General features: G+C 35.8%; 1 protein-coding gene across 4 annotated transcripts; it reads left to right on the top strand.

Moving 5' to 3' along the window:
- Nucleotides 1-32,120: 32,120 nt before the first annotated feature.
- On the top strand, nucleotides 32,121-118,204 carry PCDH17 (protocadherin 17). Of its 4 annotated transcripts, none has more exons than XM_048932710.1 (6): nucleotides 32,121-32,637; nucleotides 34,375-37,424; nucleotides 60,534-60,592; nucleotides 60,758-60,930; nucleotides 107,667-107,741; nucleotides 115,777-118,204. In XM_048932710.1, the coding sequence occupies exons 2-6, from the start codon at nucleotides 34,815-34,817 to the stop codon at nucleotides 116,457-116,459; spliced, it is 3,600 nt and encodes a 1,199-aa protein (XP_048788667.1). In that variant the 5' UTR covers nucleotides 32,121-32,637; nucleotides 34,375-34,814; the 3' UTR covers nucleotides 116,460-118,204. The 4 variants fall into 4 exon arrangements, with proteins under 4 accessions (XP_048788667.1, XP_048788666.1, XP_048788664.1 ...); XM_048932709.1 differs by having other exon boundaries at nucleotides 33,924-37,424; XM_048932707.1 differs by having other exon boundaries at nucleotides 33,920-37,424.
- The last annotated feature ends 25,975 nt before the right edge of the window (nucleotides 118,205-144,179 follow it).

Here is a 144,179-nt window from a genome sequence, read left to right as displayed (position 1 = left end):
TACATACTTAAAGAACCTGAAAAGCAGCTTTGCAATAGTGTAAGTAATTGTGAATATGGACTGAGGCAATTAAGTGAAAACATTTAAATCTTGCCTCTCTTTTTCTGTATCAGGCTTTTTCCTGCTCTCTCCATGTTGAACACTATTTCCGACTGGCAGTCTCTGAAAGAAGGATTTTGCATGGCAAAATCAGAAGACCATCAGCCTGCTTTAATCAGTTATCTTCTTATTGCAATTTAGTCTGTTGTGCCAAAAGTAACTGAAAAAGCATTATTTCTTAATATACCTAAATACTAGCATAAAATGCCATTAAAAAATCTTTTAGTGACTTCCTATTATGTCTCGTAATTGAAGTAATGGTTACTCTACAATGCATGTACTGTGCTAGTACACATTAAGCAAACATTAGCAAAGGCAGAGAAGTTTCAATGGAATGAAACAGTGTTATATGCTGATTATCATTATTTTCTACAGTGTGTCTTTCATCCCAATAAAAGCACCAAAGTACATTTTGAATTCCCATCAGCCCTGAAAGATGTTATGAGGATTTGCCAGCCTGGCAATAAATCTCACACCACTTCACCTTCAAAACTGTACCTCAGCAGCCCTACAGGTTGTTTTGGTGACCCACTGACACACCATTAAAAGAAAAAAATACACTCTCAAAAAAATCCCACTGCAGACCTTAACATTTCTTCAGTTGCCAGTTTCTGCTCATGTATTTCTCATTCCACAGGTAATTTTTCCCTAATGGAAGTGCTTTCCTAGCACACAGTCTGCAATATATTCTTATAGGAACTTCTACTGTAATCTCTCCACGGCCTGAGAATACATCAGATTTGCCAAGATGTTTTGGGCACACTGGATGCTTCTCTATGTGGCATTAGCTCCATTTCACCCCTGCTGTTATCCTTCTGTCTTCTGTGTTGGTTATCCCGTAATGATCATTTGTTCCCTTCCGCCTTCCCATCTTTCCTCCAGTTGATTAACAATAAGTGTCCATTAGTGGTGCTGAAATTACCTTTAGAAAAAGGAAAGATGCCTTTTTTATTTAATAAACTTCAGTTGGAGCAGAAACTTAAGCATGTGTCTAAATTCATCCACTGAAAGCAGTAATTAGCTTCTTGGGATTATTTACTTGTGTAATTCATTTTGTATTTAATCCTAAGAGTTGTAAAGGATGGTGGATCATTTTGTAATGGAAGCCTATATATGTGAATGTAAATCATTTTATATTCATTATTTTGGGATGGTGGTCAGGTTGTCCCTTAAAAGCATCAGCAGTATCAGTGTGGATTCCACAAGTAAAATAATACACCCAGTTCGGGGAGTGTGTGGTTTCTCTCTTGCACATTCCTTTTCGAGCTAACAAATACTGATATAATATTTGGTAATATTACGGAAATATCTCAGAATCACAGCATTAGAAGCTTCTTTGTAATTCTCCTATCTCCCTTGAGAAAAATTTTATCGAGGAGCATTTGGTAAAGAAGTCATTTCCTATACCTTTCCAGTGTGCTTTATATTAAAGAGAGTGAGACTGGTGAAATTATAGTTACTCTTTTATCTCTAAAAACAGAGAGCAAAGGGAAAATATATATTTTTTAATTTTCTGCCTTTGAAATGGCATACAGAAAGTCCATTGAAATTAGAAGTCTGGAGATGTGATTTTCCGTTCTCTAATGTGAAGGAGCCAGCAGAGGACTGAAACTAGTCAGAGTTAAGCCCCTTGAGCGCACTGGCATGCATAATAGTATAACAGGCTATTTACAGAACATTGGAGAAACAATATTCAGAAAGAAAGCCTATTTAGCTTTTAAATTCTATGACAGTATTTAAAGAAAAGATTTTCTTTAAGTAAAAAAGAAAATTAACGTTTGATTAGCACTGATGAAAATTTCTCCAGAAAATTTCACAACACAAATCCCCATATGAGTACCTGAGACAGAAATGTTAAGCTGCATTGTGGTGTATTAATTTCGGCGAGCTGCTGAGCACTCACCAAGCTGTTCTCCCTTACATCTCTTCAGCAGGAGAAAGAGCAAAAATAACACAAAAAAAACCCCTCATAGATAGAGAAAAGTATTAATTATCATCACAGGCAAAAGAAAGTCAACTTGTGGAAAATTAGTTTCACTTATTGCCAATTAAAAATAGGCTAGTGAGAAACAAGGACAAAACTAAAAACACTTTCTCCATACTCTTCTTCCCAGGCTCACGTTCACTCCTGACTTCTCTATCTCGTCCTCCCACACAGTGCAGGGGGATGGGATATGAGGCAACTGGTCAGTTCGTAGCACTTCACTTCTGCCACTTGTAAGAGATTATTCCTTTACATTGTTGTCTCAAAGCTTGATGAGGACACAGATAAACAAGTCCAAGAAAGTCCTGATCAAGGGTTGAGAAATCTGCTGTCTGGAGAACACTGAAGGACAAGTCCTGGCCAAGGGTTGTGAAGGCCTTTATCTGAGGGACACAGAAGGACAAGGCCAAGGGCAATCAGAAAGAGATAAGCCACAGATTAATGGCCGGGAAGCAGTCTTTTGTGTGGGCTTATCCCAAGGAAGATGGCCATCTCAGAGGATACTGTACATGACTTACCCAAATGCCCAGGAATGCCACACTGGCAGAAGAAGGATAACAAGGGGACCTACAGCCATGAGATTAGGTTTTCTGAGAACAGATTCCTCACAAAGAAGAAGCCTCTTCTTTGAAACCTCTTCTGTTGTCAGAAGTCTCACAGCATGCTGTCTGCATGCTGAAGAAGAGGTGTCGATATCAGAAGCCTCATGAGCTGATGCTTGCACGCTGAAGGACTCTCTCCTGGGCCTGCTACCTGAGACCTGCAGCTTCCTCCTAGGAACTTACTTGCCATTCTTCCTGGTACCTGCCTGCTGCCAAAGGCCAGCCACACTGTTGCTGCTCTCCCCCTGCACCTTGGCCTCAGACCATCGGAATGGCATGCAACAGGACACTGATGGATCCTGGCAGTGACTCTCCCCACTTTACGCAATTCTTGCTTCTTTCCTATCTTTTCTATCTCCCACCTTCCTTTCTCCATCACCCTAATGCATAATAGTCACCATCCTCCCCTTCTCCATCTCCCTGATTAAGATTTGTAATAAACTGGTTGGACCAACATTTGAACCATTGTTTCTTAATCTCACATCGGGTATACAGATATCAAAGAACCTCCTCTCCCTCAGATAAATTGGAGTGAGACACCACTCCATCCTCTCACACTCTTTCCACACTCCAAAGCGGAATCCTTCTCATGTGCCACAACTCCAGCCTGAGTCTGCTCCTGTGGGGCTCTCCATGGGCTGTGCCTCCTTCAGGCCTCATCCACTGCTGCCCCATGTGCTCTCCATCGCACATAGCAAGCACCTATGTTTTAATTGGATTAGTTGTAAAACAAAGCAAATAAAACTTGAGATTTCCTTCCGCTGGATGCTGTGATCATGGAGTCTAATCAATTTAATTAAAACTTACATTTTCTTACAATTTCTATTGATTTGGATGAACTCCCTTATCTCCATGAAATACTGTCCTCATTAAAAAATATCAGCTAGCCAATTATTATTAATGTTTTAAGCCAACCTTAGCATGCTTTTAACCAAGCTTTTTTAATAAAAGAAAAGGTTTAAAAAACAACCTGCCAGGAAAATTTTAAGATTCAAATCTAACTAGAAAAGTCCGTGTAAATTTTAATATTTAAATGCGATTGAAAAAGACCTGTTTAGTCTCTCCTATAGCATATTCAGTGATTACATCCTATCTATTGTGAAATTGTATGTAAAAGAGGATAAGAACATCTCCACAATTTAGAGAGAGCTGAGTGTTAGGATATCCATCTTGGTGCTGTTGCTGGAGGAAGGCAGAAATGAGAAATGTCAGGGATCTTGGGTTCTGAAGTAACAATAACTGGGCTTTTTGTGCAGCAACATTTCACACTGTGTCCCCTGTCTCAGCAAATGACATCCTTAAGAGGCATCCTTGGAAGAGGCAGATGAATATCTGTGCCTCTTTGTACATGTAAGAATGAAGGTAGCTGTTTCTTCATATTTTGAAAAACGAACATGAATTAACAATAGTGCATGTTAATGATAACTTTTAGACTACCTTACGGCTTCAAAACATAATGAGACTATCCAATAATTAATTTTCACATGATGAAATTAACGTAATTCAATATGTAATGGTACTGAAACAGCAGAAGAATTTTAAAAAGCAGAAGCCAAATCCCTGAGCACACCTGGGAAGCTACAAAACTGTGTAGCCAGATTCTACATAAATACTTGATGTGCCATGTACACACAGTGTCCAACGGCAGCAGAACACAGCAGCAGAACAAATCATTTGGAAAACAATGAAATATCAAAGGAAATCCAGGCTTTTATATGGCTCTCCAGAGGGTCAAAATCAGATACCTTGACACTCATGCTACCCATAATGCCAATAGGCAGGAAAGAATTGACCAGATAAAGGGTTATTCTTTTCTTGTAAATACTATAAGATTTTATTTTTAAATTATTGTTACAGCTTACAGTACAATTCTGTTTTTATATACTTAGAAGTTCCATTGACTTAAATAGGAGTACTGAGTGCGCAAGCAATGGAGAATAAGGCCTTTGAAGTTCAGTATCATTATTTAGATTTCAGGCATGCCTGGAGACAGCACTCCAGATTAATAAAATGCTTTGCTTCAATTAGCTCTGTGTCTCCTGCAACCCTCCCCAATTCCCTCTGCCCTTGTTTAACATACTCCCTTATCCCTTCACATTATCCAGACAGGTGCTCTCTGCAACCGCAGACGGCTGGAAGTTTCACAGAGGAGATTCAGCGTTGGGAGGAGGAGGATGTATATTGGTTTCTTGGCTCCAATGCAAGAAAGGAGAATGTGTGAATCTATACAACAGTCTAATGTGTTCTCCATGACTACTGTCTCAGAGATCACTTTGATTTTTGAATGAAACAAAATCTTAGAAAATCTCTTAAACAGATGAGTTCACTTCTGTGTATGGTAAGCATGTTTTTACAATTTAGCACAGAAAATGTGAATCAAATGAATATTATTTCTAGCCAATTAGTTCTGGGAAGGGAGAAGTCAATGTGAAAGAAAGAAATATATGTTTTGTATATATGAAGGAAATTTTCATTGTTGTGGAACTCTAATTTCTGCAATGATTTTGTCTAGTTTTCCACTTTAAAGAGCCCCCTAATTTCATATTTCTTTGAAAGAGGCTTAGGAGCGTAATGCAACAGCCACTGGAAACTGATGCATCCTGCAAAGTGGGAGCAGGAAATTATAAGTTTCACATTGAGTTCAATGGGAAAGTCATAAGTCCCTACTCCTTCTCCCTTGGGGTATTTTCCTATTTTATTGTCAGTATATAATGGGCAATCAGTTCCTGAAATGGTGCCCTGCTGTCTAGATGAAGCTTTTATAGTTTTTTTAAGCAGTCCATTTGAACACTGCAGAATAAAAAAGTCAGCCCTTCAAAGTTCAGATTTTAGGGCCCTGATACTGCACTGAACCATGTGTTGGCAAACGTCTTACCCACTTGGAATTCAGCACAAGATCAGGGTCTCGATTTCTACATTTCCCACTGCAATTCAGACCTTTATTTATCACAGCTGGAAACAACATCACAAGTAAAAATGCTTCTGAAAACCAAAGTGTCTGTCCCTTTTAAAAGTTAACTTCCCTAGATTTATGCACATACATTTACATAGTAATCCTCTGAATGGAGATACTGCTTGTAGTGAATTAGGGGATTACAACAAAAATACATAAATCATCACAGATGTTTTTTCATGCAGAAACACTTCCTTTGGGGGAAAAAAAAAAAAAAAATCTGTTCAAAACTCAAAGGAACATCAAGTCTTTCTTGAAGGCCTAACATTAGGAACTAGAAACATTGCAAACATCACAAACTAGAAACCAATCAAAGAAAGAACTCATGGGTCAGTCCAACCTAAGATTTAGGCCTATAATGAAACTAAGATAATTTAAAGATCACATAAGTCAGTACAACTTCATATTTAGAAGCCCAAACTTGCCTACAGGACAGACCATTATCTTGGTCACCAGTTTTCAGCACTTCCTAATCCTCACAAAACCTAAATTTATAAAATTTAGGCTACCCTATAAATCCCTCCTCTATGACTTCAAGTTTGCTACTGCTAAAAGTAGCTATGCTTCCTCAGAGCTGGTTACTAAAGATACACGCCCATTACTTATATATATTCTGATGCAGTACAGATTTAGTCAGAGGATATTAAGTCAATGAGCTATCTACTTTGCGAGAAAAGTCTGAAAATATTGCTGTAGTAAAAATGCCCTTTTCACATTTGCTTACTACATAGAATTATTCTTCACAAAAGTTGGAGGCCTATTCCCAATCCTAGGCTAGCACTTGCTACAGCCTTAATTACAATCATGGAAAATGCTTGTTCTACCAGTCTGCTCAGGTGGGACTGATGTGAAGCAGACAATTTTTGTAAGTGACTATCTTCCAGCTTTTGTAGTTTTTAGTAGGAAATACGAAAGCCGAGATTTTTTTCTTCATACATTTACTCCCAATATTATTTCTATTCCATCATCCTTGTAACAAAGTGGCACAGAAGGTATATCTATACTGAGATAAAGACAGAATATTTTTTATCTCCCAATCGCATGACATTCAAAGAACTCTTTTTGTAGTCACTCGACTCTTCTGGATCACCGAAATGCTGGTCTTCATTCAGGAGGTTGCAGAGCCAGTGCTGTATGGGGGAGAAAAAAGTACCAATTGCCTCAAGAGGTGAGTATCTGCTTACTGGATGAGTGGTTTAACTGCTAGCCTAGACAGGGAGTAGAATTTATCACTGCTTTTCAAACTCGTTCCCTGTAGTGCCTATTCCCCTGAGGTGTGTAGGCTCTCAGAATCAGTATCTCTTTTAATCTGAATTCTTTAACATCAGAGGAAGAATTTTTGCATGGAAAGTAGCTACTTGCTCTCAGCTGAGTGACATATGTATGGGTTCATCATACCATATTCATTCCTGAGCTCAATTAACCTTGTCTCGTGTAAAATGAAAAAGAAGGATGATAACATGAGCAGGATTGAAATTTCCAGGAAGATTTCCAGATTTCTGGGAATATATATATACATATATATATATATTTCATACATTAAAAGACCGAGAACATGGTTTTATAGACAGATGCAAACATTCACGTCAGCCTATCCCCCATTCTAGCTGACCATCTGAAAAACCAACTTCAATTCCAATTCTGGATGGTAGTTCTAATGTGGCACTGAGCCCGCGTTAAGCAAGTGTCAGGAGACTCCTGATAAAGTGAGAGTATTGTCACCTTTGCCGTTTATAAAGTTTTGAGACTGTATTTAAGTCACTCTCTTGGCCTCAGTGAATAGTTCTATTCAGCAGCAGTTGATTATCCTTGAGAGCAGGACCTATAGGCAGACTGATAGAGAGCTAGCAGAGATACCCTACTGTGACTGTTTTTTTGGCAAGTCTCATGAGAGACTTTGGCAGCCTCTCTTCCTCTATAGTGCTACTGTGCTTTTGCATGGCTGTATTCTTCATGCAAACTAATATCACTGCCAACCCTAAGAACATGAAGAACTGATAACAATTATTGTTTTCACTGCTGGATAGCAGAGAACAACTGCAACATAGAAAAATATCATGCTTTTTGAGTCTTTTTTTTTTTTTTTTTTTTTTTTTTTAAGAAAATATATCTATTAAGCTTAGCTTAGGTAATAAAACCTAGTTATCTAACAACTTACTTGAATTTTGAATTTTGAATTTTCATTATGTGGATGTACATTTTGCAATGGGTTACAGTTTTTAATTAAGGTCACATGTGGTGATCAGAATAGAGTAATTAGTAACTTTCAATAGCATTTTTATATTAATGGTTAGGAAATAATGTATTATAAAACAGAAAAGGTTTATCTGTTTGGATTGAAAATATCTCTCTGCAATATTTCTAATTCTCGTTTAATCTGACCTTCTCTGGACTATCTCATGAAGTTTTAATTCTGGGGAAAAAAAAAAAAAAAAAAAAAGACATAATGAAAAAAGATGAAAGGAAAAGAGACACAAAGAGATGTAAAAAAGGCAATTGATTTTAGGAAAGGAATAGGAGCAGTACATCATGTGTTTGCAATATTTCTAGTGAAAATTATTTCCGACTTTTACAGCAATGGTCTATCATTTGCCTGAAACATGGTACTCAATCTAAAAATCATTTTGGTCATGCATCTGCCTAACTTCTACCAGGGTTAACAGATGTTGGGGTAGGAATACACTGAATTTAATTACTTGTCCCCACAGAGCTCTTTGCAGCACTCCCTTTGTGAACCTTGTTGGCCATACTCATGGAACAGGAAGACCTATTTACAAGAGGGAAAACCCCCAACTCTAAAAAAGAAAATGTTCCTGGCATGATGACTTCAGTGGTTTATCTGAGACACTGAAACTTTTTGCTGGCCTAAAGGCTTTGTTCTGCCAAACAAGTACAATTTATTCCATTGCGTAAGCAATGCAGCAGTGAGAATGCAGAGAGCTGTGAAGTTTCTGTAAGGAAAGGTGAGAGTTCCTGTCTCCTGTAACTCTGGGTTGTGATATGGGAACAGTTTAGACTGTCAACAGTATGTGTTAATGACTAGTCTTGCTTCCAAGATCTCAGCAGCAAATGACTCATCTCATGCAGTTTCTAACCTCTTGATACTGGCTAGATGTTAGACAGATTGGAGACCTGTTAGAAAAAAATGTTATTACAGAATTTGGAATTATGCTGTATACTAAATGTAGTAAGGCTGACAAGGCCTGGTAGGTGGCAGATGTCATTCTTAACATATGAATTCCCACACTAGTTCTTTTTTACTCCAAGTCTTTTGTTTACAAATGCAAAGCTGGAACTCTAATTTGATACTTAATTCGCACATAAAGTATTTCTGACTCTGTGTCTTTTGTTTACTCATAATTTCATACAAGGTTTTTTTGTTTTTGTTTTTGTTTTTGTTTTCCCAGTCTAAAGCCCAGATACAGAAGATGCAATCAATTATATAGGACCTAACCATTATTTCTGTTCATTTTTGGTAGCTGTCTGCTACATGTAACCCACATACACCTGTTTCTTTGTTTATTATTACAGTTTAAAATGATTTGGGCTAGAAGTTGGAAGCAAAGGAGGATGTTTCTTCCATTGATTCTCTTGTGTGACTCCAGCACGAGGTCTGTGTTATTTGTTTTCAGCAATCTACTCAACATATACTTATCCTCCTAGTTCTCCTAGATCTGATGGAGGAGTGCCACCATGTTCTACTATATACTTCATCAAAAGAAAAATAATTCAAAGATTTTCACAATCTCACCTACCTCTTCTAAAATTTTCCAATGTTAACATCTTTTTCTCCACAATCCCTCCAAATACCTTCTGTCTCAGGTGATATTTAAAATTGTTTCTCAGGTGATATTTAAAAGTGTTTTAGACAAGCTGCTGTCTTCTCTGGTAGACTGAATGCCCATTAGTAGCTGAAGAGCAGGGGAGCGTGCTTCTGTGGCATGTTTCTCAAAGTAACGTCGTCTGCAAGAAATCCCAGTTATGTTTTCCTAGAGTACTCCACAGTGTGAACCATAACACAATTTTTGGGAGATAGTTGAAGGATTTGTTTCAAATGCATGCTCTTAATACAAATTTCAGTGCTAATTTTGATGTACACAGAGATGCAAAAGAATTAATGCTGTTCATTGCAACCTAATATACGCCTGTAATTAACCTTAATCCCAAATTTAAAGTCTCGAAGTGTTGCTCCAATATTGGCTAATCCCAGTAGCTTTTGAAGCTCCTGTTGAGCAAAATCTATTTTACAGAGTTTTCCAGTGCTTTCAATTCCATTGAAGGCATTTAGGTCTAAGCCCCTTCTGAAAGCACCTAGTATATGCCTAAACCCCTCAGGATCAGCTTTCTTCACCCATCTTCCATGTAGACAGTGTAAGGGATTAAAATGTGTTCCCCAGCCATCCCTGTGCTAATTGCAAAGACTGGGAAAATTATAGGGTGAAAAATCTCCTTAGAGATAAAATCACTTACTGTGTACTGTCTTTTACAGGTAACAAGACACAGAAGTAAATCTGTATCTAAGAACTCTCTATTTTGACCAAAGATATACCTGTTACATGCACAAATCCTTTGGCTTCATGAAAAGGACTTGTCTTTGGATTTGTATTAGCTACTTACATAAGTTAGGAGAACTAATGTATCTTTCTTTTCAGAGTCATACATAAATTTACATTTTGAATGTTTTTTTATTTGACACTTTTCATATAATTACTATCTTGTTCAAATATCATTCTCTGATTGCCTGAGGTAAATGCAGTAGAAAATCACTACATTTAATGTTACTGTCTTACAGTTCCATCCCCTTTGTCAAATCAGAACTTATTTTATTTCTGCAGGGAAATTTTTATTTTGTTTGTTCATTCTTAATGTGGATGAATAAGCTGCTGGCTATCTCCTTATAGATAGAAGATTTTTCCTATGTCAGATTTGAAATGGATCTGTGCGTTTTTGTCATTGTCACAGATTTTAATTCATCTGAACAGTAGTGAAATACAGAAAAATGTTAACCCTTTTCTTGTATTTAAGTGATTGATCCTCAAATCAACTGCTGTTTATTCTACATTAGATTCTCAAACTTAATATAGACCTATTTGATGAAAAGAAACTGATCCTGCATTTAAATCAGACTTTTGCTTCAGAAGAGCTTGGAGTGAATTCAAAAGGTGGGTGTCAAGCAGGAGCTCTGCATTCAGAAACAACAGCTGCAGAACAATACAGCACAGTGCTTGAAGTACTCAAATAGCAACAGAACTGAACACCAGCTTCTTTACCTAGTTTATATTAAACAGCAATTAGATAATTAAAAAAAAAAGAGGAAAAAAAAAAAAAAGAAAAAAAAAAAGAAAAAAGAAAAAGCAACTATGGTGATGGCAAGAATATGGACCAGAATACAAATATGGTTCTTTCCCACTCAGCGTAGCATCTTATGAAATAGGAGCCGTCGATGTAATTCCCAAACTATAGCTTCTGTGGCAATTATCCTAACCACTAACCAGGCTATTGTGTGAAAAGTGTGACTCCTAACTAAACTCCAGCCTCATTCAGCTAATCGCATCTCTGAATTTGAAGGGAAAGGATTTTAAAACAACTTTTTTTTTTTTTTTTGGTCATCTGTAGCTGACTGACACAGGAATCAGTCTGCTCCGGTATTTATATATTCTGTTAGGCTTCTAATACAGCACAATGAAGTTAGTTCTTGGGATCAGCAAATAACCTATGCTGACACATATGCATTCATGTGGAGCTGGTCCTTAGGCTACAGCTACTTTAGGTATCTACATCCAAGGGTTTTATATCAGTGACATTTGCAAATCTCTGATATCACTTAGGAGGTGACTAACATTTCCACTGGTAATGTTCCTACTATAACTAAGCTATTGCCAGAGGCCATGGAAATTAACATCGAACTTCTGACAGCATTAAATTGGTAGGTGTCTAGATAATTAGATACAAATTTCATAAAATAGACATTATTCAGTGTACTCAACAGCAAAGCCTGAAAGACATTCAGAGTATTTCAGTTCTACTGAAATATCCACAAGAGCAGTGATGGGACCCCAGTTCAGCCAGAGCTTTGAGGTAGACCTGTCTAGATCTTTTCCCTAGAGCAAGCTCCCTAAAGGAGAATGAAAATACAAAAAAAAAAAAAAAAAAAAAAACCCAGGCTTTACCAGTCTTTCAAAAAATATACCTTTATTACTATTATTATTATATATATAATAAATAAAAATAAAAGTGACTAGGAGAGAAAAAGTAAATAAATAATTTATAAACATGATTTTCTACTTTTCATTTCAGTCAACCTGTTAGTAAATGGCACAGTCCTCTGCACTCAATAGGGATATTGTTTCTGTAATCCCCAAAGACTTTAACAAGGCTTTCAGGCTGCTCAAAAACTGTGGGATCATTGTTGTACTATTTACTGCTTCATATTTCTCTTCTCCCAACCTTAGAAATTCCCAGATCATCCAATCTCTGTACCTGCACAAATCAAATGATCTTCTGAAAAGGTCCCTGCTTCCCCAGCTCTGCTGTGGAGGGTGTCCAGATGACCCACTCATTTTCAATGAATATAGACATAATTGTAAACAATTAATTACAATGAAAGATTGAATGAACAAATAAATAAGATTATCTGAAATATTTCCTCTAAAAAATATATATATATATATCTTACAGCAGGCAAATAGACATTCTAGATTGTACCATTTTTCACAGCACATGAATGTTCAACTCCATGTTCAGTATGCTGCTAGTTTTGTATCCCAGGTCCAACACACCCTTATCTTGCAGAGCAAGAATAGCATCTAACTCTGCAACACTGCAAAGCAACAGTCACTGCAATATTCATTTGCATGACAACTGCTGTTCTCTGAAGAATTGTGCCCAGCAGCCTGGAGTGCTCAAAGAAATATTGACATGTTCACTACATAAATTGTTCAAGACACAAATTAAGTAAATTCAAAATTTGAACCTATATTAAAACTTTTTTTAAAAAATTTGTTTGTTTGTTTAAATTTATCAATGCAAAGAACTTTTGCCAGATTGTTTTCATAAAGGGAATTTGAAACTATTGATTTTAAATGAGCATTATTGGATCTCATAGGACTAATAAAAAGAAAAAAAAGATTCTTGGCAGAATTGTTTGTCCATTGGTATTCATCTCTTAAAGCTTTCTGTACTCTGTGATAATGTGACCTTTGTATTTTTTATTGACCACCAGACTTGCATTCAACATAACAATGTATTTAAATTTTAATGCATTAAATAACTGTACCATATGTTACCTTTTTGTTCCATTTTTGTCTTAACTTATACTAAAGGACTTAGATTTGAAAGAAATATGGAAAATGTCCTTGAAAACTTGTAACTAGATCTTTATAAATATAACAAAAACGATAATTTTGCATCAGTATTTTGAACAAGTAGTAAAGTGCCTGAAGAATATAAATTGAATGTTCTCTGGAAGAATCGGTAAAGGTTAGAATTCATCATTTTAACTGATAGGCTTTCTTTGGGAAATAACTAATGCAACGAATACAAAATACTATGATAATTTTGTGCTTCTTTTCAGTGCTTTTTTTTTTTTTTTTTTTTTTTTTTTTTCCCCCTTGAAAAATAATCTCACTTCAATAATAAAGCATATCTTTTTACATTCATTCTGGAATTAAAGTTTCCTATAATGCTTGCCTTCATATACTGTTGATAGTTTTCCACTTCAAATGGAAAATTTTTATCTGAATGGAGTGAATACTTCTGTCCATTTCAGAGAGGTTGCAATCCATTAGGAAATACAATATGACTTAGATCTTTTTAGGAAAACACTTAACTTAGACATGGTATGAAAACTGGTTTCTAAATACCATGTTTACTACCACAGTTTCCATAGTGATTGTCAGACTCTAGCAGGACCGAGACTAAACTAGAAAAATAGGAATAAATGCAACTTATATAACTTATATAAATAACTGCAGTATTTAGAAGCATCTGTTTGTCCTAGGCACTGCACTAATGCCAACAGCCAATATCTTTTATTTTCAAGGTCTTACTATCTACTAAGTAGAAAGGTATTACCATTGCTCTAAGTTAGTAAATTGTACTACAGATAAATGACATTTTTTCACAGTCACATAGGAAAACTGTAGCAGAATTCTTATGTCTACAATGTGCACTTTGTTAATTTGGAGCTCAAAACTTAATTTTTAATTGCTTTGCCAAAAGTAGAATTATTTGTATGATCACTTTGTAGTCAAACAGGAGGATACAGGGTCCAGATTTGTACTTAGCATTGCTATCATTCTGGCTATCTCTAAATCAAACATTTGCAAACTTTGTTTTGTGTCTTGACTGTCAGGTATTCTGCAGTACCCAAGGACAAGCTCTTTGGTGGACAGATCCAGCAGCTTGGCATAGAGCACCATTTTGGTAGGCTAAGAAAGAGCTGCAGACACTTCAATCCCAGCCCCATGTGCAGTGACTGCAGTGTCTGCAGTGTCTGCACTGTAGCACTGCAGGTTATGGGTTGATTTTGCTTTCTTAATTCACTTTCAGACAGACATATCTCCCCAGCTCCAATCTCTTTAAAAGTTCACCATAAAAGGCACAATGACTCTGAATGTGTGTGTGTTTGCATGAAGTTCACCCCTAATCTTTATATGAGCTAAGAACTGTTCCTGCTCCCCTGCTCCCTTTATATCTTTTTCTCTCTTTCTTTTTTTTTCTCTCTTTTTTTTTTTTTTTTTTTTGTTCCTTTCTGTAGGCTATTCAGATAAGGATTTTCATTGTCACTGTTCTCATATTACACTGAGTAAGTGAATAAGTGGAGTCTATGAAAAACTCACAAAAGAACAACTTGCAAACACTGGTGGCACCATTGGATTTGAATTTAAAGCTATCATGCAAGGACACTGTTAACACTGTTAACATTTATCCTCCTCTCCGTTGGCCGACAAATTAAAATATTACTTGAAGTCTTGGATCAGTTTCTGCTACAGCGTTTCATTTTGATTGATGTCCTCTATTAATGTCAGTGATGCTAGTTAGCTTTAAGGCACCCCAAAGGGTAGTCAACTAGTTAAAACTCCAAATGAACCTCACACCAGCTGTTTAGCCTCTTGGAAGTTTTGCTGAGCATTGTGAGAAGACCTTATCAATCATTACAATTAAGTACTTTCAGATTGTCCCTTCTAAGAGGAACCAGTTGAAGTACCATCTGCTATTTTGCTTTTAGAACTCACCAATCTCCTTCTCTAAGGCAACAATTTCACTTCTGAAATTATATTTCTTGTTCAGAAGAGCGGTGGGCTGATGAAGAAAACTTTTAATAATCAGCAGTTTTTATGATGTGACATAATTTTTGCAGTGCTCAGGGCCTTTTTACAAATCAAAAAGAATCCAACTAAAGCAGTAATTAATGTCAAATGACTAGTCACATACGGCCCCATTTAATTAAAAAGTTCTAATCTTTGATTAAACCTCCACACGTATTCTTGTGATTGCAAACTGTTGTCTGAAAAGTGAAAGTAATTGGGTACAAAATCTATTGTGTCTTCTAACTGACGCCTGCTAATTGTCTCAGGAGCAAATGGCGACAATTTAATTTAGAAAGCTAAAAAGTATATATTAAAATGTATTTTTATATTTGCTTTTTTTTTTTTTTTTTTTTTTCTGAATTATCTCTTCCTGCACTACACTGGCATGATCTCTTTGTAAACTTATCCTTCTAAGAATTTTGTGTTGAGAAATTTATTTCAATGATTTCCAAAAATATGCTTTCCTGTATTATACAAAGAACACGATTTCTTGTTCTTTTAATGTGCATTCAGTGTGTAAAATACATCTCAAAATTAACTTTTTTATTATTTATTTATTTATTTTCCCCTCCTAAATATTGACTGCACACAAGCCATTGTTTCTATACCCATAGTTTGCAGGAAGAAATACAGGTGGAATAAGCCATAGCCATGGCTCCCATAAGAATTCTGGCTAATTCAGAATGTCAGCTGGTGAATAACTGGCAACTGCAACCTTCTCTAGTACTATGGAGCTTATCTCTCTTTATCCTCTGGAGATCTTCAGGACCAGCAGAAATAAGAAGACTTAGCCAAAGCGAAAAAGATTTGTTCTTACTGGTTAACCAATTCTACAATTTTTTTTAAGATCTTCTCAGTCATAATCATTTAATGTTGGCAGGTTTTTTTGTTTGTTTTGGTTTAGTTTTTATTTTTGTAACATTTCAAATATATTGGTATCCCCAGCTAAAATTCCCAGAAGTATTATGTCGTCTTTATGTCTTACTTTACTAATGTTTTTAAAAGCCCCATCTTGTGTTGAACAATGCACTTTATCACCACTGCCTTCTGATATCTTGTTTCAAAGCCATGCATAAGCCCACAAGCCAATTGGAAGGTGAAGTATGTTGGCAAATATTTTTTTGTTATTGTTATATTTCAGACACGGTTGAAGTCTTACACCTCCAAACAAAACTATCTTCTTGGGCACAGTTATTTCCAACTTCCTAGCAATCCCAAATGCATACAGGCTCATGTCAGTATCTGGAAATAGTATGTCCTCAGAATAAAGGGATCAACATATTGGTTGTTGTGAAGGTGTTTGTGTTGCCTGGCTTGGGGTGCATCTTCTAACTGAGCTCTACCGGCAATTCAAAGCCTACTTAAATAATATGAACCTTTTTCGTCTGCATACATACAAAGAAAGAAAATAAATGCTTTCTCTTTCTTTGTTCAGACAGGAAAACCGTAAAACAGCAAACAAGATCACAGGGCCAATCAGAGGTAGAGGCAGCAAAATAAACCTGTGTCACCTGTTTCTCTTATTGCTGCTCCACTGTCAAAATATATAAATAAATATATATCAATATATGTGAATATAGACAGATAAAGACATAGATGATCAAGAAAATTTTGTGACTTTTACTACAGCAATTTGGCTGCAGAATGCCAAGAAAATAGTAAATAAAAACAGCAGTATTGTATATTGTATGTATATATGTATAATTGTATATTTTTTCACGTAATCAGTGACTGTTAAATGTCCAGTTTTGGACTCCACAGACATCTTTTCCCATCTACAGTATTTTCAGTTATTCATCTTTTTTTTTTTCCTCCTTGCTTCATGCCTTCATTATTACTCTCCTGCCATGACCTCTTAGCAATTGTAACCTTCTTGCCTCTAATCTCCCTCTTAGAGTCAACTCGGAACACTGTGGACAAGGTTATCTTTCTTGTTCACCGCTCTGATCATCTTACCTCACGTCTCAGTCTCTCAGGTGGTTTTCTGTCTCATTACACTACAAGGTCAAATTTCTCCTCTTCAATTTCAAGGCTTCACAAGTCTACAAATGGACCAATTCCTTACTCTTTCCTGGATCACATACAACTCTGTCTACTGTGTGCACACTTAGCTCATGTGTGACTTTCTATTCCTATTCACCAATTTTTTTTTCAGTGCCTAAAATATCCTCTCTGCTCTACCTTGCCAAACAATCTCACTTTCCTCTTTCAGGTTCCTTCTAAGGATTTATCACTAAACACCCTGCTCTGTTCACACATCAGACTGCATAGTCTTTTTATTTAAATAGCATTGTGAGTTACATAAGCAACACAGAAACAAAACTTCCAAAGATCCTAGAAGCATGGCAATCATTTTGCTTTGTTGCAATTCCTTTCCCCTTTGCTCAATTTGTTTTGCATACTGTGCACATTTGGTTATGAGAGCACTAGGGCCAGAGTGCTCTGAAAATACCAAACATCTGTGAAGTAGCTGATGTAACACTGAAGAAATCACCTTTCTGGAACTTACTTTATCTTGCACTGTACTATGAATAATTGTACAAAGTAGTACCTACTAAAATATACCTTCATTTCTCATTAAGACAAGGCCCCTGACAGTCAACTATGAGCCCTGTGTTTTTCTCATAAATGTCTTGTTCCATCATTTTATTTTGAAATAAATCATGTCTTTCAATCAAACAGGTCATATTGCAAAGGAAGGCAGGTATACCTGAGCCTATAAGACAAAGAAGAAAAAATGAGATTATTGAAACAGACAAGGTTTATATCAATTACAAATCTTGGGAACAAGTTTCTGGCATCATTTCAATCTTTCTTCTCTCAAAAATAGAATCTCAGAATCACAATAAGATAATAATAACAACAACTGAATCCTTTATTCATGGAATCCCTCAGGCAAGGGGCAGTTAGATTCTTTAATATACAAATCTTTTTTCATAATTCAGCTATTAAGCAACTAGGTTCTATATCCACTGTCAGATAAATTAATGCCCATGAGTATTTACCACTGATGATATTATAATATCAGAAATATCTAAGGGCAACTGCTTTCAGTTTTATTGACAGAAGCAGTAGGAAACAGAAGCTGAAGTTTGCAGCAGCAAATCAGTATCTCCTTTTCCTTAACAACATGTGCTGCATATGATTCATCTCTTTTAGCCAAAATATGAAAAGTACTAACAGAAAAAATATATATATATCTAAATTATTTGTCGTACAAAGTTTGCCTCTCAATATGTAATTAACTTAATTAGCAGTATGTTTCTTAAATTGTAACATGTAGATGAGTTAAGTGAGAAAAAAGATCCCCTAAAAATTTCTGTATCTGATGCGACTGTGGGAAAACAACAATCCCCCTCCCCAATTTATCAAGGTAATTGAAACAGCAAGAGATAAAAATGTGTCATCATAAAGTGATATAGAAATTAATCTCTTTGAGAGCTTTACACATTATGTTGATCACTGGCTGCCTAAATTCAAGCATGCATTCACATTATTTGTGACAATCACTTCACACATCTGGAGACATATACTATAACTTATACGAACTCATCTATCTGTTCTAAAAATGTTGATACAAATTTATTATTTCTGAAGTACAGTAACAATGCTGGAAACATTGACATCTACAATTAAAAAGTACTTTCCTCTCTAACAAACTGAATACATTCAATGTAAATTACTCAAAGTTATTTACTTGACTCCTTTTATTTTTTTATTTTTTGTTTTTGTTTTTGTTTTGTTTTGTTTTGTTTTGTGTTTTTTTTTTAGATATTTATGTCTTAATGTTTAGTATCTGCCTATTGTTATCTCTGGTTTTATCTCATGGATGTCTACTTTGTTGCACATTTTCACTTCATATTCTAGTTTTGCCAGTGCGAATTTTAAAACCAAGGCATTAAGATGGCAAAACACTGGTAATTCAAATAATTGTCTTGATATATTACAAATAATAGCTGCATTATTGGTAGGTCTGGTACTTGGTATTTACCCCACAAATGTGAACATGCACGTTTGCATCATTTTTGTCTTCTGAAGTGAATAGATCTGTTTAATGCCAGAAAAGACTTGTTAAATGCAATGAGACTTTGTTTTTCTATTCAGTGACATAATTGTTAGGCTTTAGTTATACTATAGATGACAGTGAGGTGATTTAAGTCATTTTAAACTCATGTCAGTCATACAAAACAGCAACTCCCCTGGTAAGTATTTGACTTACTGTTTATAATCATCAATTTTTCTGTTACATGACCAGGTGTGAACACTAAGTGTTGTTGTTTTACTTTTTGGTCCCATTACTGGAAAGAGAACTTGCATATTAGAGAGCATCCAAAGTTTCTGCTCTAAATGAGAATACTTAAAAAGAATACTTCCATCAAACATGGATAAACATGAATAAAGAGATTAAGAATTAATGAACTTTGTTTTTACAATGGCTGCTCTGAAGTCATGTTTCCTGTTTTATTATGTTGGCACACGATATTAGAAGCAGATGTTGGTGGCATGGGGGTAGAGGTTGAACCTTCCCACCAATATTCCATTATATTTTATTTCAATGTGACTGATTGCAGCAGAGGGTCACTCTGACAAAACAGCACCTGACACTGAAGTGCATATGAGGAAAGGTGTGTCGCTGAATTCCTTCACGTGGAAAAATTACATCCATTGACTTTCATCATTGCTTGCAGAACACTGACAGAACAAGCAGGGGATGTGAGCACAGTGAGTGGTGCATTTGAGCAGTGGCAACAGCAAGAATGGATCGCCTCTGCTGGTGTGGATATTTGAAAACATGGCATTCAGGCTCTTGTTGATTTCTGGCAGAATTGCATAGCTAATGGTAGCGACTATGCTGAAAAATAGTGCTCTGTAGTTGAGAATTTGCTCTATCAAATAGTGTTATTGTGCTCTTTATATCTAGTATAGTTTCCATGGAAATAAATAGGAGGCATTTATTTTGGAGTGACCTATGTAGTAGAAACTATACACTTTGTGCAAGTATTGCTGACTGCTGGCTGTATATCTGTGTTGTTTCTTACATTAAACTCTTCGAGTTAGACAGTGTAGTAAAACATTTGGTCTCTTTGAGGTCTTTAAAATCATCCTGCAAATCTAATATATATATATTTTAGAATGTTTCTTTTATGCCTTTATTGTAGAATAAGTGGATTTTCAGAAGTTTGGGTGCAATTCCCAGAGTACTGTAGCCAATTGGTGTTTCAGAGAGTTATGGTTTACTACAAGACAATAAATAATGTCCTGTTTGTGATTTCTTTCCCCTAAAGTCTGGAAGTAAAAGAATTTTTCTACATGAAACACTTATGAATAGTCACAAGATAAAATTAAAAATTATCATCACCCACTGGGAGAAAGATAAAGTAAGTAAAGAAGAAAAGGAAGAGAGAGAAATAGAGAGAGAGAGAGAGAGAGAGAGAGAGAGAGAGAGAGGAAGGAAGGAAGGAAGGAAGGAAGGAAGGAAGGAAGGAAGGAAGGAAGGAAGGAAGGAAGGAAGGAAGGAAGGAAAAAAACCATGCAACTATAAGTACTAGCTACTTTTTCTCCTGCTTTGTTTTATCTGTGAGGTACAGAAATTGTTTTTAGTTTTATACAGGAACATGTATTCATGGCTGCTGCCCTGAGGAATTTATAGTGACAATAAATTAACATAAACAAATTGCTACAATTTTCTGTTTTATTATAATATCTTTAATTGTTAGCGGGTTTAACAGCTTTACATACATTTAGAGATAACATCTGAATTGCAAATAAAATACTACAAAATATATGTTGCAGACAGTTTTAATTTAATGTGCACAATCATTTAAGTATTTAAATGGCTAACTTCTGGCACTTGCCTGTTCCACTAGCTGTGTCCACTGTAGTGTAAAGGGGAGGGTAGTGTATTAAGATGAGTAATATTTTACATTAACATTTGGTTTATGCTACAGATGTTGAATTTGTATCTAATGAGTCAGAATAACAGAATAGTTATTTTAAATATATTTATTCAGATCGAGAGACTGCATAATTGATTTTTATCTTTTTTTCAAAATAATTTCCTTATCTCTTAATAACCAGTTCCTTTTTAACATGCAGTAACTCCTATTAAAGCTAAATTAATTGCTTTTAGGAGGATTGTTGCTTGGTATTTTATTGAAGTGAAATTTAATTCTCAAACACTTAATTTACATACCAAATTAAAGACACACAAAAACCAGTCAGGTAATAGGATGTGCCATTTTGTTATGGTGAAGGATGACCTGCCATCAGCTATATCCTTGTGTTTGCAGTGATGAGTCCATGCAACATCATGAAAGCTCTGGCTGACATGGTGCTGAAGTACATCTCCTCCCTAATGATGGCTTCTGGTCGATGAGTCCATATCTTACCCGTACCTGAAGGCATTTGATGATTCAGGGTACCAAAGTGCCTGAGTCCCTTATGAGGTCGGTACTTGATATATACATATATATTTTTCTCCAGAACAAATATAGAAAAGATTAATTTGTATTTCTTGGTACACTAACATTACTATCATGTTGCATTGGTGAATCAAAAACCTGCATAACAGAGAAGAGACGACTACATATGGCCAAAAAAAAAAAAAAGATAAAATCTCTTCTAATATATGGTGTCAGGAACTTAAGCTATTAGGTCACTAAAGTGTCTGAATTCAGAAGTTACTGAGCTCTTATTACAAGACATAATCTTATAGAAAACTGCTGAAGAAGTGCATTTAAAATTGCTTTGCTATTTTCTTCCGTAAGAGAAAGTGGCTTTCCTGATCATTGTCTTTATTCTTTAAAAGATGCAGTCATATTAACATAGCATTCAATAGCATTCACTTCTTCCATGGATGTAAATCATCACTCCATCATTATGTGTGTAATCCTGACTCGGCTCTCTTGCAGAACTTTAGCAAGTAATACCTTATTGCATTTTCCTACTAAAGGCTCATCACATTATGTATGGATGTACATCTTAATGTACACAATCATTTTGTGATCATTTGTCCCACATGATGAAAAAATCAAACTCCTCAAGGAACTGAAATGATATGGAAACAAATTGAGTTTATTAATAATCTTTGCATTATAAGATCTTTTTGCATGGGATTTTCCTCCATCCTTCCCTGCCCCTCCCTTTCCCTCTCTTGCCCCCCCTCCCCCTTCCCCTGTCCCTTCCCCTTCCCCTGCCCCTCCCCTACTCTCTCCCTCCGCTTTCCCCTCCTCTCCCTCTCCCTCTCCCTCTCCCTCTCCCTCTCCCTCTCCCTCTCCCTCTCCCTCTCCCTCTCTGTCTTCCCCTCCCATCTTTCTCCCCCTCCAGTTTCCCTTCCACTTCCCGTTCCCTCCTCCTCTCCTCTCCTCTCCTCTCCTCTCCTCTCCTCTCCTCTCCTCTCCTCTCCTCTCCTCTCCTCTCCTCTCCTCTCCTCTCCTCTCCTCTCCTCTCCTCTCCTCTCCTCTCCTCTCCTCTCCTCTCCTCTCCTCTCCTCTCCTCTCCTCTCCTCTCCTCTCCTCTCCTCTCCTCTCCTCTTCTCTCCTCGTACCTGCCCTCCCTTCCCTCCTTCCTTGTCTTGCTTTACCTTGCCTTGCTTTGCCTTGCCTTGCCAGCTTCCTTCCTACTATGTTTCTTCCTTCCTCCTACCTGCCTGTCTTATCCTATTTGGTAAATAAGCTGTGTTATTACTTTAAAATTTCCAGAGTGACAACTGATTTTGGCTACTCAATGATATGATACCCAAAAGTCATGACTTCCAGGACAGGAGCACTTGCCTATTTTAAAAACTAAAACCTCTTTAAAGTCTTATCTAAAAGCAGAAAAATTCACTAAGCTTTTTTGTAGTTTCAAGGATACAGTATGTTTTAATTTTAGGATCTGTTTTTGTTTTGCAGTATGTTATAGGATTTTTTAAAGGTTAATTTTGCACCTTGGTTAGTACATTTGGTTCTGATGTTTTTTTTTTTTTTTTTTTAAATACTGGATTCTGACTAATCACTTATGACAAGACTGCAAGACAACAGTTTGCCTGCAGAAAGAGGGATGCACAGCAGCACCATCCCAGGAGCAAGCAGAAAAAGGAATTATGACTTTTATAAACATAATTTCCTCTCTTCCTTGCCCCTGGCTCTAGGAGGGGCACAAACTCCCGCTGCTCTGTGCCACCAGCCAACTGTCAGGTCAGCTCATCTCAGTTGGCCAATGCATTGAGGGAATGAAGCCAGAGCCCTGTGTGGCTTTGGCACTGGCTGCCAATGCCCCATCAGGATGGAGACCTGACTAGGCTGCTATCAATGCTTAGCAGCTTTCGCCATGACCTGCAGTTCCACTAGCCCATGCCAGGAAGCAAATCTTCCACTCTCCCTTATTTTCCTGCACATTGGGGATAAGAGTGTTTGACAATCTTATTTGGTAGTTATGTCACTGAAACCAGTATTGAGGTTGCAATTTGGTAGACAAAAAATACAAAGCAATCATCTGCAACCCTATTATCCAGTTTTAGCTGTGCTGGATACATCAGGCAAAGAATCTGATCTAGTAATGTCTTTGAGTACTTGTACTTATATTGTAGGTTTGACCCTCACTGGATCCTTCTCTTCATCAGAAAATGAAAGAGAGCTTCATACAAATAAATGGATTGTGCTGCATTTACAGACATGTCAAGCTTTGAAATCTTCATGCTCCAGACAACCTTACATTGCTGCTAATTGGTATGTTTTTCTTTAAAAAGAAAGTTCTAACCTTTTACTTGACATATATGTGGGCAAAATGCCACACAACATTTTGAAAGCTTATCTATAGTCTGCTATTTACAAGTCTTGTTTGTGTTGGAGCTGACATAAGAACACTCAAAAGAAAAGAGCAGGAATTCAACTGAACAGTTAACTTCAAATAGATGTGTAAACTAGTAAAGAAAGGGTTTCAGCAGCCTAAAGATGCTACTCTGTTTTAAAACACTACCAAAGAAATGTGACACTTGACTCAGTAGATTTTATTATTATTATTATTATTATTATTATTATTATTATTATTATTATTATTTATCCCTAGATGTGTCCCTGGACTTTTGGGGTACAGAATAAAAGCAGTTTCATTACCTCATTTTTTTTCCTCTAATCTTATGAAATTGCTGCAAGCAGAGAGTAAATGGGATTCAGTTTCTCCATGAGATTTAACAACAGAATTGTTTACAGTGTTGCAATCAGTTATGCTTAAAGTAGAGCTGCTAACTGTATAACTGAATAATGGAATACTTTGGAAACAAAAAGGTTGCATAACAGGCAAATTTAGCTTGCAAAATCTTCAGTGTGCAATGTGTAAGAAATTTCATAAGCTCTTGGGAATGTTTGCAATTTTGTTGGTTGGTGCAAAATGCTAACTTAGAAAAAAATAAAACGACAAAAAACATGGAAATAACACAGTCAAAAAGCTTCCTTCCTTCCTTTATTTATTTATTTATGTATTTATTTGGTTGGTTGGTAGGAACTTAATATCCTTCAAATTTATATATAGAGAGATTATTTTGTGCTTGTACTTCATGCTTATTCTCTTCAGGAAACTAAATACTGTACTAAGAAACCAGAAGTTTCAATAACTATGGTATCTTCATTCTTCATATCTTCATTCACATGGTAGTGAAAGTAAGAATACCAGCAGAGGTGAATTTCTATGGCTCAGGACTATGTAGCATTTTACATCAGAATTATTTCAGTCTTCCCCAATTCTCTGCTTCCTGCCATATCTTGCAGGTGGCAACACCGTCTTTGAATTTCCATAAAGACATTGGTTCTTGCCTTCACAAGCAAACTGTTGATCTGCCTGACTGATGCAACAGCCTTCAAACTTTTAGCAGTGCTCTGAGTGGAAAAAAATTCTACAAATCCTTGGCTACTGCCAGCAAACACTACTGAAAAAGAGTGAACAATAAAAACTTAACCAGCGCATAAGAAGCAACATTCTAAGGTTTAAAATATGGGAAACTGTTTTGAATATGTGACCCAAATCTCCCGTAGCTTGAAGGTGTGAAATGTGGGAAGCCTGTGATGTTCCAGTTAAGAAAGTTACTGGTTCTGCAGTGCCAGCCAGATTCCTCTTGACTCAGCAACAGTACCAGTCTGCTTTCAGTAATATCCAAACATATTTCTCCTTCTTAAAAGGAGGCGCAGTGACACACTATACTGAGATTTCAGTGAATTTCAAATTATTACCTATGTTATCAGTGGCTTTTGGTGGCATACCTGCATAAGAAACATGAGAAATACCCAGCAGCTCCCTCACACTCCATTTGGAAAGTAATCTTGTTTGCTTAGGGACTTGAGGGTTTTGTTTGTTTTAAAATGAAAAGAGGGGAAAAAGATTATTTCCACAATTAAGTTTACATAACATAACTTTGAAGTCTACTGGGTAGAGTGTGTGCTTCACACCTAAGTTTCAGTGGGGTCCCAGAGTACCAAAATCATACTGTATTAATGCCTAATCTAATTCACAAATACAAGTTTCAGTATCATGTCTGCTCATCCTGAGGTTATTCTCTCTGAGGTTGCTCTTTCTGTTTAAGGCAAATTTCTGTGTCTTTGAATGTTGGTATACACAGAACCTGCATTCTAATTGACTACTGCACTACTGCCATGTGTTTCCCCACCTTCAAATTGTGTGTTAGCATGGTTAGATAACTCCACTTAGCTGCAAGCTACTTGCTTTGGCTGTGAGAAGTGATTTGTTTCATCTGCACAATGCATGCCAGTTACCCAGATCTTTGAGGTGCTTTCGCTTCCACCCTTTCCTCAAAGTGAGTGCTACCAGCACTCCTAGAGGGGATTTAAACCTCAGAGACCAGATTTCAAAATAAAGTTTTGTAAAATATCCCAAAGTGAGGTAGAATAAAAGTGTGTAAATAAATATCTCCTACCTCATATTTTTGTGACAGGGTATATGGATGCCATACAGCAGCTCTGCAGTTCCCTCCTGCAGTCCAGGAGAACATTTTCTTTCCTGCCTCTCTGAAACGTCAGTACTCGTTCTGTTCCATGTGTTTCTCAGCACTTTCTGGAGTTTCTGCTTGCTTTTGTCTTTTCTTTGTAAGTCCTTCTCCTTCTTATCCTGCACTTCCTTACATTTCTTCTGTTGTGTGCTCTCAGAAGACACAAACTGTCCACTTCCCGGAGTGCAGCCTAGCCCAGAGGAGAGGAGAACAAGCAGACAAATATCCTCACTGTCCTGCACATAGTGTTTAAAGGACATAGGAAATATTAGCCTGCAATAACTGCAGACAAACCAAACACCATCTACTACACTGAGTATCAATTAAATTCTAATGACATTTTAAAATTTCTTAATAGTTAAACCTTTACAATATTGAAGAGTGTATGTGGTCTGATCTCAAACAGACTTGTCACAAATAATTTACAAAACAGGCTTTCATCTGTAAAGGACTTAGTTTTTCAGTGAAAATGAAATATGCTGCTGATTTCTACAGGTCTTAATGCAAACTACCATGAACACAAAAAATGTCAGTTTTAAAGGAGTACATAAAAAGGTTTGCTTCAGAAAAGCTGGTAAATGCTTCAGAGCACACCCTTTAATTCAAAATGCACATATTTTCTAATACATACTGCAAACTCTGCTGTTTATTTTTACACAGTGCATTCCTAACTTACTAGCATTATCTGTGCATGTATATTGCAACATGCCAAGTCATATCATACAATCATTTTTACCCTGTCATATTGTACCTCTGGAACTAGGATCATGTTATAGTACAATGGTTAATATGTTCTACTACTTTTACTTATATTTAATATTCTAGTTGTTGGTGGTTTGTTATTTTTAAGAAGGTTATGTAAGTAAACAAACAGCCCACTTGACCACTACTTGAGTGTCTATCTTTCTCTATCATTATTCTCAGTAACTTCATAACATACAGGCCAATTTCAATGCTATTTGCAAGAGGGACAGAAATTTCAAAGGTGATTATAGTTTAAAATTCAATTGAAGTCGATGGGTATGAATGGGAAAGGAAAGGATGCCCTATGTGAGAAAAGGAAAAGCACCCACTGCACCTTTCCAGGCACTCTTAGCCTCTCACATCTGCAGGGTAATGGAAGACACAGGAGGAAGCTGATACTAGTGGCAGTGGGAAAATTAAAACACATACTTGTAGGAAACAGGTTTCTATTAGTTCGATTGCTCTTGAAGAGATTGTTTTATTCTTCTGAATTATTAAGAAAACATCTACTTAGTCTGGTTGAAACACAATTTTCTGCGTCCTGTTTTCACTGTAATAAAAATAAATAAATAAATTGGTGTTTCTGTATTCTGTACTAAACAGTCATTAGACAACATGCCTGAAAGGAGGCATGAGAATCCAAGCCTTAAGTCACTTATCTTTGGCCTAACAAGTCATCCTTTCTCTAAGCCTAATAGATCTTTTTTTTCTTCTTTTTTTTTTCTTTTTTTCCTCCTCACAATGACACAGGTAGAACTGTAAATGAATTACATCCCAGCTAGATGGAAGAAGTGAGTCTTAATCACTTCTGCAACAATCTCACATTTATTTCCTACTTGCACTTTCTCTTTCCTTCAAGTATTTTTAATAGCCCAGTGCTCCACTTCAGTATCCTTTTTTAATTCCCCCCACTTCTTGGCTCCTGCTCTTTATTAGTCCACTAACACCATCTACTCAAACACTTACCTTCTCCTGCCATTACCTACTGTACTGTCACTTCTTGTTGCTTTTCCCAGTAACTATTCTCCCTTCCAAATCCTGCTGTTTAAATTGACATAAAACTACTTCCATGCAGAGCCACAAAAGTAATTTAATCTATTGTTCCGTTGGTACTTTGAAACAACACTAATAGATGGAAGAAATGTCCTTTTAATCTATGTAAGTTATACTACTTCATCATTATGGGATGAATCAAATCAGATGAAAGGTTTCTATTGATTTCATTCAGTTTCTGGATAGTAGCTCTCTTACATTTCTCTAGATGCCATATAATTTCTACTTTTTATTGTCATTTCAACTAATTTTCCCTCATACTAAAAGTAAAGCTTGCTCAAGTAATTCCTTGATCACCCTTTTAGTCTTTCTTGACAATAAACAGATTTTACACCTCTTAATCCTCACACATAGTAACTGATCTTAATGACAGCATATTTTTAACAGTTCATTTACTTCATTTTTAGATTCTGTAAGAACTCTTGATGACTACCATTTAGTTAGATACTTTCTGCTCTTTGAGAATCTCTGTGGTGACACCTCTATACACACCCACATCTCATCTTTGTTACTAAAAAGAAAGCAGACTTGAGAAAATGTCTTCATTCATTATGAGTAGTGTAGTGCAGACATCTAATTTCTCTGCAGTACCTCCTCTTCTATATAGCTCGTAAACTAGTAGATCCACAAGTTTTTTCTCATGGCTTCCCTGTTTTGATAAAGCATATATTTCTATTTGAACAGGTATTTTTATTCTCCAGTAGATGTACTTCTTGTTCCTTGAATTCCTTTCGTGGCCTTTCTAATTTTCCTTCTTTTTATTGCTTTCAAGGTGATTGGATGTGGGCTTTCCCAATGATACATTTTAGGCTCAAACAAATACTGAACCTCGACATTTAGCTATATTGATCTGCTCTTCGTCTTCTTACTTTATTTGTTTAGGGATGTTTGTTCTGAAACTTTTTTTTTTTTTTTTGTCTGTGCTTAAGTATCATCTGTACTAAAATAAAATATTTTCACTTGAAAACTTTTGATTGAGCATAGATGTTACAATGAATACTCCCCTCAAAATTCTGAATATAGTTGTATTATGCTCATGACTAATAAGTGGGTTTTTTTGTTGTTGTTTTTTTGTTTTTTTTTATTTAGTTTTGAGTTAAGCTCTATCACTACCCATTACTTAGGCTAAAGTCAGACTACAGCTTCCAATGAACAGACATTCCAAGTATTCAAAATTAGATTTCCAAAGCATTATTTGATTCCTCCACATACAGATCATTGTTATATTGGACTCTGCTCCTTTGATTATTGTTATATTGGACTCTGCTCCTTTGCTGAGCTTCTCAGTCATACAGCATTTAATGGTGTTTTTTGTTTGTTTTGGATTCTTGTATATGTTTATTGCTATAGTATTTAGGATTTACACTTTGTCTCTGCCCCTCCACATTTACAGCTTTCTCACAAATCTGTTAATAAACAACTTTAAATGTAGTTATTATTTTGCTTTGTTTTTTCAGTACAAATTCAGTACACAGTGACATGGCACACAGCATACAGGCACTCATTGGCATTACCTTCACATATCTTATTTCTATCTTTTCTACGTGAAAAGTACAGCAATTTCCTGATGAGTGTGTAGAAAATTATGATGCAAGTCTTAGCTATCAAACACCTAGTGTGCTCTACAAATTTGACACAAAAAAAAAGCATTTTAGATATACTGTAAAATCATTGAACAAATAAAATATTCATTATTTGCACAGGTGGATTAAAATCAATAAATGTCATTTTGTTGTTATAAACTGTCTGATGTAACAAACATCAGCCTAGGAAAGGCATGCATTCATATGCATGAACAATTTTTTTATCTAGCGTTTCTTATTTAGGCACCCAAGCCACTGTTGGGATTAGGAGCCACAGTTTTTAAAGATGCCAAGCTGAGATCGTTTCCAAGGAATCACTTGTAATTGCTAATAAAAAGACCTGAAAATGAGTATTAAAAAATAGGTCTACTGAAGTTAGTACTGAAAACCGGAGTAAATTGCAGAGTGAAGGGATAAGAACTTTGCTTATCATCATCACCTGACAGGCAGCCGTAGTTTTGAGGATCCACTGCTAGTGATTCACATTTTATTTTTCCTCTAAATATTCTATGCATGTTTGTATCAATTGGATGTTACAAGCTGCAAGACGTTTGATGAAAAAAAAGGCAGGATTTACAAGCAAAGAACATAGGTACTCTGATAACAGATTATATAGTTTTCCCTTTAACTGATAGTCCTGAGTACTTGTTTTACAAACTGCAAAGTGCCTTCAGATGTATTGACTTCACTGTGGAGATGGAGTATTTACGGTGCAATGCTGAGTCATGTAAAAGGAAAGGCAGTCTGTGGGCTGGTGAGAAAAGTGATGGAGACACGAGCGTGCTCCTGAAGAAAAGACTTAGTTTTCTTTTTTTTTTTTCTTTCTTTAATTTAACATCAGTAAACCAAATGATACACTGCCCTACACCTGTTACACAGTATATACCAGTGTAATAGTGAAATGACTGTTTTACCCTGCTGATGCTCCACCGGCCCCCTCTGAGCTCCCGCATAGGTACACACGCAGGCCACACACACATACCCCAGATGCAGCAGTGTCCCTAGCACGCTAGAGGGAGCCAATACATAATTACAATGACCTTTTTTTCTTTTTTTTTTTTTTTTTTTTTTCCCTCCAGTTAGCAGAACTTGAACAGGAGATAACTGGACATCCTAAGACAGCTTGCGGGCTGGATGTAAGGGATAAAGAAGGGAGAGCACAGGGCTCAAGCTGCGGTGATACGAGGTCTCCTGGCAGCCCAGGGTCTGGCTCTGGTGTTAGCTACGTTTTCAAAGCCCTCCTGCTTTTACGAGTGACTTTTCCAAATAAGTGACTTGGCCGAGTACGCCGATTTCCATCAGCCAATCTGAAGCCTTCCTTCGGAAAGCAAAGCATGTTGTAAACATTTCCTTTATTTCGTCTGTCTGTCGCTCTCACACTGAAAGTTGGCACATCTGAGAGCAGTGATTTTACGCTGCTGCTAACGTATGGATGGTTTATTTATACACTGCATTTTAACACAGCGTTGGTTTTATGATGACTGTTCTGCAGGGCATCCTGTCTGTACCCGAGCTACAGAGACGTCTCCAGGATGGGAGATGGGTCCAGAAAGAGCACTTATTGCATTGATGCATTAGCAAGACTTTCTCCAAGTCAGATGATGTTTACGGGCACCGAATGGGCTGGAGGCTATCCTACTGAGGAAGGCAACAGAGCAGCTTCTTTAAACCGAATCTTATAAAAGCCGCTCTGAAAATAATTGCCGGGAGCGCCTTCTAATTGCTCCGGAGTTGATTTTCCCCCTCGTTATTTTTTTAACCTTAAATGATTCATGCTACTTACACGCTCGTCACTCACAGCTCACAAATGGCAGCTTCCTCCCGGCACTCCGGCAATCCGAGCTCTCACCTTGCCAGCCTCAGTTCTCCCCCCGCGCCAAATAACCTCCCTTCGTGCCGTGCCGGACCGTGCCGTGTGGCGGGAGCGCAGTACGCTGTGCCGCGTCTGGTGGGGAGGGCGCTGCGGCCGCTCGCCCTGCACCGCACCGCACCTCACCGCACCCAGCGCTCCGCAGCGCTGCTCCCACGCTCATTCCCTTCGGGGTGGGCGACACCCCCCCGGGGCGGCTCCTTGCAGAGCTGTTGGAGGGGGTAAGGGGGGGAGGAGGGGGGCGGGCTCCCCCCATCCACCCCTTCCTCCCTGCAACCCGGGGTAGTCCCCGGGGGGGCGGGGGGGGCGGCGGGGGAGCGGAGGGGTTCGGGTGCTCCCTCGCAGTGCTTTGAAGAAGGAGTGCGCCCTTCGCGTCTCCTCCTTATTTTCTCCGCCCGTCATCGCAGAAGACTTGTTAATACGTATTAAAATAAATAAAATAATAGTAAAGGGAAAAAAAAAAAAAAGAAAAAAGAAAGCATTAAGGAAGGAAAGGCGCGCGAGGGGAAAGGGAGGTGGGTTGGGGAAGGGTTGGGGAAGCTGTGCTGCTCGGTTTCGAGGCCCCACATCCCGAGCACCGCGCACGTTGCGCGACTCCCAGCGAAGCAACCTAATCAATGACACCCAGCTCCAGCCGCTGCCCCGCCCCCCGTCCGCCCGCCGCTTCCCATTGGTCGGGAGGCGTCGGGGCCGGTCGCCACCGCCGCCTCCGATTGGCTGACGGGGAATCCGTATCAATGTTTAAGCCGCGGCGTGAGGTGAATAGAGGCAGTCGGCGAGCGGCGCTGGGAGAGCGCGGCGAGGCGGCCCCGCGAGTGCTGCAGTGAGGGAAGCGAGGCGGAGGGGAGCAGGGAGGGGGAGGAAAAAAAAAAAAAAAGGAAAAAAAAAAAGAGAGAGAGAGAGGGGGGAAAAAAAAAAAAAAAAAAAAAAAAAGGGGGGGGGAGTGAGAGGCAGAGAGCGGCTCCAACTGTTGAATTTTCGCTGCATCTCCACTTCCCTGCTGGCGGCTGGTGCCATGGATCTGGTTTATCGGGAGTCGGCGTTCCTTTTGCGTGCTGTCTGGCTAAGGCTGGCGACCGTCTGTTTGCGAGGGGCCACCCACCAATGAGGCAGAGAAGAAATTGTGCTTTTGCTTTGGCTTTCGCCAGCCTCTCCACCACAGGTTGCAGCATTAACTCTGTACTTTGGGTCCGGACTCAAATAAAGGAGAAAAAGCAGTGCAGGACTGAGACTCGGAACTAGAGCTGTGTGTTGGGAACCTATGTTGTTTTGGGGTGTTTTCTTCTGTTTTTTTCTTTTTTCTTTTTTCTTTTAATCTGAAAGAGCTCTGATTATTGCACACATAACACTGAGGAAAGGTGGTTTAAAAACACTCAGCAAAACAGGAGACAGACGCGCCTCTGTGCCAGTTCGTGGATAACAGCCTTGTTTTCCTGATCCTCAGTCTCCCGGAGAAAGAGGTATAGTAAAAGTGTAGCTGGATCCGACACCCCCTCTCTCATTCTTTTCTTTTTTTCTTTCCCCCCCTCCCCTCCAAAACATACATCTGATTATTATTATTATTATTATTATTATTTCTGTCTATAGAGTGAGTCAGAGAAGCGTTAGGGAGAAGCTGCAACTAATGTCTGTGAAGGGAGGAACATGAGGAGATAGTGAATGTGATTTGTTCCGCTGGATCTGACTCATCCAGCAGCCTGGAACACCTGCATTTGGGGTCTGCCATTCATTTATTTCTGGTTGCTAGAAGAACCTGAAACAAAATTGAGCAGCCTTTCCCCAGTATTTACTGGGAAAGGTGAATCAGACAGAGCGAACGCATCTGGCATTGCCGCTGCTCTCTGCACTATTACTGAGATGCCCAGAGAGACTACAAGAGCCTGACGGGGCTGCAAAAATGCATCACACTCCGCCACGGAGCTGCATAGGTTTAATATAGGTGAATCAGGCGATTAAAAGACCTGCCACTTTATTCACCACCGGGATTGCTTTTCTCTTCTCTCTCCTCCCCTGGATGAAGCGGACTAGGCGGCAGTATCACTGGGAGGAGATGCTGTATAGGAAGAAAAGAGAGGCACTTGACAGCGCAGCCCTGTGAATACAGAGACTGTTTTCCTTTTAGAGAGAGAGAGAGAGAGAGTGTGTGTGTGTGCGCTTTTCTTTTTTTTCCCTCTCCTCTTTCCTCCTCCCCCCTCCACCCCCCCCCCCCCGCTTCTTTCCTTTCTCTCGCGCTCTTGTTTAATCTATGCGTCCAGCCATGGGTTGCCTGTTGATTTCCTCTCGACTGGAGAGAAAAGCAAACTGGGATTAAACTGCAGCGAGAAAAGTGCAGCTCCTCAGACACGCATCCGCACACACGCATAGACGCACAGAGAAAGGATGTGGTGGCGGCGGCTGTTGGCCTGTCTTAAAGAAACCCGAGCGTGCATCTGATTAGCGCAGCCTGCGATTGCTCTTAAAAGATACATGTTTGCTGCTAATGGTGATGATGAGCTGGTGGGTTTCTTGATTTTCACTATTTTTTTTCCCTAACCTATTAGGCGAGTGGGAGGCTGGTAGTAGAGGGAGAGAAAGGGAACTGTAGATCCGGACACTAGTTTTTTGTGGTTTTGTGTGTGTGTGTGTGTGTGTGGTGGTTTTTTTTTTTTTTTTTTTTTTTTTTTTTGTGTGTGTGTTTTTTAATTTATTTGTTTTATCCTTTGATCTGCCATTCTCATCCCCTTGCCTTTTGATTCGGGAAAGAAAGAGTGAGGGTGTTGGAAACAGAGGAGGAAATACCGATGGCAGCGAGATGCAGCTCTCCGCCGCAAGCAATGCAAGATTAGATCTCTAAATGCAGCAAAACACTCCCTGAAAGCCAACAGCCCCGCGGTGCAATCAGACATTTCACTGCCTCTCACTGCACACGAAGAGGGCTCCTCCAACAAGCTGAGACTTTTTTTCCCTTCTGTCTCTCTCCCATCCCTCCACTCCATCAATTGCATCGCAAGTGATGAGTAGCAAATAAGATTTTTCTCCCCCTGCTTACAGACCTGTGGCCACCACCCCCTTTTCCCGTGTATGTATGAATACACGTATTTAAAAAAAAAAAAAAAAAAAAAATCTTTTTTTGATCATTTTTTAGAAACACAACCACCGCTGCTGATTTTTTATTATTATTATTTTTATTATCCTTTGTACATCTGTGAACATTCAAGGATCGGGAACGCTTCGTCTGCCCGGAGGAGAAGATCTTTTGTAAATTTTCTGATTTTTTTTTTGCAATCTTCCCACTGCCGAAGTTGGACTGCCGAAGTAACTGTGAGGGGACCGCAATCACGGCGAGCGCTTCCTGAGACGCTGCCGGAGCTGCTCCCCCCTCCCCCGCCATCCCCCTCCGTCTGCTCCCTCCCTCCCTCTGAGCTACATGGTCCATTTGCTGCCTCTCATCCTGAGTCTCTGCAGATGTTTTAGAGCAACAGGTTCAGGAACTTAAAATATAGGGGTGGGGAGAGAGAAGGAGAAAAAAAAAAAAAAAAAAAAAAAAAAAGAGAGAGACGACGGAGGAGGAAGAGCAAACCTAGTGCAGGAGGCAGAGAAGACAGGGACGACCCTGGTCACGACTGCAGCTGCTGCCATTCCCCACCCCTGCTCGGGGATGTACCTTTCCATTTGTTGCTTCTTCCTCTGCTGGGCTCCTGCCCTGACACTGAAGAACCTGAATTATTCAGTGCCGGAGGAGCAGGGAGCAGGCACGGTCATTGGGAACATTGGCCGCGATGCGCGGTTGGCAACGGGGACAGCAGGTGGTGGGCTGCTGCCTGCTGAGCGCAGTAGCCCCGGACGTGGATCCAAGTCCACCTTCCGGGTGCTGGAGAACTCGGCCCCTCACCTCCTAGATGTGGACGGGGAGAGTGGGCTGCTCTACACCAAGCAACGTATTGACCGTGAGGCACTGTGCCGGCGCAGCACCAAGTGCCAACTGTCCCTTGAGGTGTTCGCCAACGATCAGGAGATCTGCATGATCAAGGTGGAGATCCAGGACCTGAACGACAATGCACCGACATTCCCTTCTGACCAGGTGGACATGGACATCTCAGAAAATGCTGCGCCAGGCACCCGCTTCCCACTCACCAGTGCTCACGACCCAGATTCTGGGGACAATGGGCTGCGAACCTACCTTCTAACCCGTGATGACTACGGCCTCTTCTCTCTTGATGTGAAGTCCCGCGGTGATGGCACAAAGTTTCCGGAGCTGGTCATCCAGAAGCCATTAGACCGTGAGGAGCAGAGCCACCACACTCTGGTGCTGACAGCACTGGATGGTGGCGACCCACCACGCTCAGGCACGGTGCAGATCAATGTACGCCTCATTGACTCCAATGACAACAGCCCTGTCTTTGAGGCAGCCTCCTATGTGGTTGAACTGCCAGAGAATGCACCATTAGGGACAGCTGTTATTGACCTCAATGCTACTGATGCTGATGAGGGCACCAATGGTGAAGTGCTCTACTCCTTCAGTGGCTATGCACCTGATCGTGTCCGTGACCTCTTTAGCATCGACCCACAGAGTGGCCTCATCCGTGTCAAGGGCAACCTGGACTATGAGGAGAGTGGTCTCATAGAGATTGATGTCCAGGCTCGAGACCTGGGGCCCAACCCCATCCCTGCTCACTGCAAGGTCACCGTCCGCCTCATTGACCGCAATGACAATGCTCCCACCATTGGCTTTGTCTCCGTTCGCCAGGGAGCACTGAGTGAGGCTGCCCCACCAGGCACTGTCATTGCCCTTGTGCGAGTCACTGACCGTGACTCGGGTAAGAATGGGCAGCTCCAGTGCCGGGTGCTAGGAGGTGGTGGTGGGCCTGGAGCTGTCCCTTTCACACTGGAGGAGAACTATGACAACTTCTACACTGTGGTCACTGACCGGCCCCTGGACCGTGAGGCACAGGATGAGTACAATGTGACCATCGTGGCACGTGACGGGGGGAACCCCCCACTCAACTCCACCAAGTCGTTCTCTGTCCGAATCCTCGATGAGAATGACAACCCACCCCGCTTCAGCAAGAATCTTTATGTATTGCAGGTGCCCGAGAACAATATCCCTGGAGAGTATTTGGGCTCTGTCTTGGCTCAAGACCCTGACCTGGGCCAAAATGGGACAGTCTCTTACTCCATTCTGCCTGGGCATGTGGGTGACGTATCCATCTACACCTATGTCTCCGTCAACCCAACCAATGGTGCTATCTATGCCCTGAGGAGCTTCAATTATGAGCAGACAAAGCACTTTGAGTTTCGCGTGCTGGCCAAGGACTCGGGTTCACCCCATCGTGAGAGCAACGCCACAGTACGTGTCACTGTGCTCGATGTCAATGACAACGCACCCCTCATCGTCCTACCTGCCCTCATCAATGACACTGCTGAGCTGCAGGTGCCACGCAACGCTGGGGTGGGCTATCCTGTGGGCACCGTTCGTGCCCTGGACAGTGACTTTGGGGAGAGTGGGCGCCTTACCTATGAGATTGTGGAAGGCAATGAGGAGCACCTCTTTGAGATGGACCCCACTAGCGGTGAGATACGCACCTTGCACCCCTACTGGGAGGAGCTCAGCCCTGTGGCTGAACTAGTGGTAAAAGTCAGTGACCATGGCAAGCCCAGCCTCTCTGCGGTGGCTAAGCTCATTGTCAGGGCCTTGGCAGGGCCCCTACCCGAGGCTGGCGAGCCACAAGTGAATGGCGAGCAGCATCGGCGACCGCACTGGGACTTGTCGCTGCCCCTGATCGTGACCCTGAGCACTGTCTCCATCATCTTGCTGGCTGCCATGATCACTATTGCTGTGAAGTGCAAGCGAGAGAACAAGGAGATCCGCACCTATAATTGTCGCATTGCCGAGTATAGCCACCCTCAGCTGGGAGGAGGGGGAGGCAGTGGCGGGGGAGGAGGAGGCAGTGGCAGTGGAGGGAGCAAGGGCAAGAAGAAGAAGATCAGCAAGAATGACATTATGCTGGTGCCCAGTGAGGGCGAGGACAGCCGGGGCCCCCTCAATGTCATGAACGTGGTGAGCAGCCCATCCCTGGCCACCTCACCCATGTACTTTGACTACCAGACCCGCCTGCCCCTCAGCTCTCCCAGGTCTGAGGTGATGTACCTGAAGCCCGCCTCCAACAACCTGACTGTACCCCAGGGACATGTGGGCTGCCACACCAGCTTCACAGGGCAAGGGACTAACGCCAGCGAGGCTCCCCCGAGCCGGATGTCCATAATTCAGGTAGGAGACTTTTAGAATTCCCTGGACCTCACTTTAGACGCTGGTTTAACTTTACGTTTTGTCTGCAGTGAAATCTGCTGTAAGACACCGCTGAAGGGACCAACCCAAGTCACTAAATAGAGGTGGACTTAATAAAAGTGGAAGCAGATCACATTTGATGTGTCTGGTTCTGCTGTCACACAATTGTTTCTTGTGTGACTCAAAAGTAAGTGCCCAGTGAAACAGATGGAGTTACGGCAGTGTAAATGAGGTGCGTGTGAGGGTGCAGGTAGGCATTTAATACATCTGGGGCACTTCAGATAGAAGTGGACGCTTCTACGGGTTTCACTTGGCTTTGGTTTGGAGGTGGAGATGGAGGAGGGTGTTTCCAGAGCAATCCTATCATCTGTAGTGACAGGACATGAGAGAAACTCTACCCACTGAGGACATCTATTGCAACAGTGTATTATAGCCCTCCAATCCTGTATGTAAATACGAGCTTTCTTTTCAAGATGCATGTTTTTATTTTTTTTAACTTCCTTCTTTAGAATATATATGCATAAATATTTATTTTTGACACAGAACAGTATCATCGGGGCCCCATTGCCTCCTCCTCTCCCCATAAACAACCAAAAATTTTTGTTTAGTCAAGTAGAAAAAAATGTATGTGGTGACTCCCTCCTACCCCTAAATGTCAACAAAGCTCACGTCCTGTCATAAAACAGCAAAACGACTAGTCAGATTTCCAGTAGCCTGAGTCAATATTGATTATTGCTTTATAGTGAAAGACTTACATGCTGTGTCTTCTACCAAAGAAATTACGTTTAGAAATTACAGCTGGGCTGCATTCTGCTGTCAGTTATATCCATACTGTCCTCTACCGACTTTTGTGAATGTGAAAAGTGGCAGAATTTGGACCATTGGATATAGGGTGCTAATCAATTGACTTAATTTCTAGCAGGTATTGCAAACTCAGAAGACATATTCTAGAGCAGTGCACTCACAGAGAGAAGGTGAGGGCAGAATTTGGCTCCAGTTGATTTAATTTAAAATATTGCTTTATGATTAATGCAGCTTAATGTTCAAATATTTCAGGTATGTTCCAAAGTGATTTTTAACGTTTGGATTGAAAGCAGGCTCTGGATAATGACTATTAAATATATTTGAAATGTCATATTTGTTTTGTCCTGTAGTCTCCTAATACGCTGTTCTGAGTCATAGGGGAATGAGCTGAGTGTATCAGAAGTGACACAGACTCACTTTGTATATGCAGCTACTGGGAAAGAAGTTGCACTTTAGACACCTGATGTACCAAAAGAAAATTCATAGTACCTTTGAGTTATGCTACCCTGCAGTCTGTGATCACCGGATCACCGGATCATCCGGATCACACCGGATGTTCTAGTTGCCAGCTGCATCTAACATTTTAAACTAAATAGAAGTATCCATCAGTTAAGTAACGAAAATTCCAGTAACTGATAGCCTGTAAATGGAATATTTTTGACAGGAAAAGAAAAAAGAAAAAAAAAAAAAGTAAAAAAAAAAAAAGTAAAGGCTGTTTGTACAAGGTCACTGTGAACTAATCCTCAACCCACTATTGAGTTGAGTTATGTCACAGAAACAATTTCATTTTATGCCTATCATGAATTTGTGTTGCTGTCAATTAGGTGAGCAGAGCAATACGTAAAATCTGGAATTGATTTTAACAAAAAGTGACACTTCAGGAAAGAGTTTAGTTTAGGGCGCAACCAGAGATAATTTGATTTATAATTCATGCTTTATGAGACAAATAACTTTCAATGACACGTGTTTAAGTAATGTCAACTTTTTTTTTACTGTAAAATGGAGTGGTCAGAATGCTAAGAAAAAAAAAGAAGGGTTTTTTTTGTTTTGTTTTGTTTTTTGTTTTGTTTTGTTTTTTAACCTACTGGCAAGTGTAATAGTTACTAAGAGCCAAATAATTTTACTTTCCTACAACCATGTAATGCCTATATAAAGCAATTAATTCATGTACTGATGCTACTGAGTAGTAAAAATTCAATTGTAGTGTAAAATCCCTATGGAAAATATGGTACCTTTTTTAAAGTGTTCAGTGTATAATATCAGTCATGATTTTTTATTTATTTATTTTTCTTCCCGAGGTCTATATAAAGCTAAAAGAGGAATTTCCTCCCTTACAAAGGTGTGTTGTGGTTTCTGTAAGAGTTTTCGATATGGCGACTGTGGGAAATGCTTACCATAACTCCACACAGCACATACAGGCTTATCAAATATTTTACTCTTGCTTTCCCTGAATATCCAACACAGCATGGGATACCTAGATGGTCCAGCAAGCAGATTAGGAAACATTCATTTTCCCCAGTGAACACCTGTTGAAATGTACTTACTAATGTTATACTTTGTAATTGTATTAACCAAACAAAACCATCATGTGAAACAGAGCAGTTGTTTTCAGTTCAGGAGGGGCCCAGACTTAAAGTAGTCAGAGGGGAAAATCCAATCCTGCTTCAGTCTAATTTTGTATTACTGAAATACGTTTTGTATTCTCCATCTCTCCATCTCTAGAGTAAATTTTATATAAAATTTGAATTCAGTATGTATACACTGCTTTCTGTCTGGTCTTCCATTTCTGCATCATATAAAATTCAAACTGCAAGCTCACAGAGAAGCTGTAAAGGATCAGTCCTCTCTGTGGATCTAACGTATCACAGGAAACACAAGAAGAGCAAATTGCACAGTTAGGAATCAAAAGTATAGCCAGTGGATAAAAAAAGACACAGAATCCAAGCAGCTGCTTTATCATCTGCTTTCATTAGTCAATTCAAAACGGCAGTTTTCTTCGTTACTTCAGTAAGAGAAAGCCAAATGGTTGTGTAAGTGTTCCCTAGTGAATATTCACTTGAGTTTTTCCAGGTATATTGCCGAATCGTGGTAATCTCACACTATATTATTTATACAATGAAACTGCTTTCCTTCACTCTCATTTTCTCAGCAAGTGAGAATAGCAAAGTTCTGTAAGAGGAATCAGATACTGTAACTTTGTTTATCTATGTATATCTATATGCTTATATGCAGTGCATATACATATGTATATACATAGTAAGTGTTACATTATTGCTTAGACCGATTGAGTCTGCAAATATTTAAAATCAAGTAATTTATTTATCTGAAAGATCCAAGTTTTCTCACTCCCGATAAGAGTACTTACCTTTTTTTTTTCCTCCTTTTCAGTAGGGGCTGTTAACATCAATAGGCTTTGTGATTTCTAATGAAATTATGCTACAAACAGCACAATTTGTATCTTTGTATACCTGTGGGATAAACTGTTCCTTAGTGGCTATGGGTTTCAGACTCACCCCAGAGAACTAGAAGCAAAATACTGCTGCATATATATTACAGAGTAGTGTAATCTTCTCTCTCTTTGAGTGACTCCTGTTATTCACTAGTCACAAGGTCTAACAACTTGTGTCTTTTTTCACTGCTTTGTAGCATTTAGCTACTTGTAATGATTGCGTATGCTATTTATGTGAGTCAGAGAAGTCATTTGTTACTATAATAATTTAATAATTTAAACATGCACACTTACAGGTACGTGTAAATTTTGGATAAATAGACAAGGATGCTGAATACCTCTAGCATTTATTGGCTTATAAGAGAATTGCAACTGCCTACGGTTTCTGAAAATAGACCATTTGTGATTTGACATGCACGTGAGGTTGATATGTATAAAGAACAGCATTAATAATGCACCGTGCAGTTAGAACAACTACACATTATCACGTTCTGTTGTTTTTTACTTCAGCAATCACATTCTAAACATATTTTAGAAACACTGCTTTCAAAGAGTAACTCAGTGAAAAACATTCAAATGCAGACAAGAGCTGTACAATTCTCCCTATCACATTAAATATTCCATGCAGTCTTTCAATCACTTGGAGTCCAAACTATTCATTTTTACTGGGGAAAAATGGGGAAGACTGGAGAAAATTGAGTGTCTACATGGCTGACAGGCAGTATCAATTCAGTTGAGATCTTAAAGTCTACTGGGCAAATTCTCTTCATCTCATTTTGGTGAGTACATCAAGTTCATGTACTCTCCTGTCGAAGAGAAACAGTATTTTGCTTTATTTTGAAGAAGATATATTAAATATGTATATATAAAGCACACACATATATATAGGTGTGTGAAAAATGTATAAACATACACGTGTATGTTGATGTCTCTCATAACAAAAGGTTATATGATGACCAGTTTGTGTTAGTTATGGGGAAGCCTTTCCCTGTATGAACAAGTGACAGTCTCTTTTCCTGCAGGATTTCAGCGTATAAGAATGAATGGATACAGGGGAACAAATAGGTTCCTTAAATATATAAGTTCTGGAAGAAGATTTCTCAAAGTGACATGACAGTAGTGCAGAAAACTATCTACTGCAAAGACTAGAGATTTTTACTATTCTTGTGGTGCAACTTGGAAAGATTTGGGTATATGTGAGGAATGAGACAGGAGTTAATAAAGGAAGTAGTGTCCACAGGTTTTGATATACAACTCAGAGAAAAAAGAATGGCAGTTCTGCAAGAAGCTCTCAAGCTGGGAACTACTTTAGTTGCTGTGCCAGGCAGTCCTGTAGCATTTTAAGATAAAGTACAGATCATTCTTAATACTTTAGGCACCTGATGTTTACGATGTGTCAACAGATTACTGTTAACTCCCAGTGCAGCTTCATTGCCAGGTGTCTAGTAGTACCTAAGAAGATGCAATCTTCAGGGGAAATAAAAACATGAGCTACATTGGTACTGCTCTCTCTTTAGATATTATATCATTTCATGCTTTACTTCAAGAAACTTCAGCTCAAAAATGTCAGGATTGCAAAAAAGAAGCATGCAACTTTCCTTACAGAAGTTGCATTGTTCTTGGTGTTTTAAAATTCCCGTCTAAAATCAGAGGTAGTAAGCTTGATTTCTGTATCTACTCTGCAAATGTTATTCTCTCTCACTACAGCTAGTAGAAATTAATATTTTACACTAAGAGGATGCAGGGGCAGTTCTACACATTTACAGATTGGCAAATTTGTACCCATTACATGTTTGAATGTATTCTAGGGCCATATCTAAGGATTGTCATAAATTTCAGAACAGCCTGACTGAGATGAATTATGGTAGTTTTTACAATCTGGCAAGGGCAGATGTCTTGCAAAATAACTCCTGTGAATGCCTTGCATTGTGTAAATACAGTCTGCAATTAGTAGGATTTTGTATTCTGTAGTTCTGTAGCTTTAGGTTTACTTATTCATTAAAGTCAGTACTGTGATTAGCTGTACAAGAATTGCAGGACAGGACATTTTCTGTGTTTGGGTGAAGCATAATTCTGTTCTTCCACTACGTAATACTGTGACAAAGTACATTCATTTTGGGAGCAAGTGTAGCAACCTAGAGCAAAGTGTGGTGTCCAGCTCAGTTGCTGAAATAGGCAGAGGAAGCAGAATTTGTTCCCTGTTTTGCATTATTGCTGCCCTGGTCTTGATCTCCTTGACAATATTGTTTATAGCAACATTATTTCAAAAGGGTAATTCCTGATATATAGGTCCATGTGAAATCTAAAGAACTTTTCCAAGATGAAATGCTTTAATATGAAGCAATAAAAATACATGGAGAAAGACAACTTAAGAGAACACTGATCTAAGAAAGAAACTGATACTGCCACGATAGGAATTCTTGGTCACCAATAAATTAAGAATAATAATGTCTCCCTAGAAGTTGCTGTTTTATAAATTATGAGAGTAGTAGAAAGTACAGTTAAAATAAGTGATGAGACAAGTCATGCAGCATCTACTAAGTCTCACCTCCAATGGCTCTTAAAGTTGTCTGGGCTTTCCTTATCTTGGTGCTCACTCTTATTTCCTAACTTTAACTGGTAAATTTCACACATGATTGTAATTACCAGTGCAATTTTCATGACTGATCCATTGATGAATAATCTTTTAACACCAGATTTGGCCAGGTTTCTGTTATTCTTACCCACACTGAAAAGAAAGCCTGGTTTTACTCAGATATCAATCAATAGCATAATTTCGTCCATCAATTATTTCAGTGGATTGAAGTAAATTGTGACTAAGATTCTTACATAGTGCAACTAAGAATAGTATGATCAGGCCTGTTATTTTTTGACTTCATCCTTTTGTGATGTTTTCTTACAACATCTTTACAGACATTAATTGATGAGACTAGAATTTAGAAGATCTCAGCTCTATAATGTGAACTGTAACACAATCAGGTGTGCAGCTGCAAGAGGAAATCAAGTGCTCTGTTGAACATATTGCTGAAAATCCTGTTTCATATGTTTTCATTAATTTTACAAAAATGTGCAGAATGTGACATTCGTAACAATCAGTAAATATTGATATATGGAATATTGTAATTAGGTTAGCCTATTTGAAAATATCACTTGCTGATAAAAAGGCATAGGTATAAACTTGCTTCTTTAAGAAGGTAAAAATATGAATGAGAGAATATGTTCTGGTCACTGTATATGGCTGTAATGGGATTTTGTTTTCATTTTATTATCTTCCTCCTCAAGAAGCTTTAACGTACAGAGAAATATTTATGTTTTCAAAGAACTTGCTTCATCTTTCTTTCCTCAGTGTTCCTCTAAAAGTTAAAATGCCTTGCCAAATTATCTGCAAATGTATGTATCCAGGCTGCTGTTTTCTTTCTGATGAAAACATATTGCATGCATAGCAGAGGTCTTGAGAGGTTGCTTCAAGATTGAGGAGTGCATGTAAATATAAAGGAATTACATTTTGCTACTAGTGTTTTCCAACAGGTAGAAATTTTCTTGTGAAAAGAACTTAAAAAATGTTTTGTTGACCAGAGCAGGTCCATTTTTATCTTTAAAAGTATCAAAGTCAAAAGGTCAGAGTAGAGCAGTTGGGACAAATTTTTACAGCAGATGGTTTGAGAGCTTTATGCTTTCAATTGTATCTCCACTTCAGCTGAAGAGAAATGGTGAAATTAAAGCTAAAGGGTTTGAGAATATAGGAAAAAAATAAAGCTCTCAGGGGAATGCAATCTCTTACCTACATAGGAAAATAATAAATAAATAAAAAATAGCAGATACTAGGAAGAGAGTGTCAGTATCATTTTGGAAAAAGTTCTTTGAGTGTGTTTCATTTATTAGGTTTTCTAAGGGGGCAGCAAGGAGATTAACTATTTGTTGCAGCTTTTCCGGATGTGATTGGATGTAACGGAGTATGCTGACTGCAATAAATCATAGCTAGGGTGCATTCTAAACTCTTGTGATGTATTTTTCATGGTCTTTTAAATACAACTTTATTATTATTATTATTATTATTATTATTATTATTATTATTACTATTACTATTATTATTCTACTTTAGTCTTTTTCAGAAGAAGATTCTGGATTAATTACTGTAAATCCTGTGAGAAAGAAATAGAGAAATAAATTATTAAGCGTTTTAGATGAAATGCTCAGTATTAACTACTACATTCAAGAACAAGCAAATTCATGTGAATGTCTCTGTTAATTAGGATATTAGGTAATGCTTCAAATAACCTCCTTCTTATTCCCAAAGGCTTCTGATATCATTCCTGCTTATTCAGATCACAAGAGAAGCATCTCTTTACTGAATTGCATGAAGTACAGAGCTAACTGTATAGAAAGGATAGCAGTTGCTTGAAATAAGAAAATACTTCCCTATGCTTCATCCTAAAAATTGAGAAGTCCCTCTACGTGTATAGATAATGCTGAAATGTTTCAGCCAATTATTAACCTTGCTTGTGCAGAAAGACAGCATGAAGATCAGTTTACATCTTTTGGTGCAGTGAGGAAATGGCACCCGTTCGAACCCCCAAGCTGATCTATTCTCAATTTAGTGCCCTATAGGCAATCTAGGAAAGTAAATGCTTCAAGAGAACAGTATTTCATATTATCTGTGGAAGTTTCTACTGCCTTTGTCATTTATGCATCAGACCAGAGTTCCTCTGGTTCATAAAATACTTTTCCCCGTAACAGAAGAGTTTCTAATTACATCCTGTTCCATGCTGTGTGGCTGCGTGCTGCAGTCTCCACTGCATGCCAAAGGAGGACTCTAACAGGGAAAAGCAGAACTCTCATTACAAGTAGTGTGGGTGGGACCTCTGATCGATGCATTGTAAGTTCTTTCAGTGATAGACGTGTGAAATGAGTTTCAGGCAGTGTTTCAGACCATCTATTGGTACATGTGACACACTTGTATTTGCCTGTACTAGTTCTAGTGACACTATGATTACTGGTATTTGCAGTCCTTGCCCTGGAACACTTCCAGGCAGTTTTATTGTATTGAAATGGCTCTTGTAGTTCATTGAGCATCTAGCATAGCACTGTTGTTTATGATTGGCACGTTTGCATATATTTATTCAAAAAAAAATCAGGCAGTTAAACTGCATAATTATGGGAAAACGAATCATAACAATAAAAGACCATTTAAGTTAACAAGCTTTGTGATCAAAGGATAAATACAGGTTGGATAAATGAGACTCTAGATGTAACTAATCTACATAAATAGGCTTTGGTTTGATTAGAGGAAAGGAATATATTAAAATAATCCAAAGCTATTAAAATCATTTTACTTCAGTACTTTTGAAAATCTTTTATTTTATCTCAATTTTAACATTTCTATACAATAAAAATAGCTGTGTTCAATGCTAAACTATCTCAACTTGTGTTTATTTCTTGATTAATAGTGTTCAGAGAGCGAAGAAATAAATTCTAAACTGACAGAAGTAAACAAAAGTAACAAGTTTTCATTCTAGTTTGAATGTCTCGTGTGTCAGAAAGCCTTAAACACTTTTTAATGTCTTAATTTTAATTTTTTAATGTCACAATGTTGGAGGTTGTTTTTTTATTTTTTTTGATTGATTTTTAATTAAAGAAAAACATTAAAGGGAACATTTAAAGGACAATTTCTTGTTTACTGTCTTTATCAGCAGAGAGCAGCCTTTGTAGTGTTTGAAAGCTGGTGCATTAAAAATCAATTTCAAGTCTTCAAAGCTATAAACTCTTGCTTGCTTTGTAGATATATACTATGTTTAAAATCATTGGAAGCACACTTGACAATTGAATTAAAAACAAAAGGTAAATAATGGCTTCATCCAAATTTTGAAGGATTTTAATGTATTTTTAATAATAGCTAAAGAACTTTCTTATTGAGAACAGACATGTGAATCACAATTTGTAGCTTTTGAAAGCATAATTTGTTCCTGAAGACAGTTGTATGCATTATTTTATTAATAGAGTTTTGTTTTAAACCTCTGTTGGTGTTACACTGTTCATTTTAATGAACACCGTGACTCAAACACAGAACATGTCAGTCACTATCTTTACTTACTATATTTCTGTCTTGTTCATTGCTGATTGCTAAGCAACCACTTACAGTTAAGCTTGTTTAGCTACAATTCAGTTTTTTGGTTTTTTTTTTTCTTTTTTTTTTAAAGGTAAACCCATGTGATCTAAAGATACTCAATAAAAATATTTAAATTATATAACATTTTAAAGGTTAAAAACAAAAACAAAGCAACAACAAAAAACACTAAAAATGTTGTTTTAACAGTGTCCCTCAGATTCAGAACTTGGGCTTTGCTCTGATACTGAGAAACAGACTGTCAACGAAAGCCGAAAAAACAAGATGATGTCTTTAATCAGTACATAGGCAATTTTGAGGCTTACAGATGCTAACCTTCTTTTAAATTGCATTTGTACTATGTCTTTCAAGGAACGATCTTTAGAACACTTATTCAGTGAATATTTTAATTTAGGTCAATAGAACCACTGAGTTAAATGGATTGCTTACAGAAATGGAGCTACTGATATGCGTAAGCACATGTAGAATTAAGCTCAGAATCTCTAAGTCTGTATTAGCTTAACTGCTCCCTGTTGCTTTTCTCCCTTACTTTAAAAACATTGCAAAGCTGCAAAAGCTGTTTGTATCACTTAGCCTCAAACTGCATTCTCTAGTACTCTATTGAGATAGTCCTGATGTCTGAATATTTGATATTTTTGCTCTTTTGCATAGACTTGCGTAATTTGATATGCAGATTTGAAGATCATAAAAACAATCCTGCTTTGATGATCATGAGCAAGATTATCCAGCCACAGCTGTAAAGTACCCAGTGTGTTCTTTTCTGATCTCTTCATCATTTCAGTGGATCAAATGACAATAAGAATATAGTGGAATTTAGAGTGCTTGGGAAATACCAAATTTAAAAGCCTTTTAAAAAATGGAAGACATGAAGCCTTGGAAGCTATTTGAATGTCTAGAGTTTATGTCAGATAATAAAACTGTTCATGTGTAGATACATAGATGTGACAGCAGCACAGATTCAAAGCAACTAGTTAGCTGGATTAAAAGAAAAAAAAGTTATCAACAAGCAACGCACATCTATTTATTCATTTATTTAATACTATGCATTATCAGTGTTTTAGAAGATGGTGTCAATCTACACCTTTTTCTACAACAGAGAAAGTATCTATGGGGTGAAAAATGCTTTTTCTTTGAGTGCACAGCTTTCATTTTGTCCATCTGTGAATGTGTTCTGTCTACTTAAACTACCTGTAGCTTCTTTTCAGGTGTAAAAAAATACATTATTGCAAGGGGTAGAACAGCTAGATGAATTTATTATTTATCAATCGGCCACCATCTTCCTCAACAATACACATCCCATCATCACAATAATGTGATTGTAAAAGAAACAGTAATTCCTTCAATTGTGAAGTAGCTCATGTTAAGTAATTCCATGTTTCAAACTGAATTCCAGAATTCTGAAGAAAACTTCAATGTCAGTTCATTCACAATATAAGGGCAGAAACACAAGGAGCCTCTTTTCTTCATCCCCTTCTACATTGATACTGGCAAAATAACCTTGGGCATGAGTGAGTAGATAGATTTCCAGATTCTGACCTACATGTTAGCTTATCTTCTTTGGATAAAGTAAAGCAAAAGAAAACTGCTTTTATTAAACAAATATAATCCTCAGGAATTTTGGCTAGTATTGGCAAAGATAGAGATAAATTGCTTGCAGTCATGTTAAAGTGCCAGCAGAGGAGATTACTTAAATAAAAGATTTTTTCCTAATTTAAATTTTGAGCTATATATTTTCTATAGTATTTTATAATAAAGACAATTACATAGTAATTTAGGTTAGAATGCATGCCCACTTCCCCATCTCAAAACCCAATTTGTTACTACCTGTGGCTATTTCTATTAAAAAAAGAAACATAATTACTAAGAGTCTCAGCAGTCTAAGAGTAAATTTTTTGCAATTACGATACCTCCCTTGGGCAGATGTGTGAAATGGCAGATTAATTCTTGCAAGTAACTGTCTATTCCTTATACACTATTAAAGTTGTTGGTATCATTATATTGGTGATGTTTGTTTTGTAATGGTTAAAGTTATAGCAGTAATCCTATTACAAGTCTTTAGACATAGGGCTTCATACCATAGGCTTTAGAAACTCTGCTGAAGTTTGGTACATGGCATTCTAGAAATTATATCCTAATTCTATTTTTATGGAATATGATGCACTTAACTCTCATTGAGTTCCAATGAAGAAGTCTATTGGTGTGACTTCTTGTGGGCTCTTGATCCACCTGCAGGGAGCAGCACATCCAAATGCATAATTGCCTTAACAAATTATTTTTTTGCCCAACACATGATATTTTCTCTAGAATTTCTTGCACAGCAGTTGTCATATTTCAATTATTTTCCCATTTGGAAAGAGAATTCCTCCATACACAAACTTCTGAATAATAACTTGGGACTTTTGTGACATATTTGTTTACACAAATTTACATTCTTTTCTTTGAAAGTTCGTATTTAAGAGAATAAAAAAGTGATATGCAACATACAGTTATATTCATTTGCTTTTGAAAGAATGTGCTCAAACACTGGCTGAGCTAATTAAATATTGAGACAAATCCATAATTTGAATTCTGTATTCCAGCAACACCCTCAGTCAAATATCAGCATTGATGTTGAGTCTCTGTGGTGAATCTTGTAGAAATGTCCTAGATGTTTACAAACCAACATAAGTTTAAAACAAAGAGAAATTTTTCTGTGGTCTTTGCAGAGAACCCTTTGTCATGTGGTTTATTTTAAGAACAAAATCTACTTTCATAGTCTCAGTATGACAAGCTTTAATGAGAGGAGTAATCCAGAACATTTTCTCCCAGGTTATTAAGAATTTACATGTCAAGGTCACACCCTAAAATACCTGTGAGTCTAGAAGTTACCTGTAGAGAACCCTGGGTTAAGTGGGTGTTGTGTTAAAGGTAAAATGTTTTCCTATTGAGAAAATAACAATCTTCTTTGCTTGCTCTATCTCCTGAACTGATATACAGACTATGAAGTCATTGCAGTATGTTGACACTGAAGTGACAGAGATGTGGATGGTTATACGGAGTGCTGTAATCAAAAGGCCTTATTTTTTCTGTCTACAGCTACTTGGCCATTGCTACTGTATTCAAGATGTATTCAATCAAACTCTACATTTTATGAGGTACCTCATCATAGGCACCTGAATGTTATGGCTTTAAAGCATATTTAGGGACAGAACCTCTTGCTAAATTTGTACAAGCCTAAATTATTTATCTTATGTCACAAATAATAAATCAACTCATCACCATTTTATAGTTGAAAATCTCCTTACATAGGCATGTGAAGCTGTAAAGTTTATGATCTACTGTTCTGTCATAAATTCAGCCATAATTTTGGCAGCATATTTAGTGGTAGATCTTTTTCTAACATTATGAGGAAATAATTATGCCAAGATATTTGTGAGAAAGTTAGGCTTTTTATAATGTCCCAAAATCACTTATAGAATAACTTGTTGATGTTTTTTAATGAAATATTGAAATAGCCTTATGACCTAAATAAGAAACTAGACAGAAGAAAGTATTGTAAGTTTTAGCATCTGCAATTTGCTTCTTAATTCCTGAGGAATTTAAGGCAGGAATCATTGCTTTTCTGGATTTTAGGAAAAGGAGGAGGATAAAGTTTCAGCTTGAGAGGAAAATAAGTGATCTAGATTTATCTCTGTTCTTCTGTCCATCATCTTGAAAGAAAGCTTCAGTGGTCTTCTTTATGTACATTTTCTGTGCAGGCAGTGTGACTTCAGAACAAGGTCCTATGTTACCTTTATTGCTGACATTTTTCACTCTGAAGTGAAGAAACACAGAACTGGACTCTTATGCCACATATAGTGTTTTCTGCCTAGCTAATCACCTTTCCTTGTTGCCGCTGTTACAAGTTGGTTTAAATGTCACCCATTGAGAGGACTATATGCTGGCATAAAAGAATATTATGTATAAGACTTTTTTCACTTTCTATCATTATAGTAATATTCCTGCTTCTTTGTAGCTTTCTACAGCGTACAACATACGTACTGTGGGAATGTAGCACGCTATGTAAAGACTCACTTATCTTGTAATTGAACTATGAAGAATGATCCAAGAACTATTGAAACCAAATTGAAAACATCCATTGATTTCAGTAGACCTCAGGTCATGGCTTCTAGGAGTTTTATTGTTGCTTTTAGTGAGAGTATGGGTTGGACAGAAGGTAAATGTAGTGGATAGGTGTTAACGTGAACTTAAAAGATTTAAAATATTTTCTCTGCTTCTCTTTACTGAACCTTATGAGTACAAAGCAGTTTGTCAGTGTTAAAAAGCCATAATTTGATCTCCTTCTCCACCAGATAGTATTCTAGTTTTAATAAAACTTTTGTCTGTTCAGCAAGCATTTGTGATGTGCTGCTCTTAAAAACAAGAAAACAGCAGTGGTAAGAATAAGACATATTCCACAACTCTTATTGGCTTCATTGGGTGATCCCGCTTAATTCTTTCAGATATGTGTTAACATTAAAAATAAAAATGCCAGCAATTTACGATTGTATTTTAGAATATCTGTATGTGAAGAAAAAAAAAAAAAAAAAAAAAAAAAAAAAAAAGTTGCTTTCACACAGAAAAAAAGGGTTGAAAACACAAGGAAATAAAAATGTTTTTGAAATGATAAATACTTTGATCTCTTTAAATTTCAAGGCAGTAGGTTTTTTTTTTTAAATCTCCATCTAATTTTAATGTGTTAACTTAGAGACTTAATATTTAACATGTATTTTGGAGTGAAAAGTAAAAAAAAAAAAAAAGGCTAATGATATCAAAGATAAACTCCCAAGTGGTATTCTGCTTCTGTGGTATGATATTTCTTCAATAAACTGGATGTTCTTAGGAGTGCAGATTTCATTCTGATTAGCTAACCGTGGTTGTGTTTGCTATGCAGTAAACATAATATCTGTTAGGAATACCGAGGTAGACTCAATATGGTGGGAGCCATGGATAAAAGGTGCATTAAAGCGTTTCAAATTCAATCATTAGGTTTCATTGCACCCATCTGCTACCAGAAAATATAATTGGCAACTTGATTCATTGACCTTTAACTGTCATTTTGGACCATGTTTTTTTTAAATCCATATTTTCAAGTTAGATATAAAGAGTTAATTAAATAAGAGAATGCCCAGTACATTTTAATGCAATTACTTTTTTCTTCTTTTCTTTTTTCCTTTTTTTAAAGTAAAATTTGTGGGTTTTTTTTGTTGTTTTTGTTTTTTTTTTTGTTTTTTTTTTTTTTTTTTTTTTTTTTAATATAATCAGGTTTAATGTCTGTTGTATATTCTGCTAATCCAGTCAAAGTAGTTATTTAATATTGAATGTGGTTAAAAGCAACTAATGTTCAACTTCATTAAGGCTTCTATTAAATAGAAGGCTTGCTGAACTACTGTTCTTTTGTTTGTTTGTTTGTTTGTTTGTTTGTTTTTTAATACTTGAACCAGTACCTCATTTTATTTATTTCCAGGGGTCTCTGTTGCACTAAAATTATAGTTACAAGCATCAATTCTATCGAGATTATATAGCACAACTCAAGGACTAAATAAGCATTGAAATTTTTGAGTATTTCAGATTTTATTGCTAAAACATATTTAATCTTTTTTATTTTCTTGCACAGATACTCTCATGCAAGTGGGATGGATTGCATACAACTTTTGGCACTTCTGTGTTTCTGGCACACAAGTAGATTGTTCTGTAACAGTGTTAATAAGAGCAAGCAGGGAACAATGTGATAAATGAGGATTATTTAGTATTTTCTCAGTGATGGTAAATTACAGCACTATTCTGTCTTCTGAAGTTTATATAAAAGGAAAAAAAGTGACTACACGTGTTTCTTCACAGTAGGATACAACTCCTCAAATATTTATATATTATACAGACAGATGCATGCAACCTAACCTTATAATCCCATTTTGCAGCTTTCCCAAATACTGGGGAGCTCGATAAACAGGAAGCCGATTATATTGGCAGTGTAACTCCATTAATAGGATTCGGATTTGCCTTATTGACAAGCCAGTACTGCTAATATGATCCAGTATATTAAATTGACAGGAAAACTGGAGCGATAGAATGTATCTTCAATCTAATTGACAGGGAAGCTCTTTCAGAAGGTTCTTAATGTGTTTTTTATTGACAGTGCAGCTTCAGTAAGTACATATCACTGGTGAACAGTGTAAATATATTGGATGCAACTGTACCAGTAGATTCAGGTGAAGTAGTCATTATTCTGTTTTCCTATACTTCTATCTTCACTTTGATTTAGCTTGTATCAAGCTCTCTCATAAGATCTTCACAAAGACTTCTTAAAGCACCAGTCTAACTGCATTGCTCACAGGTGTTTGACAGGTTGTGAATTATTTTAAATGTGTTCATCATTTTTAAATGAATAGAGGCAATACAGAACAATGCAATAATGTGTCATGAATTTCATTATGTTTATTTATTGATGCTGTGATAGCAGAAGGAGAGCTATTGTACTTTCAGATAGAGCTCTTTATGTGGTGTGATATTTAGCACTTCTTCCACCTCTTCTGGTCTTACACACTCTCCAAAAAAATAGTTCATATAGCAATTAGATTTTTCTAGTCCCATTTGATAAATCTGCACATTCTCTTTCCAGACTGTGGAAATTTCATTAAATGGTTATATTTCTTGATTCTGCACTGCAAAGTAAAATGAGGCTCAGAAGCCTAAAAACCACCGTAAGATCAACAATTGGAGTTCAGTCTGGAAAATTTACTTAATTCCCTTTTTAATAGGAGGAAGCTTTGGGTTCAGTTTCCACAATTTTTCCTAGTTTTTAAGTCTGCTCATAAATGTGTATCCTGTATCTCTGGCTGAGGAGTTAAGGAGTTATCTTTATTTTATATGTGAAAAACTGATCAGTCTGAACTCATCCTTTCTCTTGTCTTACAGGTCTCTTTATCTACCAGGGCCACACAAAAACTGTCTCTCTTACAGTGACCTTTTTAACTTCTTCAGAATTCAGGCTTGGTGCATCAATGAAGTGAGAGAAATCTTCACTTGGCCCTGTGTTTTCTAATCCTCACACTACATTAAATCACTATCATCTGGGCTCTGTCTTCTCTTGTGCCTTGTGCGTTGCGGAGTAAATTCTAGTAAAAACTTGAAAAATAATTGTTTTCAGTGAGACAGTACTACACTATCTGTGATACTTTGAAAGAAATTCTCTAACAAAAAAGATCTGTAACATGTGTAACAACTGTAGTATGTGCTAAGAAAATTAGTACATGGATTAGTCTATATATCTGGGGAAAATTTATATTCCTCCACTCACAGGAAAAAAATGAAAGTTTCTGTCTCCTGAGTCCTACTTTTACTTTTTTTGAAGCCCCTCTAACTATTTGACTGAGTAACCCAGGAACGAACTCTCATCATTTTGCTTTTCTCATTCAAGGGAAAGAGAAAACACCAACATCCTTCAGTAAAACATACAGGAAACTGGTGAATGCTGTGGCCTTGTGCATCTCTCTGGTTTTCTTGCCATGTGTTTTTCAGCAGTGTCACACATGTCAGAAATTCACGTAAATAAACTGTTCTTATAACTCTAAAATACTCATTTTGCAACATGTGAAACATCTCAAATATGTACATTCATATAAATTATGTCTCAAAAATATTTTCAAAGACAAAGCAGAGAGCACATGTTAGGATAAGGTTTGTTAAAACAGCTTGCTTAATTTTGCCTTTCAGATAAAATAGAATAATTTATTAGAAGTTTATGCTCAGTTCTCTTTATTTAACATTTTATTTTATTTTTGATACTGAGGTAATACCTTTTCGTACTGAAAGAAGTCTTGTGAAATCAAAAACTGTTCTTCAGGCTAAGCAAACACACTCACTGGGTATATGTGGAAGACTAAGAAGTTCTTTGTGAAAGATTGTATTACATTGAGCAAAACTGTTTCTAACAAAATCAAGACAATTTTCTGCTCTTTTAAAACCTGATTTGGCAGAATGCATTACATTTACATGGTCTTGTAAATGATTGTCATTGCATAAGATACTTGCTTCATGGGGAAAGGGTGGGTACTTCTCAAGAAAAGACACAGAAAGGGCTTGAAGTAGATATTAAGTAGTCATCTGATGAAGAGGAGAGATATTTCATTTTGTAGTTAATGTTTAATTAAAAAGAATTTAGAGTCCGTAAAGACATTTTGCTTTATCATAGTTTCAGGTATGAACATCTACGTAAAATAGAGTTGTGTTGAATCATTTCTGAAAATGTGATACTTGTTCTTGTAATTCTGTGAAAAAAATTATGAATATTCTAGTAGCCGAATATTCATAAAACTGATTAATGTTTTAGTTCTTTTTTACATCTTTTAAATACATCTTTCCCTAATATGACTATTATTTCTGGAAATAATTTGTCAAGAATACTTAAATATTGCATTTCTCCCTTTCTCCCTCTTTCTCTCTCACTTTTCCTCATTTTTTTTGTTGCAGTCATATTGAGTTTATGAGCCATTTTTTTCAGAAGAGAGGTCTGTTAAAATGAAAACTTTTTCTTTTGTTCAGTATTATTCAAACAATATGAAATATATCAAAGCTTGTTATAAATTTTCAGAATAGTGGTATAACAAAGATATTTATTAGAATGGAAACAAAAAAAAAAAAAAAAAAAGAAGGATAAGAGCTAGGAGCTATTTTTTAATAGACAGTTTTTTGTTGTTCTTGTTCCTGTCATTGTCGTTGTTTTGGTTTGTTTTATTTTGTTTTTAAATAGGAATTCTTGAAAGCAGAAGCCCATTCTTTTACCAAGCAGTAGTCAATTTCCTGAAATTTGATTGATTGTTATGGGGCTGCAATTTTAATCCTGATATTTTTATTTGAAAAAATATATATTTCATCACATATATATATATATTGTTATTTATACACACGTTTGCGGAATCACTATTAAATACTTTTTTCTCTGTAAAATATCAAAAACATTTCAATAGAATGTTGTGAACATGATTTTATGAAAGAATTTGATATTTCTTTCTTGGCCATAATTTTTCATTTTGTTTTCCCTAAATTAAAATTTTAGAAGTTATAGCCAATTAATCGTTAGAATTGTTAGAGTAGCAGTTTAAATTTATAAAATTTAGTATTCCAAATTCACCATATATGAACAATACGTACCAATAATTGTAGTTTACAAAGACACTGTTTCATCTTAATATGGAAGCACTAACAATTGTAATAGAATGAATGGCTTTACAGACAGTTGACAACAGCACTTGAAGACTGATCAGCAAGTGATTATTCAAGGTAGACAGTTAGACTGTGGCAATTACATTGCCGCAGCTGAAGACCACATACCAGAAGTGTGTTTTGTACAGGTTTAATTTGCCTGCTCTTCTGTGTTCTTCTTCAAAAGTAATGTAATCAAGTCTTAAGATACTTGTTGAAAGGCAGTGGCTATAGCTTTTTCTTTTTTTTTTTTTTTTTTTTTTTAAATTGCTTTTAGTGGCTTCTGGAAGATTTGTGTGAGTTCTGGTCTCTTTCAAAATATCATTTTTATGAGCTCCATTCTTCTGGCAAAGCTGAGAAGTGTGTACTCAAATCCTCAAGAACTTTTATGTAACATCACAGTAATGACGGTGTTCTTAAGACTTCAAATTTACTGTACAGTCACATATTAGGACAGAAGGATAGAAGAATGCATTTTTAGGGGGCCATTGTAAGAACTCTGGAAATAATATACCTCTTCTCACTGGAAATAAATTAGTTTTAGTCTGTGAAAATAAACTTCTTCTTTAGGAGAGGTGCGATAGGTTAGAGTGATATCACAGACTTTTAATTCACCAGTATTCATCCAGGATGATGGACAGTTCTCACTTCAGTTTTCCTTCAGTTTTCCTTGGAGACATTCTGTCAATGTCTGTTGTTTGTTTGTTTGTTTTTTCCTACTAAAAACTCATGACTTAGTGACCTAATTGATACTCTAGTTCTAAGTCTTCAATTTGAGTAACATATTTTGTGGTGTTTTTTTAATCAGGTACTTATATGTAATTCAGTCCTGGTATGATGCAACTTGCTTAGTGTTAGCTATTAAACTGAATATCTTGCTGGTCATCTATATTATCCCCATAATTATTGAAGGAAGTCAGCTCTAGCAGCAGAACAAACCTAAAGCTAGATGGTCGAAATGGAGCGAATCTTGTGTAGGTACCTGTATCTGTAATATTAGTAAAGAGATCTTAGTTGATTAGGTCAGCTTGTTGATGTTTATCTGTAGGCGCACTGAAACGAACCTGGGGGGGGGCAAACAGAGAGACCCAATTCTAATTTCTGGAAAAGGGCTGTGTACTCAAAGAATGAAGGACTTATTTGCTGTTGATACATTTTTAAAGTAGCACTTATTTTTTAACATCACAGCTATGTGGTGTTAAGAGGTATGATTAATGCATGAGCTGAAATGTGTAATATCACTTCTATAGAAAGTGTAAAAATTTTAAGTATATGATCTCTCACTTCAACTGGAATTAAAGAATAAATAAATAGATATTCATATCTCTCTGTAATCTGTTGTATACAGATTATGTATAACAGATTACTCTAAATTGTGTAGCCTTAAAATTAAATGTTTATTTTTACATATAATATAGGAAAACAATTATTGCCTAGATCTCAGAGTGCCCTGTTACATATCATCATAAGCATGATATTTTCCTAGTTTATAACAGGATAAAGCTTAATGGTTTTAGAACAGAAGGAAAAGAATTCAACTTAGAGTTGTTCAGATGTCTGTGGTTATCAAGTATTTACAGTTGTCCTTTTGCAGCTCTGAACTCACTGTAAAAAGACAATTGTTTGTTTAGATGCAAAATACAATATAAGGAAATTGCTCAAATTTTGATTGATTTAAAGGCCATTTATTACCATAAATACAGAATTTCTCAGAAGCAACTCACATTATTAAGACTGGAGCCAAGATTTTGTCATAACTTCTATTTTAAAATTTATATTTTGAATGGTATATTACATGCTTTTATTGCTGTCAATGCAGAAACAAAATGTTTGACCAGTTCTGACCATGATTCAGATTACAGAGAAGTCCTTAGCACCACATTTAAGAAGCTGCTATAATTAATTCCAGGGCAAGAGTCTGATTTATGTTTCTTAATCAGATAGCAGAGAATTGATGAAAATGCATTTTGTAACAGACATCTTGTCTGACAACATCATAAAAAATGGAAGTGTTGATTCTAGTAGCTGCTATGTGTGGAGGCACATTTCTTGCATGAAAAAAAAAATCACAAGGTTAGTTTTCCTGGGCATCTATAACTGAGATATTTGACTTAGAAAACAGATATGAGTTCAGCAGTTATATAGATTTATTTGGGTTGAGAAGTATCATACTGTATATGTTGTAATGATTATATATATGATGTGGATTTGCTGCTCACTAGAGATGCTGGCTTACAAGTGAATACAAGAAAGGAATAAAATGCAGAATTAAGGCTGCTTCTGAAATATAATGTGTTACATTTAATAGATTAAATATAAGAATTTTATGCCTCCATTTCTTCCTTTTATTTTTTTTTCTTTCAATATTTCTTCTTATAACTTTAAGCATGCTAACAGTTACAGCAAATTTATAATCTAATGACATTGGTTAAAAACAGAATCTTCTCTGTTTCTCAGTATAAAGACCCCTAAATGAGGTAATTAGATTTGTAAAAGTATGACTATCTGTAGCTGAAAATGTGAGTACTTCTGAAAAGGTGACATGGAAAAGCAGTGGCACCACACTGGATTTTGTATGCCAAATCTTCAGAATTCTCCTTTTGTATTGCTTACTCTGCTTGGACAGTATTTAAGAACTTTTATAAGCTCACCTTTTAATGCTTCTGAAGAACAACTATCTTCTCGTACATCAGATTTTCAAATAGTGTGTAATTTTGGTCCAATCAAAAAGTCACATGCAACATACTCTGCAACTTAAATTAAAAAATACTTCAAAATGTGAACATTTTTTTTAAATTATCCTATTTTTTAAAAACCAAAAGACTTATCTACCAGTAAGAAGAATGTGTGTGTAAATATACCTCATATATTCCTGAACAGAAGACAATTTATCTTTTGTGTTTTCCTTAAATCACACGAGATATCCATGAGCATATATATTTCACAAATGTTTTGAGAGTGGCATGTGGCTACTTATTTGCTGTTGTGACCAGCTTTGACTGTTATTTTTCAGATGTAACTTCATGTCTTTTTCAAGGTCCAGTATTCCAAAGATACAAAGAATAGCAAATATTTCTAATTACCATGTGTTTACAAAAAGCGAACGAACAAACAGAAACAGCCAAGCAAAAATAAATCAGAAAGGACAAAAAGGAGAGTGTCAAGGAAAAATAAATATCTAGGAGACCAGTCACTTGTGTAAACAATTATTATACAACATTAAATCTTATATTGGGCCTTCCAGTAATTGAGTACTGCCTGTGCTACTGATGCTGATATGTGAGATGCTGTTGGAAAACTCATCGCTGCTGCAAAGCATAGTGGTGTGATCCAAAGTGATGCAGAAAACAGTAGGCGCTCTGTCACTAGGTCAGCTGCAAGACGAAGTGACATGCGCGAATCTACAGTATATGGGGTTTTGTGAAAGATTCAGTCTCTCTTTCTTCCAAAGAACTTTAGCTGATGACACAAGGGGAATTCAGTTCCCTTTGGCAGGACTCCATGTTGGTCTGGATGCTGTAAATACTTCTGCTTCTACAATTACTTAGCTCATGCTGCTAAAAATACACTCATGACAGAGTTAATGAAAGTATTTTTTTTTTTCAAACCACTTGTCAGCAACAATCATTTAATGTTCTTGCTTGCATGTGTGGTTCTCATTATTCAGATGTAGTTATTAATACTGATGAAAATTAGAGAGAGAAAATCCAAATATTTTCATACTTGCACTTTCCCAGTAGCATTTAAAAACAAATGAAACACTGAAATCTAAACAAGTACAAATATTCTTTTTTTTCTTTTTTTCTTTTTCTCTTTTTTTTCTTTCTTCTTTTTCTTTTTTCTTTTTTCTTTTTTTCCCTTTTTCCTTTTTTCTTTATTTTTCTTTCTCTCCTCTCCTCTCCTCTCCTCTCCTCTCCTCTCCTCTCCTCTCCTCTCCTCTCCTCTCCTCTCCTCTCCTCTCCTCTCCTCTCCTCTCCTCTCCTCTCCTCTCCTCTCCTCTCCTCTCCTCTCCTCTCCTCTCCTCTCTTTTCTTAATTTGCATGTTTTGTGGAAACATATGAAATTGTATTACAGTAGTAAGGGCTTCAGAATCCCAGTAGATGATGTAATTATGATTAAAAATTAGTATTATTGAATAATTCACTTTTGTAATGCACAAAAGTATTTTTTTTTCTCTCGTTTTCAATAACCATCAGTCTTAATATCTAACTAATGAAAAAACATAAACAGAGTCATCTGTCAGGTTGCTCACAGAGAATGCCACTTATTGGAGCCTCATTGTTTACTTTAGCAGGTAATTTGTGGACCGGAATCATTTAATTGTTCTGAGCACATAATTACATGCCAGCATTTTCCAATTTAATTAAAATGTACAAATCTAAAGATTAAGGGAATTTTTGAATTATTAATCATTTCTCCTCTAGGAAATCTTGTTGCTCTGCAGGAGATTTGTCCAGTGTACAACTATACGTATTTTTTTCCTTCTCTTTCGCAGACAGACAATTTTCCCGCAGAGCCCAATTACATGGGCAGCAGGCAGCAGTTTGTTCAAAGGTAAGGCCTATTAAATAACTTTCTCAGCTTCCCCATTTGCATTCTTGTCAAAATTGCTTGGCCAAAGAGTACAATTCAACCTAGAACAAGTAAATACAACTCTCCCTCTCTCTCTCTCTCTCTTTTTTTTTTTTTTTTTTTTTTTTTTTTAAATATGTATTTCAGTAGCTCCACATTCAAGGATCCAGAAAGAGCCAGCTTGAGGGACAGCGGGCATGGGGACAGTGATCAGGCTGACAGTGACCAAGACACTAACAAAGGCTCCTGCTGTGACATGTCTGTTAGGGAGGCACTCAAGATGAAAACTACTTCAACTAAAAGCCAGCCACTTGAACAAGGTGAGTGAAGCCTCCAGTGCTTACAAAGCGTAAAGTTAAGCCATCATTATAAACCTATTAGTGTTGCAGTTGCAGTGTAACAGAGTGGAATAGCCCTCTGATAATACTATCAGAGAAAACTGTAAATCTTGTACCTAGCCCAGAGCAAAGGCATTCATGATCTTTCAGAATGAATATGAAATGAAACCACAAGTATCCTTCTTCCGTAGAACGAAAATATATTAAAAAAATAAAATAAAATAAAATTAGTACTTCTCTAAAATGATTAGAAAATACTTTATCTCCACTGGCATTGCCTGTGATATATTACATACTGTTCTTCAGCCAAAGCATGATTTGAAAACTCAACTCAGACATGACTGCAACAGATAAAAGAGCAGCAGTCATTTACATTCCTCATGTAGTTCGGATGTGAGGAAAAAAAAGAGAGACTCGGGATATTAGACAACAGTAAAAACTGACCGGAAAGTGTTTTCATTTCAAGGATGTATATTTCTATTTGTAATGTTGATTTCACAATTAATAGTAGTATGAGAATTGTCAAAAAATAAAATAATCTGATTTTTAGTATTATTTCACCTACACTCTAGGTTGGTATCAAAGATGAGTGTCTGTGAACCAGCTAAAATTACTTATAGCAGAACAACGACCACAATCTCTGCAAGCTTTCATTCTGACAAATAAGCATATTTATTTCTTCAAAATCTGCGTGTGTCCAGTGCACTTTTTTTTTTTTTTTCCAGATATGCTTTATCTAATTATGAGGTCTTTTATTTCAGAAGAAACAATTAAAAAAAAAAAAAATTGACAAACTGAGCACTTAAGCATTGTGTGTTTGTGTGATTTTGCCGAGGTTGTAGGCAATAAGAAAGAGCACTACTGCTGGAATGTTTTATATATTTATTTTAGGTTAGTTTTTTAAAAGATGATTCAGGCTTAGAGAAAGTTAAGAGATGATTAAATAAGTCAATAAGTTATTGAGAAGCTACATTTATAATTAAGCAGAAAAAAAGTATGAGTTTTTTATTAATTGTTGATTAATTTGATCTAGGTTTTTGTTGTTTTGTTTTGCTTTTGTAGCTAGCCCAGTCTGATCTGTTATACAGTCATTAGGAACATGTTTCTGGTTATATTGGGATTGCAGTGTGACTTTTGCTATGTAGAATATTTAGAATGCTGCAGTATAACTTATTCTGTGTATATTTGAGGGTTGACCTCAAATATGACCTTATTTTCCAACTAATAAATGCCAGAAAGATTATTTTTTCCTAACCTCTTGCCACAGCAAGTCTCTGCTTATAATTAGACATTGATCTGTATAAAGATGCAGCACTAGACTTCTTCTTTTTTTTTTTTTTTTTTTTTTTTTTTTAAGAAACTGAGTGTGTATCTAATTTTCTCAGTTTTGTTTTAGCATAAAGGGTGGATTTCTACCATCAAGTACAGCAATGAGGTTCTAAAATTCAAAAAGTTTAATTGGGAAAATAATTTACTGCTCTAAATAATTAAGAAGTGAGAGCTTTTTAGAAAATCAGTATATAGCCAGAGTTCATATTTTATCACAGTCTGTCAATATAACATCAAGAACAATACAGCTCAAAATATGAAAACATTAGTAAGCAGGTTAAGCCAATCTCTTCTATTCCATGTTTCCTTTGTAACAGTAAAAGTTATCTGGAGGTTTGCATTTATCATTATGTTTCTATGAGAGTCCCCATTTATCAGGAAACAACTCACAGCAGTGGCTCGTATTAATTCCTCACATTCTTATTAAATGTATACTGAACTATGGATGTTAAGTACTGTTAGCCACTGCTTTGCAGCAGCAGATGTTTATGTTTTACTAAGAAAAAATAAATAATTAGCGTAGAGAGATAAATCACTTTTCTTTCCCCCCAAAAATACAATTTCAAATGGTAATAACATATATTTGTTTACCTCCATCTCAAGTATGTGGTAATAAAATCATTTGGCATATTACAAAAACTGAACCAACAGCAAGCATCTTTGGGACTAGAAATCATTACAGTAACAAATGTGGTGCAATATAGTGTTTTCAATAAAATCAATGATAGCTTCTCATTGAGTATTGTGTGATCAAGGCTTTTAGTCCAACATAACTTCTCTCTTTTGAAAGACAATAAACAAAATGGCTTTCTCTACACATTATTCTATTCCATTCCATTCCACACTGAAGAAGAGTAAGAAATATAATGTATGCGATTCAGGTAGAAAGAGGATTGCATTTTTTTTAGAGGAGAATTGTTTTCTGGGAAATGGGGGTGGAATGCTTAATTTTCTATGGTGACACCTGAAGCAGTGTCAGAAGTTGTGTTTCTGTCAGTTCTGTCATCTCTCTAGGTTGTGCTAAAGGGTAGGAATTCACTGTTTTGTAGCAAAGTTTCAGACATGATTATTTCTGTTTAAAGATTCCAAAATAATTTAACTTCTAGAAAAGAGGAGCAAAACAAAGGCCTTTAAAATACATTGAAACAATAAGCCATGTCTCCTTTCAGATATTAATGTTTTCCTTCTCTGTAAATTTTAAGCTATTTTCTGCATAAAAATATCTGTCTGTCTTTGGTCAGATCAGATTTCTCAACTTATTCCTTACTTATACTGATTTGGCTGTCTTACAAAGGAGCTTGTTCTCTATGACTTACTTTTTCAGTGGAATGATTTTAGACATGTATGTCTTGCTTACCTTTTATTTTCCCCATTTTGTTCCTGAGACTTTAAACCCCTTCACAGGTTCAGACAGTTTAAGATCATCCTACTTACAAATATCACACAAATTAACACTGTTAAACACTGTTTGCCAAGTTACATAAAAATTCCTGTTGATTCCACCTGGAGTAGCATGTATTATTCACATTTTATGTTTAAATAATAGAATAATCTTTTTATTTTGCTGTGGCTTGTGCATAAAAACTACGATCAGTGTTTTTTTAAATGACATACAAAGATGAAAATGATATTGTAATCCATAAATGATATCTACAACAAAAACACGTTCATTCTAAACTTTCTTAGTAAGTCCTGAGAATGTTTATGTTATAATCTGTAAAACAGTGTAGAGATAGGGATGTTTTTTTCTAGTTGCTTATAATTCATTCATTTCTTGGATTTTTCGGTGCTTTTCTAATTTAATATATCTCTGGCAGATTATTATTACTATATTATTAGGTTTTTTTTTGTTCAGTATATCACTCACTGTGCAACAGAAATCTTGCTTTCAAAATGCTTGATGTTCACACTTGTATCCTATAGAGGGGGCATTTTTGCACGTGCTTTTGCCTGGTTAATGGTAGCATGGATCCTAAGAATAAAGGATAATCAGAGGTACATCCACGAAGAAAGAGTGAAAGAAAACTTTAACACTGGTGTCAGAAACTCCTCTAAGACCACTTTACCAGGTTTTTCTGGAACCTGGAAACAACACATTTTTAATCTAAGATATATGTGACTAGGATAAAAGGGCTGGAGTTAATCTTCAGCAATAAAAATTTAAAAAATAATTAAAAAAAAAGATTAAATATCACATGAAAATACAACACTTTCTTCATAATCACAATGAAAATACACATGGAACAAAGCTGACGCAAACTTGCATGCAACTGTCTAAAGAATAAAGACCGTATCAGATATTTTGCATCTCAATGAAAACTCTACTTTTTAATGGTCTCCTTCTCTGGAGACATTCAAGACTTGCCTGGATGCATATCTTTGCAACCTGGTCTAGGGAGCCTGCTTTATCAGGGGGGTTGGACTCTATGATCTCTAGAGGCCCCTTCCAGCCCCTACAATTCTGTGATTCTGTAATTCTGTGATTGGTCCACTGAACATGTTCATGGAACAAGACTGTAGTAACTTGTGCATTTTTATTTTCAATTTTTAAAAAGAAAGATCCCTGAAATTGAATATCTTACTTTATCTAACTGCAGCAGAGTAGATATTATCAGAATTTTTTATGAATAATTCTTCTGAACTTTCCAATGATTTTCTTATATCAGCTCAATATCCACACTGGTGCATTTAACACATTCATTATTACGTCTAATCTGACAGAACTTCCTTTCTAATTTTCTACTGTTAATACATTGGTCAAGAGAATAGTATTTCTGAATTCAAGAGAATGTGTAGCATTATAACTGTTCTCCTTCTTGTGAAGTCTGTGGTTCACATTGAATCTTTTGTTGGTATCTTTTGATATCTAGTTTTTAGATTAATATTTTGCACTTTTAATTATAGGTGTACTATGAAAAATGTCAAATATTCTTAGTGCCTTAAACTCGGCAATTTAAAGCTGATCTAGATAACATGTTTGCAAGAGTTTCTTAGACTCACCAAGGTATGCAAATATTCTGTCATGCATCATTTTGAGAAACTAGAAAAATATTCCCCCTTTGAATCTAAGTTAATGATCACACCAGAGGAATATGAGTCAGTCACCTTTGCTGCGCAGTTGACTGTCATAACCTTTCTTATGTTCATATCCAGTGATCTATGATATATTTGTTGAGGAAATTACTGTGAAAAAAATGAGCAAATACTTCTGAAAAATAAAGACTAAGCCGTTTTTCTCCCTCTGTTGCTTTTATGTTGAATGTCTTTTTAAGTTTTATTTTTAGATGGCCTTCTATTCTACCTGAGAATTCAGGCTCACTTTTTACCTGTCAGTTATTTTGATATTGAGTCTAGGTTCATGAGTGGCACTTTATGACGTGTGAGTTGAGTGATAGCCAGGTGTGTTTAGGAGCAGTGTAGTTTGTTTGGTGCTTCCTTGTTAGAAAGGAGTGTGTTTCTATGCATAGCTTCTCTCTGTAGCATGTTCTGCTCACTTGAGTGGCTTTGGAGTTCAAGCAAAGCTATCCAGGTGAGGAAGGAGAAATCTGATGAAACAGGAGCTTGTCTGGGAAGAAATGAGAAAAGGATATGCAGTGGCACCGTAATGGAGAAGAAATGGATTAGCTTAATACCTTGACTACTTTCTTACTTTCTTTCATTGATACAAAATAGAAAAACTGCAAACATCCTGGCAGCTGAAGTGACAGTGAATGCACTTTGCATTAGAGTACCATAGCCTATTATTGCCTTTGTTATTGCCTATTATCCTGCTTTTCAACTAGAGTTGAGTTCTGCCAAACCAGATTTTTAATCAGGTACATTTCAGCTTCTGGCAGATTGTTATCGCATAGTAACTGTGAAGTGTTGTGAATGGTGTATATAACTTTTAATTATTAGATTTAGCTTCAGATTGTGGGAGAAATTTCTATAATTGATTTTCAGTGGATGCAGAAATTTCTGCATCTATACACACACAGAACGTGTCACTGAGAGACAATAAATAAATAAATAAATAAAAGAGGGACTATAACCATTCAGCACAGCATGGTCTTTGGAACATTTAGTGTGTTACACTACATTTTTCAGTTAATTTATTTCTCCCCTTCCTCCCCCACCATTAGTTCTACTTTTTTTTTATAATTACAAATTCATTCAATGTTTGAAAGTTGTCTTTTTCTTTTTTGTGTAAATTGATTTAATTATAAGCTTCACAACCAAATCAATTTAGATATATTATTGCCAATACCCTAAAGGATTGAAACTGTACCAATGGGGAAAAAAAAAAAAAAGACAACAGAAGTGTGTTCTTGGATGATCTTATTTGTAAATTAATGTACATAAAATGCACTTCACGATCAAGTCAGTTACCATGAGTCTTTTGTCTGAGGTGTAAGTGTAAACTTTAACATTTAGGTGCTGTAGCTTTGTTTTTGAGGGAACAAAGCAGATTATTCCTTGCCTGTTGCTAGTGTAAATCTCATTGCTTCCTTTCTATATGCCCTGTTTTCACACTGCCTTTCCTGGGGCTGAGCTCAGTCACTGTGTTGCAGTTTGTTCTTGGAAGTCTTAGAATCCATTAGTTATTTTTTTTGCTTTATTCCCACTAGAAGAGCAAGATGTGTGTGCTGTTATCAGTAAAATGAGGTCCATCTATGTCAAAATCATTATCTTCAGCTAACAATTTTTATTTTCAGATTCTTTTTATAAATTGAAAGAAAAGTGGGGGCATAGAAAGATCAACAACATTTGAAATGAGGAAATCATAAAACTGGTAGCTTTCATCGTTACAGGATTTTTGCATTCCTCTCGATGGTAAATGGATGTTCTCTAGCTATGCTTACTTTTGTTAATGGAAATTTTAGGGCATACATCTATGCATTGAATGGACACTTAATATCATACAAACTATTGTAATGGGACTACAGGATAATTCCCTCCTAGTCTGTGTATGTTTGTGTTTATCAGGTTACATAAAGGAGACAATTAAAGCATATACATCTTCTCCATTCTTTCTCAGTTTATATCATCATTGTATGATTGTATCTCCTCTCACTAAGCAAACAAAAATACAGATATGATTAGAAGTGATATTGCTCAAGTTTTGATATAATCCTACTTTACATTCCAGCCACGTTCTTGTTACCAAATTGAAAAAAATTGTTCTGCAGATAGGACTGCTCTAAAGCTAATGTCTGTTAGCTTGAAACCTGAAGTTGATTTTTAGTTATCATTAGTTTTATTTCCATCTGGGGAACACATATCAACAGAAGTGTCTTAAATAAGCGACAGGAATTAATTATTCCATTCAGTAATGCGTCAGTTAGAATAACACTACTTCTTTTTAAATCTTCTAGAACAAAGTGTATCTTTTAATTTCTGTATACAGTTCACTCTGTCATTTTTCTGGTCCTTTCTTGCTGTATACTTCTCTTCTGCTGTTCTATTCTTCTGGTTTTCAGAGGAAGGAAAAATGGTATAATTTAATTTAGGCCAGAGTTGCATTAATGGCAGACATTGTACACATTTTTAAGTCAGACCTGGACAAGATATTGAGGCCCTGGAACGTGTTCAAAGGAGGGCAACAAAGCTGGTGAGGGGTCTGGAACACAGGCCATATGAGGAGAGGCTGAAGGAGCTGGGAATGTTCAGCCTGGAGAAGAGGAGGCTCAGGGGAGACCTCATTGCTCTCTATAACTTCCTGAAGGGAGGTTGTAGTGAGCTGGGGATCGGCCTCTTCTCTCGTGTCATTAGTGATAGGACCAGGGGGAATGGTTTCAAGCTACGCCAGGGGAGATTCAGGCTGGACATGAGGAAGTATTACTTTTCAGAAAGGGTGGTCAGGCACTGGAATGGACTGCCCAGGGAGGTGGTGGAATCACCGACCCTGGGGGTGTTCAAGGAAAGACTGGATGTTGTGTTGAGGGACATGGTTTAGTAGGAGCTATTGGTAATAGGTGAACGGTTGGACTGGATGATCTATTAGGTCTTTTCCAACCTTAGTAATTCTATGATTCTATGATTCTATGATTCTAAATTCAGAATCAACAGAGAGGTGATATAGCAGAAGAAGTGGTTTATGCAACTACTGAGAGAACTGTTTTTGTTCAGAGTTTTGATTAGTTTAAATGAGCAAAGAGCTAGGTGTAACAAAAGTCTTTGTGAATTAAAAAAAAAGTTGTTATAAATAAGGCAATGATTGCCTTTTTCCTTCCTTCCTTCCTTCCTTCCTTCCTTCCTTCCTTCCTTCCTTCCTTCCTTCCTTCCTTCCTTCCTTCCTTCCTTCCTTCCTTCCTTCCTTCCTTCCTTCCTTCCTTCCTTCCTTCCTTCCTTCCTTCCTTCCTTCCTTCCTTCCTTCCTTCCTTCCTTCCTTCCTCCCTTCCTCCCTCCCTCCCTCCCTCCCTCCCTCCCTCCCTCCCTCCCTCCCTCCCTCCCTCCCTCCCTCTTTTTTTTAGTTTGTTAGGTAAGTTATTTATTTTCAATACGGAGAAGAATTTGCAATAAAGATATTTATGTACTGAAGCTGGCTTGGCTGCCTCTGTACATTAAAGAATCCTCCTGCATGGTGTTTTTTAAACAGGTTAAATATACATTTCCCAGTAATAATCATGTTTATTTTAACCTTCTGAGGGCCAGGGTATCCACTCTAGCCCTGCTTTATGTGATATCATAATTAAATGTAAGGGTGAGATGTACTGTCTAGTCCTAAGTAAAGTGTACTGAAAGGGAAAAATTGCACTGACCTGTTCTATACTCTTTTGTCTGTGAGCATCTTTTATGGGAAGAGCTCACCATGTGAAAGAATTGAAAAGAATGTGAGCTGTGCAGTGCTTCACAACAAGTATCCCTGATATACTGTAATAGTACTTAGGATTTAACGAGGACTTTGCTCAGACATAGAGCTTCAACATGGTTAGCTAATTACCGCTCAGTGAAACTTTGTCTCCTGTCTGTATGCCATGATATATGCATGCAGTGTATCAGCCTCTATGTGCCTACTGCCCATCTTTATTTCCAGAATGGCAGAACAGCTGGTTTCCATTCCCTGCTGCTGCTTTCTTCTATTCCAGCTGCCACACTCAAATAACCTCCCTTCCCCAAGTGGGCTTCATATGGTTTGAAAGGGACTTAATGTACCTCAGTGCATAGGGAACTTTTGATGCATATTTCATCATGTTTCAGCTTTTTCTACAGGGAACACTGCATGTATAACAGATGTTCCCTGACTACTACCCTTTCCTGAAGGTGACATGCCCTTTTTTGTGTTTCATCTCTAATGTATATGTAGCTGGTAGTGCCTGTGTAGTACTAAAAAATACAGCTCCATGGCTTCCTCTATACCGCATGCCAAGCTGTATTTAATTCCATCTGCTCCCCTTTGCAGCATGAAATGGAGAGGAGCATATGCCCAGTATAACCAAATCATAGTGTGACATAGAAAAGACCAAAAATTTATTGAAAACATGTAAATGCTTTTCTTTTCAGTATATGATCATATTTTTTCTATGTGTACAAATTGCATCATATAAATCAGTGGGAATGGGCATGTGATTGTCAAAAATCTTTCTTGTTCTTTTAATAGTCCCCCTCGTGCAAACATTTATGTAGTGTGTTGTGTTTATGTATGTAAACAACATGCACAAATAAGATATTATTCACAGATGATTATGAAAAAATTGATTTTTTAAACAAAATCTGTATCTTAAATATATGAAAAATTGAATGTTTTAATAGCTTATATGCTTATTTTTGAAAGTGTAATTTAGGTTGTCCATTGAACATGATCTCTAGCTAGTTAAAAGATCAAGCCTTAAAAGTTTCTGAGTAAGACTAAGAACAACAGAACAACAAACAAAAGTGGAATTTTGTCTGTTTCAATACAGTGGAAAAATTTGTGCGAGACTTCTGTAACCTACACAGCCAAGGGAAGTGTCTACTAGATCCCTGTGCAAAGTTGAAAATAAATAGTCCTAAACTTTGTGTTCTGGTATTAGTTTCATTTCTTTTCTACTATCTGAGCTTGGTATGGTTAGGTAGTTTGATTCAAGCTGAGAACTCTGCCCATTGTCCCTATGACATTTGTTACTGCAAGAAAAGGTGACATAAAGGCAGTGTGTCTGTACATTTATCCCAATTTCTTTTTTTCCAATTTAAAGGAGTAATATATTTCTTGATTTTATATTATTATTTTTCACTTTTTTAATAGATAGCTATAAAAGTTATGAAGTTCAACTATGGATACCTTTCATGTGAACAAAAATAATAATATCAGTACTTGTATTACATTCAGATATTTATTCATTCTTTATTATTCATATATTTATTCCTTTATTTTTCATTTTATGTGTTTATTTTGTGTACATTCATGTTTTTATCAGTATATGGAAAACGGCAGAAATGCTTAAATTGCTAGAATTTTGACACAGTCATAATCTTTCAAAGGTAAGTTAGACGATCAATGAGAATCAACTTCTGTCTGAGCTTTAGAAATGCCCCATTGGTAATTTGCTAGTATTTTTAAATGATTTAAGGAATTGTTTAACCTCTTTATGTAAGACAAAATAAGCTTCTATTTAAAGACTAAAAATTTCTTTGCTATTTAAAGTGTAAAGATATCTTTAAACTCTTTAAAATGAGCTGTCAGTAGAATTTCAGACCATTGCAAATTTAATACACTTCAGCAACTTTTCACAAATGTACATGACAACAGTAGGTGTCTTATTGTTTATTAAAAAAAGACTCTTGTACCTTTATTTTTTTACCAGCATACTTGAAAGATGAATACTGTACAGCTACTTCATTGTAGACTTGAGTCGTTTTTTTGTGATCTGCACAAGTGTGTATAGATAGAGGAAAAGTTACTGGAAGAAGAAAGCAAAAAAAAAAATCTTAGAATTTTAAGTTGTAGGAAGAGAACATTTAAAAAGAAGGGAAAAAACAAGCAACAGACACAGGTTTGGATTTCTGAAGAAGACTATTTAGCTCTCAGAGTTAGTATGTTTTTGTTGAGTTTATTAATTATTTGAAAAAAAACACGATCAACATTTTTATTTTTCCTAACGACCAGCTGCAACTGAAAAAAATCTAAACTGGACTAATGTATTCCGTACTGGACAAGTACTTGCTCTTTTCAGAGCAGAGTCAGTGGAGTGGTACCATCTTACCCCTTTTGGACAAGCATGGTGTGATATTTGTTTTGCTGAATTATACATTTTTAACTGAACAAAAATATTTTATCAAAATATGGATTGTTATAATGGTAATATATTTACTTAGAGATGCAGTGTCTTTGTTCAGCTTACTGTTAGGAACAGATTTAAGAACAGATTTAGAAACAGATTATCTGATAAAATATAAGAAAAGAAAAAAGTTCAAGGCAGCAAAAATATTCTTTAAAATTTTAATGAAATCCAGAGAATACTAGTTTACATCTATTTAGAGTGAATTTTACCTTTCCAAAAATCAATTCAAAACTAAGTGCTGAAAACTACATTTTCAGCACTTTTAAAGAAGAGAACAGTGCACAAATTCATGGGAACCTGGTCCCTGTTATTTAATCTTCCATATTCCCCACTTCTGTGAGACTCACCCTCATTATATATAGTTAATTAATTGACAAACACTTTAGAATTAATGAAGAGAGAAACAGATACTTTTGGAACATGATTAATTTGACCTATTTTACATGAATCATGCCCTCAAAACATTCATGAGGTGAATAACTCTCATGTAGTTCAGTATTTGTTGATGTCTAAAGTTTTGAATGATTCACTGCAATTCAGTATTTTTTTTCTTTAGGAAACAGCTTTTTGCACATTAGCCATTTCTTATCTCAACTTCTTGGCTTTTGTGTTTTACTTACACTACAGATGCTAATGGTTCTATTCAACAAATTGTTCTCATTTCATCAGTGTCATGACGTAGAGATGTTGAATCTCTCTTCCATTTGAGGAATATAATTTCTATTTGCACAGCTGTTGTTCTCTCTTCCATGTATTTATAGCTGGAAGCAGTTTTTTCACTCACAGAGCTGGGTGACTGTGTAAGGTTCATAGCTTTTGATGCTTTGGTTAAATATTCATCTATTTGGTTTTTCTCCTGATTTGTTATGGCGAAAACTGGCGCCAGAAGCAATAAAAACTAGCATGTTGGAGATTTAAAATTAGACTCTGAGCTCAACCTGTACTTTGGCTTCTAAAAACCCCTATGTGCCAAAACATTTTACTGAAATGACTCGCAGAAAAAGAAGGGGATGGTCTTAAATTTTATGGTCCTCAGCTTAAAATCGAAATAAATTTATCTGACCGCTTGAGCCATTATAATTTATGTTAATTAAATACCCAGACTTGAATTAAAAATATTAAGGATTAACCTCTATATAAGATATCTGTATCATACATAGTGTTAATTTCAGTAAATTTATCACTTGGTGAAGTAATTCATAATCTTCTTAAACCTAACTTCTTATTACTTCTAAGGCGCTTCTTGTATGTTCATTAAAGAAGAGTGGATTCTGAAATGGCTTCTAATCCCTGGCAAATACATGTAAGCATCAACTGGCATTTCACAAACATACAGTAACAATCTTATTAAATCTAAGTAAATATTTTCTTAAGATAGTTGAGGTCTAACTTCTTGTATCACAACCAGTGTAGCACATGTCATTAATGATGGTAAAGGAGGTTTATCTGCAGCAGAATACTTGCCACTCTTAACTCCATTGCTATCTACTGGAGATGTAGCACACATCGGCACAAAAAGTTCTCCTAAATTTTCTGTACTCTCTCCCTGAAAGAGATAAACTAAGCTAAATATGTACTGGTACGGCTATGTGCATGACAGGGTTTTCCTTCAAATAGCTGTGAGAACCGACCTTGTCATTTTTTTCACACTTCCAGATGACACAGCTTTGCCAGCAATACTTCACAATATAGATCCGGTCTCACAAGATGCTATTTAGTATCAGTGTTATTAATGGTGAACATATTCTGTTTTCTTGCAAGGCTCACACAGATAGAGACTGAACTACATTTTTTGGCAAATTGAACAGGATTGTCAAGAATGTGTCACATAATTTCTCATGTTCAAAGTGACACTACAAAAAATACTTAATTCTGTAAGTACCCTTCAGAAGTAAAAGTCTCAGGGAATCTGATGTGTTGCACAAGTCAGATACCTCTGACTGTCTTATGCTTTTGTGTTTGCTATTTCAAATTTGTTAACTGATAAATAAGTACTGAAATAACATTTCATCCAGTTTTTTTTTTCCTTCAAGATTGTCAGTTTACACTGGGAAATTTGACTATTCCCTGTTTATCTTTCTCTTACCACACAACCATCCATTCTACTTAAAAATAAATAAATAAATTCTTACAGTAACCTCAAAATTTTCATGATATTCTTAAATAGAAATAGTTTTTAGTGGCTACTGATATATATTTTCAAAATGGTAGAAAGTGTGATTCAGACCAGGATCCTATTGTGTTTGTTCAGGCTTTGTTATTTACAGTCAGATATACAGTTCACAGGCTGTGTATAGTTCACAAAATAAGAAGGCAAAACTGGCTTTATAGTAAAGTAGTATATAACTTTGGTTAATTTAGAGCTTTACACAGCTTTTCTCTATATGTTGTCATGCATCATTTTACAAGAGTCAATACTGACAGACAAACATTACTCTAAGATTGTGATTTTGGCATTAATTACCTCCTTTTTGAAAGTTGACTAAGTAGTTTTTGGTATTATTATTTTTAATTTTCATAGAAAATCAACAGAAAGTTTCATCCTAATAAACACTAGAATTAAATATTATGATATTATGTATGTTGCTCTAAAAGTAATATTTCCTTTTTATTTCCATGGGATCTACAGCAGATACAAAGACCACAATAATACAGTTTGATAGAGCAAATTCTCAGCTACAACAATCTCTTCCACAAAATCACCTCTGTTAGCTATGCTTTTTTGCCAGCAATAAACAAGAACCTGCATGCTGTGCTGATAAAAATCTGCACCAGTGGAGGTAACCACTGTCACTGTTACCAATGCTGAAACACAATCACCTGCAGCCTCATTGTGCTCACATCCACTGTTTGGTCTCTAAAAACGTTCAACAAGCATCAGTGAATATTGACATTCATTGATTCAGGAATTTATTTACAAGGAGGAATTCAGTGGCACACCTGTGCTTCATACACAATTCCATGTCAGACGCCATTTTGTCAGACTGCCCCTCTGCTGCCATCTGTCACACAGCAACAACATGTAATGGAATACTGGTGGGAAAGTTTCACCTCTACTGCCGTACCACCAATGTCTGCCCCTGATGTTAGAGGTCAACAGAATAAAACTAGAGGCATTACTTTTAGAGGAGCCTTTGTAAATAAGCATAATTAAGTATTATCCTTTCAGGAATAGGAGAGATTGATTTAAAATTCTGAAATGTAAGTTCATCTAATAGTGCTAATTTTGTAGTAATAGTGATCATATTAAACACTGTGTGGGTGGCCAAATTTTCTCTTTAACATCTAACATTTTTAGTCAATGATATATATAAAAATCACGTATACTTTCTGTGACTAATCAAGATTTCATCTGCCTTTTTTTCCATGTCACTGTAGTAGAGTACACTGTAAAATGATATTCCTGTAAAATGCATCTTGTCTGCACTAGTAATGTAGTTAGCTATTTATGCATTTGATTTTATGAAAATAAATTCTTAATAAGAAATTCTTATAAATTTTCTGGTGCAGATATTTTAATATATTTTATTAAACTGAACTAAGTGCTTAAAAATAGCTCCCTGGCATTCAGAATAATGGATATGAGAGGAAGAGTAATAAAAATCGAGGGGAAGGTGCAGCGTAAGCACTGATTCAGCAACTACTGCACTGATTTAAACATTTTCTTTGGTACATAAGATATACATCTGCAGGCATTTAAAAACATGAATACAGCTGTCTAGTAAGGGTTGAGCTGTGGAAGTTTCTGTCAGGTAACAAATTAACTCTTGTCGTCCAGCCTATGGCAAATGTACATGTGTTTGCACTTCACTTAGACCAGTTGAAGGTAATTCAGTGATTCACCTAGCTGCAATGTCTGAGTCACCTTGTGGAATTTTCACTCATTCTCCAGTGATTAAACTAGATATAGGACAATTACATTTCTCTGTATTTAAAAGTGTAAGGAAGAGAATCCAAGAAAATAAATAAGATGCATTTGCATCAATCCTGGCTGGAATTTTCTTCCATGAATTTGTCTAATTGCTTTGTGGAGCCTTTGCATCCATAATGTCCCGAGGAATGATCTCCACAGTGTACTTAGGTGTGTGCACAAGTACAGTTCTGTCAATTGAAGCTGCCATATGATAACTTCACTGGCAGTGCCTAGTTCTTGTTTTAGGAGAAACAGTAGATAATTGTTTCCTATTAGTCCTCTCAGTGACAATCACAATTCACAAATCTTTCCATACTTTCTATTGTCCTGTTTTCTCCAAGCTAAAAAAAAAACTTAGTTTATTTAATCTCTTATCTTATGAAAGCCTTTTCAAAACTTTGATCATCTTTAGTTCTGTTATATTCTTTTGAACATGGAATGAGCAGAACTGCATAAGAAATCTAGACACAGCAGCTGTGGATTTAAACAGAACAATGTTTTGTGTTTAAATCTCTATTCCTTCTCCAAGATTGCTTCCCATTCTAATTGGTCTCTGCATGGTCTGTGATCTGAAATCTTCACTCGACTGTCCAGGATAATACTAAGATCTGTTTTAGAGTTCATAGCTTACATTTAGACAGTTCCTGCTGTTTTCCATCGTGTATATTACCTGCATGTGTTGACACTGAATCCCATATGCCATTTTATTGTAGTCACACAATACCACAACAGCTATCTGCAGCTCTTCACAATCACACATTTTACCACTCATGTTTGCTGTGTTATATTTGTGTGGCACCAAAGCTAACTTAAGTGATAGTGTTACAATGCTCCTATTTCATATTTGGATTCCATCTTGTCTGCTGATTTGTTGGTAGTCATTTTACCCATTTTTCTCTAAGACGTAAACTATTAGTCTTCTAGTTGCAGGCAATTTTTATGACTGATTTATATCCCCAGAATAACTGCAGTGCTGGAATCTCCCTAGACTCCTTTGCTCTGTGCTTCTTTTTTTTTTTTCCTGTTTGAGGGGGAGCTTGCTAGTGACCTTATCTTTCAGTGTTGCAGTATATGCTGATTTTCTGTCACCTTCAATGATGCACTGTTTCTCCGGCATGCTTCCCTTCCCTTCCCTTCCCTTCCCTTCCCTTCCCTTCCCTTCCCTTCCCTTCCCTTCCCTTCCCTTCCCTTCCCTTCCCTTCCCTTCCCTTCCCTTCCCTTCCCTTCCCTTCCCTTCCCTTCCCTTCCCTTCCCTTCCCTTCCCTTCCCTTCCCTTCCCTTCCCTTCCCTTCCCTTCCCTTCCCTTCCCTTCCCTTCCCTTCCCTTCCCTTCCCTTCCCTCCCCTCCCCTCCCCTCCCCTCCCCTCCCCTCCCTTTTCCTTATAAAAATTCTGATTGTTACTTACTATGTCACAAACAAATAGTTTACAAAACTTTTTCCATCCTTCCCTATGTAACATTTTACTGTAATTTTTTTATCGGTTTAGTTTTATGCTTTTCTATTCCTAATTTACACAACTCCCACGTTTTTAAGAGAATCTTTTTACTTCTAATAGCTTCCTTTACTCTGCTGTTTCCCATGCTGGCCATTTTTCTGTCCATTTAAAGTTTTTTTGGTAAGTGGTATACAGTTACTCTGAAATCCTAATATAGTATCTCTAAGCAGTCTGTTATACTATCTGCAAGCATTTAGTCTTTTACGTGCCCTTTTCAGTTTTCTTTTAAAAAGCACTGTCATGTTCAGGCAGTTCCCATTTTTTGAAGTTAAACGTTAACTGTAGTGACGTTTTTGCCTTTTTCTTTTCTACAATGGCACTGAATTTGAAATTTTTTGGCTAGCACTACAGCGTGGCACAGTAGTAACTATATTTTCACCCTGGACTGTTGAATGCTAAAAACTAAATTCTTTTAGCAATGTATATCCCCTTGTGAACTCTTGGACTAGTTAATTTAAGTGCAATGCAGTTCATCATTCCTATATAATTTGTATCTTGGCATTATGATTACACTGAGTTTTATTTCCACTGGCTCTGTGAGGTATCTGTGACATCAAATTCCTCACTTAGAACCAGCTGCTGCTGTTTTGTTTTTTTTCTTTCCTTCTTTTCTCTTTTCTCCTTTTAAAAAACAAAATAAAAACCCAAATAACTACAAACTGTATAGAATCAAGTAATTATTTGGTTTCCAATTTTTATGTGTCTTGTTCAGTTGGGATTTTATTTGCTGAAGTTCTTTGCTATTCCCTGACCCAAAAGTGGTAAACTACAAAATGTGGTAAACTTTAATTCTTTTTGAGTATTCTGTTTCTGGTTTTATTCTTGATGACAATTCATCAGAAATTACATGTTGGTTTTTTTTGTTTGTTTGTTTTGTTTTGTTTTGTTTTGTTTTCTACGCTGGCTTACATGATGCCTGTTCTTCTTGGATATGTTCCATCCACAGAAAAAAATCCCTTTGTCACTAAAATGTTCCCTCCTCTTGTCTATTTTCAATCAAAAAAAAAAAAAAAAAAAAAAAAAAAAAAAAAAAGAGCTTGTATCTAAGACAGCTGTCTCATTTTCATCTTGAATTATGCCTTTAACTTATGATTTAGTTGACTCAAGTCTGTCTCTTCAAAATTTCATTTATTTATTTATCTATTTATTTTTTTATTTATTTTTAAGAAAGAGATACGCATTTGTTGTACTTGTATATAGGATTCAAGTACAAATGCAAAATTTTCTTCCTTTTTGGGGGAAAACAATGGCCATAAGAACAACATCAACTAAACAAACAAACACAGGTTATATTGGTTATATTTTTAGTATTTAGTCACTGCCAATGTTTCCTAATTTCAACTAGATATGATTTTTGTTCTCACACTTCCTGGGTGTTCTAGTGAATAGGAATAACAATTAAATAGATGTACAGATAGTCTCCATTTTTACTTGTTATACCATATCAAAGTCAGTATTTTTCAGACATTTTAATTTTTCCTTTGTTACACAACTCACTGAATGCTTTTTTTTAGCCCTGTTCCTTACACCATTGTCCTTTTGACTTCCCTCATCTTTAGAAAGATAATTTTAGAGCTCTTTCACAGAGAAAGAGTTGCAGAATGCCACTTAGGAATATAAACATCAGTTTATTATCATCACTGTTCAGTATTGTCACTGTTTTTTTGTTTTGTTCTTTTTTTTGTTTGTTTGTTTGTTTGTTGTTGTTGTTGTTTTTCCCATTCTAGTGCATGTCTTAATGCCTTTGTCTTTTTCTGCATTGGAGCAGCTGTGAAAATTTGTCCAAATTAGCATTACAGGTGGATTAGTTAAATCACTCTAAATCTCAGTGTAGATGTCTTTATTTGTGCTTAAAATATAGTAAATTTGGCTAAGCTTATATCAGTTGCAAAGTGAACCATAGTAAGCTGAATCAGAAGCATTTTAGTGCTGAATAAATATAAAAATAAAAGAACAAGAATATAAGAATACCCACAAAGTGGTTTAATGTGATTGAACAAATCTTCTTTAAACTCACCCATATAATTGATAAGGATTAACTTTCCAGTGTTTTCTCCCTTGGTAGCCTCAGAGAAGCTTACTTTCCTTTCAGTCAAACACTTGTGATCTTAACACACTCCGGCATTCAATGGTACATCTTGGAGATATTTCATTTCACATTAAGGCTGCTTGTCGTGGTTTTGTGAATTTGGTTTTGGATATTCAACAGCATAACATCATGTATTGCCCTGGGAATTAAAGTGTTAATGCTCCATTTCTGGCTACCTGTCCCTATATGTCACAGAAGTCATGGGATCTGGCCCCTTCTTTGTTTTGGGCTCACTCTTACTGCCTTGCAGGGGGTGTTGTGAGGGTGCTTCCTAGCTGTCCCAAACTTTCTGGTTTGATTGGTCTTGGAAACTCTCTCTCTCCTATTTTATTTGATATATTAGTCTCAATTTCAATTAGATTGTATTATATTATCTTGCATTCTGATATCATAGTTAGTAAAATAAATTTTCCTCCTAAGATCATTGTCACTGTTCTGTTTTTGTTTTCTTTTTTTTTTTTTCCCTTGAGCCCAGCTCCCATCTCCCTACCCCTTTTCCCTTTTCTTTCCCATTTTTGGATGGCTTACTGCCTCCCTGTCACAGGCATAGATTGATCTACTTAACTCCGTGACACTGCTACTGTATTCCATGTCCTGCTTCATGGATCTCTGCAGTGAGATCCATTCACACTGTAGCTCCTATCTAGTCTTCTACAGCTTTCTGGAGTTTGCTACAAATTCACAGCTGATTCTGACGTAGGAAAAGTTGGAAGATAAGAAAGAAGCATGTTGGTAATGTGCCTATACTCAGAATTAGCCAGAACCCACATATCTTACCCTTGTAGAGAAACAATGACTGCAAGGGTTCTCAATCCCCAAAACCAAGTGCTGTGATCTGGCTACAAAAATATATTCATTCTCTATTTCCTTGCAGCACAGAAAAGTTATGCGCTTTTGTAATTACTGTGTCTTTCACGCAGTATTTTCCCTGAAGTAGAAAGTAAAATCCAATATAAAAATTATGCCAAACAGAGCTATTAAATAGCCATGGTTCTTGGCTATGCTAACTTCTGAACCCTGTCTAAAACTGCCTGGCAGAATGAGAGCTGTTCTAGACCGAAGGTGTGCTGGGTATCCCTAGAACCATACAGATGCTATAGGTACAATAGTTAAGTGGTGTTAACAGTTTCATATTGTGACATATCTAACTTGCTTGCTTCCTTTAGACCAAAGAATCTGTAAAGAAGGAATTAAAGTTTTGAACTTCACAGGTTCGTAACTTACAGAAGGACAAGAGATTTTACATTTTTTCCTTTGATTCTCACTGAATTCCAATAGATTTTAAATTCTTCATCTGCCTTTACAAAAACAAATTTCTTTAAGTTTTTCTTATAAAAAGATGATAAGATAGAACCTGAAATTTGTGGAATAACAGACTCTCAGAATCACATAATGTTTGAGCTAGGAAGGGAACTCAGGATGTCACATGTTCCATCTTCCCTACTCTAGCATGGACACCCAGAGCAGGTTGCACAGAAGCACATAGAGACAGTTTTTGATTATCTCAAGTATATTTAAAATATACCCAATAAATAAATATTTTCTGTGTATTTGATCCAATAATCTCCCTCCAATAGCTTTCTTGCTTATTCAAATGAGCCATGCCATTAGTCCTTTATTCAGGATTTCCTCATCCAAAAGAACAGTACAGGTTTGAAAGTAAAGCTATGGTACACTGCACTGTCAGGCTGAACAGCTCAAAGCCAGACAAGGATATCTGCACCTTGTTCATCTGAGCTTGCATTCTAGCATGATAAATGCTGAGAATTAGCATTATATGCTTTATTCTCAGTGGCAAGTGTTAATGGTGTAACTCTTCAAGCATGTCCTGCCACTTGTTCTATCCAAGATAAATGATTTTGATTCCAAAGCAGCTCTTCCATCTATTTTGTAGATATAGTGTGCGAGGAGAGTGAATTTGGGCAAATAATAAATAAAAATTGTCAGTAGTGACATTTGAAGGGAAAAAGCAAAAAAAAAAAAAAGACTCTTGTTTTCTTGTAAAACATATGAGAATGTCAAAAAAAGTTCATGTCATATATCTAATAAAAAAGACAAAAAAAGATATTACACATTGATTTTGGTAAATATGGTATGCTAAGTACATAGGATTCACGTCTTACCTACACCTCATTCAGATTTCCAGGTGCCTCAGAATCTGTGACATCTAACAACTCATATAATTTAGATTTCACTATACCTATGTAGTGAGATCTGCTTGTGCTTAGTTTCTTACAAAATATAGAGTGGGACCCCAGAACTCTATTGAATTCTTTTTTTTCCCTTGTTTCATCTAGTTTTCTGCTACAAGAATTAGATGTGTGGTTAGGAAGCCAGAGGCAAGATGTATATCTTAGTAGATCCATACCACACTGTGATACTTAATGTAGCCATGTAGGAGTTAAAGATGGGCTCTGATTTTCAACCCTCAGTTTACAGATAGTTTTTTACTGCTGTTTAGCTTCTGTTTTTTGTTAACTTTCATTATTGCTCTTGGCTTTGATTATTTCCTCAGTGTAGGAGAATCTAACCAAAGCCCCTGTTTATTTCTTGTGTTGTGTATTTTCCATCAAATGACAGTCATCAAAGGAGAACATTTTATTTCTAGCCTTGAGAAGTTCACACTCACAAGAGTGGCCTAGAGGGACGCAGCTGTCTTATTGTGCAGTGAACAGAGAATTATTCTGGGATACATCCTACTTAGTAAAAGCCTTAAATATTATGACCAGTTTCTTGAACTGGCTTCGAAAGCAATTTGAGAATCAGTGGAAAATATGAGTTGTTGACATGATATGTTGTGGTAGCTTTTCTTTTTAAACAACTAGTTATCTTATTCTGTGCCTGTTATGCCTGATTCCTACTCTATGATTTCCACATGATTCTAATTACAAAAGAAAGAGATTAACATAATGGTGGTAGCTATCAAATCCAACAACAACATAGAGAGATAATGATTTCCAAAAACATGGAAGTAAGAGGAAGGAATTCCTGTTCCTTCTTCTGTATGTTTAATGTGATGGACTAGATCATTAAAGATCTCTTCCTACTGAACTGTATTCCATTCCATCCCATCCCATTTCATCCCATCTTAAACATATCTTCAATTTTTGTACTGAGAAAGCACAAAGTGTATGATTTAAGGAAACAAAAGACAGTCTTAGTATTTAGATATTCTGAATGTTTTTATTTCTGCTATCATTTCTTTCTTTGGCTGGCGGAAAAACAAGAGAGACTGTCAGGGTGTGTACTGATAGGGCAAGAAGTAATGGCTTTAAACTAAAAAGGACTAGAGTTAACTTGGATATACAGTAAGAATTATTTACCATGAGAGTGGTCAGATTCTGGAACAGGTTGCCCAGAGAGGCTATGTATGCTCCATTCCTAGAAAGAGGTCTGGGACTTCGATCAACCTGATCTAGTGAAAGGCGGATCATGGCAGGAGGAATTGGAGCTAGATGATTTTTGAAGGTCATTTTTAACTCAAACTACTCTGTGAGTCCGTGGTTCTTGAATTCCATGATACAGCTATTTTTTGTTCTTTGAATTTTGTGACAATTTTATGATGATGTTGCTTCAGAAGTATATATAAAGCTAGGGTCCATCATTTTGCAGTTTGTATCAGCTATGTCATGTACATGGCAAAGACAATTTAGAGATACTTGTAGTCCTAAATTACATGGAGAGATTCTTCACATCCTAGAAATCTCTTGTGTGCCCAGGCTTCTTTAGAAGTGGGAGCAGTTGGTGCCTAGGAAGGCCAATTATTGGGATGTAATTAATGAGCTTAAAGGAAGAAAAAAGCCTCCCTTAAAGGGAGGGATAAATATGTGACAGATTGTCTCTGGCAAGTGTTAGCTCCTGATGATTTGTCATGGCTTCTTGAATATCTGAATGTTTGGTTTTTTTTGTTTTTTGTTTTCTGGTTTTTTTTTTGTTTGTTTGTTTTAATTGTTATTATTACTATTTATTTATTTATTTTATTTTCTGGCAGTGATGTGTTATTTTTTGCTCTTTTAGCCACTTGAACCAATAACATGAAAGTGCTAGCATAAAGGAACAGGGTGGGAATGCTTCCTGAGCAGATGTCTTATATTGCTGGTTTTTAGCTTGACAAGGTGTGGAGCCACAGCCTAGAAAAAGGAAAAGTTTGCTTCTGTCAAAATTAGGTCTTTTCTAGCAGTGTTTGCTAGCCCGAAAGGTCATAAATCCTCTGTGCAAAGTTGCTTAAAGGAAAAAAAAAAAAAAAAGAAAAAAAACAACATGGCAAACATCTTTAAAAAAAAAATTCTGTGTAATTTTTTTAAATTATTTTTTGAATAAGTGAGCAGTTATTGTATCTAGGTGGAGTTTGTAGAGTTTTCTGGAGTTTGTAGCAGCTTGGCACAGAATTTTCTGTGATTGTTTTCACAGATTCTGTAACCAGGAAAGGAGGAAAAAGAAAAAAAAAAAGGAGGGAAAAAGGGGGGAAAAATACTTCATTCCTCTTCTAAAAAAAAAAATAAAATAATAATACTTTATTCATTTTCTACAATCATATTTACATCATTTGGGTGAATGCCTCTGATACACATAGCTAAGATTTTGAATGATAGTCTCAATCTATTTTTGATAATTGTTCCTTCAATTTTGTCCTTTTAATGTAAGCTGTTTGGCTTGCATACAGCTTGAATGAATGCCCATTTGAATGTGCAAAAAAAGTAGGTCTCAAGCTTTAAGCAGCAGGTTAGCTTTTCAGATTACTAAAGTAGGATTATAGAAAGATGGAAGCTAGCACTATGTAGTACAAGGTGTCAAATGCTTAAACTGAGGATTTCAAAGGAGATATTTTAACTATAAATAATATTTACAGATAAGAGCATAGAAGTTCCACTACTATTCTTTGTTTAATATTTTCTGTTTGTATTGAAGGCCTAATCAGATTACAAATCCCAGTTTGCTTGTAAATACTCAAACAAATGTGTACTTTCATCATTCTGGTCTGACCAAATGGTGCAGATTTCTATTCAATTTTAAAATTTTTATTGCTGTTTAGAATACTGACTTTATACGCTCTTAAACTTTATAAAGAGAATATCGAAGAATGACTTCTTTTTCGTGTAAGTCATGAATGGCTATTGTGAAGTGATTCTTTAACAGACAATTCAGACTTGTAATACAGAACAATAATATATATATTGTTGAATAAAACAACATCTCATCATCTATAAAAGTCAGTTTATGCAGATGATATAATATAAATGCAGATAAAACACATCTAGATATATATGTTAGAAATTCCAAGGTGTTAATAGCGAACTTTAAAATTATTTCTATTCAATTATTTTGGATTAAGAAGGTAGTACGGAGTGTGAGGTTTCTTAACGCATTTGGTATTAGAGATTTCCTATGAAAGATTTATAATTGGAAATCTTCACTGTGAGGAAGTGTTTTATTCTAATAGGGGTGCAAGACTGAAATATTCTCCTTAGTAAAACAAGAAAAAAATTAAGAAATGAGGACTGCCAGTACTTAACATGTATTTAAATTCTTCCCACATCTTCAGTTGATTGACATCTTCAACAAGCTGTTAATGACCCACTCCATTTGCTTTAAACGAGCCTTAATTTTTTAGATCTGATATAGTTTTGTAGGACATGGGAATTAAGTAGATTTAATTGCCTTGTTTTTTGGTTTTTTTTTTTAGTTATTGTTTTTGTGCTTGTAATTTACCATTCAAAAGAACAGTATGCTTTGCCACCGTAATGAAGTTTTTCAGTAGTCCTTTCTTTGAAATGAATTCTAGATGCAAAACTCTGTACTAGTTATAATGAATCAATATTCCTATCTGAGGTAGGCTGTGTGTGTTAGGTACAGTTATTTGTAAAATAAGAGTCTTTCTCATGCTGGCTTTCAGTGTTAGAAAGTAGTAATTTAGCAGCTGTCTTGGATAGGGCTGTGAGCACATACAAAATCAAAGGTGACTGATTCTGTTCATGAGATGGGTTGGTTCTGCATTTTTATTCGTGTTTTTCTTTCCTTGTACTTTGATAGTTTTAGTCCCTGGAGCACAGAGCTGAGAAATAGAGATTGTAAGTATCATGCCAGATGAGGAAAACCACGTAAGTGATGATGCAAAATGTATTGTCTCTGATAGTGAACAAGCAGAGACTGGCTTGTGTAAAACAGATTTTTATAGTAGTACTGTGATGGGTTATTCTCACCACAGTGGTACCTGCTGAGCAGATGTGTTATTTTTGTTGTATTGTAATAGCATTTTTTTCAAGAAATAAGTTACGTATCTGTAGAGACGTGACGGTGCAGGCAACGACGGCTGTTAATATGCACTCAGTATTTTATATTCAGGCATGAACAACTATATTGGTGCCAGACACTAGGTAATCTGTGATTGTGATTGAAGAAAAATATTGGCAAGGGGACCAAGTGGTGGGAAGCTGGACATCAAAGTGCCTACTAACATAAGCTTGAAGTTGTTTCAAAGTGAAGAGCTCACAGTCTTTCCCTGGTAGGAATGAATAAAAACTTAGAAGACATGATACGTAGTGAGCTATTCTACTTCCTTTCATATTGGGTATTCATACCAGCAGTACTTCACAATGTGAAATCTGAATGCAGACTTCTGATGCAGGGTTATTCGTAGTTTAGTTCCTGAATGTTGTTATCTTTCCCCAAATATTTACAATATATTTAATTTGCAGAAGACAGAGTATGTGGAATTTTACATATGTGATATGAGGAATGGTAGTACATATTATCTTCAGTTTTTAGCAGAGAATAAATCCCTTATGCTTGTATGCATAATCTCTCCTGTCTATACCTCCCTTCTGAAGGAGGATAGTTGTAGATTGCATTTATCTGGTAGACCACGCTTTAGCCACTCTGCTTTAAAGAGAAGGGAGTATGCCATTAACTGAGTTAAAACGAAATACAATATTGTGCTCTCTGTGGCCTCATCCCTGCAAGGCACTGGCTAATCAGTTTTGTCTGGTGGGGTCTTTCCATTATGTCCCCTCTCTTACAATTCCTATCTGCTCAACAAATGACATATGGTCTCTCATCCGCCTTTGTGCCTTCAATAAGCATAAAGTCTAACGGGGGACAGGACGGGAAGGAGACTAACCTTTTCAGCTTGATTACAGAGAGAACAATTTGTTTTTGTAATTAGAGCTCAGCAGTGATCTCTGTTTATTTCACTGTTACTCAGCTCGGTGTAAACAGAAGTCAATTTTGACAACTGTTTAGCTCACGGCACAGTTTTAAAGTATTAAAGGATAATGGAAGACTTATTAGATTAGCTTTTGCCATGATCTTTTAGTGTCCCAGATAATTATTATTTGTGATACAGCTGAATGGTTTAGGCTTGTATTATTATGAATGCATTTCTGTGTAATATTTTATGTACTGTTGATGGGCACTAAAATATGCATTAGGAAGTATATATTTAGTCAGATTGCAGATATTGCTGGTGTTTTAAAGTACCTGGAATTACTCCTTTTGTGATTCTTATTCTTTTCCATAGCAATAGTTCTTAGTTTCTGACTTTTAAAACAATTCAGTTCGATCATCCTCTTCATCATTACTATTATTCTTTATCACTGTTAGTAACACTTATGTGACTTCTACCACATTCCTTTGATCCAATCATTATATTTCTCCTCCAGCATTTTACTTTTAATGTTTTCTCCTTTTCACATACTTGAGCATTCTTGGATAGTTTTTCTTGCACTACCTTTTTATATCTTTCTTATTATTTTAGATCATTTCTTCTAGTCACTTAATGTTTTCACATTCATATTTGATTTTGCTTATTACTTCCTAATTATGTTATGTAGCTTCTTTCTCTGATCTTATAATTAGCTTTTTAGCTTTTGATCACCTTTTTTTTTTTTTTCCACAAGGCATCTCTTTTAATCTTGTCACTGCTTTCCCTTGCATGCTGCTCCCCTTCTTATCATTTTTTTCTCTAACCTCTTTCTATTAGTTTGACTTCTTCTAATCACAAACATTGCTTCTAATCTTAATTTCTGTCTCTAGTAAGAATTCAGTGTATTGGTTTTTTTTTAGTTGAAAACTACATTTTCTACATTTTTTTTTTTAGAAGTCAAAGTTTGTGACTTACTGGCAGTTCTCCAAATGTTGGGGAAGTAATTCAAATGTGATTACATAGTCATTCTGGACATAGCCAAAATTACTGGAATATTTGAATAAGAAAAGAAATATTATGTGGGGTTTTCAAATTTGAATAATCGTTTTTTCTCTTACGATGCATCATGAACAGCAGCCTATATCAGTGTTTAAGTGGATACATTTAACAAAAGATAAGTACTAGTTCATGAGTGAAATACAATTGTATTTTCATCTCAGTCTCCAAATAAACATTGATGGCGCATGTTATAAAAGCATAAAGATTGCTTAGGGCAAAGAGAGCTCTGTCAAGGTTAATGTCCCCAAATCCTTCTTGCCCTAAAGACCTTCTTTTTTTTTTTTTTTTTCCTTTTTAATTTTTAATTTTTTTATTTTTAATTTACTCTTCAAAACAAGTGTCCAACAGAAATGGAGTACCCGAGCATTTGCACTGTGTGATTTACCTCACTATGCGCTACCACCGAACTAATGGCTTATTGCTAGCTTTGTTCTTATTAGTTATCTCATCTTTATGATTAGAGTCCATGTTTATTCAAGCAAAATGTAGTAACTTAAAAGCATGAAGAACTTTCAGCCATACTTTCAATTTGGAAGTGAAAGGCATGTGTCTCTGATGAAATCAGTCTTTTCAGACATGAGCAGAGCAGAATAGGAGATTGCTATACTCACCGTGTAGTAGAAGAAAAAAAAAGATTGTATATACATGCATTCCTTGCAAATATGCTACTAAGTTATCATGAAAAGAACAGAAAGTCAACCATTTCCCACATTTTCACAATCTACTAAATATTTCTATTCATTCTGTTGACACTCATCACAATATTCTTTGAGTACTTCCCAGTGGTGTGTTAAGCTCTTGACTTAAGATCTCTCATTTTCTCTCCAGGAGGAGAAAACAACTGAGTGCCTGAACGTTTAATTCATGCATGTTTGGTATCCTGTGTCCCAGAGGACTCCAATTGTAGCTAATTTTTTTTTTTTTTAGTTCTGGCCAAAACATGAAAAAAAAAAACCAAACCCATATTCAGTTATGTGGCATTTAATCAAAGAAGTGAAATGATGACTGAGAAAATGCAGAGATCACTTTCCACCTGACAATTTTTTTTTTTACAGTTTTGTAGCTAATTAGCAAAATGAGAAAGCATTATTTTTATAGAGGCTTTTTTTTTTTTTTGTGAGAACTTAATATTAGCAAAAAAACACAATGTTAAGATACATGATCTAATAACTATTCTTCATTTGTTTGCTAGTCAAACAAGTGCAGGCACTTACTTTGAAAGAATTTTAGCTTTTATATCAAGAATCCAAACAGAATTGCCCTCTCTTTTTCTATTGAGTTGAAAGGGATCATAGGAAGGGTAACTTTCTAATTTTCATATTTAAGTAGTATAGCCTTCCCTGTATATAGATTATCTTGTTCTTCATAGTGGTACGAATTCAGCCCCAGAAGACTACATTATAATTGTGAGAGCTTTACAGTATTTCTGTGGGTCTGTGAACACCATTTACTCTGTTGAATTCCTACTGAACTATTTAATAGTCCTTCATGACCTGAGAAGTAACTTCCTGATGAAGGAAGCAATGATAAAGAGGGTTCAAACTGTCTGCTGTACAAAAACTGTTGACTTTTGACTCCATATTATGTTAATCACCTAATATAAATCATATATCCCCTAATAATTAAATTTTATATATATATAGGACCTGAAAGTAAACTGATTGTTACGCAGATCAGCACAAATGCAGGCTTTTGTCATGGAGAATACTTCTGGAAGTTCTGCCATTTCTCATTTATAACAAAAAATCATATAGCGTGTTCTCCCTAGATCAAACAAACTAGACAGATCTTGTGGTTGACAGTATTAAGTAATGCAGAGGTACAGGAGCATATTCCTCAATCAACATCCTGAAGTGATATTGTGAAGCCAATGAGGTATGATAAAATGTGCAATGCAACAGTACAGAATTTCAGTTTTGTTCATACAATCTATGATAATCAGAAAATCTCTTCCATAAACTAACCATCTCTCATGCAACAGCATTTTGTATTTACACTGATGATGCTGTTTGTCTATTATAACTATTATCCTATTTTTAAATTATTATTATGCACTGATAATAAAAATAATTTTAAAATGCCCTTCTCTTGCAGTCTGTCTGGATCAGTTCCAAGGATCTGTATTTTCTAGGGGAACTTTAGTGTACAGTAAGTAGCAATGCACTGCATAGCAGGTAGTTTTCAGCAGTCTTCCAAGGTAATTTCAGTATATACAAGATGCAGGATGTTTTGCAGTTTCTTCTAACACCCTTTAGCTTTTCTTATCTCCTTCTAAACTGTCTCTTGTACTTTGATTCTCTTGCTAAGAGCAGTTGAAGGTGATGTGAAACAGAGAGTTTTCTGCAACTTCAGTAACTTAAAAGAGAAACTATAAAGAGAGTCCTTTCAAGAATATCCTGAAGAATTCCTTCAGCATGGAAATATTATTTTGTCAAAAAGTAATATTTTGCATTACAAAAGAATTCTTTTTCTGTTACGTATGCACATATTTATGGATAACCTTGCTGGGCAAGCTGACAAAATCATGTAATCTTTTGCTATTAAAGAAGCTTCTAGCACTAGACACCATTTAAAAGAAAAAATCAAATGCTTCTCTTACCTTATCACTAAGAGGGATTAGAAAATTGAGGGTGATTTTTTTTCTTTTTTTTTCTTTTTTTTTTTTTTGTTGAAAATGTTTTTCAATCTACTTGGAGAGACATCCAGACATCTTTCAGGAGGAAAAATGAAAACGAAATAATCGGATAATCTTTAGCTATCTTATATGTAATTTTTCCCAAAGAATAGCTATTAATCTTTCTGATGTTTTTTAAAATTAATATGTAGATATAAATCATTATTTTATTAATCAGTATTAAACTTACTGTATTATTATGATGGCACAATTTCTCTTTTCCTTAAAGCCTGCACTTTAGAAGCTGCATGTGTTACCTATATATGGGTATATATATATGTATGTCTATATATATATATATATATACATACACACATACACACACACTAAGAATTTGTGTGTGTCTTCTGTGGTAATTTTTAGCTGTTATTCACCTTTTACGTGAAAATAGAAAGCATATATTATTTTTCCTCCAGCAGGAGCCATCAGATTACATGGCGTCTTGTTAATAAAGGATACCATCTCTTCCAACTGTAAAATAATAAATGTAAGTGAATCTTCACAGAAATGTAAAAAACACTCTGTGCAGCATGCAGGCTGGAATATTATTAAAAAGCAACATTTTTTACACAAGCCTGGAAAAAATATATATACAATAGTGGTCTCAAATACTTTGAATATTAAATAGAGATAAAAGTATGAGAATATGAGACAGAACAATCCACACGTTTCTTTTATAAATCAGTTCAACATTTTATGAATAATTCTGGTTCAAGTAGATAGGCTCCTCTAACTATGATAGTTTGTAATTTCTATTTTGCTTGTTTACACATTTAATACAAAATGAAATCCATTCTATTTCACATAGTATCGTCTTTTGTAATTTCTTTTCCTCTTATTTATTTATTTAATTATTTCTTTTTAATTAATTAAGTGAAGAATTAATAGACTTCCACTAGTTCTTTCTCACTCAGACCCAACCAACTTCTTAAGCTTTTTTTTTTTTTTTTTTTTTTTTTTGGGGGGGGGGGAGGGATGTATTAGGAGCTGTTAATTATCTTAATGTATGATCTTGGAAAATGAGGGAAAAATAACATCTTGTACCTTTTTCTGCACTGAGGAACTCTTATATTTTAGTGGACCTTTTAAACATCTGTCAGGGTAACATTTTACATCTCTTTTAGGCTAAATGTCAAGTACTACTTGTTGAAATTAAGTATTGAAAAATGAGGAGTATTTATCATGAAACCATGATTACTTTTGCTATGTACACTGAGTTTATGTCAAAAGTAGAAAAGCAAAGTGAACCTATTTTGAAGATAAGAAAACACATGGAATCATAGAATCATAGAATCACAAGGTTGGAAATGACCTGTAAGATTATCTAGTCCAACCGCCTTCTCATTACCATTGCTACCACAAACTCAACCATGTCTTGTATCTCTTCATCCAGACGCCTCTTGAACACTGCCAGGGACAGCAACTCCACCATGTCCCTGGGCAGCCATTCCAGTGCCTGACCACTCTCTGAGAGAAAAAGTTTTTCCTCATGTCTAACCTAAATCTCCTCTGGTACAACTTGCAGCCATTTCCTTGGGTCCTGTTTGTTGCCTGGGAGAAGAGGCCAAACCCCTGCTCACCACAACCTCCCTTCAGGAAGTTGTAGAGTGCAATGCAGTCTCCCCTGAGCCTCGTCTTCTCCAGACTGAACAATCTCAGCTCCCTCAGCCGCTCCTCATAAGATTTGTGCTCTGGACCCCTCACCAATTTTGTTGCCGTTCTCTGGAGCCTCAATGTCTTTCTTGTAGTGAGGGGCCCAAAACTGAACACAATACTCGAGGTGTGGCCTTACCAGTGCTGAGTACAGAGGGATGATCACCTCCCTGCTCCTGCTGGCCACACTATTTCTAATGCAGGCCAGGATGCCGTTGGCCCTCTTGGCCACCTGGGCACACTGTCAACTCATGTTCAGCCGAGCATCAACCAACACCCCCAGGTCCCTTTCCTCTTCTCAATCATCCAGCCACTCGTCCCCAAGCCTGTAACGCTGCATGGGGTTGTTGTGGCCAAAGTGCAGGACTCATACAGTTATATACTGAAACGCTGTCAACTTCTACACAGAATGTCTTAAAAAGAACCAGAAACCTTTCTGGAGTTAGTGTGGTGAGTGATAAGTACCTCCTTTAACTTTCCCTTCAGAAACTGGGAATTTTGCTCTCTCCCATTATATGCTCTACATATTGCAATGCACTGATACGAGCATGTGCATTTTCCAGACTTATTTTTCAGTTTCCGTATATTGACTGAACATATTTCGAGAATGAGAAATAGATGTATACAAATCAAATAAAAAGCTGAATGAAAAAAAAAAAAAAAAAGAAAAAAAAAAGGAAAAAAGAAAGAAAGAAGGAAAAAAAGAACAAATATCTGCAGGACATATTAAAAATATTTAAGCTAACCTATCAACCTATTTTTATGCTGGGTTTCTGCATAATTATGTTGCAGACGAGGGGAAAGTAAGAGATGTTAAATAAAGATGGAGCATTAGAAAATGAGGCAATTCAAAAAATGTATGTATATTTTAAAGTATCTATAGCTGCCCCCATAGAAATTATTTTGGCAAGACTTTTAGGCAGCAATCTATGTCTCAAATTAATTGCCCGTTTCTACAAGGTAAGTGTAAACCAAAGTGTTTCTTTTTAGTCTGATCAGCTGAACAATTACACAGCTCCAATAATCCCCAAGTCAGTCTTTCAGAAAGCAGCAGAATGTTTCCTTAAGCAGTTTCCTAAAGTAGATTAAATGAATATGATATCAGGTCAGAAACTCTGTAAGCTCGTTCCTTCAGAAGTTTCTTGATTGCTTACACTTTGAGACTTTTTTTCATACTTAAAAATACCTAAATAATCCATAGATTATGCATTTTCTTAACAATGTTTATGGAATAAATGCCACTAAATTACACTCGAGTGTTTTTCAATCCCTTTTTTTTCTCATTCTTGCATCACAATTTAAAGCATATTGAACTATCGTTTTTTTGTTTTTTTTTTAAGAATGTCCCAGTTTTTTGTTTATTTGTTTGTTTGTTTTCTCTGCTTAGTTGCTATTTTCTGGCACTGAGCTTGAATGTGTTATAAAATTGTGGTCTCGATATAACTGTCTGAAAAAGGGGGCTGTAAATTACATGCATAGTTACTACATTAAATCCTTTCCATTACCTCTCCACTGTCCTCTCCTTTTTGCCCTGAGTAGATTGTTTATTTCAATGAAAGCAATTCCTGAATGGACCCTGTGGGTTTGACCAGTGGCCCTTAACTAAAGAAATCATGCACTTTAATGGCACTGCTACTGCACTTTTTGAGATATTTTTTCACGAGGTTAACATAAAAGCAGAGACCACTGCAGGGAAGGGATTCAAAAGCAAAATGAATTCCTGCCCCAGTGTTTTAATTTTCTGTTTGTTAATGAAAAATACTTTATTTTTCAAGCATTCTCAACTTTGGTTTTCTTTCCTATTTTCACCCTACATAACACCACAAGTAGACTTCAGTCTCTGTTGAACTGTTTCTTTCAGGTAAGAAAACACTTGGTCCGCTGTCTGTCTTCTCTTGTGATCCAGATTTTACATGTGAGATTATAAAGCCGTGTAGGGTTTGTCTTTTGAAAAGTCACAGCTTAAAAAGTCACAGCTCAAAACTTGATAGATTATTTCTTGAAGAGCTTACAAGTAATTTGCTGAAGAAACTGCATATCCTTAAGTATCTTGTATTCAAAGAATTTGGATGGAAATTTAATCAGAAAAATTATTCAGAATTAATTCATTCTCCTATTCTAGTTCTTTGGTAGTGGTAGAACTTCTAAAAGAGAATACATAATTTAGAAAATGCTTATGCATAAAAAGAAACCAACCATGTCAACCTGTATGACTGTGGGTATGTAGTGTGTGCACGTGCATTTTATAGATCTAGTTTTACATACTCTAATTGGAAGTTATAGTTGCTTAATACTACAACTGTGCCACTACTAGCAATCTCTGTAGAAAAGCATGGTTCACAGATACCAGCAAGTTGATGGATCAGTCTGTGAAATCAGAACAAATCTTTCTTATGATTCATTTTTGCCACAGATAAGCCGTAAAACAGACAGTAGATTGATGGAGGTTTAGGTTTTCTGCTCTTGGTTTAAACAGTACATGTAGAACAGGTTCTTCTATTTTATTGCCTGAAGCTGAACTGTCAACATAAAAGATGTACAGACTTAATACCTGAGAGCTGGGCAGAGGAACTTCTTCCCACTTATTTAAGACTAAGCACCACACAATATAGCTCATTACTGTCTAGTGTAAATTTGTTGAAAAAGGCATTTTTTGCTAAAGTGCATGAAATACTTTGCCTTGTTACTACCTGCCCTACTGCAAGACACAGGTACCAGTCAAGAATTAAGAAGATTTTAAATTAAAATGTCTGTTCATACTGTGAGATTTTCTGTATCTGTAAAACACATATCAGGCTTGGGACATTATTTCTGCTCTTTGCCACTGTGTATGCATGTGACCAATTTAGTGTCTCAGTTATATAATTGTAGTCATTATACAACTATGACTTTATTAAATCAGTACTTAATAATGAATAAATAGATAAATATACTAGAACTTATGACAATATGCCAAGTAAAATAGACTGAACTGATAACCATTTAGGTTTTGTTCAGCTTTGGAGATTAATTCTCTGGTTTATTTCTGTATATTTTTGTTCAGTGAAAAAGTGAAAATGTGGACGTTGTAGAACTGTATCTCAAGTATTAAAGAGCATTGTCCTATAGGAGGAGAATAGAGGAAGTGGAACAGGAGCAGATAAACAGAAATACTTATTGTGAAACAAAAGAATGAGGAATATGAAAAAGGAAGAAAATAAAAATAACTATTAAAGAACATATAAATTTCCATGCAGTTGGCAACAGTTTAAAATTCATGCAAGTTAAAATACATCTCATGTAGATATTTCTTCTTTTCATCACTACAGATGCACATTTTTAAAAGCAGATTTTTTTTGACATACATAAAAAATCGCTACTGCCTTAATTCTTGTTCATCTAATTTTGGATGAGTCCCAGGGAGGTGTGGAACAAGTTAATGTTCAGCTACACTCCAGTTTTTTTTACTCTTTTTTTTTTTTTTTTCCTTACAAAGCTAATTTAATTCTTAAATTTTGTTTATTGGATTGGTTACATAAATGTATAAGTATATACAAATATATTACTGTATGTTCATAACACAGTGAAAACTGGAAAAAAAAACCTTGACACAAAAAAATATTCTGCTGAAACACATTCTGGTTTAGGGCTTACTGGAGACAAACTTCTTTTGCGTTACGTAACAGTTTCTTTCACTTTTGCTTAATATCAATTTAAAGGAGGAAAAATAAAAAGGTGAAACAATCAAACCACACATAACACAATTAAAGTGAAGCACAATTATTTAGCACAGGTAAAGCTTGAGCTCCACAGCATTTATTTCTTACTGAGAAGAAGAAACTGCTTTGAGAGGTGGGTTTGGAGATTTTGGTAATCACTGCTTTGTTTGCTGGTTTATTTTTAATGGGATTTGACCCATAAATATGACACTAGGCCTTTCCTCTTATTCTATGTTGGCCAAAACATATTATTTAGGTACTTTAAAAATGTTTTTTCTTTTGTATTTTTCAAAATGACTTGTTAAAAAAAATGCTCTTTTTTACTTATTTTTTAAATTCATGTAAAAAATGGCATGCTTAGGCATACTTGGTTTAAAGTTTCCCTTTTTTCTCCATAATGAAATTCAGACCTGACAGTTTATATTCATAAATTTCCCTCCCTTGTTTGCACTGACCTTGAATGCCTATTAAAATTGTATCCAGATAAATGACATTTAAATTATTGTGGCCTAAATGTTTATTAAAAAGTGCGTTCTGCAGAATAAGTCTAAACTTGCAATCCTTATTTTATGCCCAATGCTTTTGCCTTTTCCACTCTCTCCAGTCCTTAAATTTTGATCTGATATCTAATAGAAATATGTTGGCCTCTTATGACCAAGTTGTCCTTTAATCTCTTGAAATTTATCCTTTCCTTAAACTTTGCTCAAAATATGAGAGTATAGAATCTACTCTGCTCAGTTTTTGGAAGTAGTACTAGGAGATCTGTGCACAAATTACTTTTCTCTTATGGAAGAGGTAGGAACATGAACAAGTTAACTTAAATCAGATCTTACTTGACTGGCGTAGGAGAATATGAGTTTCATTAACTTATGTGATGTAAGACAGCTGGGCACAACAAGCTGGAGCATGTCTTCCAAGAAATTTCAAAACAGCTTCCTTGAATACCACTGTGAAAGAAATAGCACAATTTTGTACTAAGACCGATAAATCAAAATAGACCTTTCCTAACACGGAAACACAATGAATCCTATCTGCAGCTCTGCTCATAATCTCTGCCAAAATTTTGTGCAAAATATATTTCTTCTAAAAAAATATATCTTCTTCATTCATCAAAGACAATTTTGTATTTAGGGTAGAGAACCAAGCCTTTTTGTATACTTCTATTTAAAGATGGTAGTCTACATCTCTATTTAGACACTTAGATTAATTCTTACAGCTATTTAGCAGTGGGATTCAGCTCAAATGTTGTCTAGGTTAAGGTAAACATTCTGTTGATTCTTTTAAGTAGATTTAAATTGATATTTACTATAATAGGAACTTAGATACCTAGCTGGAGTATAAACCTCCTTCCTTGGAGTCATCCAAATGTCAGAATCTGGGATTATGTCCCACTTCCATTCCACATGGAAAAAATATACAGCTGTATGAACACCATAAAATATTAGTAGATGTTCACAGAATCACAGAATGGCCAGGGTTGGAAGGAACCGCAAAGATCATGAATCTCCAGTCCCCCTACCACAGGCAGGGCCACCAACCTCCCCATTTAACACTAGACCAGGCAGCAGGCCCAGGAGAGTTCGTCAGCATGCAGGAATTCCGTAGTGTGAGGAATCTGATGTCAGACACCTATCCTCATGGCTTTTGGTTCTTCTTTTATCCTCCTTTTCCTCCTGCTTACGTAACATCCCTGGGTGCTTGAGCAAGAGTCATGTGAGTACCCCCTGAGATGGCCATCATCCTGAGATAAGTCCACACAGAAGACCGCATCACAGCTATTTAGCTGCAGCTCATCTCTCTCTTGCTGCCCCTGGCTTGTCCATCTGTGTCCCTCAGACAAAGGATTTCATAACCCTTGCCGAGGAATTGCCTGGACTTGTTCATCTCTGTCCCCAGCAAGCTTCGAGACACTGAAGTTAACAGAATAATATCTTATAGCTCTCAAAGAGTTGATTCCCCTCCTGTTTGTAGGCTCCCTTTAGGTACTGAAAAGCTGCAATGAGGTTACCTCGCAGCCTTTTTTTTCTCCAGGCTGAGCAAGCCCAGCTCCCTCAGCCTGTCTTTGTAAGGGAGGCCCTCCAGTCTCCTGATCATCTTTGTGGCTCTCCTCTGGACCCTCTCCAACAACTGTCTTCTACTGGAAGCTCTAGACCTGGATGTAGTATTCCAGATGGGGCCTCACAAGAGCAGAGTAGAGGAGGACAATCACCTCCCTATTCCTGCTGGCCACTCCTCTTCTGATGGAGCCCAGGATACCATTTGCTTTCCAAGCTGCAAGAGCGCACTGTTGGCTCATGTTAAGCTTTTCATCCATCAGGACCCCCAGGTCCTTCTCTGCCGGGCTGCTCTCAAGGACCACTCCTTCCTTTATGGATGCCTGGGATTCCTCCGGCTCAAGTGCAAAACCTTGCACTTTGCTGTGTGGAGCCTCATTAGGCTCACCTGGGCCCACCTTTCAAGTCTGTTGAGATCCCTCTGAATGGCATCCCTTCCTTCCACTGTGTCAATCACACCACTCAGATTGGTGTCATCAGCAAACTTGCTGAGGGTGCACTCGATTCCGTCGTCGATGTCATTGATAAAGATGTCATTGATAAAGATTTTAAAGAGCATTTGTCCCAAGACAATCCCCTGGGGGATGCCACTCATTACCAGCCTCCACCTGGACATAGAACCATTGATGACCACCCTCTGTCTGCAGCCTTTCAACCAGTTTCTTATCCATAGAGTGGTCACCCATCAAATCCACATCCCTCTAATTTGGAGACAAGGATTTATTGGGGACCATGTCAAAGGCATTGCTCAAGTCCATGTAAATGACATCAGTTTAGTGTCAGAAGCAATCTGGACTCACTAGTGAACTTCTTTGCCCAGGCTTATCAGCTGTTCCACAAGGAGTCATTTAAAGATATTTTACATTGATTAGGCCTGACAGTGACATTTGAAAAACTTAGACAGTATGTAATTTACAGTAGTGTTCACAATCTCCTTGGTGCTTTGCACATACTCAAGAAAAAGAAGACTTGGTTAGAGAGGTCTTTCAAAAGCAATTATGGAAATAATAATAATAATAATAATAATAAAATGATTTGATTTTTAGATGCATTTTTCAAGTTTTATTTTGTTTTCATTTTTAGAAATGCCTGAAATTGCTGTGCTTGTTTGACTGGTTTCTTGGTTACCAGAAACTTTTGAAACAGTATCTACCCAAGCACACAGGACTCATAAATAAGTTTCTGCATTTTATCTGGATATAGACATCTGTAATAGAATATATAATTGCCCAATATAACTGAAAAAATGATTATCTCAGATTATTAAAAACTGGAGACTCTTGACTGAAGGAAAAAATTATCAATGCCTGTTACCAAGAAAACTTCAAATGGACTTACCTTTCAATACATCAGTCAATAACAAACAAAAAAATTGCAGAAAATAATCATTAATTAGTTCCATAGCTCATGGAACTGTATGTTTTGTTAGCAGGTTATCATACAGAGGGTAAAGTGAAACTGCATATTTAGCATGTTTGTCATTGGACGTTTCATAAAAGTGCTTTCTTGCAAATGAGAACAGCTTGACTTTTTTGTACTTTTATAATTGCAGTATATTAATAGCATAATTTTTTTTTATGCATATGGAAGATGACAGCTTTGTTTCTGTAATAAATATTAAAAGATATCCTTGTGAGCATCTATGTTTATGTATCCGTATGAAGATCTCTCTGTCAAATTGTCAGTGGGATACAAATCTGCTTTTGCCCTGTAATTTTGCCCTAAATGGTCTCTTTGCCAAGATCCATTTTATAATTCCAAAATTATACGCACATCAAAGACAAACAGTTTAAAATGAATAAATTGCTAGATAATTATTTTGTAAAATTTTTGGCAAAGCTGAATTTTCACAGATGAACTTCATGTTCAGCAGCTTTTCTGTGTAAATAGTGTCAATATTATGTGCCCTAATTCGGGAACATAATGTATTTGTGCTTGATTTTGATCATGTGTCACTTCCTTAAAATGAAGAAAATTGTATATTCCTTCTGAAAGGGATTAAAAGTGAAAAGTGAAAGTATGTAACTTGACTTGAATATCAAAAATCATGCAACTTTATCATGTGGGCATGCAGCATACCTGAAGATGATGTTTTAAAGTAATTTTTGTCCTTTTCCTGTCTATAACACTTCAGACCTTTCCTGTAATTTTGGTGGGCAGAGAGAGATTTTATACAGGCAGAATAAATCTTACATCAGGTGTGTTCTAGCCCTCAGCCTGTACTACCTTTTAAGATATTCACATGGCACAAGTTAAGGATTTTATCTATATTACAAATCTGATCTCAGAAGGCTTTACATTTCCCATTGCAGCCTTTGATAATTCAATTAGTCTCTCAAAAAGTTGGGAATAGCTGATAAATTCACTTTAATGTTAAATCAAGTACCCCAGCAGGTTTCACTTAATATGATTGCTTCTCAGGGAGTTGAGCTCTAGAGGTGATATCTCCCAAATGGAGACTTTCACAAGGAATACATGGGCCTTGAGAACAGATTAAAAGAAGTATTTGTACCAGCATATATAATAAAGTTGCAGTGATCTCATTCACTCAGATGGTTGTCCATCGAGTTTAAGTTAATTTAATCAGCAACCTTCGTTTTCTTCATGGAACAGATTCCATAAACGTGATGAATGATCTGAAGAACTGAGAATGTCATTACGCAAGCTGATTTTAACCCTTCCCTTTAAACACTGTCTTTAGGGATTCCCAAATCCTATTGGCAGATACTGGTTGCTGAATAACAAGTAGGAGGGGATTAGCTACATCTGCATTGACCATGTCTTCAGAGAATGCTAACAATAATGCCAGTTCTGATTGTCTACCTCTAGGAAATGAACAAAGAGTATGTGTTACATGAACAACAGGATTTAGTGTGGTAAATAGATGGAGGTCCCCATAGAAATCAGAAATAGCAAAGCAGAGAGAGAAAAACCCAAATAAGAAAATGCTGCTTACTACTAGCAACCAGCTGGTATTAATAGGTAGATTGTCATTGACATTCTATATAGGATTACAGTCTTGCTAGAAGGAAGACTTGAATTTTAGATGTATTCATCCATGTCATCAGAGATACATGTTATCATCAAAGAGAAGGCTAACTGTAACAGTGGAAGCATTTTGTGTACAAAATGTTGTATTTTCTTTTTCAGAAATTGAAAATAAATAGTGACCACAGTACATATATCCCTTTCTGTGTGGAATGCTTTATTTTGTATTTTTATTCCACTTTTTCTTGTTTGAAATTAAATGGGAAATTATATTCATTGATAATTTACTCTTTGTTTTATAAAAGAGATTCTCACATTAAGCAAAGTATAATGTTACTTTAGATATTATTTCTTTCAAAGGAAGAGTTTCAATCAAATTAATTTCTGATGAATTTGAGGGAAGTTCAAGAGAGACATTTTGCATAAACATTTAAAATTAATATATGATTTCATTTTTCTTACTTTAAAATTAGATTACATAGTAGCTTCTTTCTATGCAGTTAACCTATTGAAGACTACTACTACTACTAGTAGTTTTATATTTTTTTTCATACAATTTTATCATTGTTTTTCCTTAATATACCATTAGGCTTTTTTTTTTCTGTTGAAGCTGAGAATATCTATTTCAAGATAAGATGGCTGAAAATCTGAAAGCAGTTTGTAATATCCAGCTGTAACTGAGTTTATTCAAATATCATGTAAACCAGTAGGCTGTAGTGTCTAAATGTAACCATGCTAATGTATCACAGAAACATTTGATAATGCGGATGTGCTCTACAGGATTACCATCATTGATTTTCCACTTGATTATCTTTAAAAAAAAAAAACTGCTAAATAAGCATGTCATCTTTTCAGAGGACTGTGACTGATGTTTTATGAAAGTTGTTGACAGTGTGGGGATCCCTGTTTATCATCTCAGCCTGACTCCCTCAGAAATGCCATCACTTAATCAAAAAGCATATGCCAAATTTAAACTGATAATTTATTTAAAGAAGGGATGAATATTTGGGCTGATGTTGGAAAGACATAGATATAATAAATGGGAAAGCTTAAGCCTACTGAATCTTTAAAATAGGAAATTTGAGCTCAGAACCATTTCTGGGAATGAACTCAGTGATTGATGGGTGTTTGAGGTATGTTACTCCATACCAATAAATTTTATTTTGGCATATTGTATATTTTGTATTTTTGAGAATCTCAGAAAACCTAAAATCTCATTTTGAGTTCCAGAGCTATCAATTCTGCATTCTCGGGACAAGCAGGAAGGCACGAAGAATCTGATACATAAAGCTGTCTTCCTCTTAATTTCCTAGTTGTGCATAATTTAAACGCATGCTTTGGTAATATTTGCAAAAGATTTGTAGGTCTGAACTGTTGATATGAGAGCAAATTGGAATTTAGCACTCTTCTGCATACTGCTCAGTGCCATGAATTTTTTGGGATTCAGATAGAACTCGGAGCCAACAGAACATGGGCAGCAAAATCAAGGTACAGTGGCTCAGGAGATTTGGTGGGGAGTTTGGCTCTAAATTCAATCAAGAGGAAGGATAATGTGCTGCCTACTATCCCAGCTTGCTCTGTACGTGAAGTGCAGCTGATCAGCTGCTCTAAATTTATCTTGCTAAATTCCTGGCAATAAAAATATAAAATTAAATAAAATTATGAAGAATTATTCATACTGGTCAAACATTTTGCTTGTATAAACGTGGCAGCCTTGTACATTAGCAAAGCCACTCCCTGCTATAGCTCTGATAAGTCAGAACCAGACTTCTTGTCAAAGGAACCATAGCTGCTGTCTTGTGGAGAGAATGGATCAGCTACAGTTTTCCTCAATGAAGAGGAGCAAGTTCTTGTGTGTTCCTGCAGGAAGGCATTCGAGGTGCAGTACTTTGAAGGAAATTTTACTTGTGAAAGATACAGTAGTTTGCCATTAGTGTGGCAGCACAATATTAGAGGAAAAAATTAAGTTGTTTTGCTTTTGCATAGAAATATCTCAGTGGAAAAAGAATTTTGATCTGACTAGACAGCAAATGAGTGTTCTGTAAATATCCTGAAAGCTACACATGCAGGTAATCTCTAGAAAATTCCTTTGCAAGGGGTCATTTTTCATACTAACATGGACACATTAGAAGCACATCTTGGAGAAGAGTATTCATAATGCTGAGTTACACACCTAAGTCCCATTCAATAAAGGAAAATTGGGCCCTTAGACTTGCAACAAATGATAAGTTAAGTGTTAAAAAGCTTTACCAATTAACTGAAAAAGTCAAACCATTGGGTGTATGTGTCTCTGAAATAGAGGTAGGCAACTTCAGAATCTACCTGAATGCACACTGCATGTGCATTTAGTGAAGATAGTATTTTACCTGGCACGTATTACCAAGTGCAAAGTAACTCTTTGAATCCACTGTTCTCCATTGTCTCTAAAGTCATCATAACAATTCTAGCTAATTTTAATTGCTGGAAATTAGATTATATGGTTGTCTCTGCTTCTAAAAGATTATTCATTTTCTTATAGCTGCTATTCAGCATCAGATAATAAAATGATATTCAGCACCTCAGTCCACTTTCTGTGCACATTTTTTTAATCCTTTGACCGATGAGAACTCTCCCAGAATTTCTTAAATTAGATGAAAGATCTCATTTGTCTCCTTGTTGCATGCTAGTGAAGTTTAAAGAAGAGAGCTAATAAAATTATAGTTTGCCTTCATACTCAATACGATTTAATGTACCTGATAGGACCTGCAGATTCAGCCAGGTCATTTGATGACTGCACAGTTCAATTTTGGAACTTTAAGGAGTATCCCAAACAGACTTAGGCAGTTATATTTGCTTTAGGAAAGAGTATGCTTTATAGTCTTTCTTGTAGAAACAACTTCTTGTAAAAGATGCATGTTAAGTATATTTAACTTTGTTACCATGGATGATGGCAGATGTCAAATTATCAATACTGATTATTGTTTGTGTTTATTTGTATTACTTTGCTGGAGGGTTTGAGATGAACATTGACAGACTAAAATAACTTCAAAAAGTCTTCATTCTATGCAACTACCTGCATCTTTTAGAGTATTACTGTTCTGCATGGTCTGACTAACCAAAGAACAGGATTTTCCATGCTCTTTGATCTCTTCAAAATATATTGAAATCAGAAATCAAGTGCTTTGCCTGAGTTTGAGTTCACTGGCAACAGTGAGCAGAATAATTTATTAGGATGTAGAGTCACCCTAACATCACCTAAAGAAATTATGACATATCTTCAGAATAGGTCCAACTATGTCTGGCAAATACCTGAGAGCTCTGAAGTCTAATATGGATAAAAGAACATGGAGGTACAACCAAGAAAGTTAAAAAAAAAAAAAGAAAAAGAGAGAGAGAGAGAGAGAGAGAGAGAGAGAGAAAGACCTTGCCAATAATGCAAAAATAGCTCTAAGAAAAACAAAACAAAACAAAACAAAACAAAACAAACAAACAAACAAAAACAACCTATAAATATCCTATTATTTATTTCCTTTGCATTAATCACATAGGTTAGAGGATTTTTACATACTAATACTAAGGACAATTAAGTCTGTTTAACACAGAGACAGATGCCAGATGTATTCATGTAACAGTTACGGAGGAAGCATATGCATAGTATCAACTCTACAAATAGTCAGGCTCCCTAGGTGCTCAACAGTTTTGAAGCTATGGGAGGGAATGTTTTTATGTTAGAACATTTTCCCTTGGTGGCAGCAAATTAGCTGCCTTGTATCCATCTTCAGCTGCAACTGGGAAGTCACTTGAGAGCTTACAAATAAGTTTAGCGCTCTGCTAAACTGTGTGTGTCTTAGATACCTGAGAAGAAAATGTACTATGTGCGTGTTGTAACAGATGAGCTGAAGAAAAAGAAAAAAAAGGCTTGTTTTCTTGCTTCCTGTAAGACAATTATTTTATGTTAGTTCCTTACAGAATTTATGGAAGGTCAGACTGAGCCACTGAGCCTTAATTTCAAACACAGTGCTTCACATAACATTTTTTTGTCTTCCTGGGAGTTAAGGCAATCCTGGGAGTTAAGGCAATCATGAGATCCAGTTTTCTCCCCTTTTCATTAGCTGTGAATGGAAAATGAAAACTAAAAAAATCTGGAATTGACTCTTGTGTTTTCTATCCAAGAGAACAAAAAAGCTGAGAGGAGTGGCACCCATTTAAATGAAATCATGGTGGAAGGTATGCATGAAACTGTAAATGATGTAAATATTACAATGATGGCTTCCAATAAATAGAAAAATATTAAAAACACTCAAAACTTAATCGTATTTTGCAGCATTTTATAGCATGTCTGTCCTATTTCTAAAGGTATAGCATCTCCATCATCGCTGCACAGTAATGATTTTCTTAAAGATATGTAACATAGACACTGACTGACATATTCTGAATCCTTCAGAAGCTTTAAAGGTAGCAGCTACAGCTTCTACTCGCTTTGGCAGAAAATGTTTAACTTATCTATTACCTCACTGCTGAGTTTCCTTCAAAGGGTTTTTGTACAAGTTATCTGAGGGCACCTGTAAGAGCAATTACCTTGACTACATCTGACTTGGTGGTGGTTTTTGTAATTAGCTTTTAAGTCTACTTCCAGAACTGAAACACATTTCTTATAGGAATTTGACACCAATGAAAGATTTCCAGAGACCAGAAAAATTACTTCTACTGTTTAGCAGTCTTAAAAATTGAAGATATTAGTGAAAACAATGAATACATGATGTCAACATCTTAGAAAATAGATCCTAAATTATCCATTTTTCTTAAAGATATGTTTGGTCATGTCACAGTCCTCTGACATCAGTATAATAAACGAAGTCGTAACAAATGCAAAGACGACAAGTAAAATTATGACTCTCAACTGAGCAGCTCAGATGCTGCAAATAAAAATAACTGCCAGGAGAGATTTTCTGTTTCAGTGTTGCTAATATATATAGTCTCCTTGATCCTTGAAATAGAAGAAAGAGATCTTGAACATAGGGGTTTTGATGAAGTATCTGGGGAAATGAAGACATGCATACCCTGAAATCATCTTTAGTACCTTTTGGAGATTCATTTACAGTTCATGGAGAACTTGAAAATATTTTATTCAATCTATTCACATGTACAATTTTCCTTACCAAAATATTTATATTTAGAGAGTCAAATTCAAAAAGGCATCCCTTATTATTTCTTCTGATTGATCTAATTAAAGCACCATGCAGGGAGAAAGCTAAGTAGGAAAGCATTATGAAACTCGAATTCCTAAAAGAGTGCGGGTGCTCCATAAACTGGCACAAGGGTATTCCCATTCTAAGATCTCTTTTGAAGGTAGTGATAAAACATAACACCAGCAATCTGCTAAACAATAGTCTAGGGCACCATCTAATCAAACAATAATGAATATGCTACTTATCATGGCATAGGGAGACTCCATATGAAACTGTTAAATTATTTATTTTCTTTTTCTGGGAAGATATGTCTGTGTCTCTGTGTCCAAACAAGAGTCCCTTAAGATGCCTGAACCTCTTAAGTTGTTTTTTAGTCCTGTGACCAAAAGCATTCTTCCTCCTCCTTGACCAGATGCATTACGCCTCCCATGAAGTCCAAAGTGTAAGACATTTATATCAGCCTTTTGAAGCAAAGAATGTTACCCAGTGGGCTTTTCCATCTATCAGTATAAAACAGACATTGTCTCATTATGCTTGGTAAGAGATTTTAACTGTAAATCCAGGCATGCTGGTAGGTACATGGGGGAAGCTATATTCCTTTTTTCACCAAAGTAGCCAGAATTTGAGTGATTCAGCATGAGTATAGCCTTTAGAAATATCTTTTCTGTGTGTGTGAGAGAGAGATTCTGCAAAGGAGAACTGCATTTGAAAAGCTTTCATGTGTTGATCCATTATTGGATAAAATTGAGCTCCTATACAGAACCTTAAGTTCTTCAATTCAAGAGAATTTACCTATATTCAGAATGTAGAGCCACCAAAACATACAGAAACAGATTTGTCTGGAAACCTGTTTTTCTCCTCAGTTGCACCCTCATCAGTCAATGTCTGTAAACAAGTTGTCACATCCAAATTTGAAACAAGCTTACAAAGCAAAAAGCTTAGTGCTTTGTAATTAAAGATTTGTATGCTGGGATAATCGGCAACTGGTGAGGAAGACTCACCAGTATAATATATAGCTAATCATTGGTGGCTTGACAGTGTGACAAAAGAGGATATCTTATGAAGTTTTTACATCAAAATTTTCAGGAAATGTCAACAGCATGGTTACATTTTCATTAAGTTTTTTCTTTCTTTCCCATACATTGCTTTTGTTTGTTATAATTACTTGTTACCTTGTCTCTGGATGTACAATCTATCATTATTTGTATAGGATGCAGCAATATGGGGCTGCTTAATTACTGGATACTTAAACATCACAACACAATACACAGTGTTAGCTTTTACTAAATGTTACAAATTAGATATGGAAATTATTGATATTGGAGTGCTAGTACAGAAATAATCTCACAGTAAAAGCTGTGGAACTGCCTTGATCAAGAGAAAGAAAATATGTTATATAAAGATATTTCTTCTAACAGATCCTCAAGCCTACTTCCTTCTGCTAATCACTGCAGTTTCGTCACCTTTCTTTTCCAGGAAGCGGCTTTTGGGCTCTGTAAGATTTACTGTTTAAAACCATGAACTTGTCAAGTCACTAAAGTTGCCCGGTAGACTGCTAAGTGCAGAGTTGGCATAGAGAGTCCATGTACATTCCTGCCTGCAGCACTGGACTAGGAAGGGTTTTTACAGCAGGATGGGGAAGAAGCCAAAATATCTTTTCATGACTGCCATGTGGTACTTTTCCTGCAAATTATGGAAGGTAACAGTCTGACTTACAGGTGAACTTTAGAAACCAAAACTGGGTGTCCATTCTTAGCCTCTCCTCTTTCTTCTTCAGTAGGAAGAAATTACTACTCGGAGAGGCACTCTTCCTCGCAACTGCCCCAGCCAGATAGGAAAGCAGATAATGAAGCCTCCACAAGCATCCCATCCCCTTTCTTCTGAGTGATTTTGTCAAGTTGCTGCAATAGAACATAAACAACAGTTTCTAAGGCAGCTCAGCTCCCATTAAGGTTGTGGAGGGTTGTTGGGATGTCCTTTGCCTTTTCAGTGTGTGGGGCTGGAGTATGTTCTCAGTCCACTGTCTGCTATGAAAGGGCTGTGTTTATACATTGAGAACATACATTTGAGAAGCGTATGGATAAATGTCAAAGGGCATGGGCTATGCCCAGAACATGATAGAAACTGGTTTTTGTGCCTTGGAAGTTCTGACGATGTTGGGAATTTTGGAAGCAGAGCCTATTCCTGTCTGTGACTCACAGGTCTGATTTGCCTCCAGAACAGCAAGGCAGAGGCCAAAGACCCATTGTTGGGATCTGTGGACCAGCCCGTTGTGAGGATGGAAAATTTTCAGGTAATGAAAATGTTTTCTTGCTGTTATGCTGTCTTTAACTAGAAATATATGATTGCAATTAAATTAAGTTTGTAAATATGAATTCAAAGCATGTTTATGTAAAAAAAAATAATAATGATAATTAAATGTTCTGTATTGCTTACTGTATTACTGCAATATTTCTCCAATATTTATGGTCTTGGACAGCTGAACTAGAATTAAATCCATAAGCTCACCAGCTTCTTTTTACATTAAAATGCCTTATGCCATGTCAACATTAGAAATATATTCTATTTATCCTCTGTCCAAAAGACAAGTAAGCAACCAAGAAAACAAAAACAAAAACAAAAACAAAACAAAAACAAAAACAAAAATAAAAAAAGGGAAAACTTTGTAAGGATTATAGGCCTCAAATGCTTTGTTTTAATATCAGAAAAAGACCACAAAATCTAAGAGGTTTAAAAAAGTGGCGTTCTGTTCTTATTTTACTGCCAGTCATACTGCTAATCTGAACTACATAATTGCTTTGCCTAACAGAAAGGAGCCTTTAAACAGACAAGCCAATATAAATACTCAGAATGGAGACAGCTCTGTTTAATAACAGCAAACATGTGCATAGAAGTATTTGTTTACCTCTGCTCATTTATGTCAAAATCAATTGTAATTAAACAGGAATACAACCACATAAGAAGTACTTTAGCTGATTGTTCTTGTCAGAAGTATCATATAGCCACAGTCCTTAGGACGTCTCAAAGAAGCCCATTATTTTCCTCTTCTACTAAATATCTACATACCATCCTTACAGTTATTCAGTAAAGGCAATTGTCTGTCTCAAATCCAAAGCTTTTCAGGTGTATTACAGGAATTGAAGTTTTGAAAGGGATAGTTATTTATATTCTCCTTTGGACATGAGCTGTTTATTGTTCATCTGTTTATACATATGTACAGAAGATACAGGTCATGTCTATTTTAAGTTATTAAAATACACAAAACACTTCATTCTACTAACCTGTAGGAAATACTGTTTTTTTCCAAGCCCTTCATAACATGTTTGTGGTCAGATCAGAGAAATATGCGCTACAGAACATGTACCTTGTTTCATTACTGAGTCAATTCTTAGTGGAAATACTTTTAACAATGAACACAAATTCACAGAATCAAGGGTAAAATGATAGAAAGTCAGTGTGAACTGTATATATGCATTCAAATATTAGTCTCTTTCTTTGTAAAGCAAAGCAAGGGTCAGTAAATACGTGAATCACTGCCCCCTGTGTAATGCAATGAATAATAGAGTATTTCAACAGTGAAGGTGGATAGCAGTGTCCAACTACAAGATTCAGAAAGAATATACACTTTTGTTGATCAGTCCTCCAGTGTATTTTTCATTTGGAGCTGTTATCATTGAGGCATTCCAGTGAACCATCCCTGAAAATTATTGATTATTTTTTAGCTTCCGTATTTACAGAAAAGAAGCGGAAAAAAATCACATCTATTAGAAGGAGTTATTAATGTGATAGTAAAAACTAAGTGTCACCTGTTGTAAGAGAGGTAAGGAGTAAATGAGCAGGACGTCTGGAGGAGTAATTTGCATTGCCTAGGTCAATCAAACATAACAAAATATTCACTATTAATTATGTATTTATTTATACAAATACTAAATTAATCTTCACTAATGGGCATATGTTTGTAAAGAGGAACACTTTTGTTTTATATTTTGTGAGAAACTCTTGGAAAAGAATGGACATGAATGACAATTTACCAAGGCAAATCTTATAAATTATGACCAAAATTGTGTCTGCTTTGCTTCACTTCAAACACAATTTGATAAAAGCATTTACAGGTTTAGGGAGGAAAATGATTTTATATATATATGCTTGTGTATGTCCAGGCTTGTGTGAAGGTAATATACACATACATACAAACATATATTTTAAATCTGATTTTCGTTATGCTCAAACTTTCACATTCCTCATTGCATTACATGGTGTATTTTTATACAGACTACAGTTTTCTTCATCTTACGGGGTATATTTCTTGGAAGTTTTTATATGCTGAGGTTTTATGTACAGGGATTGCTTACTTTTTGTTTGCTTTGCAGCTTCATGTATGTGTGTGCAATTAAAATAATTAGGGCCCAACTTAATTGGAAAACTATTAATTTATGAAGTCAGTTTGGCTACAGTAAGTCACTGTTGTGTTTTTTGCTTTTCTTAAGATAAAAAATTACAAATTTCTCTGTTATCATTATGCTAATTTTATGTGATTAATAAATTCAATTGCAATATCTCAGTTTTAGCCATTGAAGGGAGCCAAATATCCAAAGCATTAATCAGTTAATTAGTAAAATATGTTTACAGTGAAATCAGTACCTGTATTTAAAGGTATTCATAGTATTTATGAGGAAAGAATAGAAAATTAAACAAGATCATCTTTTGCAACAAACGATACAGAATGCAGACATTAATTACTAACTTCTCTAGTAAGGCAGAATAAAATACGTAACATGTGTCATAGGTTACACTAAAGTACATACCTTGCATTGCAGTTTATATTTTTCCAACATATTTTTTTTCCTAAACCATCTTAAATTTCAGTACAGTAAGTTTCCTATCTAGGTGACTTTTGTTTCCAGACAGCTTCTTTCTTCTTTCTTTTGATGGCAGATAATTTAGCAGCTCTATTTTTGTGTGTGTTCTCCCTGAAGTGCATGAAGCACTTCTGACTGTTTACCCTTAGAGCTCCAGAGAGTTTGGAAAACCTCTAGGCTGCTTCTGTTTATTGTACACTCTTGCACTGTTAAAGGTTTATTTTCAACTCAAGGAAGACAATCATAGAAATAAAGACCAATGTTGCATGTTGCTCTACCAGCGCATCTTGATGGACAGTGCAATGTTTTACCTATTTTATGTATATATATTTATATATTTATATAGGTACCTTTAAATTTATTCAGTTTTCTCACAAACGCTAATTTGGCCTTTGGTGGTGATAGTTCATTTCATATTTGTAGTTTCTACTGCTAGTACTAAGTGGGCCTGCTCTATTTTTCTCACTGTCTGTTATATGTAGCAGGCAAAATTACAAGCTAATAGTGAGATGAGTGGCTTATAATGTATGATAATCAATATTTGAAATCCATTTCCCACAGCGTGATGCAAAAAAAGTGAAGTGAAAGGTGCAGATTTTCAAAACTAGAATACAGAAGTTCGTGAACCTGCCATGAATAGGTGGTTTTTACTTCAAGGTCAATCAGGATATTTTTCTTCACAAAACTGCCTTCTTTTTTTGGCTTCATATTTAATTCTCTCACTGCTAAGGTGCCCGAGGATCGGAAATGGAAAGTTAGTCAATACTATGAGTATGAATGTAATCCTGCTGTAGCAAATGCAGGAAGTGAGAAGGGAAAAGAAGATGTGACATGCAATATACATGATATATATGCTATATGTTATATATCTCTGCTACTTAAAGAGATTGCCAGTAAAATTTGTATTTTTACTGATGCCAATGAATACTGCAAATACTGTAAGTTATCCTCATATTCAGTGTATGTGTGCACACATGAAGTAATAAATTCAAATCATAGAATGTAACTCAGTGACAGAATTAAACAAATCAGTTTTGAAAACCTCAAAGCATAGTTTTTGGCACACTACTAAGTACCTAGTGTAGTTAATGCATTTCCAGTGGCTGAGAGCTTCTCTGATCTCCATCTTTCATCTCAGGTTTGCTCATTTCAGTCTCAGTTTGGGGAATAATTTTATTAGCACAGTACAGCCAGGTTTTAAAATGAGACTGGAAAAATGAATCTCTTATTACATAAGTTGTTCAGCTCTGCATTTTATATGTATATAGGTTGCTTTGAAAGTAATGCCTCCTATTTATTTCCATGGAAACTACAACAGATATGAAGAATACAATAACACTGTTTGAAAGAGCAAACCTGAAGCTGCAAAACACTATTTTTCAATGCAGACACTACCATTAGCTATGCATTTTCACCAGTGATGAACAAGAGACTGAATGCCATGATCATAAAAATATGTACGACCATCCGGAATCTGGTTTGTCTTCCGTGTCACTGTCACCTCTGCTGGAATGTACCACCTACCATCTCACTGTGCTTATACTCGCTCCTTGATCTCTGTAACCATTCAGCAAACATTGATGATATCAATTGGAGTAACTTTTTCTGCATGTAGTTCAATAACATCCCTTTGTTTCATATGCACATTCATGTCAGACATCATTTTGTCAGAGTGCCTCTCTGCTGCCATCTGTCACACAGCAACAAAATGCAATGAAATAGTGGCAGGGAGATTCAACCTCTATTGCTATACCATCAACTGACATTAGCCTCTGATGTCATGGGCCAAGGTAATAAAATAGGAGATACTACTTTTGAAGCAGCCTTTCTATATATGTTGAATGTAAAAAATGGAAAATTATGAAAGATAATTTTAAGTGGCTAAAGGGCTCTAAAAACTGTGAACTCTCAATGCATTAAATATGATTATTATGTTTTACAGCCAGTACTACATTCTATTTATGTATTTATTTGTTTTCTGCGAGATAGATATAAAGGAAAAAGATTATTTCTGCTTTCATGAAATAATTTAAAAGAGAGCAGTGATAGGGAGAAATCTTTGTTCATTGATTATGCAGGATAGAGCATTTAACAGCTGCTAACAAATGCATCATCTTTTTTTATTATTTTATTTAAAGGAATTGAAATTACATACATTAAAAAATGATGCAAAATGCAGATAAATTTGCAAAATAATACAGTTAGTTAGCAAAAATAAATTAATTTCCTAGAGAATCCTTTAAAAGAACCAAAAATTTTACTCAGCGTTGTCGTGCATTCCATATAAGAGTAAAGTAATTTTAGATATAGGTTAGACAAAATCTTAAATGAAGCAGTTATTACTTCTCACTACTATCTAGACCCACTTTTAATGCCAGAGGCTATATTTACCACAAATCCATTCTCTAGTATTCAGACAAAGAGAAAAAATAGCAGAAACAATTTAGAGAAAATATCTGCAAAATCTAAAATTTCAGAATTATTATAGAAAGGTCTTGGTTTGCATTGGCCTTGGAGCACTTTTTTTTTTTTTTTTTTTTTTTTTTTAATTTCTGTTGGATTTCTATGCATAATAAAACCTAATCAATCTTTATCTTTTATTATCTATTGCCCATTCCCTGTTAAAACTTGATAATTTGAAACCTTCTTTTCTAGTATTTTTGCTCTATATATCCCATTTAAAATATTGTGATTTGATTTGTTTGAAATGCAGCAGCTGTTTGAAGCTGTGGAAGCTCTAGAAAACAAGATCCAAAATCTTAGTGGAGGTGAACTAATGGTTGGAATGAGGTGTCTAAGTTGTCCTTTATATGTATGAAATTTATAACTACATTTTTCATTAAGCAATTGTCCTGTATTTGTTGTGCCTGCAGGCATGAGTGCCAATTTCATCTTATTCGAGTGAAGCAAAATCAGAACTTTTCCTAGTTCTGTCAGTGTATTACAGTGTTAGGGCTGGGAATGTATTTTCATCTTGCTTTTCATTATGACTACTGCAGCTTGTATTGTACGCTAAAATCAGCATGAAGTTTGCTTATCCTTGGAGATCCTCTACAAATTTTATCTTTAAAGCATGCATGTTATATTCTTTTCCTCAAAAATCACTCTGTATCCTTCTCTAACTGTACTTCATTCTCTCTTGCTTTTGTTATTTCTTTTCTGAAAGTCTTACCATTCTTAGATTTAAGGAAGGAAGGAAGGAAGTATTTATACAGAATTAGAATTTTTTTTTAAAAACTGTATTAAAAATTCACAGATCTAAGTAAATTTTGAGTAACGTATCATTTTCTTATCATAAGTAACTAAATAGGTTAGATTTAAAACCAGACAAGCCCATAAAATAAACCAAAGCAAAACAAAACAAAACACAATGAAACAAAAGTAAAAACCAAATTGAATTGATTCTTCTTTTTTAAAATTTATTATTATTATTATCATTATTGTTGTTGTATTTATTTTATTTATTAGACTAGATATTAGGAAGAAATTATTTACTGTGAAGGTGGTGAGACACTGGAACAGGTTGCCCAGATTGGCAGTGGATGTCCCCCACTTGTAAGCATTCAAGGCCAGGCTGGATGGGGCTTTGAGCAACCTGTTCTAGAGGGTGGTGTCCTTGCCTATAGCAGGGCATTTGAAATTAGGTGATCTTAAAGGTACTTTCCTTTAAGATTTTTCCCTTAAGACCCAAACCAATCTATGATTCTATGATTCTATGAATTATCTCACTCCAATTCAACTGATCATTGTGATGTAAGACAATTTTGAGTAAGTTTAAACCATATTGTATTCACGTCTTTTTATAAATGTGAACAAATTTATTTACATTATTGGATACTCACAAAAGTAATGATTCTTCTATGTCAGGTTTATGCAGTGCAGCTGTCCGTGAATCTAGTGGTTATTCATAGACATCATGAGATTACAGGGGGGTTATTTTCTAATATGGAAAGATTATGACCCATTAGAATTTGTCCTATCATCAGGTCAAGAAGTTTGTTCAGCTTTTGTAAAGACCTGTTGTGGATGTCTTTGGAAATGTGTAAAAATAATTCTAACATATACACATACGCATACATATTTACAGTTTTTTTTTTTTTTTTTTAATATTTTATTTTATTTTAATTTTATTTTATTTTATTTTATTTTATTTTTTAATTTAAAATCCAACTGGAATTTAAGGCATTTTGTATGTACTGAATTCCTCAAATCAAATTTGAAACCAATATGTCCACTCTGTTGATCAAAATACTTAATAGCAATGTGTGGCTGATCAAAACCCAGAGATACTAAAAGGATTTATGGGGTCATGATTGATTGGAGAGTATTGGAGATTGATTTTGGAGAAAAAATCAAGAAAGAAGTGAAGGTAATTTGCATCATAGCTGTCATTCCTGAGAAAAAAAAGTAAACAAGACAAAAACAACCAACCTTCACAAAATCCTTGTTTAAAGCACATTTCTGGAATTTTCCTGCTTCCTGAAATTGAGTTAAGGTCATGTATACAATTTCAAAATGGTGAGTAGTGGTCCAAACATATTCTGTTACTTCAAAAATGCAGTCAAACTAAGGTTTTTAAAGCTTTGTAGGATGGGAAGTACTAAAATTTATGTTCTAGAAATGTAGTGAATTTATATATATATATATATATATATATATTTAACTGCATTCTTTGAAAGAAATAAGAATATAGAAATCCTACAATCATTATCATTTCAAATAGTATGTCATGATTTGTCATTCTTCCAAATCGTACGTATTGAGCAAATCCATTTTCAGTTATTGCACCAAAACAAAAATGGTAAAGCTGATTACATGATCCATACTCATGTCTAATAAAATTGCAATATGCGCTTTTTGACAAGCTTATATTTAATTCATTCTGATGGAAAATTCTAGTTCTCTGTTCTCAGCAGGAAAAGTAGGCTTTTTAAGAAAACCTTTTTATTTCGTGACTGTCATACAACATAACAATTACTAAAGAAATGGAGGTGACAAGAATGAAAAGCCAGCTTGCTGATTCTTGTGAAGTGTTTGTATTTCCAGAAAGGCAGTCACTGCTCAGTTATTTGATTTGAAAAATTAATCCTGATAATGCCTTTTGAGTTCTTTAAGTACTGCTCACTATTTTCTAGGATGAGTTTTACAGAACAAAGCCTAACAGATTTCTACAGCAGATTAGTTTACAGCTGAAGCTCAGATCCTCTGAGAATGATTCTCTAATGACCCCTTTTTACTTCCACTGGGCTGTGTGAATGCTTTAATACATAGAGAATAGCATTAAATAAATCTAATGTCTCAACTAGTAGATCTATGCCATCCTTCTGAAATATTTTAATTATAGCTTTTCTTTTTCTCCGTAGTTAAGACACCAGATGTCAAGTAAGTCCATCACAAGTTGATCATAGATACTTCATTAAAGAAATCCACTTATAACTAGAGTTTTTCTCTTTCTCCTTTGTTTTACAGAACAAGAAGAATGTGTTAACTGCACAGATGAATGCAGAGTGCTTGGTCATTCTGACAGATGTTGGATGCCACAGTTCCCTGCAGCCAGCCAGGCTGAGAATGCAGATTATCGCACAAATCTCTTTGTACCCACAGTTGAAGCTAATGTTGAGACTGAGACTTACGAAACTGTGAACCCCACTGGGAAAAAGACTTTTTGTACATTTGGGAAAGACAAGAGAGAGCACACTATTCTCATTGCCAATGTTAAACCTTATTTAAAAGCCAAACGTGCCCTGAGTCCTCTGCTTCAGGAGGTTCCCTCAGCATCGAGCAGCCCAACCAAGACATGCATTGAGCCTTGCACCTCAACAAAAGGACCTCTGGATGGTTGTGAAGTGAAATCAGGAGCCTTGGCTGAACCAAACAGCCAGTACTTGTCAACTGACAGTCAGTATCTATCGCCTAGTAAACAGTCAAAAGACGCTCCCTTCATTACATCAGATCAGATGGCTAGGGCCTTTGCAGATGTGCATTCCCGAGTGAGCCGAGACTCGAGTGAGATGGACTCTGTTCTGGAACAGTTAGACCGTTCAGCCCGGGATCTAGGCAGGGAGTCGGTGGATGCCGAGGAAGTTGTGAGAGAAATAGACAAGCTCTTGCAGGACTGTCGGGGAAATGACCCTGTGGCCATCAGAAAGTGAGGGGGAAAATAAGGACAGGCTGGCAGTTACATTCCTCTTCTGCTGATTAAAACTAATTAAAAAAAAAATAAAATCCCCTGGTTGTAACAGATTTACAGGAATGAAGGAAGACCAATGCTGCTTTAAGGCTTTTAGTGAACATCTGAAGTGCCCACAAGTATGTTCTTTTCACTGCTCTTTCTTTTTGACAGATAACACTGGTTTCATTTTGACCAAACTTTCATTAGGACAGAGTCAAGTACACAAAGAACTATATGAATAAAGGAAAGACGGTGCCATTTTGACAATCTGATAGGAAGGTGTGAGAAAGGTGGAATGGAAATACGTCTGATACTTTAAGACTGTCCTCAATAGCTGATGCTGACTTTACTGTTTACGTATAAACCCCAAGAAAAACAGGGTTGAATATTTCTATTCTGTGGTGGATTGCCAGCAGTCACCACAGGCTTCTACAGAAAGTCTTAAAAGAGTTCTTGTAGTAGTCCAAGTGACACCAAACATTAACATTCATTTGTGGTAAACATTTATGTACAAAGTTATCTGCCACAAATAAGAGAGGAAAGAAAAAAAAAAAAAAAAAAAGAACAAGAAAACAAAAACAACACCATTCCAGATCATTTTTCAACCAGACATATCCTGATCATCAGTAAAACACTTCATATCATATTAAGATTAAATGTAAAATGATATAGTCCATCTTGTCCTGCACACACATCAGCTAATTCACTTGAAGAAGAAGAAAAAAAATAGTATCTATTTAGCATTTTAGTGTCCAACAAAACTATAAATAGTTAGTAGTAAGTTAAAAAGAAAAAAGAGGAGAAAAATATCTTTTAAAAAGTTACCTTTCAGGCTAATACACAAAATAAATTAATGTTCTTAACACTTTTTAATTAATTTGTGGACACTAAAATAGCTCAGGAAAGTGAAAATGTCTTAGACATCCACACAAATCACACGATCATATAAATGTGCAAATGTAAGAAGATTCAGTGTGTTTACATCAAATGACATATTTTTATTGATTTATTGCAGATTCAGTGCATATGAGCCAAATTGTTGAGTGTATAAGAGCTATATTGTGTATTTTATTAAATTAATATATAGTTGTGTTGCAAAAATATTTGGGCTTATATTGTAAATGGCAAGTGTTGCCTCGGTAGCTGTCGAACTCTATGAGTTTTGTTTTTTTCTGCTTCCTTTTCCCCATGGATTTTGGGAAGCAGTGGCTCAGAGCAAAGTCTCTTGTTTAATGTATGGTCTACGAAGTACTGCAGTACATAATCTGTTCAAAATGTGTTTGAGTGGAGCTAACTGAATGGCCTACAAATATATCCATCAGCCATGGTTTTGTGCAAGTCCTTGTAGAAGCTTCTATTGCAAACTCATGTTTATTAACAAAAATTACTCTTGAACCAACACCTGGAACCTTCTTATTTATTTTGATTTGTTTTATTTTGTTTTCCCCAAATATGTGTAGCCAGCCTGTTTAGTGCAGGATATTTGATTGACTTCTTAAGAAATGTCACCCTTTTCAAAGTTTTGATATTTAGCTGAGAGATCTGAAACGTATGTCAGTGCCAAAACTTGTCAAGGCATAGCAGTATTTTCTCCGTTTCTTTAGACTGTGCAATTGCATCCTGCAGTTCTAATTATATACTGTATATTTTGGGGGATTGTTTCTGATTTTGTTTTCATTTGTTCTGAAAAATATTTGCAGAATAATTTGGGAGAGCTTCAATTTTTTTATTGTGTTTTCTAAGGGTATTTCTATTGCATTTGAAAAATTCAAAATTGCCTTCAGATGAAAGTTTAAAAAAATCGACCACATTCAGAATGAATGTGGTTCAGAACAAGAAAAAAAAAATGTTTAGCTCAGGATCTGTCCCCTGTATGCTTCAGATACTGTGTTGGACATAAAACTACAGCACATTGTTTGAAAACAGCACCTGGTTAAATTAAACAAAAGCTCTACTATAAAAACATATATAAAAGATTTTATTTAATTTTGTTTCACAACCTCAAATATCACAAAGCCATACTTTTCATCAATTCAAGGAATAATATTCATCCAACTTTCTTTTTTTGTGTTGGTATTACCATTAAAGGGTGATTTCACTTAGTCAGTCCTACAATTAATTGTCTTTGGTTGTTGGAAACACCCATTCCAGTTTGCTCGTAGCTCCTGCTGTTAAAAAAAGTCTATGAATACATGTAAGCAAATGATCTTGTACATGTTTTATCAAGCTACTCTCCATGTTTTGGACAATTTATGTAACTAAAATGTGGTGTTGTCTGTGTTATATATATTTCTTTCTTTTTGGCCAGAAGACCCAAGATTGATTTTGCTTGATAGCTTGATAGCTTAAAATTCCATAGTGGAGAGGATTTCTTATTGTTTGAACAGTCTTTTATACGTATTTCTGTGGTGCTCATCACTTCAGTGTCTGTGCACCAAGTCTTTAGCTCTGCCAGTGAGATCCATTATTCAGCAAAATCTAAGCCAGTATGTAAATGCAGTCAAGTGATGGAGATTTGTGTATTTTATAAATGATTTTAACACTGAGTAACCGATTGTACAATTCATTGTATATGTCTGAAGACATAAAACCACAATATTCTGAGAAAGGGCTGTGCCAATGTAAGAGGAATTTACCTTAAGGCTCTCTGTCACTAGTGATTTACTAGCTTTAGTTGTTTAACACATTATCTGTATTTAGTAGTGATTATTTATTTACCACTGAGGTAATTCAGAATTCATGACTCACAGCTTCATGGAAGAGTTTAGGAAATCTTACTTTTATTTAATTTGGCCGACAACTGCCTTGTGTTGTAGATTTTTAGCATACTGCTTCCAGTAAGCATATCCCTGGTTAAAAAATCTGTTTCATAATTTAGAATTGATACATAATGTATCAACAAACAAGCAGAGCATATACAATGTGAGTTTTGCTGTTTGAGTCAAAATGAATATGATTATGTGTGAAGGAAGTGTCATCCGAAGTACCACAAACAAAAGAATTAGAATATTTTTTCTCTCTTTGGTATCTTTGCAATCACCACTGGAGAAAGAGACAGCAATGGAAGATGAAGCTGATTTTTTTCTCTCATTCCTTATGTATATGTCTTATAAAACTGAAATAAAATATCTGTCACATGACTATAGAGAGAATGATTGAGCTAAGGGAAAGCAAGTTAAAAAACTAATAAAACTGTACTGTACACTGTGAATAGAACATAAGGCATTCTGTTTTATTTTGTTTCTTATTTTTATTTTTTAGATTAATGAAATCGAACAACTGAAAGTTCTTTAAAAGACTGGTCAATCAAATCAGGACTCTAAATCAGATCTTTTCTTTCCTCCTCTTCTTTCCTGGCATACTTATCAGGAAAGAAAGTCTTCTTAACTATGATTTGCCACTTGACGTATTAGGCTTTGAAGTCCAAGCCGTATCCAGAAGTCAAAAATTGCTCACATGGAGCAGGGTACATCATTCAAACAAACTTTCAACTCCTTGTTGCCTAAGGAAAGGGAAATTGCTTAGGTCACAAAGGAGTCTGAAACCAAGCATAATGTGCACCCATTCATTATTATTTAATTACTTTATTTTGAGATTAGGTGGTGATTATTGTTCCATTAATTGAAGTGGGAGTTTTGGCTATCAAGATTTATTGAAGTGTCGCTGAGTGAAACTTGATTAAGATTTTGACTTCTCTGGCCCAGTAGTGCTACAGGTTGGCATTTGCATCTATCAGTCCCTGTCTCCCCATATGGCTCAAAGTTGCACCAATGACTAGTGAATGACACATACACACTAAAAATAAAACAAACAGAAACAAGCAAACAAACAAACAAGTAAAAGCAAACAAAAAAATCCACAAACAAAAGCAGCATACATTGTATTAATTATTTCAACCGCTATTGTTCAATGGCTGTGTTTAATGTGACCTATCTGGAAAATGAGGACTACGAATAAAAAGTAATTACTAATAGTTGTGTTTCCTGCTTTTGCATTCATTAACACAGAAAAAAATGTGTTAAACACTGGATACCACAGGGAGCCTGATGGTAATTACTTTGGAAAAGCAACTTGTGGCATTGCGGCTGTTACAGCTAGTTATCAGTTTGCCAAAAAAATGACAGTTCCTGCTTCATTTATTAGAAATGTGTAACTGTTTTCTCTCAACAGGAAGCTGGTGAAGAGTTTTCATCAAGCTGGGTAGGTTTATCTTTTAAGCAGCTGATGTGCTGAATCCCTACAGGCTGTTATTTGCTCACAGGTATATGGAGCTGAGTAAAGGATAGTTTGGTTCAGTACACTGGTTTGAGTTCACCAAAAGCATTATAAAATAAGGATAGAAGTTTTCAAAGGCTATCAGCCCACCAAGAAAGTTAAAAGTACTTCCTGAATATACAAATATACAAGCAGATAGAATAATCTAAAGAATGTAAGCTTGTTTTACTTTTTTTTTTTTTTTTTTAATATATCTTTCTTATGGGCCTGTAATAGAGAAAAGTAATTTATTTCATTTTGCTATAAACAACATGAAAAATGCTGAGAAAATACAACTAAGTCCTACGTCCAGCTGATTGAAGTTATAATTTAACACGTTGGTTAATCTTTTGTATTTTTATTTTTTGAAAGAAAAGAGAAATGCTGTGTTTGAACCTTGTTAATTCCTCAGATAGTGTGGCTCTTTTTTTTTGCTCCTGTGTAATGTAACAGTGATATCCCAAATAATGTAAAGCATCTACACTTGAATACCATTATTTTTATTTTGTTATTAATAACTAAGTATGTAGGCATTCCTTTTCATATCTAAATCATATTTTAGATTGTTCAGAATACAACAGGTTTTATGAAGATATGTGCTAGTCCTGCACGTAAGATTACCTTCTAGCCATTGCATGTTTTCTGCAAGCCCCTTGCCCCAAACAAAACCAGCCTGCATCTAATTAGCTGGCTACCCAACCACACAAAACCCCTATTATTTCCTTCCTTTTTTTTTTTTCCTGCTACATATATTTGTCATTCTACAGGCTGAATTCCAAAATCTAGGAAGTCACTGTTTGTGCAGAGTCCTTCCAGAATGTATCTTATGCTGCTGAAGGCATTATTGGACATGGGATGTTGCTGTCTTGCTGTCTTCAACTGTGTGTAATTCAGAGCTTGGCTGGATCCACAGTATATGCAGAACAAGTCATAAACCATCCTGGCTTTTCTTTACCCACAATACGGAGTCATTGATTTCTCATTTGGAAGGTAGCCAGACTGTCAAACAAAGATTCTTAGATCTCCTGTAAGCCAGCCACATATAACTGCTTCAGGATGTTCACTCATGGGATAAATGCCCTGTCTTTATTCCTTACTGAGTCTAAGTCATAAAAGCAGCTGAAAGCTTATTCTTTCAGTTAATAATGTTTCCCTAAAAATTATATTTCTCCAATGGAAACAAGGGATGTCTCTCTTCTGTACGTATAGCTTGATTTGTGAAATGTCACCTAAGTACCAGTAGTACATGCAGAAATGAATCAGAGAATTAATGAGCCTTCTTAAACATTTCTGAGATGTATATTCTATAATGCATATGTTATGATTCAGGGAAGAGAGCAGACTATCTTTGTTTATTTATTGCTAATGGTTCCTGATAATGCCTGGCTCACAAAAACCTTCTTTTCAAGTTTTGAAGAAGTACTTTTCTCCCAGTCTCTGGGAGACTGATTCCTTAATAATGAATGAATGGATGGATGGATGGATGGATGGATGGATGGATGGATGGATGGATGGATAATAAATAAATAAATAATGATAATATTTTTCCTTAATTTAGGGATTCTTCCCTTAGATCCTTTGGATTAGAGATTTTATTTGGGCAGTAATTAAAAATGTCCATTCTGCAAGAATGCAAGAATGTGAACATGGCTTGAAGCACAGACTATTGAATAACAGATTTAGATTTTGACTTGCTGGTAAATTGAATAATTAAAATTCCATATCTGAAAATATTTTGTATTTAATGCTTTGAAGTTCATGAAATTCTTATTAATGTAACTTACTGAACTGCTGTCAGAGAGCTAGAGGATCAGGAAGTCAGTTATCCTCAACTTTTTCCAAGTTAAAACCAACATTTGAGCTTCTGCAATAAAGCACTTGATTGCTCATGCAGTTCATAAAAAACATTTGTAATATGTTTCTAAATAAGAAATACTGTTTAACAAATCTGCAATTACATTTTGTAATAGCTGCAAATTTTCTAACATTTCAGGGGCAATCACATGCAGAACTCTTTTTATTGGATTGATTTGAGAATGATAAAAAAATGAGTTATTGGGCTGGCATAAAAATTAAAGTGGAAATACAATATATCTCTGAGCACCAGAAAATAACGTTTATGTATTTATGTTATTACTGTCTCTAGTAAGATGTTCCATGCATCTTATTTTTAACCCTTTTAAAAGATACATGTTTTTGATGCTACATGCTATATAAGCACATGACGTCCTTTTGAATACTTTACATTGCAAATTTATCTCAGCAAAGAATTCACACACCATTCTATATAATTAAAAACTAAGAATAGTACTTGCAGACAAAATCTCCATTTATTTTTTAAAATTCAAATTGTTTTAAAACTTGATCATGTTATAGTTGCTAAAATATTAAAGCATATTTTTATTTTCCAGTTAAAGCACTTATCTTTTTATGGACAAGTTCTTCATTCACACTTTTGAGTTCAATGGGAGATCCTTTTAAAAGGAATGTCACAGTTCTTAAACTTGCCAACTCTAAATCAGGCTATTTCTGTAACAATTAAACATGCAGCTATTGTAGAAAAAATAGATAATTTTAGCATTTTTAAATGAAAATATGAAGAAATTAAGCAGCAGACGTATATTCTGAATAACTACTTAATATCTTCCAACTATACTATGGATCATAAATTTGTATTTAATTACCAGTTCATTTTTAGCATCTGTCTCAAACCATATGACAAATTGTATTAACTCTTAGTATTCTTTGACTTCCTACACTTCACACCATAGGTATGATTTTTTTATGTCCTTGTGTGTCATTCTAGATGAAGAACAAAATGAATGAGAGCCATTGCTATATTATTTAATAATAATTTGTATAACATCAAGTGAATATACTAAATATAGCAGAAAATAATACATGTGAAGATATTTTGACAACATTAATATACCATTATAAGAGATTTAGAAAAGAAAAAATTAACTGTTCATGAGCCTTAATTTTGGCCATAAGATAAACTTTTTAAAAACATTGAGGTTTTGCCTCAATTCAAATTATGTGGTAGCAGAAGACTTCAGAATAAATGCCCTGTCCAGACAAACTCTGGGTTTCTTTAGTGCCATCTGCTTCTAGAAACCCAGCTATGAACAGTAACGTGATGTTTAGAACATTCAGTAGAATAATTTCTGAATCAATCCACTTCATAAAAAAGATTTCTTCAAAACTTATCAATAAACTTTGGACCGCTAAAACTTAAAACCACTTCAAATTCAAAAGTTGTGTTTGAAGGCAGAAATCATGACAGAGAAGGAAAAACAGTAAGATATTTTGAACAGACTCACATTTCCTATTTATTCTTGTCTCAGCCCAGGGGAAATGCCATATTATTGCAACAGTGGGAGCAGTAAGAACAATTGCAGGACGTTTGAATGAATCAAGCTCTGTTCTTTGAAGAGCTTTCCTGGTAGTTTGCCAAACTTAATGTGAGATCAAGAATGTAAAACTGAGACAGCTCTACTGATAACCAGTAGTTCTCTAGTTTAAGGAGTTGTTTCTATTACCTCCTTCCTGGAAGAAATTCAAATGTCTATGGGCAATGACAACATTCAACTGTGAGGAGCTACCAGGTGCTGCAGCCAAATCCTGAATAACATAGATTCTTGAAAGTGGATGCCAGCTCTCCTCATTTACTTTCTTTATTTCCTTCATCCTGGGTATTTGTAAGGCATACTAGAAAATGCTAGTCCACATTTCCAAGCCTTGAAGGGTGGTCTGGAGGAAGACCAATCCTTGCTCAGTGAACGTATTGGCTAGCACATAATGCATTTTACAGCCAGTTAGAATTGTATTTGAAGAACCCTGTTTGCTCAGTTTGGGAATTTCTTTAATTACTGTTTTTTTGTTTAATTTTATACATAATCCAGAAAGTCTTCAACATTGGTGAAGCTGAAAGCAAGGTCATTTTTAACTGCAACATAAATACTAATCACAATCACCAGTCCAGGCTGAGGATTTTATTTGCTTAACATGCACAAATGTGCAACAATTATGTAAAAATTGAAGTTATTATGAGATGTAATTAATACACTGTGTTACCAGCTGACTCAAAGTACTTTGCTCAGCATCCTTAGCTTTAAAGACTATATCAAAGTGATGGTGAAATGCATACCAAATTCAGTAAAGCACATCATCATCCCTAGGATTTCTCTTCTAGTAGTGACTTATATTACCATCCAGAACATGTGTTGTAGTCTCGTTCTATTTTATTTGAGCTCGAATCATGCTATAAAACATAAAGCAAAACAAAAAAACAACAACAATATAATTGCTGATTTACCACCACTGCTCAATTTAATTCAGTTCTTAATGATCCATTTGCATAACAAAATTTGCATTTTATTTCACAGAAAATGGTATGATTCCACCTGCCTTACCTCAGATAATGTGTCAGAAAGGGAAAGCAATGATATGGGAAAAGAAGTGAAAAGTCATTTAGCTTTCTTAAAACAAGTATTGAGGGGTTAGAGTGTATAGATGCACTGTATTCATAGGTAAATCAAAGGCACACCGAAACCTTGACTTCCCTCAGTTCCATCCCCTAACTAAAGTTTTATTGGACTACCTCAGTTCAGAAGTAGTAATTTTAAAATGTACTGCTATCACATACTACCATTCTCATAAAATTTTATTCATTGTGAAGACTGTGACAGAGAACATGAGAAGATATACATAGACATATAGTGCCTTATCAAACTGTAATATCACTTAAAATAACTGTCTTCCTATTGAGTTGGACCTAATTCAGACACTAGAGATCACAGACAAATTACAAGCTATTACTTCCTGCTCACAATGAGATGATCAAAATAGTAACAAATTAATGATATTTTTTGATAGAGTTTTTACATATATTTTTGCACTTCCTTCAAGGCTCAAATCCTATGGGTGACAGCTGTCATTTTGCAGGTGACTCTTTACTTTCATCTACAGAGTCCCCCAACAGATGGAAAGGGCTTTGTTTCCCAGAGAACACTGACAGGTTATGATTTCCAGAGCTTTTAATCATTTTAACAAAACTTACACACATCTGTCAATTATTCTATTTAGTGATGTGAATAGTACAGTAATCTGAGAATGACAAAGAACACTTTTCTTCTTATGAAACCACAATTTTTACATCAAGACTAAAGGAGCAGGAAAAAAGTACTTCTGAGGTGCTGTTTTCTTTCAAATAAGTGAATATAAGTACCAATATTTATAATAACAGTGACATTTAATTTTTGTGGTACCTGCCCATAGAGCTTTCACCTTCTCACAAGCTATAGAGAAGCTATAAATCATTAAAACTTACAACGGATAAAACATGACAAGCTGGAATCACATGAATAATTAAAACCAAAGTCACTCTGCAGAACTGATCATTTTGGTCAGGTACAGACATGGGCTTTTGTTGTGGTGCTTTTTCTGATCCTGATGGCAAGTCCTTCAAACTCCCGGGGCTTTAGAACAGAAGCAGCAGAAGTGTGCATACCAACAGATGTGTTGGTTCTCCTCATGACTAAAACACTGCAAATTCATACATTAGAGACCTGAGGCTGGAACTCCCCGTATAAAGCAGGTATTTAATCTCAGTGGAATTGCAGAACATCTACATAGTAGTGACATAAACTTTACAGAGCAATAATAATGGGTTTATTTTGGATATTCATGCATATAAAAATACAATATCAACAAAAAACTAAGCATTTAAATTACAAACTTTTAGTGAATTGAAAATATTTTCACAGTATCTCATAGCTGTATTCCTTTCAGCATGATAGTGCTTTTTGTTTGTTTATTTTTTACTTATTATTACTGCTGTAGTACCTATTGCAAAAGGTAAAATAGTCACATTCATTTGCAGTACATCCACAATTTAATTGAACTTTTGTAAATGAATCCTTCCAACTTTCAGAAAAGTTATGCTTTTAAGACTTTCCCACAGTGTAAAATCTTCTCACCATCAGGCTGTTCTTAGTACTGTTTAATTTCATTCAAATCGTACCTGAAGAAGGAGTCACAGATTCTTTTAAATCACTAATTGCGAGTAGTGAAATTATTCCTTTTTCAAAGGGTTGATAAAAAACAAAGCAAATCTAAATAATCCAATCTTTTGGACAGAGAAAATCTTACTATCTCCTCAGTAGTCACAGCTCCATTAAGAAGACTGAAAATTTACAGGTTACAGTAAATTATCTAGGTAGGTAGGTATGTTACCTACATAGGTAGGTAATATGTACTGGAGCTGGGAATTTAACTTTGATTTCCCTAAAAGCACACTCCAGACCAAAAAAATACTACAACCATCATTATATCTTTTAGAAGCCCAGATAGATTATAGATCAGAAATACAGTTACTAAAATTTAAAATTTTTCCACAACAGTTTAACACTTCCCCAGCCTTTAATGATTTTTCTGTATATTCTGTGTAATTCCTCTTCCATTCTTCTAGTGGCAAAATAGGAAGGGTGTTTCCCAGCATTGTCTGAGCGGGCTTAGGCATCAAAGGTCCTTGGCATTTCTATGTATATTTTGGAAAGAGTATGGATTACATTCAAATGCTATTCTGTAAAGTAAAATAAGTGGCAGCTGGCACCATACAGTTTTGTTATAATGAAAACATGAGGTGGTTGCCATTACACAGTCCTGCACTAATGAGAACAGTAGGAGCCTAGCATTACAATGGTCTAATGAAAACAGGAAATGGCTGGCATTAGATTGGTATAATGAAAACAGGAGGTGGCTGGAATTACACTTGTACAATAAATAAATTAAGATTTCTTGCCCTACCAATCTCATCTACATTATATATGATTCCAGTGTGAAAGAGAGGCTTATGTAAAGTCAAGACTGTAAAGAGCATTCTTTGTCACAACATTTGAGAAGTACGAGAGTGCCTTCTTGTAACTGTTAATTCCTGCCTGATGAGTATACATCAGAGAAATGGGGATATGATTTTAAAATTTGATTCTTCTTTTCATTTAGAAAACACTTAAAAGCACTGTAATTTCTGATGCCTGTCCTTCCAGAATGTGAAGGTTAAAAGTAGTTCACGGAAAGTGAAATTCAATACAGTGAGACTTTTAAATTAGCTTCACAATTACCCCTCCCCAATTTGGACTAAGTCGCTAAAAATAAACTGAGGCGCTTCATGTAACTTAGAGAATTAGAAAAGAAGAGAAAAAGAAAAAAGTGAAGCACAAAATCAATCATTCCTCTAATGGGCTTTAAGAAAAGAAAGGTCAGTTGTTTTTTTTTTTTTCTTCTTTTTCAAGCTAACCTCTCTAGCTGAGCCTTTTTAATTATTATTGCACAAGAGGGTCTTCTGTGTAGCTCTTTGACAATAAATACACAACCATCTTCTCTTTTATGGTGACTTTTAGAGCCATCAGAAACTGATTGATTCTTATTCTCCTTAATCTGGCTAAATTCACCATCAAGTTTGTCTAGTTCGATGCCAGTACATTAAGACACTGCATCAATCCACTTATATTCTACCTTTCAGCTCCTCAATCTCCCATTTCTCATCTTCAAGCTCAACCACATTTTTTTCTGGACATCTTCCATCTAAATCAAGAGGCAAAATGAAGCAGGAACTTGTTTGGAGTATAATTTCCAAAGCGACAATTCTCATGCTAGAATGTTTCAACATAAAATGCTGTGCTTCCTGCAGTCTGGTATTCTGCCGATAGCTTCAGTTTCCATACTCAGATTGCAGTGAAAGTATTCCAGTCAGGTACCTCCAAGTGAAACAGCAGTGTGATGCAAATAAGGAACAGATAATCAAATCAAACTTCCTAATCGAGTTTTGCTATGCTGACTCTCTTATTTCTCTCTACCCTGCAGTTTGCATGTTGTTTTACAACTCTGCAAAATTTGCCTGAAGAGTAAATACTTGAGTTTTCAGAATCCTGTCATGTCCCACAAAGGAAAATAATTTTCCTATGCTACTTCTACTATTACTTTAATTTCACTGTGGGGATGTACAGATCAAATCTTTCGGAAATAGGGGAATATGAGATGAAGAAACACCCAGAGGAGTAAAACAGGGTGAGTGCCATTACTGAATTTCTGTTGCATTTGTTTTTATTTCTTCATCAAATAACTGGAGAAAAAAAGAAAAGAAATGGTCCTACCTTATGGACCAGATTTTTAACTAAGACATATGGCACTGGGATCAGCATATGCCTTAGAAAATCTGCTGTTAAGTGCTGTGTGTGCAAGTCAGAGACGTGGCTTAATCGAGATAGGAGGCGACACGTGCCGTGCATCCAGAATTAGTGTCTGGCCCTCAGCCATTAATGCTGGCATCCCAGGAACTGATTCAGTCCTCTGCCAAACTTCTGCTGGGATTTGGATTCACTGAATCTGATTCACAGCCTTTAATCCCCCACAAGCAGTATCTCTTTGAATAGTGGAGCTTGCAAAACATCCAGGTGGTGGTCCAGCCGTGACTGTGCCTGTATAAGCTCAAGAAGCAGCGTCCTCTGCTTAAGAGTTTTACTACATAGAAAGCCCTTTACTGTTCAGGCTGGTTGTCAGATCTTACTCTTCTTTTTAATGTGTTAATTGTACTGCAGAGAAAATAGTCATATTGCTTATTGCATAAGTCTTCAAATCTTTTTGAAATATTTCAGAGCTGATAAATGCTGTATGCTATAAATCTACTTGATAGATCTCATCATTCCATAAGCAATATTTTTCATTAGCCAGCTTTCCGGTAAAATGATTCTTTGCCATATTTTCAAACTAACAAGTTTTGTCATGATTGGCATCTTTATTACATTATCAGATATATCAGTCAATACCTCCTGGTGTAATTCAGTCTTGTTATATGATTCAGATAGCTGCTTTAACTATGGATTTTTCAAAGTCAAATTTTTCTAGTAGAAGGAATATGATTTTAATAGGGATTTAGATAAATAGGTAGTGTATCATTGAAACTACTAGTCTTGACTTAAGATAATGAATTGACCTTTGCATGTATAATATTCAAAATGATATATAAATGTGTTGAGGAAAAAAAAAAAGAAGAAAAAAAAAGCTGTACAAAAGTCTTTTTAATATGCTTGAGTTCCATTTTGTACACTAAAAGTAGCACCTGGCATTCATAATAGAACATGAATGGGTGAGACAGTGACGTCCCTGTGGAAGCCACGGGTTTTAGTTCTTTTAAATAATAATAAGGAATATTCCCATTTGAATTTCTAAGAAAGTAGGGAAAATAGCATCATGAAAAAAAGTGGCTTTTAATGGAATACAGAAATTAAAATTTAAATTATGACATCACACACACTCAGCGACACAAAGAGAAAGATCACAGGAAAGTGAAAAACAGGCACACAGGCTCAGCTAAGCTGTATTCTGTTCCAAATATTTTCCTAGACATATTCACTTACAATAAAATGGTAATTTCAAGTTTTCTGTTTTCATGTTTCAATCTGATTTTGAACAGTCCATTAAATTAAAAATATTGAAACGGCATCTAGACATTTTCCCCTCTCTTACTGTTTTAACTGCAGTTTGAAGAAATATTTGCAAAATATATAAAATAACCTTATTTTAACCTAACTAAACATTGGATTATTATCAGCACTTCCTCATAGCAGACCATTTTTTATTTTTCCATGTCATTAATTTATCTTTATTTGGAAATTATTCTTACACATTCTAACCTTACCATTTCCTTGTCATTCCTACTACAGCTAAAATACAAGATTACTTAGATTTAAAGCATTGTGGTTTATTCAATGATAGACACTGAAAAATCATGAACTGCAAATAAACATGAAAGCTTTATTTTCAGTGTACACAACAGATATTTTACCATAGTATCTGGTTGTATCAGATTCAGTCAACTAAGTGTAGCTCATTCTAGTCAATTTTTGGGATGTCTCCAAGGAAAACATAGTGAGATCTACTAAGTAAACTGGACTGTTTAACAGGTGATACTGTCCTTTATTTCTAAGCCAAAATTAAACTAATCAATATTAATTTAAATTATTTCACCTGATTTTTTCTGTGCCTTTTTCAGAGCTCATGGCATGAGTTGTGTTCTTTTTTCCCCCTTATTACACTATGATGAATTGAAACTTATGTACAAAATTTATAAGGAACTGTTACCAAGTATTCTGTCATCTGTTGCATTCTGAGTCCTTAATGTCTATTGTGTGACTGTCAGAGGCAGCATATATTAAGACTATTTTCCCAGATGGTATAATCTAATTGCTATGATTTTTGAGGAAGAATAGAAAGCTTGTGTTTCCCTGAGCTTCAAGAGGTAAAAAACATGGCATTGATTGTTAATGGCTCAATGGCAGTTCTTGTAGATAAATAATAATTCCTGGTGGGGATTTTTGCATCAGATTTCAGTTGGGATTGTTATATTATGCAAGGAAAGATTTAATATCTTCTGAGAAAAATAGAGTCTCGGTCCACAAATTGTGTAACTGTACTACCATCATTGGGAGAAAAAAAAAAAAAAAAAAAAAAAAGTAAAAAAGTTCTTTCATTTGGGGATTAAATGTATGTCTTGATTCTCTGATAAGGGACAGAGAATAATAGTAGTTTATAACTTTGTAAAATTTTAGTCTCCCATTTGATCATGCATTCATATTACATACAAAGGTGGCTAAACACTACAATTTGAGATGAGATTAATTTAATCTCAGATTTCACATTTTCTGGCATTTTTATAAATATTATCTTGTGAACTGATGTCACTGAAACAGTTCTAATGGTACCATTCAGGCAAAAGCTTTTGGTCTTGTGTCAATTGTCTACGGGCTGGTTTGGCCTGGTTCCATGACTAATATGCTTACTGGCACTAGGGACAAAAAGTTCCTTGCTTTGCCTTTCTTGTTTTTTGAGACCTCTCAGATTCAGAGGTCTGGAGACCTCTTTAACCTTAACTCTTTAACTCGCAGTGCATGGCATGATGTTATGGTGAAGAATATCAATAACCAAAAAATCATAAAAAAAATCATGACATCTTGAAAACTTAAGTTCATATATATGTAAAATATACACATAAATCACTTATTTCAAAGAAGAGTTGTCAATATCCTTATGTTTAAAATATTTTTGTAACAAAAGAGTAAAATAACAAGTTTTATGAAGAAAGAAATAAACCAATCCATAATTCCACACTTCAAATTTTCCCAATCAATTTAATGAGAGGTTTCATCAAACCTTTTCCTAACTGATGTTGACAAAACTAGTGTGGACTACTCCCTCCTCCTCTGGAATTCTTATAATTAAAACAAATAAGCAAAGGAAAAAAGCACACAAAAACAAATTAAAAAAATCACGGCTTTAAAACATTTGAATCCAGGACCCTGAATTTGGCATCTGTGGCTTCAAGACAATTGCAAGTGGATGCAGACTGTTTGGCAAGGACAGACAGGAGAAGGGAGATGATTTATTTAGAGGAGAGCTCAGTAATTAATCACTCTCCTGTTCAGGAACACTGATTGTTTTGACAAAAAACTTTTTGACTAAGCATGCAACTCCCCAATAAACTGAAACAAACAAAGGGAATCCAGAAGACCTGGGGCGGGGGGGGGGGGGGAGGGGGGAGGAAGGAGGGGAATCATGGCAACAAAAGAGAAGTATGAGAAGTATGGAGAAATTGCTCAGACAATTAGGGCCAAGAACAGGAAATCAAAATTCCAACCACAACTAAAACTGGTGAAAAAAAAATATAACTCAACAGGTTGAAATTCTATACTTGCAAAGTGAATGAGAGGGAAAAGGAAAGCAAGCTGATGGGGGGAGAAGACAACCTAACCATGAACAATACTGAAAAGGTTGAAAAATTTAATTTACTTCTGTAGATACCAGTAAAGTTAGGAAAAAAAGATTCTCACTATCAGAAAAAAAAAAAAAAAAAAAAAAAATTAGATGTATTCTGCATAACCAGGCTATTAATATTTTATTAACAGATTCTAAATGAGTCAATTGGTGTGTTTGTGAGACTGCTGCCTATCCTATTACCTGGAGGAAAAGTAAATGCTGCAATTCATTGTTAAAAGAAACAAAAGGAAACTGTCAGCTAGTCAGTCCCACCTCAATCTATAGGAAAAGCAATAAATTCTCTTGGAATCTACTTTCAAGAAGTGGAGATCAAGAAAGTAGTCAGGAATATTCAAAATGGATTTTCCAAAAATAAATCTTGCATACAACATCTATAATCTTTGTGTGCTTTAATGACCAAGTACATGACAAGAGAAGGTAGTGTGTGGAATTCATCTCCACTTTAGGAAGGCTTTTCTCATTTTTGCAGAGCTGAGGAAGCTGAGGAAGTATGTGCTGAAAAAACTGTTGGGAGTAGTCCTTGTTTCAGCTAGGATAGAGTTAATTTTCTTTGTAGTGGCTGGTATGCGAAGTTTTGGACTAAGGATGGAAATAACGTTGAAGCACACTGATGTTTTAATTGTTGCGCAGGGCTTATAGGAGGTTGAGGACTTTTCAGCTTCTCATGCTGCCCTGCCAGCAGCAGACTGGGGGTGTACAAGAAGATGGGAAGGGTCAGAACCAGGACAGCTAAGATGTGAAACAATACAACTGGGGATAATTGGCAGAGGGGTGCTGGTGCTGCTTAGAGATTGGTTGGACATTGGTCAGTGAGTAGTAAGCATTCGGCATCACTCAGTTTTTATATATTTAATTATTACTATTAATAATACTTTTATCTTCCTTTTCTGTCATGTTAAACCTGAATAATAGGCTTGAGGCAGAGTGGTTGGCAAGCTGCACAGAGGAAAAGGATATGAGTGTTAGCTGACAGCTGGCTGAATACAAGCCAACAGTGTGCCCAGGTGGCCAAGAAGGCCAATGGCATCCTGGCTTGTATCAGAAACAGTATAGTCAGCAGGACTGGGGAGGTGATTATTTTCCTGTAGTCAGCACTGTTGAGGCTGCACCTCAAGTACCATGCTCAGTTTTGGGCTGAGGGAACTAGAGTAATTAATTCTGGAGAAGAGAAGGCTCAGCAGAAAACTTATCACTCTATACAAATACCTGAAAGATTGTAAAGGTAGGACTTGGCTTCTTCTCTCAGGTAACTAGCTATAGAATGAGAGGTAATGGCTTTAAGTTATGCCAAGAGAACTTCAGGTTGGATATTAGGAGGAATTTCTTCTCAAAAAGAGTGGCGAGGTATTGGAACAGGCTGGGTAGTGGTGGATTCACCATCCCTGTAAGTTTTCTAGAAAAATGTAGATGTCACATTGAGTGACATGGTTTAGTAGCGTGGCAGTGATGGGTTGATGGCTGGACTAGGTGATCTTAGTGGTCTTTTCAACCTTAATGATTCTATGATTCTGTGGTCCTATAATAGCACAGACTAGATATAAATCTGACATCCATTCCAACCAACTTTCATATGGTTCTATGAAATGCCCTGTGCATTACAAAGAGCTGCTGTCTGAAATGGGAGTGCTAGTAAAGTGTCTAGCAAATCTTCTGAGCTAGAGCTGAGACTTGAGGCCAGAGAAGTATCACCTGTGCAAGTACTAAGTTGCAGCCTTGTGATCGGCCCAAGATTTACATTTGATGTTACCAGTAAGATAAATTCTGGCTGATGATGTATTATTCTTCCATGGTTCATAGAGAGCTTCTGTGGATACTGATGTCCTTACAGGACCACAGTACTCTTGCAATCCCTTTGAGATATGCATCAAAAGGCTCAAAAGCGTAATACGCTTTCCACTAACTTTTCACCGAATTCACTATCTGAAAACATCCTGTTAGGATCATCTTGACAGGACAGTTGGCAGCCTTTCCTCTCCTATACCTCCGTGGAAAGTGTTTGCACAAATTCCTAACAGTTTGTTTCTCATCATAACAAATAACCAGTGACTGCATTGATTTCTGCTGTTCCACATCTTTATAACAAAGTTTTTTCTTCATTGGAGATTGCACATTCAAAACACAGTACATATAAACTAGGCACCACAAAGACAGAATAATTGGTAGCAGAAACTGATCCTTCCTATTCGTCTCCAAGACAAAACTAAGATAAAAATAAGTAATAAAAATTTATTCCATACCTATGGATTTTATTAAATAAGCATGAGTATCTAGTACTATCTCACTTGTCCTACAGCACTGTGTCATTACTACTTTTTTCTGCCAGTATTTTATCCCAAATGATGTCCATCAATTTTTTTAAGCCAACAAGGAGAAAGAGGAGAGAACTAGGGGAGAGAATACTATATTTTCCCTCCAAAAATATACATTTTTGTAACATTTCTGGCTGATATTTCTAGCTTCAATAGTTTTAACAATCAGCAAACTTAGTAATTTACCAAAGCATGACAACTGCAAAGAGAAGAAACAAGATACGTGGGAGGCCTTGTGTTTTTATCTGTACAGGACAAAACCTTTCAAAAAATTTTTCTAAAGCTGTTTGTCTCCTTTGCTGAGAAAATGAAAGGGGAAGCAATTTCCACTCAGAGTATCTCAAAGTGAATCTCTGTGTCTGTTATGTTTTCTGAAGATTTATCTAAGTCACCTGATAATATATGACCACAATCAACAAGGTCCTGTACAGCTCAGAAATGCAATTTGCATTCACTGTAACAGATTCCTATACACATTTTTACAAATCATTGTCTTAATGTATATGTTTTCCCTGGATGTTTCATATATATAAAGAAAGCCTTACAGTAATTATTACCATCTGCTTCTTACCTTGAACTGCTTTGGAGCCACCTGCCGTAAAGAGAAGAGCAATCAGAGGAAAAAAAAAAAAAAAAAGATGCTTCTTTCTTTAAGAACAGGAGTTTCTAGAAGGAAAAAAAAAAAAAAAAAAAAAAAAAAGGATATCTACCTTTAATTTGTTACATTCTACATACACTAAAGAATGAAATGGAGAATAGGCATGAGGAATCAAATCCTTCCTAGTTTCGTTGCAGACAGATAAGCTGCACCTTTGACCCTTTGGGACTTCACCAGTTAAAATTATCTGGTTTCAGACATAGTGGAATGTTTGCAAAACTTGAAGTGGAATATGTAAAAGAGAAACACACAGTTTCATTTTTTGGAATCTTGATTATGGCACAAGGAGATCAGGTGTATTTTATAACTAGAAATGTAACTGATTTTTCAAGACCAAGTAATGGTGTTCCAGCCAAGATATAATTCAAACATTGCTAATGTGCCTTGCTAGTGCCAAAGACAACCTTTTCCATCCAATTGAATTGCACTGTATAAGTGCAGAACTGAAGAAAACAAACCTTCTAATGGAACTGGTTTTTCTATGATAGTGTTCCTATGAGCTATATAACATATGCATATGTTGACAAACTAAGCAACAGCTGCTTTATTGGCAATATTTGATGTTAAGACATTGATGCTGTGCCTTAGAGAGAACTATTCTTGTAGCAAACCATGGCTAAACATGACATCTTGCCCTGCCTGAACACTAAATGAAACAAAGCTGGTATCCACATTGCATTTTAAATTATCCTATTTGAGCACAAGTGCAGTATGAGTTAGAAGCATTAGTACAGTTCTCCATCCAAGGCAATTTCAGCTTTCTCTTTTATTTTTGTCTTAACTGCATTAGGTATCTCAAAAAAATCACTGGGTTTGGACCACACAAATACACTCAAGAGAAGGTTAGAGCCTGCAAATTCCATGTGCATTCTTTTAGCTTGGCAAAATTCCTAACAAGGGTGAACGAAGAGCCATGAAGTGCCTTGTTCTCACCTTGATGAGCACTTAAAATGCAATCTACTGTTGCTCTCAATTATTGTAGATTCCACAAGTGTTTACTATTTTTGGCATCCTAGAACCTCACAGCCAAATGATGATGAATGAATGCAATGATTTGTTCTGTTCTAACAGAAATCTGGTGCTAGGACAAAATAAGATGTTTACGTTAATCTGCATGACTACTTCTTGCAAATTTAATGAAATTTCAAAAACATGTGCTGATATTACAGTGAAAAAGATGCTCCAGTATGACAGATTCTCCCTGGAAAGAGTTATTTATTTAAAATAATAATAATAATAATTAAAAAAAGAGAGAGTGAGAAAGCGAGAAAGAGAAAGAAAGAGAAAGAAAGAGATAGAAAGAAGGCAAGAAAGAAGGTGAGAAAGAAAGAGAGAAAGAGAGAAAGAGCAAGAGAGCAAGAGAGGAAGGAAGGAAGGAAGGAAGGAAGGAAGGAAGGAAGGAAGGAAGGAAGGAAGGAAGGAAGGAAGGAAGGAAGGAAGGAAGGAAGAGAGAGAGAGGCAGGTTCTGCAGATGTTATTTGTATCTAATATGTAGAAAGTCCTCTTTAGTTGTGCATTTATATTCCCAACTAGCACCCGAGAAAGGGGTTTGAGTGCTTAGGAAGTTGGAAATTCTTGTCTGCCTTCCTCATTAGAAATTAGAAATTTCAATAAAAATGTATTTCTTCTTCTATAAGCTGGTATATATATTCTATAAGATATGAAAAATCTTTCCTAACATTTCCTCAGCCTTTCATATGTTTTAAGTATTTTTTTCTTCCTTTTCTTACATATTCCCTTTGTGCTTTGCTGTCTGTCCATAATGGAAAGAGTAGCTATAAAGTAATGTTCCTTCTTATAGCCATCTCTTATGTATTAAAACAATTCCTGACTAGAACTAGATACAGAATTGGCTAAACATGTAACTTTTAGGTTACTAGAGTAAAATTAGGTACAGACATGAAATTCCAGAAAAAAATATAACATGACTTACATTATATAGCATTATATGTGACCTAATATTCCACATGAAATTAAATAAAGCCTTTTTGCCTTTCACATGGCACAAGTTTCCTAAATGAATCCTTCTTCCTAAATGAATGATGCAAAACCATTAGATACTTTTGAAAATTTGTGTCCATAATGTGCATTCTATGGGAACATTCAGTGAACATTAAGCAAAAAATATTATAATTTAAAATGATAATGATGACAGGATTATTCAATATTATTGATCACTCTTCTTTAAAAATAAGAACTTACAGTCAAGTCCAATAGAATATTTTAATATATTTATGTGAAGAGAGAAAAATTTTCCTTTCTGTTAAATAGAATTTTAAGTACAAAAAGTGCTATTTTTGTTATGTTATTTATTGGCCTGACAGAGAAATTAGAGACAGAAGTTGTCTGCATTATGCAGAAGGTCAAAGCAGATGATTTATAGCAATGCTCTCCAGTCTTAGCAATGATGAATCTATGAAATCCTTATACCTCAGAATATGCTACAGTTTCTGAATTATGGCAGTTGAGAGAAAACCCCTTAATGAGAAGCTCTTATTCTATGATGTTTCACTCCAGGGAACTACTGCAACTTGCACTGAAATATTTGGCACTAGGCATGTCAGAACATAGCACCACATTAAATAACCTCCTGGTCTGATCCAGAATGTCACTAGGTTCACAGATTGATATAATCAAAGAGCTACATGCAAGTCTTCCTGGTGCCGATTTCTTTCTAATAAAGACACTGGAATCACTCTTGTTTATTCTATTCATTAATACTTGAAAACTATATTTGCTTATGCAACATGAATGCATCACAATTTAAACTAATTCTTAGAGATTGTTTTCTGCAGTTGCTAAATTCTTTGTAATACAATGTTCTTTGTATATATTTTTTATTTCATTTTATATCGCTTGTCATCAATAGTTTTAAAAATTCAGATGTGAAGAGGAATGTTTGGGTACTGCTTGTGTGTGTTTTTTAATTATTATTTTCGTCCTGGTTCTTGAAAAATTCACCTTAGAATGTACCATTTTCTCTGGATGTGCTATGTCACGTAATATGTCATGTAATTGCTAAAGAATGCAGTTTGAGGCTATTGCCATCTATTCAAGAAAATTTATTTCTCTTTAAATGCACTCATAAGGATATTCCTTAACCTAGACAATGAAGACAATGTCTATATTAGTAAACAAAATAAGACTGAAGCAAAACTTGTGTTCTGAGGCACGGACTCTTGCTCATGTTTTTCAGTGCTATCTCTTCCCAGAGTAGTCCGGTTCCATGGGACACAAGCCACTCAGCCCCAGCTCTCCTCTAGAATCTCTGTGATGCCCCACAGCATAATTGACTACTATGTGTCTAATAGCAGTAAACATCAATTCAAAATATTTGAAATAATATTTGGAGGGATAGCCTACACTCGAAGGAGTCCAAGAACATAATATGTTTGTGTCTAGGCTGATAGGAAGTATGAGAATCAGGAGGATGAGATGCTTCACAGGAGCAAGAAAGCACATAGTCTGCAGAACGAACAGTGTAAGAGCTTGAAAGACATATTTATTAAGGGTTATATTATATTCTTTCAAACTACTATGCTTCATTTCACCTTGTGAATAATTAGTCTTATGTCTAGTGCCATCTGCAGTAGTCATGCTGTCAGTCAGGTAATGGTTCTTAAGCAATATTGACAGCATGTGTTTCTCCTTGCCTGACCATCTATGACCAAACATATCAAAGGACTTCTATTGAGTAGATTTGAAGGAATGCATTCTCCATTCCTACCTCTTGGAAGTCTTTGATCTGTCTGCTAAAAACACTCATTAGCATGATGGACAGAGATTCAGAAGAAACCTGAGCATCATTTCTTTCCTTTGATGATTGTAGGAAGTATAGATAACTAGTTTTGTTTAAAATAGTTCCTTTCTGTGAAACATCTGTATTTTTCTCCAAGTAACGCAAGTCCAGGATATCCACAAGGTACACTGGGATACCCACACTACTAGGAAAATCTCTGAAATTGAAAATTATCTGAGCTCTATTACTGAATCTCAGAAGAAAGCCTTGAAGAGGTTGCAACCCTTGAAGTACCTACTGGAATTTTGAAAAAGATCCAATGCCAGAACTCTACTCAGGGTTAGAAAAGGGATGCTTGTTATAGAATGCTATATTATGCTGTTTCAAGAAAACAGCTATCTTAAAGGAAACATTTCAAATCAGAGAAAAGACCTCTCTTTGAAAGTACCTGTTTTTTGTGTACCACACACACGTTTTCAATAGGTCTTATAAATGCAGCTCTATAAGAACACACAAAAAATGTCATTCACAAAAATTGTAAACAGCTGAGTATCCAGAAAAGCTGAATTAAGAAAGGAACACAACCAGGAAAAACAAACAAAAAACAAAAAACAACAACAAACAAAAACAAAAACTAAAACTAAAACAAACAAACAAAAAACAGGAAGAGAGAAAACATAAATTATGTAGAGTAGGTTTGCAGATTTTTCCATAACTCACAATCTAAAGAGCACCTTAGAAGATGAGCAGGCAGTAGCTTTGTAATGATCAAAAAGTACTTTTTTCACACAGAACTAAAATGTAATTAAAATGTAAATTTTATTTTCATAGGAAGTTGAAAAATCTCAGAAATGTATTAAAGCATCTCAAGAAATGAAGATTTTTTCTGTAGCTTTGTAAAATTTTTCTGTAAGTTTTGTAAAGCTGTTCTGTATCTGTAGTGTAAAGAGAGTAACCTCAGTGAAACTTCAGAAAACCCCATCAAGTTGAGTCTGAAAAAGGAAAGCAAGACCAGAAAAGGTGTCATCTATTTCTTTCCCTGCTTGTATTCTTCCCACTCACTTGATCCAGCCTCCAAGATGCTGGAATACATGAGCCTTCTGTTGTTTTCTGTTATAGACACACTAATATTTTTATGAGAATTGTAGGATTTCCAGAAATTCCACCTTATAGACTGAATTTTGTACTGAACTTAATTATCTCCCACTTGAGCTAGATATTTTTTTAATTTCTTCAAGGGAATATAATATAACAAGTCATGTGCTCTCATAATGTCCATGTAAGATGTTTGAAGAAAGAGTACCTTGGAATGTGGCTTTGTGTGCAATCATAATTTTACTTAAATAACTTTTAAATGTTATTTATATATTTTAAATAAATAATACATATATTTACAATGTTTATATCTGCCTACACAAAAGTCAAGCATATTCTGCCTGAAGTAGAACATGATGCATCAATAACTTTTTTTCTTTTTTTACATTTTGCTTGGCATAAATTGAACTCCAGGTACTTTTTTCTTTTAGCCTGCAGCTGGTTTTAAAAGACAGCAGTAGCAACATACTGCAAGGGAATGATTGCTGATCCCTACAGCCAAGCACAGTGATTCATGTCCAGACTGTTCAGAGTTAGTGTCTCCTAGACACGATTTAACGTCTACCTTGGGCTTCGTGTTTTAGCCATGATTTGGGCTGGAATGGAGTTAATGCTCAGATGGTGCCATGTTTCAGATTTGTGACCAAAGCAGTGTTGATAACACATCAGTGTTTTAGCTGCTGCTTAGCAGTACTTGCACAGTGTCAAGCTCTTTTCTCTTGCTCGCTCTGCCATCCCATCTGAGAGGCTGGTGGTAAACACAAAGCTGGAAGGGGACACAGCCAGGACAGTTGACCAAGAGGATATCACATATCATATCATATCATATCATATCATATCATATCATATCATATCATATCATATCATATATGACATCATCCTCAGCAATAAATCTTGGAGAAAAAAAAGAAGGGGAGATGCTCAGGGATATGATGTTTGTCTTCTTAAGTAAGCATTATGTGTGAAAAGCCCTCCTTTGCCAATGGAAAGTAGTGAATGAATTCCTGACTTTGCTTTGCTTCTGTATGCAGCTTCTTCTTTACTTACTAAATTGCCAATCCACAAGTTCTCACAGTTTTACCTTTCCAAATCTCTCCCACCAGTAGGAGTGAGTGGCTGTGTCATGCTCTCCTGCCTGTTGAGGTTAAACTACAGTACAGCTCTAAGATAGAACACTGTTTCAGTTTGCATGCTTCTTTTCAGTTGGAAGCATCAGAAATATTATGAGGGCTGTATTTCAGCCTCCTAGATTGTTGTTCTCATTGTACAAATCCACTGATGGGTAGTGTATCTAGAGATGTCCTGATCTGGGAGATTCTGGAGAACTGGGGGGGAAAAAAAAAAAAAAAAATAATCAAATGGAATCAGTGTTACTGAAAAACACTGCTAGCAGACCTTGCACAAGCCACATTTGACTTTTGGCAAATGTAAACTGTTTGCTCACACAGAAGGAGTTGAAACTAAATGAGAAATAAACTATTTCTCTATAAATTAAAGCATAAGTTTATTCTATCAATTTTTGTGAGGAAGATCTTCCCCCTTCTTATAGATATCGCCTTTGTAAAATCCTGTTGATATTTTCCTGATTAATTTCAGTCGAAAAGTGAACATATAGCAGTCAACATTGTAAAGCTGGGGTGAGTAGTTGAATACAGCTAGGCTGGTGATGACTAAAGTGACAACCAGAGATTCTTTACCTACTCTGCACAGTAATGAACACTCACAGATTCAGCTTTTAACAGAAGCAACTTAACCTTAAAATCTGCAATTAGGAGCATGGTTTCCACGGAGACAGCTGTGAAAGATGCAATGGAGTTGCAAAATAAACAAGTGGTAGAGAGTCAGACACACAGACTAGACTGAAAGTAAATGAAAAATACAGGAGTAAACAAGGTATGAATTGTTTTCTGCACTATAGCATCTCACATGACCTTAATATTTTGCTAGAAATATAAGCAATTCTGAAAAAGAAATGATGAAAGATCATGTTTACAGGAAGTGTTACATTTCAAGAGAAAAGAACACGAAGCTAGAAGAGACTATATGTATATGCATATATATACACAATGCATTATGTGACAGATACTAGCAACAGCTGTTATTCAACCTTACTATACAATAATAGCAAGATGAAATCGCTTTCACGTTTTGGAAGACACTTCAGAATGTTACTAGATAGTAGTCCAAATGCGAACAGAATATGTTGTAGGAAAATGTCTCTGAAAGATCATAATTAAGGATGAAAAAATCAAAAACTGCAGGTTATAAAGTGCTAGTAATTCAGTTTCCAATTCTGATTCAGAATAACATTTAGATTTCTAAATAAGTGGAAATAATCTTTCCCTGAATACTCTCAAGGATGATAACTCTTTTCCATTTACAAAGCACCCATTTCAGGAGCACTCAGACACCTCATGCTAAAGAACAAGCTGTATCTGTCTCTTACTGCAACTGGAATTTATCCTGTGATAATTGTCTTTGTTGACATAATCAGCTGTGTCACTCCGTACTTAGAGAATTCATTCAGCACTCACATTATTAAAAATGTGTACACCTCTCAGGTCCTTCTCTGGACATAGAGTTATTTATGATGATGATCAGACAGCTGCAGTATCTCTCCTATGAAAAAAAGGTTGAGGGATTTGGGCTTATTTAGCTAGGAGAAGAGAAGGCTACAGGTAGACCCCATTACAGCTTTCCAGTACTTGATGGAAGCTTAGAAACAGGAGGGAGACTGACTTATTACACAGTTTGTTGGTGATAAGACAAAGGAGAATTGCTTTAAAATAAGAGAGGTGAGTTTTAGGTTAGATATTAGGGAGACATTTGTTGCTCAAAGAGAGGTAAGGCAATGGAACAGCTTTCCCAGAGAAGCTGTGAATGCCTCATTCCTGGAGGCATTCAAAACCAGATTGGATGGGAGCCTGTGCAGCCTGATATGGTAGGTGGCAACTCTGCCTGCGGCAGGAAGGTTTGAAACCAAATTGTCTTTAAGGTCCCCTCCTATCCATTCTATGTGATTTTATCACAGACTGTGATTCTCTAGAGTCTCAAACACTTGAATCAACGTCATCATTTCTTCTAGGCTGTGTTAATTGGATGCTATGTTAAAGGTGGAGACCAGCACAACAAGAATGTTACAGCCAAATGCCCAATTTGAGATCGCTTGTATCTGATTATTCAAAGTGCTAGGCATTAAACTTCTGTTTTGTATGTTCAGAGCACAACTTCTAACACTTCTGTAAATCAGACATGCAGATCGTGAATGAGATACGTACAAGAGAGGCAAGAGACACTACTGTCTAAGATGCCTGAATTTTCCTCAAATAATTTCAGACCTTTACTCAGTGGCTGTAATGTAAAATGCAGAAGTAGACTACTATCTCTTTCTATGTCTCTCATTCGAAATATTGCTTTAATGACAATAAGTTTAAATCTTTACATTAATTGTGCCACAGAGTCCACATCAAACAGAAGTTAAAAATTAACTCTTTCCTAAACTGTCAGAATTGTGGCACAGTGAGCAGAACAGAGGGGTAGTCCACCAGTAGCTTCCAAGGAGGCAAACAATGCATCACATGCAGAGGACACCCAGGGGATCCCATAGGGGCAACAAGAGATAGGGCCAAGATACAAAATAATGTCTGAAAGGTCCAGCCAGGAGACAAGCTACCCATAGCACAGGGACAGGGCCCATCCAGAGGTAGGCCTGGAGATGGGTTCCCCTATAACCAAACAGGATCTGAAGATGCAAGGCTGAGCTGAAATCGACCAGCTTTTCCTACGTGTAGACACTGCCAGTGGGGCACC

Source organism: Lagopus muta, chromosome 1 (genome assembly GCF_023343835.1).
Source record: "Lagopus muta isolate bLagMut1 chromosome 1, bLagMut1 primary, whole genome shotgun sequence".
Lineage (NCBI taxonomy): Eukaryota > Metazoa > Chordata > Aves > Galliformes > Phasianidae > Lagopus > Lagopus muta.
This window is presented reverse-complemented; position numbering and strand designations above follow the sequence as displayed.

Bases quoted from the DNA above. Each gene is read 5' to 3' on its own strand.
- PCDH17 (XM_048932710.1), top strand. From the start codon at position 34,815: ATGTACCTTTCCATTTGTTGCTTCTTCCTCTGCTGGGCTCCTGCCCTG. The intron at 37,425-60,533 runs GTAGGAGACTTT...TCTCTTTCGCAG, and splicing joins GCCGGATGTCCATAATTCAG to ACAGACAATTTTCCCGCAGA. The intron at 60,593-60,757 runs GTAAGGCCTATT...TATGTATTTCAG, and splicing joins AGGCAGCAGTTTGTTCAAAG to TAGCTCCACATTCAAGGATC.